The 144,179-nt window shown below is 38.8% G+C and overlaps 1 long non-coding RNA gene across 2 annotated transcripts; it reads right to left on the bottom strand.

The window, feature by feature from the left end:
* Positions 1–53,087: 53,087 nt before the first annotated feature.
* Positions 53,088–130,984, bottom strand: LOC120406796. 2 transcript variants are annotated; one of them, XR_005599590.1, is made up of 5 exons: positions 130,413–130,984; positions 64,822–64,907; positions 56,306–56,385; positions 54,431–54,509; positions 53,088–53,222 (listed from the first exon to the last, which is right to left on the bottom strand). It is a non-coding gene; the product is annotated as an uncharacterized LOC120406796 (long non-coding RNA). The 2 variants fall into 2 exon arrangements; XR_005599591.1 differs by lacking the exon at positions 54,431–54,509.
* Positions 130,985–144,179: the final 13,195 nt, after the last annotated feature.

Here is a 144,179-nt window from a genome sequence, read left to right as displayed (position 1 = left end):
ATAATAATGGGAGATTTCAACTATTCCCATGTTGACTGAGTACATGCCAGGTCAGGATGCAGAGATGAAATTTCTAGACACTGTTAATGATTGCTTCTTGGAGCAGCTTGTCCTGGAATCCACAAGGGGAGAGGCGATTCTTGATTTAGTCCTAAGTGGAGCACAGAATCTGGTCCAAGAGGTTAATATAGCTGCACCGCTTGGTAATAGCAACCAGAATATAGCTAAAATTAACATCTGTTTTGGGGAATAATACCAAAGAAACCCCACACCGTAGCATTTAACTTTGAAAAGAGGAACTACAGAAAAATGAGGAAGCTAGCAGAACAGAAATTAAAAGGAACAATCACAAGAATGAAATGCCTTCAAGATGCATGGAAATGATCTAAAAACACCATAACAGAGGCTCAAACTAAGTGTATACCCCAAATAAATACTTTATTATTATTATCACTAGTTGTATTAATTAATAAAACACTAAGAGAACTGAAAAAATACCACCATAGGTAAACAACAGAGTAAAAGAGGTGGCTAGAGGAAAAAGGCATCCTTTAAAAATTGGAAGTGAAATTCTACTTAGGAAAATAGAAAGGAGAATAAACTTGGGCAAGTCAAGTGTAAATATAAAATTAGTCAGGCCAAAAAGGAATTCGATGTGCAACTAATAAAAGATACAAGAACTGATAGCAATTTTTTAAAGTACATTACAAGCAGAAAACCCGCTAAACAATCAATGGGGCCTGGGGGAAATCAGGGTTCTAAAAGAGCACCCAAAGACGACAAGAAGCTAAATGAATCTGTCTTCACTGCAGAGTATGTGAGAGAGATTCCCACATCTGAGCCATTCTTTTTAGATGACTAATCTGAGGATCAATCGCAGATTGAGGTGTCAATAGAGGAAGTTTTGGAATAAATTGATAAATTAAACAGTAATGTCACCAGCACCAGATGATGTTCACCCAAGAGTTCTGAAGGAACTGAAATACGAAACTGCAGAATTAACCGGCATGTAACCTATCTCTATCATCAGCCTCTATACCAGATAACTGGAGGCTAAAGACCCCAAAGGCAATTCTGGCAATTATAGGCCAGTAGGATTAACTTCAGCACCAGGCAGATAGTTTGAAACTATAGTAAAGGACAAAATTATCAGACACGTAGCTGAACACTTTATGTTGGGCAAGAGTCAACATGTCATTTGCAAAGGGAAATTATGCATCACCCAGTCTATTAGAATTCTTTAAGGGTGTCAACCGCATGTGGAAAAGCGTGATCCAGTTTTATATTGTGTACTTGGACTTTGACAAGCTCCCATACTAATGGCTCTTAAGAAAACTAAACAGTCATGGGGTAAGAGGGAAGGTCCTCTCATGGATCAAAAGCTGGTTAAAAGATAGGAAGCAAAGAACATCCAGAGACACCCAACCACAAGAGTGCCTGAGCTGAGTTCGTTAATATACTACCCTATAGAAGGACACCCAACATTAGCAGGGTGAGGAAATATAAATAAGAAAGAGGGGAAATACTGTATGTGTTCTGTGAGAATAACATTTGAAGTCTCTTTGCTTGGCATTTGTATCATTGCATATATATTAACGATTATGGTGCCTGGGTGTGTGATAAACATACACAGAGTGAATCAACTTTCATTGGCTGTTAGGTAAACAAAAGTGTCTGCCTTCATGATCACTGGCTAGCCAATTATACTTTATTCTGATAATTTAATACTTGTATTGTGGGGAGCTTGGAAGGTTGAATATCTGTGAAAACTAGCAAATGAAACTCACATGTTACTGCTTTTCTGTTGGTGCAGTTGAACTAAGGTCTGTAAATAAAGCAGTTTTTTCCCCTGTAATTTGCCTCTGGATTCTTATTAATAATTATTCCCAAAAGAACAAAGCCCGATATTAATTAAAATGATAAATATGCCTCTAGTTCTCCAATTTGCACAACGTTCAAAATGTCTTCATATACTGATGTGATTGAACAAAATATTTACATGAGAGAAGCTTGCTGTGTTTCACAAGAAACTGCTAACATAGTGATATGTTAGCATGGGTCAACTAAGGATCCAAACTCTCACTGACATCAGTAGAAGCAGGATAGGCCCTTATGTCATGAGATCATGGCACTATGCTATACTGTATTCCTGGAAATGGTTACATTGTTGCCGCATTCCTAGAGGTCATTGCATTTCAAGGTGGGTGACAGAGAGTGTGTTTATGTGGTGAGGGAATGAATTCTCTGAAGTAGGAGATGATGTGGAGTTACCACACACACTCCTTCCTCCACAAACATGAGATTCTAGAGGCACTGTACTTCAGGCAAGCACTATGCTACATATGAATTTAAGTGGAGAGTAGCCACTGGGAAACCCTTTTGAAAAAAAGAAGCAACATATGCTCACCAAGACAGGGCCGGATCCATGGGCCAGTGAAGAACACAGATCTTCTGGACCCTCTCCACTATTTTTGGAGAAGCTAAAGTAGTACCTGACAGTGATTGCCTTGCTAAGTCCTTGCAGCATCTTTTTCCTCCTGTTCACCAATGAAAGGATGGGCACAATCTTGTCCATAGTTTATAAATCAGTTTATAACGTTTGCAGAGCACTTTGAGCTCTATGAATGGTAGGAGATAGATCAGAAATCATCTTCATCATCATCAAAAGGAAACAATGACAAATGATAATGAAACCTCTTTTGATTAAAACTTCATACACTAAGCATTTAAGATGTAAGAAAGCCTATTATATTGGCCTCTTTTTGCTGTAATTCATTCCATTTCTTGCTTTCCCTGTATCTTTTTCTCCTGGGGCCTGCTCCATCAGTCCTAATGCAGGCAAAACTCTGACTTGAGTGAAAGGGGTTTTTGCCTGCTTAAGGAATAAAGAAGAGTGTCCCTGGAAAGTAAGAATCTCATCTCATCAGCATTGATCTACATGAAGTTTCAATGGCCTGATAAATGAACTTGTGTAGTTATGATTTCTACTAGGTCAAAAAGGTTTGCCTTAACTAGTTCAGGCCTTTCTCCCCTCGGTTTCTGAATTGAAGATTATGACTTCCTGCTCTGTGTTATTTTGTCTTGGAAAAGATTTAATCAATCAGTTTTAGCAATAAGCTTCATAATTTATAAAAGTCAGGTCACTGCAAAATATCCTTTTTTCCTTATGAGAATAAGCTCATCCTCATCAGCGTTTTGTTCAGAATTTATAACTGAGATTAGTGCTTCTACTCTTCTGAACCCTAAAGAGCAATCACAACTCCTCTTTTTGAAAGTATAACCAGTACCAGATACTAGATCTTTCCTGTGCCTTTACAGGAGATCCATCACTATGTATTTTAGGAATTTATAGAACATATATCTAGGCACTGAAAATAATACTTAGCCATAGGAGGCAGTGTTGCCTAGTGGACAGAGTGCTTGAGTGAAAGCTGGAAGAGCTGGGTTTTATTCACTGGCCTGCTGGGTGACTTTGGGAAATCTTGTCACCACCCTGTACCTCAGTTTCCCCATTCACAAAATGTTAAGTGCTTTGAAATTTACTAATGAAAAGTGCTCTATAAGAGCTAGGTATTAGTAGTAGTAGTAGTTCAAAGTTGCAGACATTCAATCACACTCACATTCATAACTCCCCCATGAGGAAGGCCATTATTATTATGGTGGAAAGAATGAGATACCGCAATTTACACTGGGTTCTCCAAAAATCACATAGCAAATTAGGCATAAGCCTCGATTGCAAATCTGGATTTCCTCACTCTGAACTCTCTGTTTATTCTTCCAGACCTTTCATTTTCTAACAAAACCATCACCTTTGACTTATATTTCCATAGAATACAATTATAACTTTGACTTTCTGCCTCTATCTGTACATTATTTTGAACTCTGAAGGCTTTAAAACTTGACACCAGTAACAAATAAATCTTTCTTACTACAGTACTTTTCACTTGAGCATGTATTTACTTTTTTTTTTCTCCAGGAGTGAAGATTTAACATTTATCTTCATTGACCTGTATTCATCACCCATGAGTTCAGATAAGGGAACCAAATATCTTGTATCAGACTTCATTGTTCCTCATTAGTTGCTCTTCTTCACAATAAGGTATCATCCAAGTAATCAATGAAAAATATTCATAAATTGTTAGGAAGTATTAAACAAAATATTGGGTTCCAATACAATTTTTTGTACACTTACTAGTACCCTCATTCAAGATCAGAAAGAATCCATTTACTATTACCTGTTTCTTGTCCATTAGCCACTTTCCAGAACTTCAACTCAACCTGCAAACTTTCCTCTCCTTACAAGTTCTTTGAAATCCAGACATTGCTCTCTTAAGCGACATATCAGATACTCCTTCAAAACCAAAGCTTAACTATAAGCGACATATCAGATACTCCTTCAAAACCAAAGCTTAACTATAGCCATTGCAGCCTTCTCTTCTGCCATGGCATAACTACACACAATTTATATTTATAATATTTATTCATTTTCATTATGAAGCAACCATTCCCTGCAAAGAATAGTCTGTTTCAACTGTAAATCAAAGTAAAAACAAAACAATTAAAAAATACTAGATAAACCTTCTACATGTTTAAAGAAAAACAGGCAAGTGAATTCAAATAAAAGGTCAAAGAAAGGAACTAAATAAATTCAGAGACTATAGTAGTCAACATAAAAAAAAATCTGTTTTGGAATGAAACGTTTTAATAATATTTTTTAAAATTTGTGAGAGCTGAAATGTAGTCTCAAACGGCCCAAGTTCTCCATTCTGGAACTTGCCAGAGGATAGGCACGATCACTCACTGATTTAAGGCCAGATTCTGCTATCCGTATTCTTCTACAGGGTGAAATCCAAATCTATTGAAGTCAATGGCCAAAGTCCCAACCAGGTATGCTGGGAAACTGTTGAAAGGCAATAGTAACTTTTGTTAGAAAAAAAGAATGTACCTAATACAGAAGTGTAAAGCCTGAGGTTTCGTCTTTACTTGTGTAACTTTTTAATGTATTTTCTGTGTAACTTGTATGTTTTTGCTTTCCCTTACTATTTCATCTTTGAATCTGTGGGTTTTTTCTGTTAAATAAACCTTCTGTTTCTTTTTACCTCAAGCAGGTCTCTGTTGTGCAAACTATGTGAAGTTTGGGTGGTAAAGTAAACTTATAACTGGCAGGCTGGTTTCATGCTTTCAGGGGTGACAAATCAGAAGGGAATGGTTGAGTGTCTGATACTTAAGAAATCAGGGACTACAAATCTGGGGGAGTCTCACAGTTGGAAGAGCTACTGGTGTCAGGGACCTGAGCCAAAGCAGCACAGCATAAAGGCACCCATGGTTAAAGAGCAGGTGGTGACAGGACCCCTTACTGGTCTGGGTGATCCCCAAAATGTCACAATATTGCTGGTTTATAGCCTTGAGATTGACAAGCCTCTATATTATAATCTTCAGAAAATCAGGAAAGGAAAACCTCTTAGGGACAGAACAATCATGCACAGGAGAGAGAGAGACATTTGGGAAAGGAGAATAGGAGTCACCGGGGGAGGCAGGTGGAAAATCAAGCAGATTAGGAGGGAAGAATGGGAAGCAAATTTGAGATCAGTTAATGTAAGATATGGTGAAGAATTTAGTTTGATTAGAAAGAGATGAGTGAGAGTACAGAGAAAGATAGCAAAAAGAAAAATCCTCAAAGAGCTTTGATTAGTATTGTCTGGTCTCTTAGGGATTGTCTGGGCAGAACTGAGGGCATGATTCTCCTTTCACTTACACCAGTTTTATCTAGTGTAACTCTTTTGACTTTATTGTAGTTACTCATGATTTACACTAATGTGAGTGATAGGAGATTAACGCTATGAAATTCTAAACCCACTTAGATGCCTATAGGGAGCAGACATTTTAAAAAAATGCATTTACAGGGCCAATTCTACCATCCTTAATCATGCAATACTAGGTACCCGTAGTTCCCATTGATTCTTGTGGATTTAGGTTCCTGTCTGAATAAAGGTGAAAGAATATGACCCTCAATATTTTGGAAAGTCTTAATAAATGTTAGTTTTCTTAACTTCACTCCTCCGTCTTTTTATACAGATACTGTGGTTTCCGCTGTTGCATTACCATACTTTTAAGTTTTGCAATCTGTTCTCTCAAATCAATTTGATACAGCTTGAGAATATGGGCAAGTTTGTATTTGTGCTATAAAGATGTTTCAATGGGAAAAAAAAGAATGAGAACAGTATTGTAGCTGCAAACAAATCAATCGGACTGTATTAAAACTAAACACATGATGTCAAAGATGAATGTAGAGACAGAAACAGGGACAGAGATTACCAAGGGGTCTAGACACATACAATGATTAATCATCACACACATACTGAACGGAAAAGCACAAAGCAAAACAGGTTTTTCCTTCTTGGGTTGGACAGTCTAGAGAAAAAGAAAATCATATTATGCTCTCCATGGATGAAGAAAAAGGGGAAATAGAAATTAACTGTCCCTTTTTAAAGTAGTACTAAAAATCTGTCATTCAGCTACCCTGTGTTCTCATTCTTTTTTAAAGTATTACCATAGCATATGTCTTAAGTTTGGACATAAGAAGAGTTTGTTTATTTTTATTACAAAAGAGGGGCTGTATGGAATTTAATCTTATATTAAATAATGAAGTTCTGTTCATTTTAGCCATAAAAAAATCTGTTTCACTAGTTTTAGCAAATAAGATGACAGCCTAGTGCTGCAACATTATATAATGTATGAAAAAGAAACAATTACAGTATATCAATATTGAGACCTAAAGATTCAGTAGTAGGGTTCTAATTAGTTTGTGCATCACTCTCTGGCTCCCCAGGATATGTTAAAATGGCAAAAGTCTATTTATATGCATTACTCTAACATATAGAACTGAGAAAGAACTATGTTACTCAAACTGATAAATTTCTAGATTCAGAGATAAATTCCACCATCAGACTGAGGCTGCTAAAACAAATTTGCTTGTAATACAATATGATAAAAGAGTCTATTAGTATAAAAAATTCATTCTGCAGAAATAGCTATGAGGACTAGGTCACAGGAGCATTAGCATGTCAGCTGGGGGCAATATATTAGTTTTATTTAAGATTATTTGTTAGTTAGTAGGTTCATGGGATAAGAAAAATAGATATCTATTTATTTTTTTATTTTTTCTATAGTTTTTTTGGCACCCAGTAACTCATTGTATGAACTCTCCCAACCCCATTTTAAGCCGGCATTGTAAGGGACAACATATTTTGTTTAAGACATCAGATGCTCCTCTTTCCTTTCTGAGCAGCACTTGGAATCTTTTGCAGTCATAATAAAATGCAGAACAATTTATTCATCATCTTGCCAATGGGGTACACCAATAGCAGTAATAGGGATCTATTATTATTGAACTCAGCGTGAGCTCAGCACCTCAGAGGATTGTTCCTTTAATTCACTGCCTAGCAAATCTTCCAGCAACCAGCTCTAGCTTCTGATTAAGTTCAGGACACAAGAAAAATTAGCTGTTGCATAGGATGCAAATACTGATGCAGGTTCTATTCTCCCCCCTGGTATTTATATATACCAACTAGAAGACAAGAAATCTTTTATTTAAGATTGTGTTTTAATTTTTTAAACTTTTTTTCTTGCCTTTCCCCCCACCTTCTTGGGTAGCTTATGTCCTATTAAAGAAGAATATAATTTAAGGCTCCTCTTAAAATGTCTCCAGAATGACATAGATATTGAGAAAAAAATGGCCATATAGGCCAGGTGGAAAAAATAGATGGTAGAATGAAATACCTCAGAGGACAGTTTTGTTGTACAACATTTGGCCTTAAATAAATGTATGGGCCTGCTCCTGAAAATATATTACACATGTCAGAAGAACAGTAATTAAACTGATCCCTCTAAGCCTTTTTGATAGGCCATTTTCAGAATGAATGGTTGAAGCTGAGAAAGGGCACTTGGCATGTAAGAACCCTGCCTTTAGGGTATTATTCTCCTTGCTTTCTCCTATTCGTATATTTTTTACTTTTTTCCACCAATTTACAGCACTATTAACATCTGCTATTTTAGGTAAAGCTAACCTAACACACAGATGTAAAATAAGAAAAAATATTTGTAACATAAATGTAATTCTTTTTGTCACTGAATAAAAATGAGTAATAAGAAGGCTCCCATATAAATCCTGGGGAAGGATGACAGATTTAGTGGGTTGATCATGATGGAAATGGCAAATGTTGCAGTTTTTCATTGATTAATGAAAACGGATATAAAACAAAGTCACTTGTACTAAATTGTTAAAAATAATTATTACCTTCTTAAAATGGTTTTTATGGTGAACAAATATAAAATTGAATGTCAGTCTCTGACCAGGACCTATAATCTGTTCCTTAGAATGAAATCAACAACATGTAATGCTATTGATTCAAGCTCTTAATCTTCTAGGCAACTGGCAGCTCCCTGAGTCTTGGTGCTAAAAATTGATTTAACACCATTTGTAGAAAAATGAATTATTTTCACAACTGACTAAACATCTTTTTTTATGTGTGTGACTTGTGTTTACTTTGAACACAGGCAAGTTCTTATCTGTTACTAATTTGTGAAGTATTATAAAAATATTTAGTTGTAGAAATAAAATAATATGTTTAAGATGGAATCTATAGTATTGTTTCTACATTTACTTTTTATCCTAAAATTCCAAGAAAATTATATCCAAATGAATCATCAGCTAAAACCTTCTGTTATCTCTCGGATGACTTCAAAATGTGGCAACATCAGTTGACAGAAAAGTCTTACCTCTTTATATTGTGTTATAGGACATATTTAATATGAATTCAGACAGTCTCATTTCTATTGATATGGTTTTACACTTTTATACCATTTCTTTTTTTGATCTATGTATAAAAGAGTGGCAATTCATTTCCATAGACTATAAAATCATATATTTTCAGCCTTGTTAACAACTGATATTTATACGTGTTATCTATTCACTGCTAGCAAAGTTTTAGGTTCTTTAACTTTTCTCAGTTTTCAAAATATATACTGAGATCAGCAGTGATATAAGAAATTTTTCATATTGCAAAGTTTTTTTTTCTAAAATACTCCATTTCATTTTATTAATCTCAATTTTCTTAACATGTCTTTCTCAAGGTATCCAGCTTTCTCCATTCCCGTTAGAGCTTACATGCCTTAACTGGTAATGGAATGTCACAATTCTTGCATACGTAGGGCTCTGTTTATAGTCATGTTAGAAACGTTTTAGTTCTGTGTTTGTGTTGACAGCTGTATGTTTTTGTGTAAACTAGATTTGTTTTGCATTTGGATTATCTCTCATCAAACTGTGTAGGCCCCAAAATAATAAAAGGCATAAAATAGGAACCGTAAACATTCCAAATCTACAATGTTCAGGAATATGCCATAGTAACGAATCAAAGCAATTTCCATTTCCAAATTAAAACTAAGAATATATGAAGCAAACATATGAGCACTTAGAGACACAATAGAAATAACCAAAATGGAAAGTAATGCATGAAAGGAACAGCTGAAATGTCACTCAAGGAATCAAGAAAAAAGATATGGGGGATATTCAAAATTCTTTTAAAATTGAGCACAATATAAGATATTTAACATTTAATGGAAATCAGTGGAATTACAATACTATTGATGCTATTGATCAACTGAAATTTATGCCTTTTGATAGAATATAAACTTTCTTATAGTTGAAACACAAGCCTAATGAGCTTAGATTTTTCTCCCTTTCCTCCCACCCCCCTACCCGCACCACCTACCTTTGTTTTAAAGCAATCTTAAGTACATTACTGCTTTGCTTTAAAGCAGTCAGTTTACATCTCCCACATATACCAGATCAGCTCTGCTAGTAGGTGTATTAGAAGGATGTTGAAGCCATGGCTCTTGTGACTTCCAGCCCCCTACCAACATGATTACTTGTGGGAGGAGTTTATGGAACAAAGGGGCTATTTTTGTACCCGATCCAATGATAAAATCCAGCTCCTAAACAATTGTGCCGGGGGAGGATGAAGAGGAGCGGCCTTCCTCCCCCTTCTTTCCTTTTTCAGCTGCATAAACCAAGGGCACAATCTAGCCCAAAGTTAGAAATGTGAGTTCTCTACAACCCAATAAAGTACAACATGTCTTTTTTGGTTATTTTACTGATCATTAAATAAAAAAAGCATTCTGGATTTTGTTGTATTAATCTTCTGACTGGATATATGCACTTATAACACTGTTGCTGTTTGGCAAAAAGTCTCTTAATTTGAGGTATTATTAATTACATTAATTTTGTAATGCTTATTGCTCTGTAAAACATATGCCTGCTGATATTCTCTGGTCTTATTCCCAATATTAAAAAAAAAAAACCAAAAAACGGTAGATGTCTGCTTAAGTCGCCCAGTGACTTCAATTTAATGATAAGCATACAAATTCAGGCTTCATTAGACCTACAGGAGATGTGAATTCTAGAAGCAAAGGTGAAACATGAGCTAGAGTTTCCCAGCCAATCTCAACTAATGGATGGGCTCTAACACTGCCAACATCCAAACTATATAGGACTTTGTTGAATAAAATATCAAGACCTTGAAATGTGTCAAAACCAAACTGGTAATGCAGTCGATGGATTGCAGTGTCACATGTGGATCACTGACAAACCAGGCTGATGAATTCTCAGGGTCTGTTTGAGGAAAGGAATAACCCTATTTGTGAGGAGCGGACTGGAGGATACATTTCGTCTGCCCTTAAAGAATTCTCAGGCTCCTTTCATAATAAAAAATATTCAATGTTCAGGCCCAGGATAGATTTTTCATCATCTCTCATTCACTAGTATTCTTAATCCTGAATATATTAAAATCTCCTTTGATATCTAAATTATACAGTATGACATTTTCCCAGAGAATTCATATCATATGCTGCTTTTAATACTCATTTCACCATAGAAGGTTTTCCTTTCTTTCAAAATTATCCTGTTTTGTTAAACTGACTTTAGAGATTGAATCAACTGGGTCTTGGTATTACTTAATTTTTAAAATAAAATTTGATTAAATGGAGTTCTTTATGAAAGTGCATGCCAGGAGGATATTGATTTCTGTTTGCTAATTATGTCCCATGAGACTACATGGCCTTGGCCTCTCATTCTTCGAACAAAAAATAAAACAGGAAAAAAAATTAACCAAGCCACACTACAACCTGTTATAAATATTTTTGAATAATACTGGTAATTTTTCTAATCCAAATCAGACCTTGTTAATTCAGTGCATAGGACAAATTTTATTTATTTTTTAATAAACTAGAGAAAGTAATTTTAATGCGCAATTCTTAATTTTCTGGAGTAATATCAATTTTTATGGTGTTAGCTTAATATTCAAGAGGTTATTTCAGGAGTATGTTTCATTACAACACACTGATTTGTAAATTGTAAAAAATAAAAAAAATGGGAATTAAGGACTTAGTGTAAATTCACAAAAGCCAAGAAATTCATTGTTGAAGCTTTTCATAGTCTCCTTCAGGGACAATACCATGGCTATAATTTACAGCATGTTATGTGAAGCATGTAGTAATGCTTATACTAAATTGCCCAAACATTTTTCACTCAAAATAGTAATTGTCAGAAATTTTAAAACGTTGACAAATTCTTACTTTTGCAATGAAAATTTGGAACTTTTTTCAGTCCAAAAATATTTTTTATGAGGAAGTTTTGGGCAGCAACAGTTCTGTTGTTTTTGAGAAATAAGAAATTTTGCTGCTATATAAAAATGCTTCAGAAGAGGCTGAAAAAAAATGAAATTTGATAGGGGCATAGAACTGTCTTTTGGTGGACCAGTGAAAACTGGCAGTGAGTTAGCTAAATTATAAAGGCCAAAAGGTGACTTTCAAAAGAAAAAAGAAACTGCTACTGTTGCCTTTTTTGTTGTTGTTGCTTTTTTGTGATGCTGAAGAAAGCCTTGTATATATGTTTCCTTTTACTGTTTTTTTTGTATCACAAATTCACATCATCTGTGTGCTGGAAGACTCAGATGGCTGGAGAACTAGTAAACTGGTGACATCACAATCACAAGAGTATAGTAAGTGAGCCCTTAAGAAAGGATTTTTTTTTGATCAGACAGTTTAAAACTGGATTTTTTTGTTTTTCAGACCTACTGATCTTCCAGTATGAATTAAAATTTTGGATGAAGGTAGACTTTGTTAAAGGCTCTACTTCCTCACCTTGAATACTAAACGTGGGGTCAGGAAGTATCTGGATATATCTGATGTGATCATTTCCCTGCTATTGTGGGGGCCCCCAAGCACATGTGTACCTTGGCTCCTTCTATTCTCTGCCTGTGGCACATTACGCTTAGTTTCCTGTGGGCTGTAACACTTTGGACTCATTTCAGTTGTTGGGTTTAGTGTGTGGGAGCTGGGTGGTCTTGTTGGCCTATGATATACAGGAGGTCAGACTTAAAGATCCAGTGGTCCTTTCTTAACTTAAACTCAATGACTATGAGCCTTCAAAGAAAGTATTAAAAATTCACAACAAATAGCCCTCATACGTCCTACTTGCTCTTCAATGAAACCAGAAATTAAAAAAAATAGATTTTATATTCCTGATATTTCTAAGGTAAAAATAACCAGTAAAATGACTTTCCCCCAAAATAAATCTTTCGGGCCTTCTTTATATATTCAAGAGGCCAAACAAAATAAACAACAACATCAACATCATTTTTCTAAACCTCATTTGCAGGTCATCTTTAAAGTTGTGCATTCACATTGGATTTTGCTTTACAACAAAACTAACACTGCTAATGTGCCATTGGTCCCAAATATACATGCATACTCTATACAGTAGAAATTTCCATATCTCATGGTTCCAATGGGGCTGGGCACATGTGCATTAAAAAAATAAGTAGAATTTCAATTTTAATATTTAAACTCTCATGGAAAAGGGTCTGCAAGAGTGCATGTCTAGAGAAGCAGGGCTTGTATTTGATGTCTGAAGGTGCACAGGAAACAAGACATGACTCTGACATAGCCTTGGCTCATTACATTGTAGGACTTGTCTCATTGTGCGTGTATATGTGTTTGATTGCTGTCTAGTAACTGTTGCGCTAAAGTGTTTCTTCATTATGTCATTATTCTTTTATGATACCAAGAAGATTCCATACAAAATCTATATTAGAAGAATGTAAGATTGCAAAGTAAAATTCTCAAAAGATCTGAACTCGCTAAAGCTTTGGTTGCCTGTGCAAACATAACTCTGGATTACACTACTCTCTTTAATTCCATAACCAGACTCTACTTTTCCCCAGGACTCTTCCGGGGCAGTGAAAGAGATTGTATTGTATAGTCAATGAGGCTAGGGTCCAAAGAGGTGCTGCCTCATTCACTGTAGCGTTTGGATATTGTGTAGCAAATGAATCAGGGGTGCCAAGATGTAGAATATAATTACCAGTCTTTGACCTCTGTAACTGAAGCTTTCAGAATTCTGTCTTTCTGTAGTTTGGTGTCTACATAGAGAAACAAATGAATAACTATTTTTTATTTTTTTTCTCCTCTCTCTGGCTCAAATTCTGTTCTCAAATGAACTCGAATATCTGGTTATTTACACAGATGTAAATAACTGCAGAAGGTACAAGGCAGCAGAGAACCAGAACTAAATGCAGCTTTGCTTTGGCTTTAGACTGTTGATTTAGGGTGTACAGCTGCTGTTTGCACAATTTTGAAAAGGGAGTATTTGCTCTCAAGGGAGGAAGAGGAACCCATTGTATTAACTGACCTTCAAGCACTAAAACACAATAAATAAAACAACAACAACAACAACAAAACCCTAATGGTGCTACAGCAAGTAGACTGAGTGGCTGATAAAAAATGAATGCCTTGTCCTTGGCATAATAATCCCCATAACAGTTGAATATTATAACCAGGTGCGATATTTTGGGTAATTTGTTTATTTACAACTTCTGAATTCTGTTTCATATTGGGGACCATTTATATGTATCTGTGTCACACTGCAAACTTCATTTTGAAAATGGGGCTTGACTGTCTTCTCTGTCCTTTTAATTTCATGTTGGACTGAAATTAGAATTGATTGTGATGCAAAGCTAACAATGAGGGGTGTGTGTGGGGGGGTCATTAAACTTTGTTGGTCCTCTATTTAAATTGAATCCCCCTTGGGCAAAGAGTTGTTTATTAACCAGGGCAAACCAGTTTTTCAAGTCTGAACTAAGCAAAGGCATGTTACCTGGTAGGAGATTTTGATTACCTAACAAGCTTGATCAGGGGATCACATGAAAAAAAGGACTGGAGGTTATAAAAGAAAGGGCCTCTCACTAGACATAGAGAGAGACCAGAAGCAGAAAACTAGCTGCAGGAGTGAGAGATTTTTTGTTCTGGAGGAGAAGCTATGTGGTAGAAGAGAAGGGGTAGAGAAACCATCTGGTCTCTTTAAAATACTGAGCTGAGCTCAAAGAATGCTCAAGAGTGGTGAGGAAACCAAGTCTGGGAAGGGAATGTAGGTCATTTATTGTGTTGTCTGAATCTTTATGTCTTGTGCTATCTAGAGTAAAGAGTAGTGGTGGTAGAAACCTTTGCAAAGTCTGTGTGTTATGGAAGGTAAATGGTAACTGAGAACACCTACAGGGGCAGAGCTCAGGGAAAGGGTGTGCTTAGGAAACTAGGGTGTCCTGGGGGGATGTCAGCACTGGTCCTGGAGGCCGAGGCATCTGGACTGCCAGGTCCCCCTTCCAGGAAGAGATCACAGACAAAATCTGACCCCAGGAAGTGTCCTAGAGAGGCCAATGAAAGAGACAGTGATGGAGCCTATCCAAACCAATGGAAGCTTAAAAGTACCTGAATCCAGTGTACATAGGAGACTGGTGAGAGTCCAGCAGAAAAAGCATTATGAAGGTTGTATGACACTAGGCATAAAGTTATAATTACAAAGCAAACTATTCTAGTTAAGAAAATACTCTAACGTTTTATATTACTGGCTGAAAAAAAATCACATAAAACAACCTTTACCTTGGAGGAATGCTAACAAACTTTTGAAGCCAAAATCTTCAGCAACTAAAATATAGTGAAAACAATTTTCCGCTTGAAATTTAAAAACACAGCCACACCTTCAGGCTGAGAACTTTGATGGCAATTTCATTCTGGAGTGATATTTTTGATGCTTGAGTTATACACTTTTTTAAAAAGAGGATTCTAAAATAGAAAGGCTTAGAAAACCAGCCTTAGTGCTGCAGTGGTGTAAATAGTGCTGCTGTAAAACTTATGCAATGATATAGCCCCAGATCTCTACCATCTGGTTTACAGCATGAAGGGGCTGCCAAACTGCACAGTATTGAAGCTACTGGGATAGAATGTGACTGTTATATTATCATCAATTTACAGTTTAAATGCATAAACAACCCTTAGTATCTAACTTGTTAATTTAGTCATAATTTTTGTATTACATTACTAATATTGCACTAGTGATTGTAAATAGAAAGTAGATAAAAAGTCAATCTCCTCTAAACCCAATTAGCTGAGCTTGGGGAGGAGCTCAAAGGACTGGAGTGAGGAGGATATAAGGTATCCAAACACCAGCAAAACTGCTCCATGAGAAATACTGAGGACTCAGGGTCAAGCCTGTTGCCATAATTTCTCTTCTTACAAGGAGAGAGAAGTATGGCTAATGGCTCAAGATATTTCTAACCCTGAACCTCATATATCCACCAACCACATCCCTGCTCCAACCTGCCCTACTAATATGGCACAGGCAGAGGAGACATAGACACCTTTAGCATGGTCTCCAGGAATCCAGCCCTTTCAACGGTGGGAACATTGGTTCCATTCTGGACAAAGAGCCACAAAGCAGCACAAATGGATGTAATGTCCCTTGTATATTTTGAAAATTATGGAATGTTTTGCTGCATTACGGAAATAAGACTCAACTCTGTAAGTTATATTCACAAAACGGCAAAATTATGGTCCTACAGAAGTTTACAGATATTTTGCCATTAATTTCAGTGGAGACTGGATAATATTTCCATGGGAGAAAGCACAAAGCTGCTTATTTGAAAATTTAACAATGGACAATGGACCAATTGGAGGTGAGAATTCACATTTCAAAAGTGAATGAGAGATGATAGGTAGGGTGGGGATTGATTGTGAAGGACCTCGAAAGTAAAGACAAGCAGTATATGTGATAGAGAAGGTAGAGCCAGTGGAGGAATTCAAAGATAGGGGTGACATGTTAAAGTGACCATGTCCAAGTTACAGGCCTGAATGACAGGCAGAACAATGGTATTGTCCACAGTGATTGAGAAAGAAGATAGTGGGGAGGGCTAGGCATTAAGAGAACTATTTGACTTGAGGTGGCTCGACATCCATGAGGAGATGAGTGTGACACTGGCTGAGATTTTAGTTTGGACAGGAGACAGATCTGGAGGGGAGGGAGAGAGAGAGAGATCAGAGCAATGTGATGGTAGATGAATTTGTATTTGCAGATTACCCAGAGATAAGGTTCTTTCTACAGAACTTTTAAATCAAACTATAGATCTTTACAATTTTATAGATTTTCCCTCTTTTAACATTGTATAGAACAACTTTTTAAAAGCAGATTCCAGTTTTTGTTTTCAAAAATGAAGAAAACCCTAGTTGGAACATGATAAAGGATTGAAGAGATAGGTAGCAATTTTGGCTCTACTTCTGCTTTGGTTGTATTTCCACAATTTCCCTTGAAGCGCAAGGAATGTAGGATTTGATCAGTTGCCATTATGTAAATCATTGGGATACACCTTCCCTAAAATACTTCGGCTACCATATGAGGTCAGGTCACATTTCAGACTGGAACAGCCCCAAACAGATTTCATTAGCTATTACTGCAGGAATGAAAATGACTAGCTTCATGGAAATGAATCACCATAGACTACCATGAACCAGTACCATGGTGTGTAGAGCAGAGGGCCAGGAAGGTGAATGAAGCAGCAGATAGACAAACTAAGCATTAAGACAAATGACACAAATAAGTGGAGAAGAAACTACAACTCAGCTGTCAGAATGAGGCACAACAAACAAAATAGTAGCCATCTTGTGCCTTCTTAAGGGCTAGATAGGCAAATCTATCAAGCATATTGCATGAAGGGTTTCAATACAGAGGCTTCTGTAGATTTGTCCCAACTTTTATAATGCAACTGATGGATGAACTTCTTAAATAAATCCAGCCATTAGAAGGGTACAAAATAAATCTGCAAGATTAATAGTAGAAAGTATCTAGGGAGACCATCAATAAGTTGGTGCTGCTTATAAAATATATCTCCATTTTTTAAAAAATAACTATTTTACTGTAATTCTATGACACCAGTTCTCCCTGCTGCTCTCATGGTATCCAATGCAAGATAAACACAGAACCCTAATGTGTTTGTACCAAGTGTGCAAGCGTCTGTGGGGAAGTTGTATTAGCATGGTGGCCACTAATTCTTTTTTTACTTTTTTTCCCAAAACTAGTTAACAGTAGATGGGGCTGATCTCCTCTTTATGTATCACCATAGGGAAGCAGGAGCCAGTTTACAGGAATAAGATATATCAAAAGTGGAACTACAATACTAACACAGAGCTAACATCACAGACCCATAGTGATAAGAGATGCATCCAAAAATGTGCAACACAGAAAGGGTTTCATTTCCGGATCTACTCCTGTGTGTAATGGGACAACTAGTCCATTTAACAAGTATGTAAGGGATGAGGAATGAAAGACATTAAGCTTGTATGTTTGATTATGTACACTGTATGCTAAATTTTACCCTGTGGAGTTGTGCACAGCTCAATGTGAAGGTCAATAGGAGAACTTGGCTCTACATTTGGAATCTGGTGCAGGTAGCAGCTTTATTAAGCACTTTGATAGATACCCAATCTGGAGCAGTTTCAAAGCACTGCTCAGGATTTGTGCCCTACAATTCCCATTAAAATCAATGGGAATCTGATGGATAAGCCCTCACATAAATGTTTGAAAATGTACCCTTGGTTAATAAATCAAGAAAGAGCGTATTGATACAAATAAATCTTAATTAACAAAAATTCACATTGATAACTTAAAATAAAGTCACTGCTAACACTTTTGACTTTTAAGATTCAGTTGAAAGTATATGTATATGAGGCTGAGAAAATTAAAGAAAGCACAGAGTATAGTGTGAATCAGAAAGATGATGGATGAACAGTAAATAATGAAGGGGAATGTAGCTAGATAAAAAAGACTGAGAACATTTAAAAGAGTAATAAATGACAAAGGCAGTTCAATGCAGATAAATGCAGAACAGTGGTGACTTTGATGAGTCTTTATTACACAACTGTGCATGCATTATAAAATAGGAGGAACAAAAATGTTCAAGAGTCTGTGTGTCACTGATGAAAAACAGAAAGCCCACAGACAAGTCTTAACACATGGAAGAATTATGACTTTGAGTGAATCTTGATGACTAAAGTCTGTTGTTTTTTTCATAAAGTAGGGGAATGAAAGAATAAGAGCTAGAAAAGAAAAAGAAAAGAAAAGCAATAAATTCTACCATAAAGTATAAAAAACCAATATTTTGTCAAGAAGAGAAAGTGAGCCAGATGAATCATTCACTATATTTCTGGCACTGATATGACCATGCCTGCTACACAAAAGTAACATTTACAGAAAGGATTGCCTTCTGTTTGGCCACCATGAGGTGATCCTTTTTCAAGTGTTGATTTTTCATGAGAAGGAAAAATGCAGCTGAAGAGATAACTTTGAAAAAAAGAAAGAGGAAAATATATATTATTTAAAAAAAATGGAGGGGAAGAAAATGAGAAAGCGGGGCACACAGAAAAGAAAGTAAGAGGGACAAAGAGAAGAGGTGAAGCATGGATATAGCAGAGACACGATGAAGGCAGAGAGATCCTCCTTATTTGTACTAAGAAAGAAAAAAGACTGGAAGAAGAAAAGGGTCCACACAGATAATCTAGTCTGTGGTGGATTGCACCATTTTGTTATGAACAGGTCCATATGAAAGTAAACCAGGATGCCTTATGTGTATTGCAATGTAGGCTTACGCCCCGGCACTGTGAACACACCTCTGATTGGCATGATTCATGCAAGGGCCATTCACATAGGTGCCATCTGCTGGATTGGTGGGGGCCCATTAACGGTTCTTGTGGAGAAGGCTCTGGTCTCCCTGTCCTTGAACCACTGCTCCCCCTCTTTATGGGTCCTGGGCTCTGTACTGGAGGAGTGAGGACTAAAGCAGTTCCTACCTCAGAGAACTATTATTTCAGGCTCTCTGCTGACTCAGGGAGACTTCACTGTCAGTTCACATCCAAGTTCACAGTCAAACTTTTTCTTGCAACCATAAGACCAGAAAATAATTGTAATGGAAGACGCGCTTCTGGCATCATTATGAGAGACAGATGTGAGGGTCCCGGGCACCAATTTGTAATGCCTGTGCCTGAATCTAGCTCTGCTTGAGAAACAAAGGAAATTACTTTAATAAACTTCCCAGAAAGCAGCCTAAAATATTGGTCAATTTAACTCTGTTCTCTGTGTGTGTGCAGACTGGCTCAGTAGTGTTAAAAAATTTGGTGCCCTCTGTGTGTATTTTTCTAGGTTCTAAAAAATTTACTAGGAGCTCTCTGTGTTTAACTTGCTCTGGGGTATTGGTGGTATATGTTAGAGCCAATTTTTTAATGGTACCACTATTTGTGCCAGTAATTTTTATACCAGCTGCACTGGACTAATTATCTGGTGCTCTCACATGTCTATTTTTTGAATAATTATGGCCTTTGAGCATATAATAGACAGTATGCTTAGGGTAGACAGGAGTATGGAACCTTCTGTTTGAGTAGCTGGGATAAAAAAGTTGGCATCTCTTTGTTATATCCTCATTTTGGATGCATAAGCCACCATAACACCTCAAGGTATAGTAGAGAACCATTGTCACATACTTATTTCCCTGTTCTCTTAGTTATGTTTCTGGATAGCCTCCTGATTTATTTGTCACTAATTCCATTGTAAAAGCTTCTTAGAGACAAAGAAACCCAATTCTAATTTTTTAAATTCTGGTTAGAAATGTAAAATGATGTATCTGTTTCATATGATTTCTATTCATTGGCTTCCCCTCTTTCTCCTTCTTTACGTATAATTAATGAAAGGCTGTAACTTCTGGCCATGTCTAACTATAATTGAAGTAATGTCCTATGCTCAAGAGGAGGGCTTGCTACTGTTCTAGTGAAAGTGAAATGAAATAGAGAAAAATTATATTATGGTATTTAGCAAGATTTGTTCTGAGACATTTATAGGGGTAAATTTTCAAAGCTTTAAGCTGGTCTGAGCAATACGACTCTTTGAAGTTAATGGGAAAGTCACAGCTAGAATGATATGTGATAATTTGAAAATTTACCCCTGATTGCCTATTTAGATTTTTCTGTATAACATGTTATGGTAATAAATGGTTCTCAGCATGAGGCTGATTACATGGGGTACTGCTTGAAACAAAAACGTATTGTTTCTCCCCATGATCTCTCTCTGTAAAATAATCTCTGAATAATTTCATTACTATACTTAGGGTTAATCCTCAGCATCTACAAGCCCTGTGACCAGAGAGCCCTGAATTACCAAGAAACTATCACAAGAAGCTGAGCTTAGATGTATGTTCATAGTTCCTCTTTTTGATTAGTGGCTGTGGAAAAGAACTGGGGAAATATTTGCTCATTCTTTTGGAATACTAATTTTATTGTGATAGTGCCACAAGGCTACCTCATCCGTGGGATTCCTATTATGAAAAGTACGGTAATAACCCATGGGTAGATACAGTCTCTCGCCTTGTAGGTTTTGCAGTCTAATTTCAAACAAGATACAACAAGCGAATATAAAAAACAATAGGTGGGAAGGGAAGAAGGAGGGAAATGGTTGGGAATGTTTATTACATGTGGTAGTAGCGGTCACATGGTTACTGTTACTTCCAACATTATTTACTAGGACCATGGTTGTTCAGGTCTGATATCCATGTTTGTCAGATAAAGGTGTAATCCAAAGATTAATTTACATAACTTGTTGTATCAAAGGGTTATACAGTTTAAACAAGAGTACAGAAATTGCTGTTTTTTTAAAGAGGTATAATGTTGATACTTTTTTTTCTTCCCCTACAGGAGTTGCTCTTAACTGATAAGGACCATGCTAAATTAATGAGGGAATGTTTTGATCACTTCTTTCATTTCTAGTTTATGAAGCGTCCACTATTCTACTCTACAGGAGGGAAGAGAAGAAATAACAGCAGGAAAATTGTGAGATGAATTCAGGTTAAATAGCTGTGCTTCTAGGTCAAGGGATTTTAAAATATTATTCTAAAAAATTTGGTAAACAAAATACCACAGATCACTAGATATATACACAACTCTCTGATTATTTGAAGTCTTCAGTTTAGTGCACAGTTTGTTACATGTAAACAGCACAACTGTACTCTGCAGTATATTCAATATACAGAATAACCTGAGAGTTAGGAAAAATAGAGTTGCAAACTGACCAGTCAACCACACACATTTGAAACTGGACGTACACAACTACACAATCAGTCAGCAACAGAGACACACACACACACAAAAGACGCAAATGCAGTACTACTAAAAAAAGGGAAAGATTAAAAAAAAAGATCTGACAAGGTAAGGAAACTTTCTTTGCTTGCTTTGTTTAAATTAAGAGGGTTAAAAGCAGCATTTTTCTTCTGCATAGTAAAGTTTCAAAGCTGTATTAAGTCAATGTTTAGTTGTAAACTTTTGAAAGAACAACCATAACATTTTGTTCAGAATTATGAACATTTCAGAGTTACAAACAACCTCCATTCCTGAGGTGTCCGTAACTCTGAGGTTCTACTCTATCCATTTTCTTTCATTTTACTTAAATCCATCTGGAGTCTCCAGCTGATGCAGAATTTTGTTGTCCATTTGTTAACTGGTATTTCTTTTCATGATCACATTAAACTGGTACTCTTATCTTTTCTGGCTGCCTATTGATTTATGAGTGGATTTTAAGATGTTGTTGTGACTTACAAAGTCATAAATGACCTGTGACACCTATTCAAAAGACCACCTCTCTCTCTGTAAGATACTGCAACAGCTATGGTGAGATGAGCCCCCAGTGCTGGAACCCCATTGATATAAAAAAGCAGGCTGGTGACAAGGGGCTTTCCATTAAGATCCTGTGCCTTTGGAACTCATTTCCCAATCTGGTCCATGATGGACCATCCATCACAACCTGAGTTTGTTAGCTCTTAGGGAAGCGCATCTTTTCTCCCTGTCCACAAGGAGGTATGTAAGATTAGATTGTGGTATGGGGAGAACTCACATGTGGATTTAGTCAGGGGAATTAATTAAATTTAATTACATTTATGATGTTTTAAGGTTTTTGATCTGAAGTATATGTCCAAGACTCTTTACTGTGATAGTGTATTTTTATGAGATTGTCAAATAAGCTTACAACCTGGGCACCGGAGCTCTGAGTTTTAGAGTTGGACTCACCTAAATAAATATTAATGCATTATAACAAATAAATTTAGAGATAGATTCTAGTCTCTGATCTTAAATTTATACTATGAAGTATTGAAACAATAAAACTGGCAGCAGGCTGTCTCTGTTTCCAAGGGGATTGAATTTCTTGTAGCTATTGTTAGGGTTTCTCAGCATTTCCAGTATGAATGTATTTTCAAGGATGTATTTCAGAAAAAGTCTGCCTGATACCCAAAAATGTGAATCCAGAGGAATTATCAGACATGGAATGCCTGGAGCTAGACCAAATATTGACTCATCAGCAATCAACGCTAGTAGTGTGATTAAGAGGAGAAATTCCACAAAAATGTGAGAGATTAACCACAGAGCAGTGAGAGCAAAACCAAGCCTTTACAGATTCATAGATTCTAAGGCCAGAAGGGACCACTGTGATTATCTTGTTTGAATTAGAGCATATCTTTAGAAAAGCACCCAACCTAGTAGATCTGGTCAAAACTTAGAATTTCTGTTCAATGGAAAATTTTAACATTTTGAAATTTGTTTTCATTCCAAGTTGAAATGAAAAGCAAACAACCAACAATCAAAATTTCCTGTGAAATGAAATTCTGCAAAGAAAATATCATTGTGGGTTGATTGAAACATTCATTTCAGGTTTACCAAACATTACATTCCAATCTCAACTTTTATTCTACATGACATTATAATTGAGAATATAAAATAAATTTTAAAAACAAAAAAAGTTGTTTTTGAACAACAAAAATATCAAAGCATTTAGTTCCAATAAGGTTGAAATGTGTTTTTTAAAGCAAAATTTTGTCCAAATTTACATGTTCCCAAGAAAAAAAATCAATCAAATGGCATTTTCTAACAGAAAACATTCCATCAGAAAATGTTCAAGTAGTTTCTAATTTTCAGTAAGAATTGTGAATTCTCCATCTTGTGTTCTCTTTCTGTCTTAAATTTAAGCAAATGACATAGATCGAGTTCAGAGTTTCTTTCCTTCAGAGACACTTCCAACGGCTAGGGCAGTGGTTCTCCAACTTTTGTACTGGTGATCCCTTTCACATAGCAAGCCTCTGAGTGCACCCCCTCCCCCTTATACATTAAAAACACTGTTTTATGTATTTAACACTTATATAAATGCTGGAGCCAAAGCAGGGTTTGGGGTGGAGGCTGACAGCTTGCAACCCCCTGAGGGGTCCTGACCCCCAGTTTGAGAACCCCTTTCTCTATCCCTCTGGTCCTTTCCCACTAACAGTCAGGCTTTCCTTTTTGTCTGGCTGTGAAGAAGCAGTTGGCTCCTATCCTCATAATCACATTATGAGGATAGGTTCAAAGCCTTATTTACAAACTTCACTGTCAGTTTGAGTAGTATGATCTTGTGCTAATCATTACTCAACAGACTATATTGCTTACTTTACATATGTAAAGGAGATACATAAATAATAATTGTGCATTACTTTAGGACCTTTTATCCAAGGCTTTAAAAGCTGTTTACAAACATTTACTAATTAATCACAACATTCCTAGGAGGTTAGTAATGATACTAAAAGGGATATCCAGTCAACAGTTGCAGCCATATCTGAGATAAAAAGTAGCAGTTGTTTAAGAACCCCAAATGTGCTGATATATACTTGGAAGGGTAATTTAATTAGGTTGTATCAACACACTTGATCAAGAGCTTGGTCTTGACAACTAAGATTACTATACTCTTAAGAAAACTGGCATGCTTTTGAAAAAGGGTAAAATAATTAAAGCAAATAAAAATTGCTTTATAAGTTATGACACAAATAGTTTGCAGTAGTGAAATCCCACAAAATCAATATCATCACATGATGCAAGGATTTTTTTTAAATGATTGTCATGATTGCTCACTTTCCTATTACTAAATTTGTTAGCACCCCCAGAGATCTACATGTGGCAGCTGCTGCTTAGATGAATAGGTCAATATGATTTGTTGTATGGAAAAACAATAACAGCCAGATTTACTACATTTTTTCTGACAGCAACTGCAGACACATATCCAAAAAACTGTGCCTATTAGAGTTTATTTAGGAAGGAGGAGAGCACGTTTGTGATTTACAGCACAAAACAAGGAACAAAATACCTTCCTAATGTCAAGGTTGTACTTAATGTTAATATCTTCAACCCCCCGCCCCAGCAGTACATCTTCAGCTGCAAAAGTTGCTATGGGGTAAATCTTGGAATGACCTTATTAATTTGTTTGTATAAAATCTGCTGGAAATCATAGTAACTACTGTCAAGTTTTATAACGATTGCAAAACAAAATGAGAATAACTGGTTCCTAATGCTGCTTTATGACTCTGTAGCTAAATTTGTTTTAGAGCATATTAAGTTCTGATGATATATTATTTTTCACTTTATTTAGAGGAGGATACAGTTCAGCAGTCTTGTACATAGATAGTCCGGATCTGGCAACTGGTTTCATGTAGGTGAACCCTTAACAGAGTTGTAGAACCAGGAATAAAAAGCACTGTCAAAAAGTTTGTAAAGCACTAACAGATCTTTCAGGAAAAAATAATAATTAATTTAAATTTTATTATAATGATCAAGTGATTTTAAATGCAATCATCATTTCATAAGGATTGTTAGCTCATGGATTTTAGTGAGCCTCCATGACTATTGAATTAGCAATTCAAATCAAGAGTTTAATCAGAGCCATGATAGTATAAAATAATGGGCTTTAAAAAAATCACTTTTTAAAATGGTTCCTAATTAACATTTTCAAGCTTTTGGATACTAAATATGCTAATCAAAAATCTCTTTTTAAAATTAATTTAGGTACAGAAAGGGTATTGGGAGTATTAGTCTACCAAATATATGATAAACAGTTTCAAAATTATTGCAATTAGCAAAATATGTACCTATTTATCTGGGCCGCTTAGAGAGACACTTGCCTCCCTGGAAACAATACACATTTTCTAGCCTTCTAATTTTTAATTATAATTTTTAAAGAAAGTTCACAGACAAAGAGTTCTAGTACAATTTCATTAAGTTTTTTTAATTTAAATTCAAGATGACAATTTTTATCTCAAAAGTGTTGCCTCTCTTTTGGTTTGTTTTAATGATGCATTATTAGCATTAACTTTAATTAACTTTGGGCTTTTTGCACTGTCCCAATGTTTTGTTTAGAGATAACACCACCTTTCTCTCCTAAAAGTGTACAGCACCCACTACTCAGTGCAACTGAGAAAGAGATAAAATATTGTCCAAAATGTTCAGAAAAATAGGACATAACAATGACTTTGCTCCTGCCTACTCTGACTGGCATAGGAAGAATAGAGAAACTGCCATTTTAAAATGCTGTCTTGTTTTGGGAGGGAAATCAAATCACATTTATTGTTCCCATCTTCAAGTCAACTTTAACTTCAAATAGAACAGTTATGCAAATGTATGATTAGTTCACCAAGTACCGTAGAACTGCAGAGTTATGAACACCTCAGGAATGGAGGTTGTTGGTAAATCTGAAATGTTCATAACTCTGAACAAAATGTTATGGTTATTCTTTCAAAAGTTTAGAACTGAACTTTGACTTCATGCAGCTTTGAAATTTTACTATGCAGACAAAATAGTCCAACTGAGTGACCAGGAAGGTTGAAGTGTTCTCCGATGTCTGATGTTCTGATTTATGTCCATTTATTCTTTTGTGTAGAGAAAAATGAGTAAGAATAAATGGACACAAATCACACATCAAGAATTATAACATTCAACAACCAGTTGGAGAACACTTCAACCTCCCTGGTCTCTCAATTATAGACCTCAAAGTCGCCATACTCAAACAACAACAAAACTTCAAAAACAGACTCCAAATCGAAACTGCAGAATTAGAATTAATTTGCAAACTGGACACCATTAAATTAGGCTTGAATAAAGACTAGGAGTGGATGGGTCATTACACAAAGTAAAAACTATTTCCCCATGCTAATTTCCCCCTGCCTACTGTTACTCACACCTTCTTGTCAACTGTTGAAAATGGGCCATCCTGATTATCACTACAAAATTATTTTGTCTCCTGCTGATAATAGCTCACCTTAATTGATTACTTTTGTTACAGTTAGTATAACAACAACCATTTTTTCATGTCCTCTGTGTATATATGTCTTCCTACTGTATTTTCCACTGCATGCATCCGATCAAGAGGGTTTTAGCCCATGAAAGCTTATGCTCAAATAAATTTGTTAGTCTCTAAAGTGCCACAAATACTCCTGTTCTTTTTGCTGATACAGACTAACACGGCTACCACTCTGAAACGTTAATTATTCATTATTCAGAACATTCTTTTGCCTTTTTATTTTGTGGTCAATTCTATGGACTTATTACAAATAGTTCCCAAAGAGTATTCAATACTCACTTCTTGAGCTGAATAGATTAGATACACTTGGTCAGGTAAGTGCTATGGCATTTCTTCTCTCCCCGGAGGATGAGCATGCAAACTGGGCTGATGCAAATATTCACACAATGCGCATTTTACAAGTATTCTCACATATAAATTTGAAATTCATGTTCTTCAAACCTTCATGTCAGCAAAACTCAAATCCTTGCAAAAAACAAATACAAACGAAAAGAAGTGCAGCCCAAACAAATACATTTGAAAACATTTTGCAGGATTATTTCCCCCTCTCAGCTATTTACAACTCAAGAAGCTTAGAACTTATATTGTTTTAGCCAGAGGAAGTTTATCTTTTTTTTGTCTCATCTGGCACAGTTGTTACCTTCAAACTATGAGGGTTCTGGCTGAAAGTCTCAGCAGTGGTAAAGCTCACACAGAACACTCAAATCAATGTCAGAATCTCTGAGCAGCTGGCTGCAGCAAGAACAGATGCAGGCTGGAGCAGGGGCTAGCTACCATGGAAACAGGCAGGGGATAGAGCAGAAGCAAGATTTGGCTGGAGAAGCAGCAGGAGCAAGGGCAGTCCTATTGAGACTACTGCAATGGGAGTGTTCCCAGCAAGGTAGTAATGCTGAGAAGACTAGAGAGATTGCTTCACTTAGGAGCTTATATACCTGCCTTGTGATCACCTAGGTGGGTCCTCATCTGTAGATTGGCTGAACCCATGTTGGCTATGTGGGGTCTGTTACAAGATCTGCACTTCTGAATCATCTCACACTTTGCCTCAGGGATGATTCATCAGACTTAGCAGGCTCAGAGGTAACTCATTACAGTCAAGCCGCCCAATAGAGTTCAACTTGTTGAGTAACTGTGCTCTAGGATTCAGCCATGACTACCACCCGGAGATAAAACTGCTACAAATTAAGCCATACTGCTTGACAATGGTGATGAGAAAATGAGTCACTTTTGTCTAATACTGAACAAGGAACTTTATTAGAATAAGTAAAATATTGTTATCCTTAAACCTACTCTTTCTCTGAGGGTTACTGTAAACTTTCTAGGTATTTTTAAGTGCCTAAGTCAGTTAGGCACCTAAGCCTCATTGACTTTCAATGAGACATAGGATATGGTACACTGCATTTAAACACCCAATGGCTGACCCATGTCAGCTGACTTGGGCTCTTGAGACCTAGGCTATGGGCTGTTTAATTGCTGTGAATAAGTCTGGGCTTGGGCTAGAGCCCAGGCTCTGGGACCCTCCTCCCTTGTGAGATTTTTAAAAGGTACTTTAGTACCTTAAGATACAGATAGGTGCCTAATCAGATTTGAAAATTCCAATTGATCATAGAATCATAGAATATTAGGGATGAAAGAGACCTCAGGAGGTCATCTAGTCCAATCCCCTTCTCAAAGCAGGACCAACACCAACTAAATCATTCCAGCCAGGGCTTTGTCAAGCCAGGCCTTAAAAACCTCTCAGAATGGAGATTCCACCACCTCCCTAGGCAACCCATTCCAGTGCTCTACCACCCTCCTAGTACAATAGTGTTTCCTAATATCCAACCCAGACCTCCCCCACTGCAACTTGAGACCATTGCTTCTTGTTCTGTCATCTGCCAACACTGAGAACAGCCAAGCTCCATCCTCTTTGGAACCCCCCTTCAGGTAGTTGAAGGCTGCTATCAAATCCCCCCTCACTCTTCTCTTCTGCAGAGTAAATAACCCAAGTTTCCTTAGCCTCTCCTCGTAAGTCATGTGCCCCAGCCCCCTAGTCATTTTCATTGCCCTCTGGTGGACTACCTCCAATTTGTCTACATCCCTTCTGTAGTGGGGGGACCAAAACCGGACACAATACTGCAGGTGTGGCCTCACCAGTGCCAAATAGAGGAGAATAATCACTTCTCTTGATCTGCTGGCAATGCTCCTACTAATACAGCCCAATATCCTGTTGGCCTTCTTGGAAACAAGGGCACATTGCTGACTCATATCCAGCTTCTCATCCACTGTAATCCCCAGGTCCTTTTCTGCAGAACTACTGCTTAGCCAGTTGGTCCCCAGCCTGTAGCGGTGCATGGGAATCTTCCTTCCTAAGTGTAGGACTCTGCACTTGTCCTTGTTGAACCTCATCAGATTTCTTTTGGCCCAATCCTCCAGTTTGTCTAGGTCACTCTGGACCCTAATCCCTACCCTCCAGCGTATCTAACACTCTCCCCAGCTTAATGTCATCTGCAAACTTGCTGAGGGTGCAATTAATCCCATCATCCAGATCATTAATAAAATTGTTGAACAAAACCGGCCCCAGGACTGACCCCTGGGGCACTCCGCTTGATACTGGCTGCCAACTAGACATTGAGCCGTTGATCACTACACATTGAGCCTGACAATCTAGCCAGTTTTCTATCCACCTTATAGTACATTCATCCAATCTATACTTCTTTAACTTGCTAGCAAGAATACTGTGGGAGACCGTATCAAAAGCTTTGCTAAATCAAGATATATCACATCCATTGATTTCCCCATATCCACAGAGCCAGTTAACTCATCATAGAAGGTAATCAGGTTGGTCGGGCATGACTTGCCCTTGGTGAATACATGTTGACTGTTCCTGATCACCTTCCTCTCCTCCAAGTGCTTCAAAATGGATTCCTTGAGGACTTGCTCCATGATTTTGCTGGGGACTGAAGTGAGGTTGAGAAGTCTGTAGTTCCCCAGGTTCTCTTTCTTCCCTTTTATAAATATGATGTGTACAGGTATGTCTACATTTCAAGCTGGGGGGTGTTTCCCAGCTCAAGGAGACATACTTGCATTAGCTCTGATTGTGCTAGTGGACTAAAAAGAGTGCACAAGAGGCAAGAGTAGCTAGCTGCCCCAAGTACATACCCATCTGAGACCACAGGCATATAGTCAGGGTAGATAGCCTCTCCCACCACTTGTGCTGCTATGGCTGCACTCTATATTTAGTAAGCTATTTCAACAAGAACTAATGTGAGTAAGTCTTCCTGAGCTGGGACTCACACCTCCAGCTCAAAGTGCAGATGTATCCTACTTTCACTGAACTTTTGAAAATCTCACTAAATACCTATCAGCATCTTTAGGGACCTGAATAACTTTAAAAATCTTTCCCTAAGTCACTTTTCCACCTGTCTAGTATCTTGCTCAGCCCACTTACTTTGCCTAGCCACCTGCTTCAGATTTCAAGAAACAGTATACATATCCTCACACTATACAGGAAAAAAATATATACTCACAAATATCTTTACACTATAATATATCACATTATATGTATACATCACATAAGTGAAAGACTAATGTGTGAATGAGAATAAAAGCAGATTAAGTATAGGTATGCATAACTGTGGGTGATACACATGGGAACAGGTCAGTGGAAAAAGGAGTGGGAGGTGTTACGTATTTTATGTGGTATAAGCCATTAGATTCTCAGGTCAGGGAGGAGAAACACAGAAGAGGACACAAAAGAATCAACAAAATATCTCAAAATGTTTGTTCAGAACAAAATTCATCGTATCCCAAGTCTGGGACAAAAGGAGAATCTGTATAGGGAAAAAAAAGACAGTGTCTGAGTTCCCACAAGACTATGCCAGAATGCAATCCAGTTGTTTAACATTTAGAATGCATCAGCAACCAGAGAGCCTATTGTTTTTTTTTTCTCTCTTTTAACTGCAACATGAAAATAATAGTCATCATAAGCCCAAGTTAAAGCCTTTGATATTTCATTATATTTAATTCACTTCCAGGAAAAGTTGATATTTATGCCTCCACCAAATTAACTTAACCCACTTTGTGTCTTTCTACCACTCTTGTCACTTCCTCCAGGATCCCTAAGGCTGAAACTCCCTCCCCAACCTGCCATGTCTGCACCCTTTTCTTCTTCAAGTCTCTTTTTAATAAGTACATCTTCCAAAACACTTTTTGGAAGTGTTAGAACACCTAATTCTAACCTCAGAGGAGTGCTAACAAACTGGACACTTTAAAATCTTTACCTAAAACCAAGTGCAATAGAAAACATAGAATTAACAAGATCCATGTTTAAGTTCATTATTCACTCACTCCTTGTGTTGTTCCTCACTAGCAATCCGGCAATTAATATATCCATTATAGTCCCTCTATAAAGCTATTCATATTATTAGGGTATAGTCTGAAACACCCACTCCATATGCAAAGAGTATTGATCATACCATGCAGGTTTAAGTCTTCAGTCAGATTTAGGAAATATGGAAAAATAATTTCAAGCTAAATTTCACCACAATATTACCAACAGTAAATGAGTCAACTTCTACCCTAGATTTTTTTTAAGATGATGCTTTTAATTGCATTTCTCCAGTGCTGCAGTTTCTGTTCCGTTTTCTTAATTGTCTGGTAAATGAAACTCGCCACCGCAAAACAATATAAAAGCAACTACATTATTAATGATTTTTTAAATTGATGCTTGGGAATAAATCACTGGTTACACATAACAATACGTGCTGATTTAGAAAGATCTTTCTGTCTGTTTTCCTTAAAGATTTAGAAAATCTTTTAAATGTATTTATTACTTAATGATTGGCATAAAGCCACTTATTTGCGCAGCTGGGATAATGTCTGCTTACATAGTCCCAGAGTGAAATATGTTGCAATTGCAACTAATCTATTTCGTCTAAATGTTTGTTCTCAGAGGCCAGTGTCTGTCTGGAAAGTTCCTGTGTGTTAGAATGAACGTTATTTCTTTCAGTGATTTCTATTTATCACGGAGCTGTGGGACACTACTGGCAATTTAGAGAAGAATAATGCCCCGCAGGTTAGAGACCAACAGCAGGAGCTGCTCCCAGAAAGACAAATGTACTAAAGATTTATCTGTTTACCTATGTAATTTTTTCCTCTTTAAGATACCTAGGGATTTTTGTGCATCATTTGCTACTGATTTGTAAGAGGCTGTTGTCTAAAGTGAAGAAACATAGCACTGTAGACTTCTCTCACTAAAAAATTCTTCATTTTCTAGACAGCTAGAAGATAACAGAAATTATTTTGTAGTGAAATATATTTGTGGGGCTCTTAATGAAGCTGCTAAAACACTTAATTACCTTGGTGAGCCAAAGTACAGTAATGGCTTCATTCTGAGTGGAATCTGGGGGGTGGGGGAAGAGCCAGAAAAAGCTGTTATGATTCTGGTAACTATTCCCAATTATGAAACATAGGTTACACATTTAGATCTTCCTTTAACAGAAAGGAACTATAAAATTGAGAAAACTGATTTCATGTTGAATTAATGTCACTTACTGGTTTAATTTGCTTTTGTACACCATATGAATGTTCAAGAAAATCAGTGGCAGATAATACTCACTATATTTAACATTAAAAATAAAAAATCTACTTTTTCTTTAAGGAAAAATATTAAAAGTAACTTTTAAGAATCAAAATTCCAGAATAGACTCAAAGACATTGTCTAGACCAAAAAAAAAAAAAAGATTTAAAGAAATAGTATAATCTTTTAATTATAAACTTGTATTTCAAGGTATATATAATAATAGTAATTAAGGGCTATTGTTGGTATGTGTTAAACTGGGGTATTTTTAGCCAAAAAATCTTCCCAGCTAATGTCTGTAACCCAAAAATTGCAGCCATGCATATGTTTCTTTACAAGCAATGCTGCATGCAGTTTCCTTGGAACAATAACTTGAATACACACTCAGTGAGACCTTGGGTTAGACTCTTGATCCTGCTTCTGGCTACTCAAGCAGTTCAAAGCAACTGAAGACTGCTTCAAAGGGGTAGCAGGAAATTCTCCCTACACAGATGAATTTAGGGTTGTATGGAGCCACGGTTGGGTGGTAGCTGGGGATAATATTGTTGCTTATTGCTGTTTTTCCAGTGTCTGAGCGAGTAACATGGGACATGCCCTTTCTTCCAAAAGCCTGCTTGTGATAGGAGATGAAGAGCCTTAGATTGTCCCTTCCAAAGTCAGGTGAAAAGCTGGTGAACCACCCGTAAAGAAAGGTTTGTTCTGAGAGAACCTGAATGAGGTGGTTGGCTAGGTTTGAGCAAAGGGAGAGCTTGTCAGGTTACAGTTGTCAGAAGGGTAGGGATGGAAGAAACTGGCAATATATTATAATTTCTTTAGTGGTAACTGGTTAATGTCATGTACTTTCCAACGGCTACTCCATGCAAGGAGTAAAAGAGAGCTACAAAAATGACTCCAAAAATAAAACCTCAAATCTTCTCTTCTGCAGATAGCTGCAAGGAGAGTGGGCCCTTACATATTACATGGCTAAATTTTGCTTTTCCTTACATCTGTGTGAACCAATGAAAATTATTAGAGTTGCATGGCTAGAACTGAGGGCTTAACTTGGTCCTAAGCTCACACAACCATCACAAAAAGTGATTGCTTAGTTATTTACTTCAAATAGCTTAAACCAGAAGTATTTTATTTATCCAAAATCAAAGGCCTTCACCCAGTTAAATCTGTTACATTATGTATTTGAATAACTGCATCAAGCCATCAAACAGATTTATAAAATTATTACTTTGCATAGCTTGTTACATAATCCATATCCGGATGTTAATGTGCTTTATTTTTGCAATGCAATAACTGAATTGACTTTATATCACTGTATTGTACTGAATGATTTATGTTTAATTTCTTGTTGTCTAAATAATAGTATATCTTGTAAACTCTGGGCTAAGTCTTAAGCAGTATTTCCTCTTCTCAAAGTGTGTGAGTTATTTATCATAGTAGCTTTAAGCAGATTTGTTCTCTCCAATTTGATTCCCAAGCTGCAAGACCCAATATTTCACATGTAACTTTCTTACAACTCCCCCCTGCTCCAAATTTCTATGCCATGTGAAAACGGAGGTGGGGAGGAAGAATGTGTGTCCAAAAATAGAGTGTGGGTTTACAGACAGAGTTAAGGGAAATAGAAAGTTCTCTATTCATAAGGAAAAGGATGGAGTCTTTGATGTGCCCCAACCAGCACTGTGATAGAAGGGGAAGACATCTTAATTTTCCAGAGGACTTTCCATCTTAAGTAGGACAGGGAAAGGAGGATCCTCTCTGTTCAGTCACTCCCCTTTCATAGCTGAGATTTCCAAAAGAAGAGCTGCCCTTTGCTGTCCTTCCCAAGGTTTATCAAGGTGAAGGTTGTTTAGAATGAAATTGGTGGGAGACTTTTTGCAGGGGATCAGGGGCGGCTCCAGGCACCAGCACGACAAGCGCATGCTTGGGGCAGCAAGCAGCGAGGGGGGCTCTGCTGGTTGCACGAGGGCGGCAGGCAGGTTGTCTTCGGCGGCATGCCTGCAGAGGGTCCGCTGGTCCAGCGGCTTCAGCAGACCTCCCACAGGAGTGCCGCCGAACCCGCGGGACCAGGGACCTCCCGCAGGAGGGAGGAGGGAGTTTTTGATTGAAGTTAGGTTGGAGCAAAGTTTAGACATTAAGAATTAGATTGATTCTGTGTTGGGAGTGTTTCAAAACTCAATATTTTTGGAGGTTGGAGGAAGAGTCATAAAATGTTCTTTTAGGAAACCAGGTGGTTTAAAAATGAAATTGGAGGTGGTGTTTTTGGAATGAAATTTGTTTTGGGGGGAAGAAGGTATAAATTCTTTATTAGAGAGGGAAGGGAAGAGAACAAAATACTAATATTCATGGCAAGAATCAAAATGTTGGGATCCCTTTATCCCTTCCATCCACCTTGTGTCACTGCATCTTATGGCAGATCTATTTAAATACATATAAATGTATGCAGATGTGCACAAATCTGCAATCTACCAGTTTTCACTCTGGGGACATTGGCTGCTATGTATATTTACAGTCAGTGGATGAAGTGAAAGGCATGGCATAGTCTGGGATCATTTTTTTTTATTTCTGACACTTGTCACTGCCTCTAAGGCATTTCACAGATGAAAAGCCACCTTACAATATAGCTGTGTCTTTACTGAAAAGGATGGCACAGATCATAAAATATCTGGAAATTCTGAAATACATATTGTTGAAGAACAGAGCAATGCTAAGCTATGTATTTGTGACTATAACTTTTACAAATAGTACAAATAGAAGAAATCAAACAAATATAATAAGTATGTATATAAATGATCAACACTTAAAAGTATCTCTAAGGATTCCATTTTTTTTTAAATTCAAGTACACCAGCATCCCTCTCCTGGGTAGCTGATTTTTGCTAGTTTCTTAAGTGGCTGCTTAGAGATAAGCTTTACTTTAGGTTGAGTATCTCTTCCTCAAAAAACATGCATCATAGAAACATTTTCAGGAAAATATGGGTTGTTTCTCACATATTTCGGGTCAGTTACAATGTCTATGAGGTCTTGGGTTTAAAAATATGTGTCGCAAGACAGAGCAAATTTTAGGAAAATATAAAAGTAGAGATTCATACAGGTACATAGGTTTTTCTTCAAGGTTGGAATTGAAGAATATTGGCAGGATAGAATGAGGAAGCTTGCACTGTCACTGCCTGTCTGTGATTAGCTTCTTTCTAAGGCTGCCAAATATGACATCTTTTGCAGGCTCTACATTTGTCTGTAAAACACTAATTCTCTCTTACTAAATAAATGCCCAGGACACATTTTTAAGGATGTATGCGGTGCATTTATGTATATTCACATCATGAAATAAGTATTTAAACTACACAGCAATCTAGACTCATTTTGGCTAGCAATCTTGTACATTTAAAAATGTTTACTACAATACACATTGTTTGTAAAATGTATGGAGATATTACACCTGTTGATGGTTAGATTATTTTAACACTCAGCTATGGGAGAGATGGATGCCGCTTTCCTCAAATAAGCAATCATTAGGTCCTCGCTCAAGAAGTCATTTCTTGATGATGAGAATCTCACCAGTTATAGCTCTGCCTCTAAACATTCCTTTTGGGAAGATTATCAAATGTGATGAAATCTGGCATTTATATTTCCATGATAGCTTTTAATATGGCTTTGGATATAACATGGGTACTTCTCTAGATGACCTTGTCCTTGCAGTAGACAATATGTATCATTTGTTGACTCATATATGTAACCTGCCTTCGATACCATTGAACAGAATGTCACGTTAACTTACCCACTGATCCTCTGGGAGAGATTGTAAGAGAAGAATAAGACTATTTGTCTATATGGAGAGTTCTTAAAACCTCTATTTTGCTGCCTTGCTTATCAACATATACATGAGACCAGAGAGAGACTGCAAGATGACTTGTTAAATTTTGTCCGTTTGTCAATTATTACTTTCTCTTCCTCCTTCCAGTTCATCTCATCTTATTCATGTGCCTTCATTCTAGTCTTTCATCTTCTTCTTTGACACCTTAAGTGCCCTATTTTATGACTAGAATCCGAACTAGAAAGTTGAGTCTCTTACCTGGTATCTGGAAATGGCCACATTACACACACTAATCGAACTACAGTTATGTTCTCTAGTCAGCAGGAGTAGGTGAAGTAAAAGGGAACCACTCTCCCGCAGACAAATAAATCTTGACCTGTGTGAGTTGCCAGATAAGACACTTTTACCCTGAGACTGGCATTTTAAGGTCTTCTGTGAAATAGCAGAGAAGGAAACAGACCAGAAGACAATGGTGCCCAGAAGGCTGCTGGCCATTGGTCTGCCATTTAAAGCACTCTTTAAGGTAAGGGGAAGGTCACCTCTAGGGCAGAGCACAGCAGGGTCAGAAGGTGAATCAAAATTTGCTGATTTCATTCTATTTACATAGTGATTTATGTAGGTTTACTCTCAAGTTCTGTGTTCCACACAAAAGTGACTATTGAAGCATACATGAATATCTGAAAGCACATCTCACTTGTTTTAGTTCATGAAACCCACATGAACTGAAACTAGCAGATTTTTCTCAGTGCTAGTAATTATCTAGGGCCTTAGCAATCCCACGTTTAGGTGAAACTTTAGTGTCTTGGTATCTTGATGAAAAGGAGGAGGAGGAGGGAAATAATCCTGACTAAGGTTCTGCCAAGCAGCATGTTACCAAGAGCTCTTTAGAGAAAGGTAAAATTGCAGTGCTTTCACTGTTTTCAAGAAGAAAGGAAAACTACTATCCATTCATCATATTCTACTGGAGAATTTCAGCATTATTGTTTGGGAAAAAAAGTTCATTAATGCTTCCTAATTCCGTGAAATTATTTTCCTTAAATATGTTATTTAATTCCAGCACCAGAATTTTTAAAATTACAGAAGAAAGCAGATTAAAAAGTTGATCCAGTTTACTTCCCAAGCAGCTTCAAGGTTGACAGAATGTATATTGCTCTGAATGTTTTAAAGAATTCACTTTGACCATCTCTGCACTTTTTTCTGTGAACATTTGAATAATCTTTGTAGAAACTGTATTTCAAAGCCAGGTGCATAAAAATTCACAGGAAATGAATTTTATGTTCAGATGTGCAGATATTTGAGTGAGAAATAAATGCTTGTTCACTCATCCTGATAGGAAAAAGAAAGAATACCTCTTTGATACTAGAGTACTGTAGTGATGAAAACTATCTAAGTACCAAGTAGATACTGTGCACCAACTATGTAAGTACCAAGATAGATTTGACAGAATTTTATATCAACTCAAATAACCAATACAAGAGAGGCAATCTCAATCCAATTGAGCAGAAAGCAAAATTAATCAATCGACTGTATTATTTGGAATCAGCTTTATCTATGCAGCTCCATCATGAAGTCCTTTAAAATGGCTATAACCAAAATTTAAGAGGGGTATATGAAAATCAGAACCACCTAAATCAAAATAATATTCTAACTCAGGGGTAGGCAATCTATGGCACGTGCGCCGAAGGCGGCACGCGAGCTGATTTTCAGTGGCACTCACACTGCCTGGGTCCTGCCCACTGGTTTGGGGGGCTCTGCATTTTAATTTAATTTTAAATGAAGCTTCTTAAACATTTTAAAAACCTTATTTACTTTACATACAACCATAGTTTAGTTATATATTATAGACTTATAGAAAGAGACTTTCTAAAAACATTAAAATGTATTACTGGCACACGAAACCTTAAATTAGAGTGAATAAATGAAGACTCGGCACACCACTTCTGAAAGGTTGCCGACCCCTGTTCTAACTCCTTAAACATGCCTCCAATGTATTAACTTTCAAAATGTTCAATGGTGTAAAATTTTGGCCTGTAGAATTTCAGGTACAATTTTGTGCCTATATTATTTTGTACCCACAATTTTTCATCCAAAATCTTTGCACGCATCTAAACTTGTATTTCTGTACACAAGCTACATGTGACACTCAAAATGCATAGCCAACCAATCAATTTGTGCATTCAGTTGCAATATGCACACACAGACCTGACATTTTGCATGCAAAGCAGCTAGATCATGAAGAATTCCATGTGCAATAACACTGGCAGAAAGCTGTACTCAACAGTTCAGCCTTTTTTTTTTCCATGCGTTATCTTGAATTTGAACCTGGGTCCTGCTCTCTCTTTTTTCAGGCCATGTCCTCTACACTATCTCAAACTCTGCCCTCAATTTTAGAGGACAATTTAAAAAATGTGGACCTTGAGGCCTTTAGGATCACATCAGGAAATAAGTGGATCCTTCAGTTCAAAGCAGCAGTACATTAGTAAGCTAACATAGCTAGGGAAGAGACAAATGTCAAGACACAGGAGGATTAGTAAAGGAACAATCAAAGGTGGTGCGAAGGAAGAAGAAAAGCAAAGGCAACAATGAGAACCACAAACAAATCTTTTTGCCTGCCTGCATGATGATTAGGAGCTTGAATTGTGTGTGACATAAATTTTCCACTTGCTGTAGAAATGTAAACCATATTCCATTCTATACACATTGACAGTTCATGGAGTTGATTGGCCTCCAATTTGCTGTCACCCATCACAATTAACTACAGTCACTGTCACAGATGATTTAGTAGCTGCACGTGTGTGCTCACTTGATCCCACCTGCAAAGTGCATAGTCCTATATGACTCATTTGATTAACCATCTCAACAACAGGTATCTGGACATTGGATATAGAAACATTGTTGTTTGAAAAAACACAGTGCCCCACCCCAAATACAATAGTATTCCAATAATAGATAACTAAGTATCAAGTGTATTAATTGAATTTACAAGTTTCAGGTTTGCTATAACAACAACAGACTTTAGTCAGCGTCCTACCATTCTACTCTGTACACACATATGAATGGAAAAGACGGTCCTTGCCAAAAACATATAGCAGTCAGATTCTCAGAGGACACATTGATATAAACAATATCATTACAAACTATTAGCAAAGTGAGACTGGTGTGATTAGGCTTCGAACATGATTGTGCTGGGAAAATACTGCTATATTGATGCACTGAACTGTGTAAATATTTACCATGTCAGATGTACATGTCAGAACCTGGTTACATTTAGCATGGTTCTATGTGTTCAATGACTGTAGCCATAGAGTTATTTTCTTTCAGCAGGAAAGAAATTGTAGGTGTAGTATCTGGCAGCACCATTAAATTTCAACTATTCTATTAGCTAAATAGCTAGGTAATCAGATGCTATCTAGTATTCGGTGTCTGGCATAAAGAAGTAGATTACAAACTGCCACCAGTGTGTTGGTAGTAGATTAAGAAAAGTTTTCAATTATAAACACTACCCCTCAAGCCCTGCAAAAGCTGATATGTTGTATTATGAAGCTTTGTGTGTTTGAAGGCTTATGGAGCACATTATTGCCTGACCTTGGAATTTTGTAACCACATTAACTGTCTTTCTCTCTTCTTCCCACTCTCTCCCCACTAACTCTCTGGGTGATGACCTCTCATAATCAGGTTTACTTACAAATTGTTCCTGCCATGAACAATTCACTCAGAAGCTGCTCTTTTGAGTTATAAATGCACGTAATGTTGTTCCAGCTATGTTGGTTAGAGAGACAAGGTGGGTGAGGTAATGTCTTTTATTGGACCAACTTCTGTTGGCGAGAAACACAAACTTTCAAGTTAACATGGATCTCTTCTTCAGGTCTGGAAAACTAATTTAGAGTGTCATTGCTAAATACAAGGTTGAACAGATTGTTTAGCATAAGTAGTGAACACATATTTCAAGGGACTGTGCAAGATGAAGTGCCCCGTTAACATGCCTCCAGTCATAGGGAGGAAAAGAGGTGGGCAGGAGGCAGAGTAACTAGGGGAAGGGCTGTTGGTGGGTTATAATAAGCCATAAATCAGTAAATGATTTTTAGTGTCTAGAAAAGTTATGAATTTAAGCTCCCAGGCTCGTCTTTTGAAAGTGTGGTGCAAGTTTTCTTTGAGGGTGAAGACTGATAAGTCAGATAGTGATCACTTTGTGAAATGTGTTTGCCTACAGATGATGTAGGATTTTTGTCTTTTATGATTTTCTTGTGAGAGTTCATTGAAGAGTGCAGTGATTGTCTAGTTTCACCCACAGAGTTGCTATTGAGACATTTAATGCCCTGGGTGAGGTACATCACAGGGGGTCATAAGCATGTGTAGGATCCATGAATCTTGAAAGGTATGTTGTTGGGTGGGGCGGTGGGGTGGGGTGGATGACAATCATTGTAGCAGTGGATATATGTCTTCAGATTTTGCATCTGTGCTGCTTTGAGTTGATGAGTCCTGATATGTAGGAGCTTGCTTCTGATGATGAGCTTGGAGAAGTTAGAAGTCATTTGAAGGCCAGAAGAGAGGGTTTAGGAAAGATTTATTTCAGGATGGGGTCCCCATCGATTATGGGTTTTAATTGTTTGATGATATCCTGTATGATTGTAGTGTGGGATGGTAGGTGACAACTAAGGTCATGCGATCAAAGGTGGTTTTATTTCTGTATTGAATCAATTTCTCGGGGGGTATTTGAGTGGCCCATTCCATGATGTGATCTACTTCTCTGATGGAGTGTCCTTGTTTGGTAAAGGTATTTTTGTATGTGTTAAGACTTTCTCCTCTGAGCATATCCTGTGCTGAGTGCCTGACTGCAGATAAAAGATTTATGGTGTATATGGGGTAGTTACTGGGTCTATGAAGATAAGTATGGTGATTTTGGGGTTTCCTGTGTATAGTTGTCTGTGTTTTTGATGCTGATCATGACTGTCCAGGAAGTTGATGCTTGTGTACGCTCGAAAGCTTATCTCTTTCACCAACAGAAGCTGGTCCAACAAATGGAATTTATGTAAAATAATCTAAGCCTGATTGTTCACGGCCTTGCATCTTGTGTAGTCATGCACCCCTGTGCAAACTAGGTGTAAAACACTACCAAATCAGAATTGGGAATATTTTACACTCACTTGCACAGGTATGCATGACTACACAAGATGTAAGGCAACAATTGAGACTTACGAGTATCCCTTTCTTGTTATTCACATAGGACAGTGTCTGCTTAGATCAAAAAGCAAAATGCAATATTCAAACAGATTATATTTACATTTAATAAAAACTGTGGAACCTCATGTTCAAGTTGCGCACAGACCACAGCCCTTTGACGACGTTGCTCACCACGAAAGGACTGGAAAGAGCAGGATATTGTATTGCTAGATGGTCTGCAAGACTACTCTCTTTCAATTATGAACTGGAATATAAGTCTGGAAACAAAAATATGGTAGCTGATTGCCTCTCTCACCTGGCTTTGCCTTCTCACCAGCAGGTCCACCGGAGGATGAGGATGTAGTAGTTGCGCTTATTACAAGCACTCTTACTGCAGTTACAAGAGAACAATTTCAAACTGCTTGTTCAACGTGTCCAGTTCAACAAAAACTCTGGGAATTTCTGACAAAGAGATGGCCCAGTAACCCTAAAAACCTTGACCCAGTTTTGCTGCCTTATTTTAGAGTTTGGGATGAACTTTCTTTGCTCAATGGCTGTGTGCTATGAGGTACACACCAGCTACTTGTGCCAGAAGCATTACAGTCAAAACTCATACACCTGGCACATGATACTCATCAAGGAATTGTCAGAACCAAACAACGAGTATGAGATCTGTATTGGTGGCCAGGGATGGACTCTCAAACTGAAGCACTCATAAAATCCTGTGTCACTTACCCAATGCATGATAAGACAGCAGTGACATGTACCCCTCCATTACAGCCTGTTCCTCTTCCTGAATCTGCATGGGAAATAGTGGTGATTGGCATCCCTTTCTCTCTGGGTCTCCCCTCCTTGGGGAACTCCTACCCTCTAGCCCGACCTTGCCTCAGTATTGGCTACTGCCAGTCATTGTCTAGCCCCACACTCTGGGGCAGACTGCAGTATCAGCCTACTCATCACAGGCAAAGGGGTTTGGACCTGCTGCCTTAGCCTACTCCTGGGCTGCCCTCTGCAACCCCCAGTACCTGTTAGCCCTTCGCTAGGCCGTGGCCTGGGGCTTTCTAGGCTGGAGCTCCCCAGCTCCTCAGCCTTTCCCCAGCCTTGCATCACCCTAGGTACCTTGCCTATAGCTCCCTGCAGCTAGGCCCTTCTTCCTCTTCAGGCAGAGGAAGACTGCCTGGGCTTCAGTCCTCCAGCCTTTTATAGGGGCCAGCTGTGGCCTGATTGGGGTGTGGCCCACCTGCAGCCACTTCCCCCAATCAGCCTAGGTTACTGCCAGGGGCAGCACCCCATGTGAAAGGCCACTGGGTCCAAGGCAGGACATGGGGGCCTGAAGACAGGCGGATCACCGGCCTGCAGAGGGCGCTCTGGACTGGAACTGAGCTAATTCCCAGAGTCACCAGCAGGAGGCGCCGCAGGGGTGAGTCCGACCCTGTTACAACAGACATGGTCAGGAGGTTGGGATCAAGATTACATGGCAACTGACAGCAGAGAAACACAGTGAATCACAGGGAGCCTTCAGAATTCTGTGTGAGATGAAGGTCTTGGTTGGCACTGATGCTGATTAATAGATTATTTATATTCTAATTAAAAAAGCAGGTAAAAGTCACATGCTCTAAAACACTCTGAATTTGCTTTTCTTGTGCTTTATCTATCTTTATCCTAATTAGCATCTCACACACTGCCCGTGACATTCAATATACCAATGATTTCTTCTCTTTGGTCATCCAAGCATGGAAGAGAAACCATACTACATGATCAGTCACAGATCTCAAAAGCAAATTCCAAATACTGAATACTTGAATGAGTACTTGCTATGAACATGTATTGATTAATAGGCCCAAAGAGGTTTGTAAAATATACTAGATGAATGATAATTTCATAAAAAAACATGTTAATCTGTTTGTAGAAAATTTGCAACAGAAAAAGGGGCCACAGTTCTTATATTGTGATAACATCTAGTTGGATCCTATGTTATTACAAGACCTTTCATACAGAAAGTAACTGGTAGGTAGATCACATGACATAACTCAATTATACAAATCAGAAGGCTCCTTAAGCATCAGATACAGTACCAATCATAAAAAAAAGCTAATGAGAATTCTGATATTCTGTCCCTTTAAATATTTGATCACTACCCCCTTCACAGTTCAAAGCTTCACTTTTGTGTTTTTATTTTTTCCCTGTAAGAACAATTAAGCAAGAACAGCAGATGGCTGTTTTTCTGTCAGCTTCCTCTGTGTCTGTCTCTATCTCCTTCTCTAATGGGTCCATATATAACATTTGGCAACAGAGGATTTCTATCTCACATAAGTCCAGTGCTCCCATTGCCTGAGCAAGAAGAAGAAAACGTAAGCAAATACTATAAAAAGAAGGAACAGTTCATCTGGCTGCTACCCAGAGCTTCTGCAAACAAAGCAGTGAGGGGAAAGAAAACAGCCATATTGACTGATCATGTGCAAGCAGGAAGAGAAACAGTTTAGCCTCTACTGGGTGTCTATAGCTAGTACAGGGAGTCCACATGCAGGTAAAGGAAGAATTCTGCATTTTGTGGTGTATACATGCCACCACAAGAGGCAGGTCGAGCACAAATAGTAACAATAAAGAGTTACCTTGCATTAGAGCAGATATCCAGGAGGTGTGAAGTCTAACCAGAGAGCAGAGAAATGGCAATTTTTGTCAGCAGTGTTGTTGAGTTCAATGAAAACTGTGAATCACAGATGATGTGCCTCAAATGTTTACAGCAATTTATAACAAGCAACACCATTACAGATGGACAGTGAGTTCCAAATCTTGCTCCAAAGGCATAGGGACCGCTGTGTGAGCTATTGTCTCCTACTGTGCTTGGAAATGTCATATAGCTGCTATTTCTATAGAAATGCAGGAACAATTTTCTCCTATCCCAGAATTATATAGTGGAGAGTCAGTAGCACAGTTCATTGCTGCTCTAAGTTAGTTGTCACAGAATTGTCAGTTTGGACAGACATTAAGTGATTCCCTACATGACAAATTAGTGTCTGGTTTATGCAATGACCAGATCAGGTAGGAGCTACTTACTATACAAACACTTACATTCAAGAAGGCTGTTGAAGTAATAATGGCCATAGATACCACAAACAAGGATTCTCTGGATTGAGTTGAGTTGAGAAGTTCATCTCGTGCATTGGAGAGACAGAAGACCATGACAACATAAGGAATATCCATGTGTACATTGCAAACAAACTACATAGACTGAGAAGGATTGATGGGCATGCCAGGTCACTTGCAGGAAGTACCAAAAGAAAGGACACATTGTCATGACTGGTTCACCGTTTAACAACCAGCAACAGAGAGTAACTGTACATCCACCTATGAAGACTAAACCTAAGAAAGGACAGAAGTTGGAAATTCATAATGTGGAAAAAGACAAGCGTTCTGGTGATTCTGATCAAGATTTAGCACTACACATGTTATCAGAATCTGGAGTCAGAGATGGCATCTGGGTCACACCCTTGATTGAAGGAGATCCTACAAGAGTTTGATATTGGAGGTATTGTTTCACTGATTCTGCTCCTATCTATCACCAGACTGTGTCACAAATTTGTCTGGAAGAAATCTTCACAATTTTGAAGAAGAATGCCAAGAAAATGTATTCCCAAAAGTGACACTCTAAATGAAAGTTCAATTTGATGGACAATCTGTTGTTTTGCTCTGTATGTGACTGAAGGAAAGTATCCATCATTATTTGGCAGATCTTGGCTTGAGACGTTCAAGGTGAATTAGATCAAAATCAAGGCAATCATGGAAATACCTCAACATTATCAGGAAATACTGGGCAGACACTCCAGAGCTTTTGAAAAACAGCTTGAACAGATGAGAAACGTGTCAGTGAAGCTCACTGTTAAGTCTGACAGCAAGCAAAAATATTGCAAGCCCAGAGTTGTGCCTTATGCTCTGAAGCCTCTGGTGGAAGATTATTTAGAAAAAGCTAGTGAACATTGGAGTTCTTGTCACAGGTTTCACATAGTGAGTGGACTACACTCATCATATCAGTGATCAAGCTGAAATCTGTGGAGATTTTGAAATGACATTAATCCAGTTTTATTTGCAAACCAGTATTCACTGCCTTGTATTGAATATTTGTTCGATACTCTTAGTGGAGAACAGTGTTTCAGTAAATTGGATTTGCTAAGCACATACCTACAAATGGAGATTGATCTGGCAGCTCACAAATAATTCATAGTCAATGCACAAAAAATGCTAATTTTGTTTCAACAGGTTTCCTTTTGGTATCACATGAGCATGTGCCATGTTCCAGAAAGCCATGGATGAGATTCTGAAGGGATTGAAAAGAATGTAGTATTATTTGGATGACATCATTGTTACAGGAAAGGATCAGGAGGATCATCTTCAAAATTTAGGGTGCTGTTTTCCAGTGTTTGGGAAACCATGAACTGAAAATATGTTGACACAAATGCGAGATTTTCAAACTTTCATAGCTGAATACATTGGACATGTAATAAATGCTGGGAACTTAAGGAAATTGCCAGAGAAAGAAGACAGTTTTTCAAGCACCCCCACCAAAGAACATGTCACAGTTATGTTGATTCAAGGGCTGCTTAACTATTACGGCAAATTTCTGCCTGATCTGGTGACATTATTGGCAGCTTTACATGAACTGTTACAAGCAAAGAAAAAATGGAAATGGAGTAAAGAGCGTGAATAGGCATTTAAAGAAGCAAAGAAACTGCTGACATGAGCAACAGCTCTCGTACACTTTGATGCTTCACTAAAATGGTCTTGTGATGCTTCACCATATAGAGTGGGTGCACTTCTTTCCCAAATTTTCCTGATGGCATGGAGAAACCAATTGCCATTGCTTCAAGAACACTCACCATGCCTGAGAAGAACTATGTGCAAATAGAACGAGAAAGTCTCATTATCTTCAGAATGTGTGAGATACATACCAATCTGTATGGTAGAAATGTTACCTTCCTGATGGTTAATTTGACTTGTTAATTTCAATGTTTTGACTGAAACATGGAATTCCATCATTAGTTGCTGCTCAAATGCAGTGATGGGTGTTGCTACTTTCAGCTCATTTTACACTATTCAACTCTGTAAAGGGATTCAACATAGCAATGCTGATGGGCCGCTGTGCTCGCCATGCCCAAACTCTTCTCAACCCCCCCATGCCCTACCCCCAGTTCAAAGCCTCACTTTTCTGTTGTTTTCAGTTTTGCTACAAGAACAAAGAACGCTACCAACACAGCTGTGTTTCTGTCAGCTCCCTCTGTGTCTAGTTTCCTTCTCTGTTGGGTCCAAATACAACTACATTTGGTCACACTTTATATTAAAGTGAAATTTATAAACTGTTTTCAAAGGGTTAATAAATTAATAGATGTTTTAATAAACAGTTAATAAATTGTTAGAGGCTGTTAGAGTCCAACAGGTTGCTTATAAGTGTGACCTATAATCACCCGGAATGCCTTCTAATGGTTTGCTTATAATTATCTGTCACACAAGCTATCTATATGTGCAGCATGCTTATAATATCTATCAATCATAAATTAGCCCTTTATTCCACTGAATCTTAATATAAAGTGTGATAGACAAAAGTCTTCAAGGTAAAGCAATAGTTTCCTATATGTTACACAGAGTGGCCCTTGTTGTTATAGTGTTATGTAACTTACCTATTGACTGTCAGATTCAAAAGTCTCACAGGCAGAGCTGGTACCTATGGGGTGATTGTTCAGGGGGACCTCTGCCCCCACTGTTTGTTGTGGAAAGTCCTTGATAGTCCCACATAAAGTGGTGTGGTAGGTACATTAGGGCAAACCAGGGACAGGCAGCATATAGGAAGGCAGACACAAGATAGGGTCATTAGATACGCATAATCACCTAACACTCCATATAAAACAGGTGGGGGTTCTGCTGCTCTATTCCAACAACAGAAAGAAGCAGCAGCTGGGAGGGGACCATTCCACAGCCTCACTTCCTAGCTAGACTTTAGTAAGATTTCAAACAACTCTAGAATTACACTCCCATAAATACCATTTCTTTGGCTTCAGGCAGGTGAAATGGATTTACTCCAACATGAGCAGCAATAAGTGAGTCCTTTCCCAAAAAGTATTTAGCAAATAACTTGGAAAGCAAATAGCTTACTATTGTTTCCTTTTTAAGTTATGACTGTTACTCCAATATTAGAGCTGGTGAACATAGAAAAATAAAACTACAACTTGAATTTTCCAACCAGCTTTATCCAGCATGATCTAAGGAATATGAAGTGTAGAGACAGGATACAGTATGGTTACTGTATACATGCCTGCACAAGTCACACTTAAATCCATTGCAATGATATGTGAGCTACAGTATTTTTTTTGTTTTCTACTTAAAATGTATATTACTTTAAGGATATATAATTCTGTAAATATATGTACATATTTTCCATTGGAGAAATACTATGCAACAGTACTATTGATTTATTATATTTAGAACCCATATTCTTTTTGTAAATTGGCACCATTTAAAAGGCTCAAAATAAATGCCTGAGAAAATGAATACACACACACGCATATATATATATATGCGTGTGTGTATATATATATATATATATATATATATATATACACACACACACACACACATACACACATATATATAATTAGCAGCCAGTAAAATATTTTACCTCCTAAAGAACTTGTAGTCACTAAACTCATGACACATAGAGAATGAATAACACAAGTAAGTTCTATTGCTCGCTGCATTCCTGGCAGTAACAAAAGCTCTTAGTGATAATGCACTTCTTTGGGTGCAATTTGGCATTAGCTAAGGACTTCAATAATTACAGTTGAGAGCAGTTTATCAACATGAGAAAACAATGCAAGTGCCCACCTGCTCAACAAAGGACAGGAAACATGATCTTTCATTATTTTAAAATATAAGTACATACTAAAGTGACCAAGTGTCGTAATAATAGAAGACAATAATAATGATGGATGGTGCATTTGTGGAGATTATTGGAACTTGTGTTTGCATTCTGAGGCTTGAGGCCAAAGGGATTGGGACTTCAATCACCTGAAAAGTGCAATATATAGTGGATGGAGTGTCCTGTCGAAATGGAAAATATATTAAAAATAAGAATAAAAGGCCATACCCGTGCATTATTAGATATTATTGGCAAAGGCTGGGCATTGGTCACTGGTAATCAAAAAGCTCCACTGATGTCCACCAGAGTTTGAAAGCCGTTTTATGCTTTAAACTCATCTTTTTTTCATAGCATGCTGGCATTAAGGTACCATGAAAAGTAAATATCAAAAGGCAAGGCTGTACTGTCCCAAGGGTGTAACCCTATTATTTAGGTTGGAAGTTATTTTAAAACTGCAAAACTCTGTTTATCAATTAAAAGTTTAGAAAGTCTGGAAGAAAAATTCTTCAGGATAGCATTTATTTATAATGTAAGCCTGGTCAGGCGAGGCAGCGGATTTGCATAGCTAGCTGTCAAAATTAAAATAATAAAACCTATTTTCCTGACACTTACTGGAAAAATAATTGAATTTAAAAAAAAACAAAAGCATGTTGTGTTATTGCAGACAACACAGTAGATTGAGTATGAATTATACACCTTAGCATTCCTAGGGTGGTATTTAGGGTATAACATGTATATATTGTACATGGGTAACACCTAAAGGAACTAGAATCAGTTGTGAGTTCTTGGGGGAAACCTGCTTTTTCCATATTCTGTGAGATTTGCATGAGAGGAAATAACAAGAGTCATACCCTAACCTTTTAAAGGATCCAAATGTATGTTTTATACAGACTAGAATTCTCACTGCTTTTAGTCATGTCACTTCCTAGGTTTTTGTCAACTTTTACTCCTGTGTTCATTCGAGTGTAAATGCTGAGCTGCCTAAGACCTCTGAAATGCTTAAAAATAGAAGTGCTTTTAGGGACAAGACTGTCATCTCTATAATTCCTTTAAACATTTGTATATTCCCTCTAAAATGGTTGGAGACCTCACCTTTGGGGAGATGTTCATTTAGGCAAGAAGCCAATTCAAACTGAAGATTTGTGTAACAGATGTGCTGAGAGAGATAGAGGAGAAGACAAGAACATGGTTGATAGGAAATTAGCAGCACAATGTATAGATTTGGGGGGAAGAAGATTATGAATTATTTCCCTTGCTAGAAATTGTGGATATCTTTAAGTGGAGAGCTTTACTTGTATCACTTAGTTTAGGAAAGAAAAATCATAGATTTCATATTGTGGCTATTTATAGGATGGTCAGGTAACTCAATAATTAGAGAGAAAACTGAATGGGCTATAGATAGGCCTCCAATGTGCCTTTTCTGGAAAAATAGAAAATATACTGTTTTTATTTTTGCGCATGGTTATTTGACTAGGCCAGAGTATCTTCTCCTGAATCTTTAGTTTGGGTTCTCTCCAAGATGAAGGAAGGGAAGTAAGGGCTCTGAAACTTCTGCTTCCTGAAAAGAAACAAACCAATACTGAGTATGAAAACAAGAACAACTGGAGCTGATATGGGCCTTATAAACATCAATTTTGTTGTTCAGTGGTCAGAAAATTAGGTCCACATTTTCAAAGGTCATTCATCTCCTAAGCACATACATTTTATGTACACCCACTTGCAAATATGAGGCATGTTACTGGGCACATAATCTAATACGTTGATGGAAAATGCATATTTGTGCACAGTAGTGTAGTTTTAACACATAAAATGAGGTTCACACACATTGTATGCTCATAGAGCAGAAGCAATTTGAAAATTAGGTCCTTGCTGATCTACTGTATGTCTATGCTTTATTTTACTGAAATACTTTTTCGAAAGTGCACTACATGCACACTTTGAATATTATGGACATTTAAAGAGTGTGTGTCTCTCTGTCTTTCCTGCATAGAGGTCCACACCTAAGATCTTGTATACACTAAAACTTATTTGAGTATAACTTACATTGTTACATTGCTCAGGCGTATGAATAATTCACACCCCTGAGTGATGTAAGTTATACCAACCTAAGCACAGGTGCAGACAGTGCTATGTCGGTGGCAGAGCTTCTCCCACTGACATAGCTACCATCTTTCATGGGATGTGGAGTAATTAAGGTGATGGGTGAGCTCTCTCCTGTCTGCTTAGAGCATCTTTACCAGAAGTGGTGTGTAGATGTAACCTAGCAGTTTTGGCAGTGTCCCCTCTAGGGTTACAACCATACATCACATCCTGATGACAGGGTTATTTTATTAGCAAGTCTCAGTCTTGTAAGCAAGTTTTTAAGATAAGCAGGGAATTTGTATTTTCCTCTTTCAAAGATATCCCAAGAGGTCTAATTTTGTTACAATAGCCCACTGAGTCCAGTTGTGTTTCTTAAATCATATATCAAATGCTACGAACTGCATCAGCTATGATGAATACAAACATTTTCATAATATAAAAAAGCTATTGTTATAGTAACCCTTGGGCACAGGTAAATAAAACACATCCAAAGATAAATGACAACAGTTTAATAGAGCTATAATATAGACTAAACTGTTGGAAATTAATGTGCAAATTGTACAATTATTGAACAATTAACTTTTTGGACTGCATTGTGATCTACCCTCAGGGTAAAATAGACCAAAACACCTGTTAAATAGAGTAAAATCTAATTTTAGCAAATGGTCTTTATTTCCCTAATTTACTTATGGGAAGAGCTGTGATCAGGAAAAATATTTTACTCCCACAGTGGAATGAACTGCCAATTTGTTTTGTTTCTCCTCAGAGTACATATTGTATTTCTTATCAAAATAGTGAAATGCATGTACAAGTGAACTCCCCAATCACAGGAACTTTTTACGGACACATTTATGTGGCAAAAGGACCCTTCTAAAAAAGGGAATTGGAAATCACCCTTTATTTTTACTAGGCTAGATTTTAATTTCAGTTAGACAAATGAAATTCAAGATTAATTACAGTGAAGTGATTGAAGTTATTCTATGTATACACTGAGGTAACTCAAATCACTGCTAGACCCACTTTGTTTAAAATGCACAGCATGCCATAAAATGTGGAGTGTACGGGAGATCACATAAGGATTGATTCCATTTGACTTGTAGATTTAATTCAGCCAACAATATGAGCAAGTTGAATACAGATTCATTCTCAAAACTCTCACATTTTCCAGGACATTTGGGCCCATCTGCAATCCGGCAAAACTCTTACATGGTCACTGTGAATAATCCCTAAGTAAGCCTTGCAGGATTTGGATATATGATGTATTTAAACGTGTAATACTGCATTGTCAATCTGTGCATGCTTCCTGCACAAGAAGATTCTGATCTTGTATAATCTTTGGAACATCTACTTTTCCTGCAGTTGTCCAGCAAACCCATGGTTGTGTCCTTAAAAATAATATTGTATTAAGGAGAGAGAGAGTGTGAGTGAACACATTTTGGTTTTGAAAATGGTAAAGTATTTCATAGTGTGTTACTCTTTGTTGCAGAAAAATTTAGGCAGACCCTGGAAAATACAAACCACCCCAAAAAGCATGGGGAGTGAAGCCTACTGTGTTTGAAAAAACAAAAATGAACTGATTTGATGCAAAGGATCTTTTGTAAACTCCAAAAAGTTCTGTGGATGAGAAATTATATGCAAGTGACAGGCTCTTGAAAGGAATACTGCCCCAGGGTAAAGTTTCTAAATGACAAAAAAAAGAGTAGGTGAATATTATTACATGGCTTTGGGAGCCCACTAGTTACAGGGACATTTGGCAACCATCTATTTAATGGGATAAGGAAGGGATGGGCAGCATGCAAATGAAGTCATAACACCTGGACTCAACACATAACACAGGGGGTACTACATAACTAATAAAACAACAGAAATGTAAATTAGTCCCAAATTATTCATCTGTAATAACAATTAAGTTCAATTCGAGTTTTATGTTTCCCCACCCACCCACAAAAACTGACAAAAATTTTATGTTTTTCCCCCACAAAAAATCAAATGGTATATTAGCAGAATTACATTGTCATACAGAAACAAACACTTATGCTCCCTAGTGATGACAATACTAGGAGACAACAGTATTTTGTGTAAAATCCATATCTTTTTTCATAATAATCAGTAATTAGTTCTGGCAATGTCCCTGCTGCTCCCCTGCCAGCTGGAAGGAGTAACAATTATCTAGCTGGCACTTCTTCCCGGACAGCACCTTCAGAGGCTATATACATGAAACAATCTTCATGACGGTTCATTCTTCAGTTCTAAAGAGCTAGGACTGTTTTCCTGAGTTTGCCTCAGGAAATCGTTATCAGCTTTCATCATTTGATTGGGACACTCTAAGAAGAAAAGCTTGAGTGACACTCATTCAATATTAAAAAGATAAAGTTATGTTTTTACCAGAAAATAAGATAAAAGTTTGGAAGAGAGGTTTTTTGTTTTGTTTTGTTTTTTTCTTCCCAAGATTACTTAAGGAATTCACAAAAATCTGGTAAGTGATATACAAGGGAAGTGAGGTAGAGTGGAATCCTCAGAAGTTTTATATTCTAGAACTTGAATTTGGGCTATGAATCTGAATGGTGTGGAAGGAACTGGAGCTTTTGTCAACAAATAAACAGAAAAATAAAATGGCAGAGTTGTACAAGTCAGGAATCTCACATTCAGAGTGGCTCGGCAAGGCTTTATTTCTCTTCCTGAAACACCTACACAATCCTCCTTTCCCTGTGTTTGTTATGCATAAACTCTGCCCTCAGTATCTCTTTATAGCATTGACATTTGACTGATTTTACAAACAAATGTCTGATATGCATATGGAATTCTGCATTTATGTTTTCAGCACTCCTTCTAACCCAACTGAACACATAAAGGAGTGAGGATAAGAGCTACTTATTAATATCTCTTGGACAGAGTATCTGCACAGGTGTATAAGTCTCTAGTTCCCCTCTCTATTATATTACTTCGTTGATTGCACCTCCCTAGGGAGAGGCAGGAAACTAACACACACAAGGTTTTTTTCAATAAGATTATGCTTTATTATTTCTTTGCCAAGAGCATTCACAATGTGCTAGGCAACATACTTTAAGTCAGGTGAATGAAAAATGGTTCTTGCAGGAGAAGGGTACACTGGCTTTATGGAACGGTTCAGGCAGGGCATCACAGGTAATGACCTGGAATGAAAGAAGGCATGAAGTTGATTGATCGAGATGCAGAAAATGAGGGATCAAAGCTGGCATCTCTGGCAAAACAAAGAGGTGGAATGTAACACCCTAAGAAACAGAGGATATTAAGTAATAGGCCAGAACAGAAATGGGCCTTGAATATGAAGTCAAGTATGGTTATGTAGTAGAGAATAAGAAGCCAGTGCAGGAATTCAAATGGGGCCTGCTCCATCCCAGTCCTCCATAGCCCTCCATAGTTTAGTGAGAAAACCATCCGCAGGCTCCCTTGCAATTCTGCCTGGCCTTTTTGCAACCTGCTCTAGAGGTGATAGGCTCCTGGAAACTTCTCCCCACACTATGCCTCTGTATATAGACCATGCACAATATTGGCCAGAGTGCTTTGTTTTCAGAGTACTGTGCAAGTATTAATTCATAGTTTTTCAATCAATACAACATGTTTTTTTCCCCCACAGTCCCAGACAAGTCAAAATTAGTAGTGGGATTCTCAAAGAGTTGAAGACTTGGTTCATTTTCGTATCACTTAAAAGTCTGAAAGCTTATCCACACATACTTAACAAAATCTCATGGGTCTATAAAATTGAGCCAAAAATTATATGAGGAAAGACTTTCCTGTACTTTCACTTACAGTCCTGTCTGTAATCTGGTTGCGGAGACTCCGCTAAACAAATGTTCTCTCCATTTTTTTTCTTCTGGTAGTTGAACAAATGATTGTCAGATCTCAAATTTAAAACTTAAGTTCAATGAAGTACCTCCACCTGTTATCTTAGTTTCGCTCTCATTCTGTTTTCACCATCCTTCACTCATTCCCCCTCTCTCTCTCTACTTATTCTCTTTCTTCATTCATTCATTATTTCTTCTTCTTCACCCCTCATCCTTCTTTTCATTTTCTTGCCTGCTCTCCCACTCCTCCTCTCCCCAGGTCAGATGCTATCACACTCATTTTCACTGTGTATGTATGTGAAAGAGAAAAACTGATTTTTTTTAATCCAGTTTGATTATCAAATCAGTAAAGAAACACAACAGGAAAAGTTACAAATTAAAAAAAAATTCTCCATCTGCATTATAAAAGTGCATTAACAGCCCATTTCACAATATATTTATCAATATAATGAATTACTGTAAAATATCTAAATTTCAAACACATTTCTAAACCACTAAAAATGGAAGAAATTAAGATACTACAAAACTATACCTACCGTTTTTTAGACTAGTTAGTTTTGTCTGACACAGTGAAAGATAGTAATGCATACTGCACGCCTTCTTCCAAACTGTTATCTAATAGCAAAGAGGAGTAGAATCCTTTTACTCCACAAATATTCTTATACTGCCTTCATCATCATCATTGTATCTCTACGCATTCCAGTAGTTCATTAAACAATGCACGGTGAGAGAAAAATCAATAGAAAGTACATTAACATTTTTCTTAACCACTTTGAGAAGAGGCTGCAATTTAGGACAGCAGTAAAACATGAAAATAAGAGTTTATTTTACTGGATAGAAAAAGAGTAGGAGGACATTGATATCTCAGCAGTTAGACTGGTGGCAACATTAGTAGGTTAAACCACAGTGAAGATCACTCGGTTACTTTTGGATTAGAGGTTTATATACAGTTCTCTATGCTAGCCTCTCAGAATCTTCCACCTCACAGTATCAAGAAAATCCTTGAGCTCATGAAAATAACTAACTTCTATAGTAATCAAGTATAATGTCTTCTGACTTGGCATATCAAAAATAAATATATAAAGATCAGCGAAAATAAGTAAATTATAAGGTTTGTCCTGTAATCTGATCAACGGCAGGAGCTATTGAAAATAAAAAAAACCAAACAGAGTTTTTCAGGGCACACTTTTGTCCAAGAAACAATATTCCAATTATTTTATGCCACAGGAGAAGACAGATTTTACCTTTCACCAAATATCGGATGTACGATGAACAGAATTAAGCTGAAGCCTGGCAGTGAGGGTATCTGCTGAGATCAATGTAAAACTTTTAAAGCCTATAATGTGGTACCAATTAATTATATCTGACCCAATAAAACAGAAAATCAGTCTATTGGCATAAAAATGGTTAGTAAGAAGAACAGCATTATGAAAAAAGAGTTCTGCAAGAAGCCCTGGTAAAATCAAAAGACTACCTTATTTCCTAATCTTCAAAAGTTTCTAATATCAGAGAGGTAGCCATGTTAGTCTGGTTCTGTAAAAGCAGCAAAGAATCCTGTGGCACCTTATAGACTAACAGACGTTTTGCAGCATGAGCTTTCGTGGGTGAATGCCCACTTCGTCGGTAAAAAGTTTCTAAGTAATTAAAACACTTACAAAATGCAGGTAAGGCAAGTCCATCAGTTCAGTCAAGTTTTAACAAAATCAGCACATGACCAAAGCATAAACCCTCTCACCTAGTAAGGTAAAAGTCAATTGCGTCCAAGATGAAAGGTTGTCAAAAATAAAAATGAATTCCTGTGACTTTAGCCAATAACCACAACATCAAGTTTCAAGTTTTCTTAGCTTTTGACCCCCTTTCACCAGAGGCATCTATCAGAGCACTGAGATTCTCTCCAAATAGAATATAGGGAGTTGCAGAAGGGTGAGTGTATGCCACAGAGTGCAAAAAAAAAAGATTAATATTAATCTTCCAAAAGACAGTTGTGGCAAATACCACCTTCACCTTCATAATTTCCCCTCAAGTTTATCTTAAACTGTTACCCTTTTCTAACGAAGAACATCGCTCCTCAGAAATATTTTAAAAGTATTTCGGCTTCAATGCATTATCCCCAGCAAATCTGGGATCAGCAAAAGTTATCCCGGCCCCTGATGGAAATGTGGCATTTCCTCCACACATTAATCCAAACAAAGATAACCCCTCAAAAATGATCCAGAAGTCTAAGGCCTATATATATTGAGGTCATGAACATTGCACATTGGGAAGTCATCAGCCTATAATGATACCATCAAACATTCACAATCTGGATGAAGGAAGGAGAGGCCAAGAGACAAGTTCTCAGTTTATATAGCTGAACCTAAGTGTTACTTGTGTATATTTCTGGCATTTAATGTGAAACATTTCATACTCACCTCCTACCACCATCACCCAAAAAGAAAATAGTATCCTGGATTTAGCCCATTCTCCTCCAAACAGACCGAAAACATGCATCCTGTAACAGAAGAGTGTTAAAGCATCATTACAAGCTATAGTCATGGGAAACTAAAGCAAAACTAGTGTCAAATCAGAGACCCCATCTGGAAATGTATTGCCTGCATATCATTTTATTAAGTGATTTCTAAAAACATAAAACCAGTCTGGCCTCAAAAAGAAAAAAAAAACTTCTGCTAGAGTGACCAGATGTCCCGATTTTATAGGGACAGTCCCGATTTTGGGGTCTTTTTCTTATATAGGCTCCTATTACCCCCCACCCCTGTGCTGATTTTTCACATTTCCTATCTGGTCACCCTAATTTCTGCTGGTGCTCAACCAGGTGTATTATCTCATGAGAGGTAAAATTCTGCCATGAATCAATTGAGTCACTGACAGCTGTTTAACAGATAATGTTGAAATCGTCTGGAATCTCACACTAGTATCTTCATCAACTGTACAGTTAAAATTATCCTCTAAAACATTATGTGCTGGATAATTTTCTAAAAGATCATCTAGATTTTTAAAGATACATATTTAAAGAGTCTATCATCAGACTCTCTTAAGGGAGAGTCTGATGATAGAGACTCTCCAGGTTATAGTCAGGAGCAGAGGAATGAGAAGTATAATGTAAGGGCCGGATCAGATGATAAACAGTCACATAAAAAAGAATCTGGCACATCAGAAAAAGGCAGGCTAATAAACAGGGACAAGTTTTTAAAGTGCTTGTACACAAATGCCAGAAGTCTAAATAATAAGATGGGTGAACTAGAGTGCCTTGTGATAAAGGAGGTAATAGATATAATAGGCATCACAGAAACCTGGTGGACTGAAAGCAATCAATGGGACACAATCATTCCGGGGTACAAAATATATCGGAAGGACAGAACTGGCCGTGCAGGGGGAGGAGTGGCACTATATGTTAAAGAAAGTGTAGATTCAAATGAAGTAAAAATCTTAAGCGAATCCACAGGTTCCATAGAGTCTCTATGGATAGAAATTTCATGCTGTAGTAAAATTATAACAGTAGGGATCTATTATCGACCACCTAACCAGGACAGTAATAGTGATGATGAAATGCTAAGGGAAATTAAAGAGGAAATTAAGAACCCAATAATAGTGGGGGATTTCAATTATCCCCTTATTGACTGGGAACATTTCACTTCAGGACGAAATGCAGAGATAAAATTTCTCGATACTTTAAATGACTGCTTCATGGAGCAGCTGGTACGGGAACCCACAAGGGGAGAGGCGACTCTAGATTTAATCCTGAGTGGAGCGCAGGAGCTGGTCCAAGAGGTAACTATAGCAGGACCGCTTGGAAATAGTGACCATAATACAATAGCATTCAACATCCCTGTGGTGGAAAGAACATCTCAACTGCCCAACACTGTGGCCTTTAATTTCAAAAGGGGGAACTATACAAAAATGAGGGGGTTAGTTAGACAAAAGTTAAAAGGTACAGTGACTAAAGTGAAATCCCTGCAAGTTGCGTGGGCCCTTTTTAAAGACACCATAATAGAGGCCCAACTTCAATGTATACCCCAAATTAAGAAAAACAGTAAAAGAACTAAAAAAGAGCCACCGTGGCTTAACAACCATGTAAAAGAAGCAGTGAGAGATAAAAAGACTTCCTTTAAAAAGTGGAAGTCAAATCCTAGTGAGGCAAATAGAAAGGAGCACAAACACTGCCAACTTAAGTGCAAGAGTGTAATAAGAAAAGCCAAAGAGGAGTTTGAAGAACGGCTAGCCAAAAACTCCAAAGGTAATAACAAAATGTTTTTTAAGTACATCAGAAGCAGGAAGCCTGCTAAACAACCAGTGGGGCCCCTTGACGATGAAAATACAAAAGGAGCGCTTAATATATGATAAAGTCATTGCGGAGAAACTAAATGGATTCTTTGCTTCAGTCTTCACGGCTGAGGATGTTAGGGAGATTCCCAAACCTGAGCTGGCTTTTGTAGGTGACAAATCTGAGGAACTGTCACAGATTGAAGTATCACTAGAGGAGGTTTTGCAATTAATTGATAAACTCAACATTAACAAGTCACCGGGACCAGATGGCATTCACCCAAGAGTTCTGAAAGAACTCAAATGTGAAGTTGCGGAACTATTAACTAAGGTTTGTAACCTGTCCTTTAAATCGGCTTCGGTACCCAATGACTGGAAGTTAGCTAATGTAACGCCAATATTTAAAAAGGGCTCTAGGGGTGATCCCGGCAATTACAGACCGGTAAGTCTAACATCGGTACCGGGCAAATTAGTTGAAACAATAGTAAAGAATAGAATTGTCAGACACATAGAAAAACATAAACTCTTGAGCAATAGTCAACATGGTTTCTGTAAAGGGAAATCGTGTCTTACTAATCTATTAGAGTTCTTTGAAGGGTTCAACAAACATGTGGACAAGGGGGATCCGGTGGACATGGTGTACTTAGATTTCCAGAAAGCCTTTGACAAGGTCCCTCACCAAAGGCTCTTATGTAAATTAAGCTGTCATGGGATAAAAGGAAAGGTCCTTTCATGGATTGAGAACTGGTTAAAGGACAGGGAACAAAGGGTAGGAATTAATGGTAAATTCTCAGAAAGGAGAGAGGTAACTAGTGGTGTTCCCCAAGGGTCAGTCCTAGGACCGATCCTATTCAATTTATTCATAAATGATCTGGAGAAAGGGGTAAACAGTGAGGTGGCAAAGTTTGCAGATGATACTAAACTACTCAAGATAGTTAAGACCAAAGCAGATTGTGAAGAACTTCAAAAAGATCTCACAAAACTAAGTGATTGGGCAACAAAATGGCAAATGAAATTTAATGAGGATAAATGTAAAGTAATGCACATTGGAAAAAATAACCCCAACTATACATACAACATGATGGGGGCTAATTTAGCTACAACGAGTCAGGAAAAAGATCTTGGAGTTATCGTGGATAGTTCTCTGAAGATGTCCACGCCGTGTGCAGAGGCAGTCAAAAAAGCAAACAGGACATTAGGAATCATTAAAAAAGGGATAGAGAATAAGACGGATAATATATTATTGCCCTTATATAAATCCATGGTACGCCCACATCTCGAATACTGCGTACAGATGTTGTCTCATCTCAAAAAAGATATACTAGCATTAGAAAAGGTTCAGAGAAGAGCAACTAAAATGATTAGGGGTTTGGAGAAGACTAAGGGGGGATATGATAGAGGTATATAAAATCATGAGTGGTGTGGAGAAAGTGAATAAAGAAAAGTTATTTACTTGTTCCCATAATATAAGAACTAGGGGCCACCAAATGAAATTAATGGGCAGCAGGTTTTAAAACAAATAAAAGGAAGTTTTTCTTCATACAGCTCACACTCCTTGCCTGAAGAGGTTGTGAAGGCTACGACTATAACAGCGTTTAAAAGAGAACTAGATAAATTCATGGAGGTTAAGTCCACTAATGGCTATTATCCAGGATGGGTAAGGAATGGTGTCCCTAGCCTCTGTTTGTCAGAGGGTGAAGATGGATGGCAGGAGAGAGATAATATAATCATTGGGGCACCTGGCATTGGCCACTATCAGCAGACAGGATACTGGGCTGGATGGACCTTTGCTCTGAGCCAGTACGGCCATTCTTATGTTCTGATGTAATGTGTTCAGAATTTCGTTCTGAGGAAGTAAGAATCAGAGTTTTAAAATAATAACTACATTTCTTCAGCTGATAAGTAAACATGGGCTGTCCAAATGTCAGACAACGAGCCAAGAATGAGAGTCCCAACAGAATTTTATGTGGACTACAGCCCTGTCCTACCAGCCTCCTTGTTTCATCTGGCATCCATAGCTCCTCTCTCTCTGATCTACAATTTAAAAATTCGATTGACCCAGCTACATTGCTTAGAGCTGCCAAAAATTTCACAACCTGAGCTCAACAGTTAGCTTGACTTAATCCCTGATGTGGATTTGGCTAGGCTGACATAAAAATTCTCCCATTGATCTAGCTAATGCTTCTTAGAGAGGTGGATTGATGACATCAGCAGAAAAAATGATTATGTCCATATAGAACAGGTCTGCAATATGGCACTACAGTGGCACAGCTCTACAACTGTAGCAATGCCATGGTAGCAGTTGTAGTGTAGATATGGCCTGTGTCTCTTTCTTCTAACGCGAACCTTTGGTATACTTCCATAATTCTAGTGTCTTTGTTCAAAACAGCCCTATTAAAAAGTTACAGTTTGGATAAAGAAATATATAGGATTTTGACTTCAGGAATTCGATCAGTACTGTTATCTTAATTCAGTGTCTGAGTTTCTTAAGCTTTCTATCACAATGTTCCTTTGTCATCTGCAGAAATGGTATATTACTTTTTCATCAATTATTTTTAATTTTATTTTTGCTTCTGTCTTGCTTCCTGCAACGTTTAATTTTATTACAAATATGTTTGTCACTATAGGTGTCAGTGGAGGTAAAAAAATGGCTTCCTTACATTATTTGCAGCCTTAATTACACATCAAACATGGCAAACCCATTTAGAAATTCTAATAAAGATACTGAAGGCTGTCTACATTTTATTGATGAAAAATGGGAAGTTGATCTTTACATTAAGCAGTTCTGCATTTAGCTGAACAGAAATACGTTTTTGGATTTCAAAATGTGCAAAGGTTTTCATAAAAACTAAATATTACTAAGTTTAAAATTCCAGAGAGTAAAATAACAAACAAAAAAACATATAGTAGTGGATTTATCTCAAGTGGTGAACAGGATGGAACTGGTGAACCTTGCTTGTTTTTACTCAAGCTACAGTTTAAAAAAAAATCTGATGTTACTTTAACAATAATTATATTGGTATTTTACTCTTGCAGGAATGCTATGGCAAACCAATCAAAGGCATGACAAGTGTAAAGACAAACAACTTTATATATGAGGGTGCAGTTTAGATACCTATATGTTGCAATATTTGCAAAAATATTGTCTGCTATTTTTAGAGCCAAACAAGTGAAAAATCTCTTTCCTCAGCTAAAGTTCAAAGCAATATTTAAAAAAAACAAAACCAGTTGCTTGATTCATTCATGTCCCATTCTGATGAGACTCTCACTGATATGACAGTTTTAGCCATTGATATCAGTGGAAACAAGACTGGGTCCAGAGTGCAGCTTATTTGTCATCTACCTCTCTGCAGCTAAGATTCAATCTTGTTCAGAGGGCAGTACAAACCCTATTTTGAGAACTTAAAAGTCTCATATTGGCCTTGTGATGGCCCTGTGCACTGAGGGGGAATTTCACTTTAAGAAAGGGATCACCCAAGTGCCTGTTGTTACTCAGCTTCAGCTTTCTCACTGACATTTGTGCCTAAATCATTGACCAGACCTTGACAGTCCACAGCACCTTCCTCTCTCAAGCAGGGGCGGCTTCAGGCACCAGCATGCCAAGCACGTGCCTGGGGCGGCAAGCCACGGGAGGCGCTCTGCCGGTCGCCGCGAGGGCGGCAGGCAGGTTGCCTTCGGTGGCATGCCTGCGGAGGGTCCGCTGGTCCCACGGCTTCGGCGGACCTCCCGCAGGCGTGCCGCTGAATCCGCAAGACCGGGGACCTCCCGCAGGCAAGCTGCCAAAGGCAGCCTGCCTGCCGTGCTTGGGGCAGCAAAATACCTAGAGCCGCCCCTGCTCTCAATCAGCCAATTAATTGTTTACAGCTGGCCCAACCCTGCATTTTGTGGATCCCTACACTGTGGCCACACGTCTGGTTTTCTCCTTGTGATCAGGTTAACCCCTTCTATCCCAATTTCTGTCAGGGTCTGTAGCCTACTCCACAAGCATAGCTGGATGAGATTTGAGATTTCTGTTTTGCAAAGAAATTTCAATATTTTAAAAAAGTCTCCTGTGACCCAGAAATTCGGGGGGAATTCAGAAACATCTCTTTGTGTTTCCTTAACAAACTCTGCTTCCCAGGATACAGTCATGGGCTGAGTGAAATCGACAGGCTGAGAGAGACAAGGTGGGTGAGGTAATATCTTTTATTGGACCAGCCCACCCATTTGTTCTCTCTAATATCCTGAGACAAACAAGGCTACAATACTGCAGCTGACAGTCTTCTCAGTTTCACAAGTGCTATTCAGATAGCAGAAATAAAACTGAAGAATGTCAATTTAAGATAGTAGCTGCGGTGCTTCCAAGACTACCAGCTTCCCAGATCCATGGTAAAAAGCCTGGAAGCCTTCAGAACCCAGGCTGGAGGGGTTCCAGGATTCTTGCTGCAGGTTCATTGAGCCAAGCCCCAACTGGTGATCCCAGAACTTTCAGATTCATAAATGTCAGGGACTGGGCCTCTTGATCTCTGGCTCATAGGACTCTATGGGGCTAATAAGCTCCAATCTGCCACCAAGCGATTTGCTAACTGTTGTCAGAATAGGAGCTGAACTCCAACACACTACTCCAATCCTGGAATCTGATTGGCAGAATGCTGAGGATCCTGATTGGTTCACAGTTTCTATATAAAACCAGCACAAGAAGAGGAAATTGTCCACCCAGTTGGGTTCTTCCTGCTGCAGACTGCTTCCCATGAGATACCTGCTCCTACTGCCTGCTGCTGATCTCCTGGTAACCTGACCTCTCCTGCCTCCTGACACCTGACCTTGGTTATCTGTCTGAGTCTGACCTCCTGGTATCAAACCTGGCCTGACTTCTGCTCTGACCACTAAGTCAAGCTGCCCACATCCTGGTTATAACAGTGAAAGGAATCATGCAGATGTAAATTTTACCCAAGTCAATTTTCCCTAGTTCACATACACCATGTAAAGGATCTGGAGCAAATGGCATTGTTGAACATGTAACTCTTTTTGTTGGCGTTGGAATTTTTATTTCTCCGCTTGGCAGATGAAGATTTAGGAGATGTCAAAGCACTAGCTTCAGGTGATGTGAGGGCAGCAGAAACTACATCATCAGGACCAGCATCATGAGTAATTGGTGCTAAAATAATTCAGTCACACCATAGCTCTCATCCTGTCCCCATATAAATCATGACCAAAACTCTCATTCATATCCATGGAAACAAGATTGAGTTCTATATGGCAAGACCAACATGTTTGTGTACACTGTTGACACAGAGATTGCTTTTTTGCTCTCAAGGAGTGTACAAACTTAAGAAATGACTTTAAGACTTGTATATTTCCCAACCATATTGTATAAAGGAAAAAGTATCTTCTGAAATCACATATAGTGAAATTTAGTTATCTATTTATCATTCCATTATTTGGGAATAGAAGACATTTGCAAAAACTCAAATTTAATTTTGTATTTATACTCATGTTTTCTTTCTCATAACCGTAAGTGCTGGAACTAGGGGTACCAGGGGCGTTGTTGCACCACCTGGCTTGAAGTGGTTACCATTATATACAGGTTTTACAATTTGGTTCAATGACTTTCCACACTCCCACTACAAAAATTGTTCAGCACCCCTGCCCACAATGTACACCGGTTTTTACATTATCATCATCTGTGAAAAGGATTCTTATCAAGTGAAGCTAGGTTGATTTTAATTCTACAGGAAAAGCATTTGACAGAGACTAAAATAGTTTTACTTAACAGGTGGGAGACTTATAAAGACTGCTTTCTGAGTCATGCTGGTTCATTGTTGGGCATAAAAGTTCAGGACGTTTTTTGTGGCAAAATTATGATAATAAGCAAGCCTATCACTCACTCACAGCTGTGCAATTGTGAAAACCCAATGGATGAAGCTGTGTGGGTTATTTGTTTGGTTCACTTACATTTCAGCACATGTGAGTATTTGTGTCTGATGAACAGACAAAAACATGGTAAGATAATATAAAACAAAAGAGCAGATGACAAAATACACTTTCCATTTCTTCCTTGGACCAACATTAATGTCCAAGCAGAGATTTCATATATCATGATAAACAAAATTTAAAAAAAGAGGTTTTAGCTAACCTAGTCTGCAGTCATTTCTTTTTGCAACTGACTGGTTTGTTGGTGTCAATGTCATTTCAAATTTATCTTCACTCAGGATTATGCATGCTATCTACCATACAAAATTCACATTACAAATGGATAAATAGATTAAATTAAATGATAAAGTGCCTATCAAAATGGAATCTGGATGCAAGAGTACAAAGATCAATGCTGTTACAAACAGAATAAACCACATCTCAATAAATCTCTAAAAATCCATGTTTGTTTTCTATGTAAGTGGAAAATTTGTATCTTAAATTATAATTTTGCTAATGCTACAAAATGATGTGAGATTACTTTATTAAAGACTGCAAATATCTATGTGATGGATATATTTTTCTGAAACATCACAGTAGAACAAGAAAATGATATAAATCTACACAATGATTTGAAGAAAATATGAGAATTAAGAAAATTAATAAAAATGATCTCCAGAACATTTGAATGTGATTATTTATAAACAATGATTGTCTTTACCAGAGTGAAACCAAATATCAACAAAGAGACACTATGGATTACCCCACTACTTACAGAAGAAGATCCAAGAAGTCATCGATCATGGACTGCATATACACTTCTCAGCTCTCTGATAGGGTGAATTCAATGGATACACCATACTAAAGTGCAAAGGGGAAACCAAGTATCACTCCCTCCATCCCAGCACCACAACCCTAATCCCAGCCTGGTGCAGAGGGGAGGCCTGGGGAGGGTTGAGTGCGGGGTGGAGAGCAAGGCCACCCCACAGCCACAATGACTTTCCCATGGGACTGGACCCAGCTCCCTGGAACATGAGTGACGCTGAGACTCATTCAGAATTCATGATGGAGAGGCGGCTGGACCAAGCTCGAGTGGTACTAAGATCCCCATGTACCAGGTCACAGTGCTCAGAGTGGGGAGTTCAGCCCCGCCCCATGGGACAGAAACCACTGATGCTGTTGGATAACCATCCCCCCCCGCCCGGTGCTTCCCTCTGCCGTGCAGAGCTGGCTACAGGTTTTTTGCCACCCCAAGCGGCGAAGAAAAAAAAAAAGAAAAAAAAGAAAAACCTGATTGAGCTGCTGCCAAAGTGCCACCGAAGAGGAAGAGATGGAGCACTTGAGCTGCCGCCGAATACCTGGACATGCCACCCCAATAACGGACGGAGTGCCGCCCCTTTCTATTGGCCGCCCCAGACACCTGCTTCCTTTGCTGGTGCCTGGAGCCAGCCCTGGTGGAGTGGGATAATTGTATGTTGCTTGATTTTTTAATCTTTAGTTAAATTATTTCTAGGGTGCAGTTAACCTTGCGACTCCCACTAAAGCTGCCTGATCTTCAAATTGAAGGGCAGGGAAAGGGAAATTTTACACCCAAGAATAAGCTCAAGTAAATGTATCGTGTCATAGAAATGGATCAGCTAATTTGCAAAGCACAATTTATTCATTGCGTATTGCCCTCTTTTCAGTTTGCAAGGTATCCATAAATATGCTTCGATTTTTATGAATTTGTTATTTATAATTATTCAATGAATGGATTGTGCTAATATATGTCAGCCTATATCAGCCTGTTTGCTGCAACAAAAGCGTTCTGGGGACCAAAATTTCACTCTCAGAAATGTCAGAAGAAAGTGAATAAAAGAACGCCTCATAGCAAATAATTTTTATTTAAGCAAATGGCATGTTCTTTGAGCTCTGCTAACACAATACATTTGTAACTTCGAGTTCTACAAATATTAAAGTACTGTATCCTATTCCCTTCTCTACATACAGATGAGCTGCTGGCATACCATGCTGTGAATGTGGTGCTTCTAGGAATATTTCTGGTTACTCTTGCCATATGCATGTCCAAGGCCAGTAATGAGTCTAAAAGAACCTCAAAATTACACACTTCCTTAATAATAAGGTGACAGACCCCTTCTATTCAAAGTAAAGTCACAGCTGCTGCTAGGTCCTCAGATGATTTTCCACACCCTACCTACATCACCTCTGTTTTTCCTGTGTATGAGGCAACTGTCTTTCATACAGATCTGTAGTTCTTTGAGACATCATGGCAACAACACTATTTACACTTAGGATGAAATTCACACCTATAAAGACAAAACAGGACTCACAAGGCAGGCATCTGATGGCATAGCAATGGTCCCTCCGTGCAGGAGCACATTTCTATATTAATGAGGAGACAGGAAGCTAATGGTCATATGTATATGGATGGAATGTAGCCTAGTGTGCTGCAATTCTCCCCATAGACATATGTGTATCTTATACTAGAAGTAATAAGGCCTGTGCAGCTCCAAAAGGGAGGGTCCTAAAGAATGCCTCAAAGGATGACTCTATGACTCCTACAATGTGTAGCCTGTAGGACTAACCTGCTTGCTTGTATATATCTTTTTTCTTATAGTTTAAGCATTTGGTTTATTGTAATAGGTTTATAGATTTATATTAAAGTAAGTTTGGCTGTAATGCAAGAGACCTACAAGTCATATCCTGTATGTTAATATAAATATGCTAACTTTGCTTTAGCTTAAGACCTTTTACTCAGAAAGCAAAGTTGACCTTTATCTTGTTACCTAAATAGATAAGTACTCATGCCTATGTCTAAGACCTTTATCTAGACCAATACACAATGGAGAATGGCATAGGGTTTTTTCCAATGTTGTACCCACAGACTTAACAATTACACCGTTACATACATGTCATCCTTACACACATACATACTAGCCTATGGGGTAAGCATACCCTAACATTTTGTGGGTGAGGAATGAAATTTGGGCATAGGAGGAAGGATTTCTGGCACTTTGCCCTATAAAAGAGGTGACCCACCTCGACAGAGTACTCCATTTCTATTCTTATTTATGCTATTTCTACTCTATCTCTAGCTATTCTATCTATCTACAATGACTGCTACTATTAGTAGGCTGTACTTGTTCTTAAACTTTAAGTTTCAAGGGAACTAGGCTAAGCTTGGTTTCCCTACATTTTATTCTTAGTTTTGTTTATTAGGTTTTGCTTTTAAGTTTAAGTTAGTCAAGTAAACCCTAATTTAGTTTTAATAGCTCTTAGCATTAGATTTTTTCTAAGCACTGCATACCTCACTCAAGAATTGAGAAACCTGCACTGCAGGGCTTGTCCTGTGTCTCTTACCACCAGGTGATCAAGGAAGGGTTTGAGTATATTAACCAAAGCTTTGTTGCATATAATACTATATAATCATATGTATCTTTTGAATAGCAGTAATTCAATTGTAACACTGAGTATTTTACCATTTACTTACCATTATTGATTTTAATAAAAAGTCTTTAAGGCTCTATCTGTCTCAGTGTGAGCTTCCTGTCATACCCCCCGAGGGTCCTTCATAAAATCTGTGGAGCCTGATTCGGGACAAGAACTTTTATCTTCTGATCAAACAGATTGGTGAGCCTATAAACCATACTGATTAATATTAATAAGTAATTATTAATAAAATAAATTAAAATAGAAATTAAAATGATAAATTAAATTCCCCTTATTATCCAAATTAATATTATCAGTACACCATAAATCAGGCTACAAATGTTCCTTAGTTAGCTTAGTACCACCTTATGACCAACAGAGCTCACAATAATGGCATGTAACTCATATCTGTACAAAACATTTTGGTGAGTATAGGTCTGAGACCAAAATGGAGGAGTCCTAAGAGGCTTTAAGTGAAAACTGCTGTTGCAGTTTGTATTTCACCATCTTTTCTATTAACATATCCAAAAGGATAGAGTCGATACTGGTTGGCATCTGGAAAGATCTTTAGTACTAAATGGTACTTGCAGCTTCACAAGATTTAAGATTGCTGGTAGTTAATTATTTACTGAAGAAAACAATCCCCGTCCATTCTGGGCCAAGGCACTTCCTACTGTTCTTTGCTGACCAAGGCGGCTAAGGGTCCAATATATGGTAGCATTGACTTCCCATGTTTAGAATTGGGCATCAAGTTTATTTAAGGTAAATATGAACTGCTTTACCTTTTGTTTTTTTATAGAAAAGAGGAACCTTAGCTGATCACAGCCCAGCAAAAAAAAAATTGACATTATCTCCTCATGGATGTCATTGAAATATTTATTGATTCTTGCCTTAAATTTGGAAGGAGTTTGCTTAATACTATTGTCAATGATAGTTGCACAGAAAAGCCAGCATATGGTGCTTTGGAAACACTAGGGGAGCAGTTACTGGCCCTTTTACTATTCTGATCTTGCAAAATTATATTCATCCAAGCACATTCTATTTTTATTGAAAATAATTATGTATAAGATCTGGTATACTTGATGTCTGACTAATTGATTTGTGTGACTATTATGGAAGACCTAACTATTTATTTCTAAGTCTTGTTCTTGAAGAATTATTCATCCTCACCCAATTCCCAATGTGACATCACTGAATACACCAGTCTTTCATTACTTCTTTTTTTCTGTTTATTGTTTTGGTTACTTGTAAGTTCTTTTATCTTTTCATAGAATAAGAATAATGTTCATGGCAATGGAATATATTTTCAATACATTGTTTTTGCATCTCTCACATACTTCAGCTTCATTTTAGCATTTAATCACCCATAAAAGACATTCGCTTTTTATGTGCTCCACAGGCATGAACATTATTCTTTAATTATAATCCTGTACTTCAAATTATTATTGTCCTTGGATCAAACTGTTCATGTAGTATTCATGCCTTATTTAAATAGTAACTCGGCTGTTGATACAAGTGCTTCAGAGGATAAAATATCAAGGCTAACAATCAAATTAGCAATAGAAGTAAAATAATAGAAGGAAAGAAGCAGTAACTTAATATGTTGCTCAAAAGCTGGTCTCTTTCACCAAGCGAAGTTGGTCCAATAAAAGATATTGCCTCACTCACCTTGGCTCTCTAGTAACTTAGCACATAAGTTGTCTTTTCAGTGCTACTCACTCAAATGGCATATTGTTTTTCAAGTGATCCAGAAACAGCAGGCATATGAGACTAGTTAAAAGACTATAAATCAATGCGCTAAATAAATTACACCATAGCAGTTTACACATCCAAAACAGTAATTTATTTTTAAAAGTAACATCATAAAAAAATCAATATACCCCAAAACTAAAGTAATATCATTCACTTTAATCATAGTTATTTGTTGTGTTCAGACTGTTTTAAACAAATTAATAAATTTTTGAACTTCTGTTTGCCAGTTTCATGAATTTTAATTGAATTCAACTAGTGTAATCTCCACCCACAGTTGATCTGCTTCTATTTCTTATTTCCTAAATCCAGATGACCCATGTAGCAAATTGCACATTCAAATTTCAGGGTGATGAGGGGCATATATGTGGATGGATAGATAGATTACACATGTACAGTAGATAGCCAGAATCAGACCCTTTCACTTTACTAGACTTTTAGTCCTGGTGCTAAATAAGAAAAAACAGAGTTCCTCTGTTAAGCATTTAGCATGTAATTCTCTTCAATCACAAACTCAAGCAATATAGTTTTTCTATAAAGAACACAGTAATGGATTCTATAATGCCAGTGAAGCACAAAACATACAGATGCCGTTAGAAGACATCCAATCTAGGCAGAACTAATAAAGTAGCAATTAGATAGCTTACATCTGCATAAGCTAAAATAGGCAAGAACAGTTAATTACAAAATGTCTTGCTTGCATGTTAAGCAAATAACCTTACTGAATTCTTCCCCTGGAATCCTCTTGTAGGGCATGAGGATGTGTGCGGGGGAGAGGTGAGGAGAAGAGAGGAGAATTACATTAAGTTTGGGTTACAATAACATTTTAAAACTGTTAGAAACCTACTCAGTGATCAAGGTTGCTTAAACAAATAGTGTCCAAGCCAAAAAAAGCTCTAATGCCCCAATATTCTTTAGTTAACGATACTCAAAAGTCTTAACACACTTGATGTGGATTTAAGCCATACCTGCCACCCACCTTTAATGTGTGACTATGAAGAAAAACATAAAAGTGCTGCATGATGTCACATTCCAATTTCCACTCTCTCTATCCCTGACGCCTAAGCTCATATCATAAAATGCCTGCCTCTTCCTTCCTTCTCTTCCTCCCTACTCAACAAGAGGATGACTTTGAGAGTGCACTCTGCTGTTAATTCCATTTGGTAATTACTAATTTCCTGACAGTTTAGTAGATCAGTGGTACAGCTTTTGAGACAGTTTTTATTAAAAGTGGAATAGTCAAGTGACAATGAGCTCATGGGATGAAGTCCGCAAGGTTAGAGGAATTCTTGGCTCTAATTTGAATCTCTATCAAATATATGTTATACAGTTCCTCTCACTTCTCCTCCCTCTCTCTCTTTCCCTCTATTAGATAACAGATTAATATGAATATTGACCTTCAGGACCCCAATAATATAAATATTTACTACTACTAATAGTAACCACTTAAAAACACGCCCCCATGGAATTCAGATGATAGCATGTTCTGTTATTAACTGTGATCACACTATACAGATTATTGTTCTGATCTCATTCTTATGCACCTTCATCCTTACAAGCTATATTAAACATTGGGATATATTTTGTGTGAGGTAATGAAGAACTAGGTGATGGTATAAAATTTTAAGGGGTTAAATATATTGACTGATTTCAAAAGCATTGTGCCAAATATATCTTTTAAGCGAGTCTAAACAAATAGTAGACCCATGATCATCAATATGTTTTAAATGAAATACATATATCAGGAGCTACATGAGAAGTCATTAAGTCCATTGGTGATCATTTTTCAAAATTGTATCCTCTATATATGGGCTAAAAGCTGGTAGAGATTGACAGTTGAGACAGGTCATCCACAAATAATAAGAAACCATAACGATGACCCCCCAAGATATTTCCAGTTCTGTTTTCCAAATGTTATTTATAGAGTTGATTCATGCCTTTTAAATATGAACTTGCCATAAGAACAAGAAAAGTGCAAAACTCTGGATTATTTTTGTTTTGGAAAGCCTTTCCAATCATATTTTGGTTTTCCCAAACCAGACCTGGGATAGTTCAGATCCAGAACTCATTTTATATGAACGCCTGAGGTTCACAAGGATGGAGGTAATATGATGATCATCTCCTATTGTAGGACATGTTCTTGGTGCTTGCAGTGACTATCATTAGTATCCCCAGGCGTCACTATCACTGCTGTTTTAGTTTTTTCCTCTATGCATTTTGCTTTGTTCTATTCCATATCTTTTTGCAGCCCCTATTTACTCAATTTTTTTCTTATGTACCACTTCTCTCCATTTTTCTTTGCTTAATTTTCCCAATTTGACTCTTCAAGTCTCTCTCACACTCCAATATCTTATTTACCTGTTTCCTCCACTCTTCTCTCACTCTAATATCTAATTGTTGTGTGTTTTCCCCCACTCTTTTTTCTGTGTACTCTCAGTTTGTTTTCTCCACTCTCCAGCTCCTTTTGCTCCTCTTTCTGTCTTTGTGGCCAGACTTCAATTAGAATGCAGCATTTGAAAATCACTCTTCTTTTAGGGTGAAATTCTGCCCTCAAATGAGCATGCACAAATCCCAGTGTAGGTTGCAAGATGGAATCAGACTCAGTACACTAACTATGAAGTCTACAGATTGATCTTTTTTAACACTAATGGAGGAGCTTTTATACCACCATGTCCCCAGCCATATCAAATAGTCTGCAGTGTTACATAACAGCTATGAAAATCCACATGGGCACTCCTACTGATGTTAAAACATTTCATTTTCCTTTTGTCTGACCTAACATAACTCTTTGCGGTACATGGGTCTTTCAGACAGCCCATGCTAGCTTGTTTTAAAAGAATCTGACTTTATTTAAAAAATAAAAACAAAAATTGCCACCCAACTACCTAATAGCAGTGAAGCAGATGACTATAGATTTATCTATAATTCATAATATATTCTCTGAATTGTGTTTCACTGCAATGAATTATGGGACAAATGGTCCTTCAGGGTGCTCCAAGACCTCCCATGATCCATGGAAGTATCTAAGGCAACTTGGGACATCTGCAAAATAGCAGGCACATTTACATGTTAACCAGAGCCTCTCTATTGTGCATTACTACCTTGATTCCACTTGGTAGCCTGATTCCCTGGAAAGTCATGATTGCCTTGCCTTCCTGCTGACAGCTGACCTAACCACGGCCTCCAGAGAAAAGGTGTGGGAGCTTCATTGCATAAAGAGTGAGAGAATCCTCTCATTGTCGCCACTGTCTCTTATGGGGTCATCACTGAGGTTTTGTGGCAACTTGATGCTGGAAAGAGGAGCCTTCCTTATTCCTCCATATTCCTTTCGCCACTTATCATCATGGCAAAATCCCAAAGGGACATGGCAGACTGAGCACCACCCGGATCGATTTCTGACTAGGTTCTTACAGTGGTTTGTCTGGATATTCAGTTTATGTCCATCGCTGGAATTTTAATCACATCACCAAAGCTCTGTGCATTAATGTGATTGCCAACCATATAGTGGCATTCGTGCTTTGTAATTCATTGGTCTTTCATTCTAATAATATGCCCACACCAAGAAAGCAGCCAAAATTGAACAACTATGGAGATAGTTGCTGGGTGTGGCTTAGAATATCCTCATTTCTGATCTTATCCTGCCACTTAATATGGAGCAGCTGATGGAGATGAGTAGAATAGAAAACATAATCCGGAGATTGTCAGCCTTCCTCAGAGCCCAGGTTTCACTTCTGTATCACAGAATTGATAGAACCATGATTCTACAGATCCACAGCTTTGTTGCAAGCTTGATGTCATGGCATCCTAACAGAGGTCACTGAAGGGACTGAAACATGGCAGCTGATGCTGCTATTTGAGGGTCCACATCCCCTCCACTTGCCTTAGTGGAGCACAGTACAAGGACCTATTTTCCAATTATTCAAAGACCTTAAATATATATTATTGAGCCACATCCGCCTCCGAGAAAGGCAGATACTTTTATTGAAACTAACCGTGGCAGTATTATCTCTTACGGGCTGCTCTGCATTTTAATGTGGTTTTGCAGAAGCTCCATAGCCTGAATTGCTTAACCATTCTAACATTAATTGGCAATTTCCTGTGGTCAGAATAATATACTTAAATGCTGCGTTATGTTTGTACTGAGACAAAATACAGGACATTTTATAGTGGCAATGAGGCAAAATCAGCAGGTGTGATTATCATGATAAGTATACCCCTGAGTGCTTGGAGGCACATAGCTGCATCTGGTACATAGTTATCTCTCCAGGGGTGAGATTATTTCATGATAACCATACCGCCCTAATGGCCTATTGCTTAAGTAGTATTCATGACCCTAACAGAAATCTCCTCGTACTGAACAGACTGGGTATATTTCCCCCAGCTGTCTATTCTTATGCTTTTAAAAATGTTTTTGTTCATTTCTATTCATTAAAGAGGTGCATTTATAATGTAAAAGTAGAGAGTGTTATGCATAGTGGCAGAGCTGTGGATAAACAAAATGAAAGCTTTGGAGTAAGCCAGAATTGTCATTAAGATCCAGATTTTCAAAAATATTGCTACCCCTTTGAGCCACACAACTATGGCAAATTATGCTGGCCAGATTCCATCTGAAGTCTCACGCCAGGTTTAAGGAATGTTCAATCTTCAGGGGCATGGAAGTAGCATATGGTCTAACACTCCCCGCCATACTATCTGGAGGGGTGTAGCTGGAGAAAAAGGGGAAATCCCAGGACCTACCTATACCCTGCTGATCCCTTCCTGCAGTTTTGGCCCCTTGACATCTTTGGCAGCTGTTGTAACTTAGAGAAACCATCAGGCAATTCTAACTCATTATCTGGGATACTAGACCAGCTCTCAGGGGCCCCAGGACTGAGAAGGGCAAAGGTGAGCTTCACACCATCCTTGCACTGCCTCTCGAGTGTGATGTCTGCTCCTCACCTATAGCAGGGATCTGCTACTATATTTTTATGTCATGTTCTTAAATCAAAATGATTGTGTATGAGTCAACACCACACTAAAAAATCCTAGTATAGAATTTAAAACGTATTAGAGTTGAGGGAAAGAAATTTTATATTTCATTTAATAAATTTTGAAACCTTCTTTTAACAGTTAATGTATTTTTCTAGCCATTTAAGCTAAGCATAGAAACTCAGAAAAAGACAAAATGACAGGCAACTACAATAAGCAAGTTTCTCATCTTCTTAATGGGGCTGAAGATAACTTAATCTCTACAGGTTCAGCTGATAAGGGAAAGTGAGCTATGATAAGAAGTTGAACAAGAAATATTTCTTTATTAAGCATATTCAACTTTAAAAATACTCTTGAACAGTGAAAGTTATGATGTTTTCACAAGGTACTAACTATTCAGGTAGTTAAGCCAACATTTTATTTTTAAAGTGAGTCACGGGATATTTCTTAATTTCACAATTCCTAAGAGAAATTAAAGGGAATATTCCATGTACTGTAATTTCAATCAAAAATAAATTTTACCATATCATCTTCTCTCTCCCCCTTGTCACATGGTTCAGGGTATGTGGGGAAAGTCAAATATATAAAACAAAAATTGAAGTCTTTGATTGTCTGAGTACCAAGCCTTGATTTGGCCTTAAAAAAGTGGTTTTTTTTTTCTGTTTGGGAACAGAGCTTCAGATTTTTATTTTCAGAACATTCAATAAATGACTGACTTGAAATTAAACATAGGATACTAACTAAAAACTGTGTTTTAAGTAAGTTTTCTTTTGATTAAGACTTTTAACACAAAAAATATGAAGGAGAATTCTGGAATAACATCAGGCAACAGTGAAAGATCTATGCTCAAGAAGCTTGGCATTATAAAATAAATACACAGTGACAGTAAGCGAGATACAAGATCATTCTTAATTTGTTTGACATTAATGATTAATAAAGAGTTTAAAAAAACAAGCATAGGCCTTTTAAACACAATTTATTTTTTCATGCATCCTTCAGATCAGCAGGCAAGTTATTCCAGTCAAGAGGTAAGCAATAAAGAGCAATTTTCCATTTTCTTTAACTTCAAGAACCCCAGCACACCAATCCCCAGAGAGCTCAGTGAATAATTTAATTCTCTCTGTAAAAGGGAAAAATGTCAAAATCCACAGGCTTTTCCTCTTAGAACATCTAAACAAAATTGTCTTCCTATGCAAGTCAAAGCTCTGCTTCTCAGGCAGCCACTCTGCCTGTCTAGCATAGCTGTGTGTCACACACTATAGATGTAGAATAAACTTGAAATTACACTCAACCACACTCCAAATATTGCAAGCTACATCTCATTAAAAAAAATGGTCCATTTTGCTTTTATAGCAGTTGTGTGAAAGAAGGGGTGGGGAGATTCAGTGTTTACCCTTTATCATTTTCTGAATTTTACTAGTGAAAACTTGTTTTCCCCTAGTAGAACTTGAAACAATGAGTGAAAGGGAAAGAAGTAGAGAATTAAAATTAAGTCAACTATATAAGTCATTCTTGTTATCTCAGCAATCAACAGCATTCAGCAGTAGGGGGGCTGCTTTTGAAGGAAAATGACTGTTTACACATAACTGCAAATGTAAATTTGTAAAACAAAATTATACTTTGTGCTTCTAAACACCTTAAAGGTTAGGATTTTTTTCCACCATAATATTCTTCATACATTGATTATGTAGGTTGCTGGAGCAAACATAGGCCCTGATTCAATAAAGTAGTCTTATTCAGGAAAGTGCTTAAGTATGACCTGTTCCATTGATGTGACCATGATTTCAATGGGACTACTTGTGTACATAAAGCTAAGCACCTTTTAAAAGTGTCTACCTGGACCGGGGGCAAAGACCCCAGTGTTGTGCAGGTTTGAGGCTCCAGTAGTTCATAGACAATTTAGCTTATTGAATAAAACTTCTTGTAATTGAATAAGGGAATGTTGACCACACCCCTAGGATTCTTTCATGTCCTCAGACCCTCTCATCTCTCCCAAAAAGTACAATCCAATCTTTAATTACTACCTGGAAGTCACCAGGAATTGGCAACAAGAAATTTGGTTTTCAATTTCATTTTACAAAGAGGTATTTTTAAAGGTCAAATTCTGCCTTCAGATTCAAACACGGGATCCTATTGACCCTAAAAATCTTTTTCTTTGCGTGTGTGTTTCAGTGACAAAAAAATAAGGAAAGAAACTGATAATTGAGAAAACCCATCCATTGTAGAGACTGCACTCATTCAAAGAACAGGTATATTAAACATGCTCAGCTTATTGTGTTTCTAGGTCTCGTAGACCAAATTCAAGAGCATAGTTCACATATAAAGGAAAAACATTTTTCTGAATGACATACTACATGGAATAACCCTTAACTCCTAATAATCTATGAAAAGTTGAAAGATGAACATTTGTTCATATGGTACAATCAAAATTCCAAAGTTATGTTATAATGTAGTGAGGACAATAGTTAACCTTTTCCACTAAATTTGGAGCTGTTTCCCATATCAGTGTGTAGAACAAAATTAGACAAAGGAACCCAGAGAGGCTTGAAAATAGATAGGTAGAGAACACAGAGTTAATTCATCTTGGCAAATCAATCTAAACCATCCATACTGCATGGCAAAACTTGGAAAGTAGGACTGCCACTAAAAAGACCAAGAGGTGACAATAGACATAAAACTAGATACAAGTTGCAATGGGATATGATGGCAAGACACGACAGCAGCAACAAAACAAATGAAGTTTCGGGCTATATAAGAAGCATCATGTCATGGAGCAGACAGATGGTGGCTTGTCACCTTCATATGGTTTTCAGGAATCACTTATAGTAAGGCTTCTATAGATTTTTACTCACATTGACAGGAGTTGGATATAAATTAATAAAGGGGAAAAAATCCCTGACTGGCACTTCTAATGGATCCATTCTTGGATATCCAATCCATAGTCAGTTTCTCTTTTACATCTATTTGATATAGTCAAATTTGTGTGTGTGTGTCTGATATACACACCCACCCCACCTTCATAAATGCAGATTACTGAATAATTACATCAGATTTCTTTGCTGGCCCCCCCATGCTCACAGCAATTTGAAGATATTGGCAGTGCTATGGTACAATTTTTGTCTTGTTTTTCCATTAGCCTAATTAGAAATGTCAGGCTCATAATGGAAAGTAAAATCAGTGAGAAATGCACCTTGAACCTATCATCATGAAGTTCCTTTTTCTAGTCAAAATGCACATTGCATCTTGTGACACAGCAGAATGTGTGTATGCGACACCTGGATCACTCCTGCCTTGAATCTTATGCACTCACTTTTACTTTTGGAAAATGAGTGTTAAGTGGGTGTAAAACACTAACATTTCTGAATCTAAATGCCCACACTCACTTTGCACAGGGACAAATTACTAGATAAGGTGCAAGGCAATGGAAGATCAGGGCCCAAAATCCAAATATAGGACCGTGTGCTACCCTCAATCTTTGAAGAAAGCTTTTATGTACATCAATGGATGTTCTGTAGGCTATGCCCCCCTAAAGGGTCTATTCCTCTATTTTTTCTTAAGTGTTTTAAAATATTTAAACTATTTACACATCATTAAACATGATCTTTGCAATAAAGTAACAAATGTTCTGGCTTAAACCCATTAAAATATAAACAGAGTAAGAATTTAAGATTTGAAATTATACTTAGGTTGTAATATCTTTATGACTATTATATATCCTCTCATTAGCCTCTCAACAGCTCTCTATATACACATGAGCACAATAGGACTCTGGCCTCTAGGCACTACCAGAGTACAAATAAATAATATAATATTAATAACTCATTTTGATGTAATTAGGGTTTGCAGAGTCTCAGAACAATGAATGATTTTACGTAACATATGTGCTGCTGTATTAAGGATGAATTAAGGCATAAGTGTCAGTCTAGAGCCACAACATTAGTTCAATTTTAATTTCCTCATGATGGAGTATATTGGTCTCAGACTGAAAATGTGGGTTCAAAATCATGAATTTTCCAGTCAGCTAAGTACAGACAGAGGAAAAGCTTCATTCTAAGTGTCTGAAGAGCAACACTGTTGCAAAACATACACTCCTCACAAAGAATTTTGTAACTGATTGTACACATTCAAGTCTGTACAATCATGCACCACTTCTAATTGTATTACTAATGATCCTGTAAATATAGATTGGTATTTATGCATTTTCTTTTTACTTTAATTGGGTTAATTGACATATTGTTTCCTTACAATACAATTCCTTATTGATATGAATGTCACATTTCAAATTAGGCCTAGCAATGAAGTTATTTTGGCAGTTCTCCAGAATTCTTCAAATGAATTCTTATTTCATATGGAAAGTAACAGGGAAACTTTCAAAATAATATTAAGAGTAAAAACAACATTTTTAGAAGGGCAAACGTATATTAAGTTCTATATGTGTGGAAAATCTAGCACAGACACTATCTGAGTCTAGTAAAATACAGGTCAAGACAAGGACATTCCAGAAGACAAGCATTTCTAGGCTGGTGTTGCAAAATTAACATAATCCTGCCAAAAGGATTAGTTTGCTAAATCTATATTTCTGATTTTGGGGGTTAGTTGGCCAATAGTGTCAGGGCTTATCTGAACAAGCTTGGAAAACTTCAATTGCAGAAGGTAAAGCAAGTTACTGGTAAGCAGACACACTTCTTGCCTATATGCTATGGGTTTCAGATGGACATGCGTACTGTGCTGTGTTCCAAAAAAACAACAACAAAAAACAAAAACAAACCCACAACTATTTGATTTCAATGGGAGCAGGATCAGAACTGCCCTCCTTTTCCAGATTAATGGTTGATGATGCCCAACTCTGATAGTGCCTTAGCATGTGAGGTGTTGGGAGTCCTTCACTCCATTGAGTTCAGAGGCAGATAAAATAATTCGACATATTATAGGAAGTCTTAAGGCCCAAGGTGAAATGACTTGACCCAGAGAAAATAACTGGCTTCCTTTCCATCTCTCTGGGTACGTCTACACTACGGGATTATTCCGATTTTACATAAACCGGTTTAGCAAAACAGATTGTATAAAATCGAGTGTGCGCGGCCACACTAAACACATTAAATCGGTGGTGTGCGTCCACGGTCCGAGGCTAGCGTCGATTTCTGGAGCGTTGCACTGTGGGTAGCTATCCCGTAGCTATCCCATAGTTCCCGCAGCCTCCCCCGCCCCTTGGAATTTCCGGGTTGAGATCCCAGTGCCTGATGGGGCAAAAATCATTTTCGCGGGTGGTTCTGGGTACAGCCTCACCCCTCCCTCCCTGAAAGCAGCAGACAACCGTTTCGCACCTTTTTTGCTTGGTGAACTGTGCAGACGCCATAACACAGCAAGCATGGACCCTGTTCAGCTCAATACCGCAATTGTGGATGTTATAAACAACTCGCGCACTCTCGTGCAGTATATGGTGAACCAGGACCTTCAAACCGAGGCGAGGAGGCGGCGGATACGGCAGCGCGGCGATGACAGTGATGAGGACGTAGACACAGAATTCTCTCAAACCACGGGCCCCTGCGCTTTGGAGATCCTGATGGTAATGGGGCAGATTCTATCCATTGAACGCCGATTTTGGGCCCGGGAAATAAGCACTAACTGGTGGGACCGCATTGTGTTGCAGGTGTGGGACGATTCGCAGTGGCTGCGAAACTTTCGCATGCGTAAGGGCACTTTCATGGAACTTTGTGACTTGCTTGCCCCTGCCCTGAAACGCCATAATACCAAGATGAGAGCAGCCCTCACAGTAGAGAAGCAAGTGGCGATAGCCCTGTGGAAGCTTGCAACGCCAGACAGCGACCGGTCAGTCGAGAATCAATTTGGAGTTGGAAAATCTACTGTGGGGGCTGCTGTGATGCAAGTAGCCAAAGCAATCACTAAGCTGCTGCTACCAAAGGTTGTGACTCTGGGAAATGTGCAGGCCATAGTGGATGGCTTTGCTGCACTGGGATTCCCTAACTGTGGGGGGGCGATAGATGGAACCCATATCCCTAGCTTGGCACCAGAGTGCCAGAGCACCCAGTACGTAAACCGGAAGAGGTACTTTTCAATGGTGCTGCAAGCACTGGTGGATCACAAGGGACGTTTCACCAACATCCACGTGGGATGGCCAGGGAGGGTTCATGACGCTCGCGTCTTCAGAAGCACTACTCTGTTTAAACAGCTGCAGCAAGGGAATTACTTCCCAGACCAGAAAATAACAGTTGGGGATGTTGAAATGCCTGTCGTTATCCTGGGGGACCCAGCCTACCCCTTGATGCCATGGCTCATGAAGCCATACACAGGCAGCCTGGACAGTGGTCAGGATCTGTTCAATTACAGGCTGAGCAAGTGCAGAATGGTGGTGGAATGTGCATTTGGCCGTTTAAAGGCGCGCTGGCGCACATTACTGACTCGCTCAGACTTCAGCCAAACCAATGTCCCCTATGTTATTGCTGCTTGCTGTATTCTCCACAATCTCTGTGAGAGTAAGGGGGAGACCTTTATGGCGGGGTGGGAGGCTGAGGCAAATCACCTGGACCTTGATTACGCGCAGCCAGACACCAGGGAGATTAGAAGAGCACACCAGGAAGCAGTGCGCATCAGAGAAGCTTTGAAAATGAGCTTCATCACTGGCCAGGGTACGGTGTGACTGCTGTGTTTGTTGATGAACACCCACCCCCCTTGATTGACTCATTCCCTGTAAGCAACTCACCCTCCCCCTTCGAGTACAGCTTACTTATGCAAATAAAGGCACTATATTTTAAAAATCATGATTTATTTATTAATTCATTATAAAAAGGGGGAGAGAAGTAAGGGTGTGGTTTGGGAGGAGGATAGGAGGGATGGAGAAGGGCAGTAAAAAAATTTCACATTAATGACAGCCTTCTGGTTGGGCTGTCCACGGGGGTGGAGTGGGCGGGTGCACGGAGCCTCCCCCCACGCGTTCTTACACGTCTGGGTGAGGAGGATGTGGAACATGGTGAGGGTTGAGGGTGGTTATACAGGGGCTGCAGTGGCACTCTGTGATCCTGCTGCCGTTCCTGAAGCTCCACCAGACGCCGGAGCATGTCAGTTTGATCACGCAGCAGCCCCAGAGTTGCATCCCGCCACCACTGATTTTCCTGCCGCCACCTCTGATTTTCCTGCCGGTCTTCCTGCCGCCACCTCTCATCTCGGGTGTCTCTCCTGTCCTCACGTTCACTGGCATCTTTCCTGTTATTTGATACCACGTCCTTCCACTCATTCAGATGAGCTCTTTCCTTGCGTGTAACTTCCATAATATCCGAGAACATTTCATCTCGCATCTTCTTTTTCCTCCGCCTTATCTGGGCTAGCCTTTGGGATGGAGTAGGGAGGCTTGAAAAATTTGCAGCTGCATGAGGGAGAGAAGTATTTTAAAAGATACATTTTACAGAACAATGGTTATACTCTTTCACAGTGAACAGCACTATTCACCTTACATAGCACATGTGATTTCCCTACAAGGCTGCATTTTTCATCTTAATACTGAGTGCCTGCAGCTCTGGGGTCACAGATCTCACAGACACAGGTCCGGGCATCAGAATTCAGCTTGCATGCGGCCATGGTAAGCCACTGTCTTTCGGCTTCTGCAGTGATTTACCCCTCCCCCCAACGCATGGCTAATACCATGCTAGCTCCCTGCTAAACAACACCCTTCCCCCCCCACCCCCACTGCCTGTCTGGTAGCTTGGGGAAGATCCCCGCTGACCAAACACGAAAAAGATCATCGGCATTTCACTCCTCCCCTCCCCCCACTTGGCTACGTGCAGGAAAGGAAAGCTTTTTTTAAGCTGCTGCAGTCCATGAACCCAGTAGGAAAATGGCCATCCCCCTTACTTAAATTCCTGATTTTCAACCGGTTACCCTGAACGATATCACTTTGCTGAGTATAACACAGCGAGATAAAGAACGGATGCTTCTTGAATGCCAGCAATCACCGGGACCATACGCAGCTATGCTTTGCCATGCAATGATACCTGATTACTTGCTACATGCATGGCGTGGTAAAGTGTCCTACCATGGTGGACGGAACAAGGCTGCCTTGCCCAGAAACCTTCTGCAAAGGCTTCTGGAGTACCTCCAGGAGCGCTTCATCGAGATGTCCCTGGAGGATTTCCGCTCAATCCCCAGACATGTTAACAAACTTTTCTAATTAACTATACTGTCAGCGAATGCATCCCAAGTCCTCAGGGCAAATCAATCATTAAAAAACGCTTGCTTAAAAAACAATGTTTGATATTTGCAAAGATACACTCACCAGAGGTCTCTTCCATGGCTTCATTGTCTGGGGTAGTGGCTTGGGAGGTTAATTCCGTCAGGGTGAGAAAAAGCTCCTGGCTGTTGGGGCTCACGGAGTGCTGTGTGCTTTCTGCAAGGTCGTCCTCCTCACCTTCTTCATCGTCATCTTCCCCGTCCGCATAATCCTCAGCCATGGCAGAGATTACAACCCCCACCTCGGAATCCACGGACAGGGGTGGGGTACTTGTAGTGCAGCCCCCTAAAATTGCATGCAGCTCAGCGTAGAAGCGGCATGTTTTTGGCCCTGCCCCGGACCTTCCGTTTGCTTCTTTGGTTTTCTGGTAGGCTTGTCTGAGCTCCTTGACTTTCACTCTGCACTGCAGTGAGTCCCTGGTGTGGCCTTTATCCGTCATAGACCTTGCAATTCTTTCAAATACTTTTTCATTTCATCTTTTTGAACGCAGTTCTGTTAGCACTGAATCCTCTCCCCAGATAGCGATCAGATCCAGTACCTCCCGTGCAGTCCATGCTGGGGCTCTTTTTCGATTCTCAGGAGACTGCATTGTTACCTGTGCAGATGAGCTGTGCGTGGTCACCTGTGCTGATGAGCTCTCCACGCTGGGGAAGCAGGAAATGAATCTCAAAAGTTCGCGGGGCTTTTCCTGTTTATCTGGCCAGTGCATCAGAGTTCAGAATGCTGTCCAGAGCGGTCACAGTGGTGCACTGTGGGATACCGCCCGGAGGCCAATACCGTCGATTTGCGGCCACACTAACCCTATTCCGATATGTTAATCCCGATATTAGCGCTACTCCTCTCGTCGGGGAGGAGTACAGAAACCGATTTAAAGAGCCATTAAAATCGATATAAGGGGCCTCTTAGTGTGGACGGGTGTGGCGTTAAATCGGTTTAACGCTCCTAAAACCGGTTTAAACGCGTAGTGTAGACCAGGCCTCTGTTACTGTACTTTGTTGATATAAAGGTTAAACAGAAAGGTAAAGAGCCATCACTCCTATCTAGTATTACCATTACATCCTTTCCCCCCATCGTTGGGACAAGGACTGTAACCCTCTGTGTGTTTGGAAAGCATCTAATATTTTAGTCACTATGACACACCACATAATAAACAAAATAAGAAGATGCGTTGGGTTTCATTTGCAATATGCTTTCTAGCAACATTGGGTCAATATATTTATAGCTGGTAATTAGGGAGGTCAAAAACATTACCTAAATATAACTTTTTTTTCATCTTTAATTAAAATATACTTGCATGCACTGCAGGAACAACTATCAACATCAAGTTAAATAGCTCTTTATTTTAACATTTATTAGTAGAAGGTCAGGACAACATGAGCATTTTTGGTCCTACCTATCTTGTAAATGTTTGTTCTCCCTCTCTCTCATTTTTAGTCTAAGTTGTTTATTTGCCCAAGAACACAGTAGAGGCTGTTGAAAGGAAAATTAACCAACTGCCCTCTTGCTGCTTTTTATGAGACTGTGCACGCCTTTATCATCATAGGCAGATACAGGGACACACTGTTGGTCAATAATGAGGGATATTAATTATGATTCTCTATCATATTCCTCCTTAGCTAAGCAAATTAAAGAAACCTTACTCAGATTTTCTCAGTTTCTGTCTTTGGGGTAAATTAGTGTTGTAGAAGGTTAAGACACACACACACACACACACACAATATACAAGGGCCAAATCTTGGTCTCATTAAAAGTCAACCAGAAATCTTCTAATGGCATCAGTAGGAAAAATATTTGGCCCAACCATAAACATACACTGCATGCAACTGAGGAGTAATTCTTTTCCCTACGTCAGTTTAGAAAGGACATGTGTAGTCTTACACTCTGACAAGTTATGGTAACAGTATTTAGAAAACAAACTCTTATGGTTGTAAAAGTTGTGGTGTTCTGTTTAAAAGAGAGACACTGAAAAACAGGACAGTAACAGCTTTCTTTTTCCTGATTTAATGTCATCTGGGAGTTATTCTTAAGGCTTTGTTAAACTAATTCATCAGAAGTAAGAACTGACCCAAATTTAAACTCAAAACCAAATACAAACCAAGACAAAAATTCAAATATTTTCTACCATTCTGATCAGTGTGGATAATGGAGTTGACCAGAAATTCGAAACAGTTCCCTGTGAAAAAAATCACATTTTGCAAAACATCTTTGTTCTAAACCAAACCAGGGTGAAAATGTCAAAAATGTAAATTTATTTGCAAAAAGGAGATTTTTTTTTCATTCCATTTCAGCAGAATTGAAACAGAATTTTTCAGCTTCCTATCTGCCCACCTGGAAGGCTCATGACAATTTCACTTGTGAACTTGACAAAAGCCTTATAGCCCACCTGTCAGAGAAGCAGAGAGTTGAGGTGCTCATCACAGTTGCCAACTTTCACATGATAAATAAGCCAAAAATCAGCTAATCCTATTTCAAAACAAGCCCATCCCAAAGAATCCCAACACTCTATGTGACTAGATCCCCCCTGGAGTGCAGTCTGGGACTGGGGGGGGGGCAGCTGTGCACCCCTAACTCTCTCCCCCCTTGGCCCTACTTGTCCCCCCTTGCCCTGCTTGCTGGGAGCTGATCAAAAAGAAGCAACAAGCTACAAGCCACAAGCCAAACACTAGTCAACAAGCAACTCACAAGCCAATTAAGTCAAAAACAAGCCCAATTTCTGCCTTTTTTCGTGGGTTTGGCATGTCTGGTGCGGTGCTCATCCTCCCACACTTCCCTGCCCCTGATCTGGCAGTTGGAGAACTGAGTACTCCAGCTCTCTGTCTCTCAGAACTAGTGGGAGGTGGGGAGGATGAGAGTTAGGACATTTAGCCTCAGTCGCTCTCCTGGAAAACTTGTCAATTTCATTTTCCACAAGTAAAACTGACAAGAGTCTTCCAGGTGAGCAGCTAGGCAGCCATCATTTTGATTTTCCTCATGGAAAAAAAAATTCCTACAGAACAAGTTTACTCATGGGAAATTTTAGTTTTGTGAAAAGGGCTTTTTTCATTAGAAAATCATCCCAATGAACAAGTGTCAACCAGCTCTAGTACATAAGTGAAATCACTTCACTTTCACTATAAGCAACTATTGCATTATCTTCAAACTTACAGCACGTGGCCATTATGAAGCTGTTCTGTCAGTCTTAGGTACTTCTGTGCCCTGCAATTCTGTAGTATCTCAACACCCCTCTGATTTTTACAGATAGGGAACTGAAGGACAGAGAGCCCAGGGCACACAAGAAGTCTGTGGTAGCGCAAGGGCTAGAACCTAGGTATTTCAAGTACTGTCGTAGGCTAGAATGCTAACAAATGGATCATCCTTTCACTCTGCTAGGCCCTAACTATCACTAATCAGATATAGAAAAATATATTTAAATATAACATGTAATTATTACTTATTAGCCAATATCTCAAGGGCAATGCACCAGTGCGTCTTGATAACAGAAGATTCCTTAGTTGTAATGAAGAGGATTACAGTACCAGTGTGTTCACCTCTTTTCTTTATTAAGAGCACACAGAAAGCTTCTTCCCCACTTGCCCACAGAAGGACCAAATGTCAGTCTCATTAAAGTCAACTCTAACCAATCTTCCAAATTGCCAGGCACACTGGATAAAATTCACTACATTGGAATCACCATTAAAATTCCATATGATTCCATACTACAGACAGGCTATTCTACACTTGTGAAATCGCAGTGGACATATTAAATAATTCCGCAGCTGCTGAAAAGTGTCCTCTCTTGACCTCTGTGTCTCTTGATGTAAAGAAGATCAGTATATAAAGTATCCATTTATCAGCACTATCATGCAAGGCAAGGCTGATGGTAAGAGTTTATAAAGTCATTGAGATGAAGATGTGATCCATATACTGTTTGAGTCGTTGCTCAGTGAATTTTGTGAATTTATATATAAAGTTTATTAGATTAATTCTGGCAATATTATCCAATAATTTATTTGATAAATATTTTTCTTTCCAGTGGTTGGCTGGCTCTTTTGCAAGCCTATTTTAGAAGTTTTTGCACTGCACTAGTTCTCTGTGCGGGCTATAGAAAGCTGTCACTCATCTCCACTTCAGCTGTTTTGTTCTTCATTTTAATTGGGATACTTTTATTCTCTCTCCTAACCCCTTTCCTTCTTCTCGCTATTGTTCTGGCTTACATACATTGCTTGATTTTTTTAATTGGCAGATATCTTCATCATCATCATCTAATTACAGTAGATTAAATGTGGATGTGTGGAGAGTAGACACTAAATACCAGGTATTATGCTTGAACTGTAAAAATGCCTTGCATGGCACACACAAGCTGTCTCTTTGGGGATGTATGACTGCAAATATTGCAAGAAATTAGATCAGAGCTCTGAACACTTTCAGGTATCAAGGAAGATTTAAATTAATGTCAACGTTTCTTTGAGTTCATAGCCTATAAGGAAAAGCACATGCATTCTTTTATATATAAATACCTAACTAATATATTTTCTGTGGCAAATGTTATATTTTCTGGCAGTTTTGTACAGTCTTCTACTGTGATTCCTTAGAGAATATGCAGTTTTTGTCCTGTAAGAATATTTGTGCAATACCATTGTTTTCTATTAGTGGTGAGTCAACCAGCCTCTTCAGGGAGCTTGAGATTGATTTTGGACTTAGTCATTCTAATCAATACAATGAACCTTATGAAGAAAACTTCCAGTTGTTCCTTAAAGTAAATAAAAATTCTAAAGGTGTTCAACAGCCTGTTAGAAACAGAACATGAGACTGAAGCCAAAGTCACAAACCTCACAGAATTTTTATTAAAAATCATTCTTTGTGGGATGGTCTGATTAATCTCATTGTAGCTTGGGTATTTTTATTATTATTTATTAACTTGGCTCAGCAAAATACTTATTAGGGTATGTGGAAGATGTCTTTAAACTTTTTGAAAATCGTCATCTAGGGAGTATGCTGTAGGTAAATCATCTCAACAATAGCCTAATGTATTGTGCTCTGTAGAGATGAATTTGATGTAGGTGTAGAGAGAATGTGTTACAGTTTCTGCAGTGAAAAAGTATTTGAAGAAAATGTAATTACTGAATACATAAAGATCTAGAACAATACACAACTAAAAGAAAAATGTACTTATCCCACACCATGACAAGCTTACTGAGGCTTTAAATGAATATATATATTTATAAAAGTGCCTTTGACAATTCACAAGATCTGATTATGTGGCAAGATGCTCTGACAAAGGATTTGATTACATGGTGCATTGAGCTGTATCTAGTAAATAATAACCTTCCCCATTCATGCTTCTACTGTTATTATTAGAAAAGTGGCACAATATTAAGAATTAGTAAGTGACATAAACAAATTAATTTTGAATGCAGGACAGAATGTAGAATTATTAAACAGAATAGTAAAAGAACCCAACATCTCACTTCTGGTGCACCAATGAATTTTATGAAAGGTTGCTAAAAATTCCTAGAAAGGAAAATGTTGATGCTTGAGTTGAGTGAATGAGGGGAGGTGGAGGAATTGTTCAATATTATTTTTAAAATATTGCAAATTTTGTTGAATAAAGCATTCAATGAATATTATTTAATCGGTTCTAGTCACAAGTGAGAAGGAGCTTGATGGTCTAGAGCAGGGATCGGCACGCGGACCACCCTGGCAGGCAGGGGCCAGCTTTTTTACCTGCCGCATCCACAGGTTCAGCCGATTGTGACTCCCACTGGCCGCGGTTTGCCATCCCAGGCCAATGGAGGCTGCGGGAAGCAGCCCAGGCCGAGGGATGTGCTGGCTGCCACTTCCTGCAGCTCCCATTGGCCTGGAGCAGCAAACTGCAGCCAGTGGGAGCTGCGATTGGCCGAATCTGACCGGCCCGCCAGGGTGCTTACCCTAGCAAGCTGCGTTCCAAAGGTTGCCAATCCCTAGTCTAGAGTAAACATTTTTAAAAGGACTTAGTGATTTTGGGGCCTAAATACCATATTCAAAAGTCACTTAGGCATTTAAGAACTTAAGTCTCATTAAAAGTCAACAAGATTAAGACTATGTCTACAGTGCCAAAAAAGAAGGAAAGGGGGCAGCGAGCCTCCACCCCAGGTCAACGAACTTGGGTTTGCTCTACGGGGCTAATAATACCAGTGTAGACATTTCTGCTCTGGGCTCTGAGAACATTCTTCCTCGCTGAGTCTCAATGTGCAGGTTCTAGCTTGAGCGGGAATGTCTACACTGTTATTTGTAGCCCCATAGTGTGAGTCCCATGAGACCAAATAAATCACCCTTAGACTCCTAAGTCACGTTTGAAAATGAGAAATGGGAACCTAATTGTCTGGCTATGCCAAAAGAAGAACAAGAGACATTTGACATGGGTTTAATCAGGCCACAACTTTATTATTAGATGTCTGGAACTACCCGGCAGATAACAGGGTACAGTACAGGTAACCCCATGTTTATTCCATAATTACCCAGGGGCTTTTACCAGCTCCCCATCTTTTTCCATCCATGTCCCTTTGGTAAATCCATTGCTGGGACCTTATCATACCTGGGGTGAGGGGCTTCCACCAGCTCCCCCTCCTTTCCCCTCCCGGTTCCTCCAGCAAATCCATTGCCAGGACCTTACCATCCACCCCCACGTTGTAGGAGGGTTAAGGTGGGCTATAAGAATGGGGGCAGGGGTGGCCAATCATAGGAGTCCTAAACCGCCCCCCCATGCATTCCTTTAATTAACACCTCTTTTTAAGTCCTTTTCCAAGCCATTTATCTGATCACTGTATACTTTTCCTATGGAGTACCTGCACTGGATATCCACCAGAAGGAGGCTCTAGAAATTAGCTTGGCTGCCCCCACCCACACCCAGTCAGGTTCCCAGACATCTTCTAATGTCATCTTTTACATCAGTTAAAAACATGACAGTACCTAAGTCATACAGGTGAACCCCATGCTCCCGAAACAACTCTTTTGTCCCATATACTATGCCAGGATGTGAAATTACTGTCCCTCCTATAGTCTCAAGGAATTTAGCCACCTCCTTGTTCACATAGCTCCTTGAGTAACAGTGGGGGGGATTAGCATGGGGAAACACAGTTTTTACTTTGTTACATCCACTCCCAGTCTTTATTCAAGCCTAATTTAATGGTGTCTAGTTTGCAAATTAATTCTAATTCTGCAGTTTCTCATTGGAGTCTGTTTTTGAGGGGTTTTTTTGTTGGAGTATTGTGACTTTGAGGTCTGTAATTGAGTGACCAGGGAGATTGAAGTGTTCTCCAACTGGTTTTTGAATATTATAATTCTTGACGTCTGATGTGTATCCATTTATTCTTTTTTCCCCCTACTGTTACTCACACCTTCTTGTCAACTGTTGGAAATGGACCATCCTGATTATCACTACAAAAGTTTTTTTCTCCTTTTGATAATAGCTCACCTAACAGCTAACCTTAATTACGCTTGTTACAGTTGGTATGGCAACACCCATTTTTCATGTTCTGTGTATATATATCTTCCTACTGTATTTTCCCCTACATGCATCCAGTGAAGTGGGTCTTAGCCCACAAAAGCTTATGCTCAAATGAATTTGTTAGTCTCAGGTGCCACAAGGACTCCTCGTTCTTTTTGCTGATATAGACTAACACGGCTACCACTCTGAAACCTGCCTTAACAATGTGGTCAAACCTCACCCCTGACTTTAATTATTATTATTGTACATAAAGAGGATAAGAACCCCCATTAAACCACCCATTGACTTTGCTGGGGTAGTCCCACAGGAGGCCTTAGCCCATTCCAATGCTTGAAGCTGGCCCCTTGCACCGACCTGCCTTCTGTCACCCATGCCTTGTTCAAACCTTCAGGTAGCATTTGTTCTACCTTGTGTCCTATACCTCCCTTCACCATTGTGGCAGGAATGTGCTGTATGAGATCCAAAACATGTTTGCATGCATGCCTGAATGTACAGATGCTGCAAAAACCCCTGCTATAAAGAAATGTATGCCTGTGAATGTATTGCATACCCACCCAATGCTACAACAGCAACTGCTGTGATTAGAGGTATGCCATTGAATGTATTGCATGCCCACGCAATTATATTTATATATCTAACAAGGGCAGGCTTCTCTCTGGGTAAGCTTCGGCTGTAACATAAGCATAGCTAATGAATTCAGCCTTAGCACGACACTTGTCCCATGGCTGTCCCCATGTTGCAGGAACTTATAGTTAGCCTGTATCAGCCTTGCAATACACTGCATCTGCTTACGGGGATTAAGGACCCCACCTCCCCGACAAACTGAGACAGTTTCTGGCTGGCCCATCTGATACCTCATCGTGGTTGTTTTTTTTTTTTTTTGGGGGGGGGGGGCGCTAAAGTCTCAGAGGAACGACTAGTGCCCGAAATCCCCACCTTTGCTACATCATTTTGGTATGGGACCCTGAACTACCTCTAGTATCTCTCCCCAAAGCAGAACCAAACTCCTCTGCAATTGGGAACCTTTACTCATTGTTTATTTAACTCACCCCTGCCCTCAGTGTCTGCCTCGTCTCCTGCAATCACCTGAGTGGAATGTCCTAGATCTAGGCGAACCATTACACCTTGTACAGCCTGCAAAGCTGTGGAAAAAACCTCAGATGCAATTACCCTGATTACTTGTATCAAATCCCGGCTGACTGTCCCACCATCAAATGCAGCTAGCTCACTTGCCTGGCTGAGTGCTTCACCTTGAGCCTCCCTTTCCCAAGCCTGATAGGCTGCCCTTGGTAATGAAAGGCACTATCCCAGGCTCCCTCAGCCTCTCGACCTTGTTGCAAGGATACTGCCCATCCTATGCAGGGTTTGATTCCTCCCCAGTTCCCCGTCCCATGGACACTAACTGGGAGGGAGAAGCAAAATTCCACCCCCCTACTGTCTTCTGCCCACAGCGGGTAAGACCAGAAACCCTGTTCCCTAAACCTCTGCTCTGTGCATTGCACAGCTGCTGTGAGAGGAGGCCACACTCCCCCTCCCTGTCCTCATCTGTATACCTAGGGATAGAATCTGGCTCCAAGCCACCTCGCTACTCATCTGCACCTCCCTTTGTGAATTCACTCTACTATGCCTGCTTCGCCCCACCTGAACCAGGGGAAAGGAAGAAGTACGGTAATCCTCCCCTGTCTGCCTGGAGCAGCATTGGTCTGTGTAAAAAGGAAGGATCCAGGCACCTTTCTGCTCCTTTTTCAAACCCTGCATTCCCAGGGGGTGAGTTAGCTACCACTCTGCCCTGTTTGCAGCAGTTTTTATCCTCCCTACCCCTCCTTTGCCCCCCGCCAAAAATCACTGTTCCCTTCACTCAGCCTGACAAGCCAAAAGACCACCCCTGCTTAAAGGTGCAGGGCGGTCAATTGCTTATTCACCACTGGAAATTTTGCCCTCACCTCAACCCTACATGGCCATTTGGCCACATAAAATAAATAAATAAAAAATATATATCCCCACCATCCAATTTGGCCTGATTGATTTTCATCTTTAAAAAATATATAGCCAATAAGTGGAATAGCAGCAGTGTTTCATGTGAGGAGGATTGACAGAGGCATTTGGGAAAACTGGCACAGTTTCTGATCAGACCAATGTTATTGGAATCTTACCTTCCTAAAATATCTTAATCCACAAGTGGATTTAGTTGAATTGAACAATAAAACCACACATTTTGAATGACTGCAAAAATCTGTTTGGTATAAATATACTACAGTACACCTAAGTATTATAGAATGGAAGCCAATGTAAAATGAAATCCCAAGATTCAGGAAGCTGTCAGATTCAGGTGGAAACCAAATAAATTCTCAGAACAATGATCTGACAGCAGGTGCTCAGGTACCACACTGATAATATAGGCTTTCACTATAAGCTAGTGAAAAGAAACCTATTGACTTCAATGGGGTTTGAATCAGGACCTATAAGAAAATAGATTTGATATATTCCATATAAAAACATCTCACTACCATGCTACCCAAGCACTGACAGTTGTGTTCAAAATCATCAATTCATGCAGATAACACTAACTAGAAACTATTATTTATTATTTGTACTGTGGCAGCATACAGAGGGAGCAATCAGGGACCAAACAGTGACAAAAGTTTACAATCTCTTCAAAGGAGTTTACTACCTAAAATGCAACATTAGCTGATAATGTCTTTTACCGGATTGACAAAAATAAAAATGGCAAGCTACCAATAGTGACACGTTTTACATCAAGTCTTAGGAATGTAAAGCAACATTGTATTAAAACACAGTAAAGGGACATTGGTTCAGGCTTTGTAAATAAATTCAGAACTATGTAGCAAGTTAGAGGCATAGGTTTTTATGTTCTCTCTCACTAATAATTCTGTCTGGATTACAAAATAATAAATATTATTTACAAAAATAAAAAGACTAGCAGGGTAAAAGCAAAAGATCAATCAATACACAGTACAACTGAGAGGAAATCCACTGAAGTTATATAGCCAACAGGACACTGACAGCTTCTTAAGTTTACTTGGTTGAATATCCTTAGTCTTCTGGACAAATTTTATTACCTCTTCCAATTCCCATAGACAAGCATCTCAGAGAACTGTGATTTTCAGCGGCTTGTTGCTGTAGTGAGCAATTTTGTGAGGGTTACTTATGAAAACATACCTTTCAAATGCAAGATTGCATACAATGAAGTGACAATTCATAAATTGTTTGTATGTAGTGGAGAGGCCACATGTATCACTCTATAGAGGAAAGAAGAACACAAATGATTCAAGCTCTAGGGATACAAGTAATACTTAAGGACACAGCAAAGATTTTAGTAAAACATATTAGCCAATGAGAACTACAGCTGCCTAAAGCTGCTCAAGAGAATGAAGATTGCCAAACAAGCCACTCTGGACTTGCTTAGAAGAGCTTGTGAGTTCATTACTATTCTCCAGGTAGAATTGGATGAAAGTGAAAGCTGAATGCTGCCAATTCAGTATTTATATAATTGATACATTTGTTTCCTCCGAGAGTTCGACCAGTCAAGAAATCATTTAGGAGCCCATAACAGCAATAGAAATTTGAAGTGTTTTTTTGGGTTTTGTTTTTTTTTGGTCTTGGAAATTTCTCAGTTAACTTTAACTGAGCTCTCCCTCTCTCATATGCTTCAGAATATTCAGCATGTATTTTACAAGAGAACTAGAACATAGGATTTTTCCCATGGCTTCATGGTTCTTCTGGGAACTAATTTACTTTTTAAAAATACAGAGAAAAAAGGATACATAGAGTATGAACTGAATTAATAGGTGGATTCTGCTAACTCCAAAATGAGTCCCGCAAGTAAAGTAAGTATTTTGATATTCTGGTTTGTCTCCATTTTCAGAGATCTCCAACATTATGAATGATACAGGAGATTAGATAATTTGAAGACAGTGCAAAGGAGAGAGAATATAACAAAGACAAAGAAGTAGAAGAGGGAAATGGGTGAAAAATAAAGAAGAGTGGAGGAGAAGAAAGCATTGATACCAGGAGCAGGAATAGGAAAAGTAAATAAAATGAGAAGGATAAAAACGGCAGACGAAATGTAGTTAAGGGGGAAAAAGGAAAATCTGAAGGAGTAGAGGAAAGACAAAGAAGTTTGGCTCAATTATGAGTATGGGCATATGATGAAAAAAAATGAGAAATAGTAAAATTATAAGAAACATGCACACAGTGAGAGGGCAAAATCTGGAAAGCAGTATCACCAAACGAGATACAGGGAACAATGGCAGACATCACATTATTCCATGAGTTTGCAACCCAACATGGTCCTAAAAGAGGCCTATGTAATTTTCTGTTTCATATATAGAACTTCCAACTTTTAAATTGTGCCACATTCTGGCTTGAGCCATCTTTTAAGAAAATATAGGGAACCTGCCTCTGGAAGCTCTGAATAAAACTCTAGGAAAAAATAAGTTATAAAGTGGCCATATTCCACCAGAGGAATGGATTAGACTAGTTAATCGGGTTTCAGCCTCTTCTCTCCTTATTTTATGGAAATAGGGGAAGAGTGTTAAGAAAAAGAAATTAATGAAAAACAGGAATTAAAGAAAAGTAAAAATGTCCTGAGCTAAAGAAAAGAAATAGTCAGAAAGATGAGCACAATAATAAAATTTAAAAAATGAAAAAACTATTCAGAGCATCCAGAATGAGTACTATTCTAACTCTGGCCCCATTCATATCAACAGCAAGACTGCCATGGACTTCAATTAGGCAAGTGCTGAGTGATTTTGAAAATCCTACCCTTATCTTTTCTCACACACCAATCCTTTCTATCCCTGTTCATTTTTGTTGCTGGTCCCTGGACTACTTCTAATTAGCTAATAAACTACTAGTCTGATCTAAAGGGTGCTGAGGACTGGGTCAATAGATTACCAATCCCAAAATTGGGGTGCTGCAAAAAGACTCCTCTCCAATTCCTTCTTTTCACCTCTACTCATTCATTCGCCCATTCTGCTATTCCAGAAAGAGAGAGTAGAAAGATTTCCCTGATCCATGATGTCATGACACCTTTGTGTATGCAGTCCCAGATCAACACTTTAGTAAGTTAATGTATACAAGGTTGTTTCTACACATTATGGTCCTAAGAATTCTATTGAGAACTGAGTCCACTGGATTTAGACATAGTCATGCCACACTAATCTCATGTTTAAAAGAGAGAAAATACTTATAGTTTGGGCTCCAGAACCACATTCAAAATTATAGAGAAAGGTACCTGCCACAGTTCTGACAAAGACACCGGGTGGAGGTGTTAATGGCAACTTTTGTACTTAGGTTACCCTTTTCCATCATTTGTAGAAGAGGAATACAGTTTGGGATTTGAAGCTATTAAGACTAGCATCAGACCATAAGACTACAGATGCTGGTCTCGCCCTATTTCATGCAAGAACTACTTAGTGGGGAATACTTCTCACAATATTTCTGTGTCCATGGCTTCAATAGCCTCTGACTGCATTGTGACTTTTTCTTTTGACCTTTTCTGTATGATTTTGAAAACCTAGAATGGATTTCTCCCTCAGAAAAAAGAAAATTTTTTAAAACTATTTTTGTCATATGGAAGTAAAAAAAAAAGAGTGAATGACACACAAAGACAAAAATTAATATTCAGCAGGGCAATTATTTGAACCTGGTGTTTCCCTCCTTGTGAGTGCCCTAACCATTAAGCTACTTGCCCTAACCATTTTCTCTCTTGCCGAATGACTACTCAAGTATTTTATACAAAGTGGAACAGCTTCAAAAAGGAAAACGTGAGATAGCTCCACCCCAGAATAGTCTATAGACTGGTAGTTATGCAACTCACATGGAAGGGGAAGATTCAAGATCAGAGACTTAAACCTGGATCTCCCACATCCCAGATGGAGCATCCTAACCCCAGAGTTACTGGGTATAAGGGTGTCAAGGGCCTCCTCCTTCTCCATTTCGTGAATGGCACCTAAAATTTCCCTATGGGCCTAGTCTAAAAAATTGAAACTGTTCACTTCTGATTTTTTTTAGTGGGGGGGGGTGACCGAAACAATTTGCCAAACTCACCCTGAATTCACAAAGCGTTTCAAGTTGAACTGAATCTACATTCTCTGGCAAACAGAAGTTTTGGATGAAAAATTTTACCGGGCTCTCTCCTAAGAGATGAACTTCCTTCTTTCCTAAGATTTATCCAGTATTTGTGATAATTGTGATAAATAATTATCTTGACAAAAAATATGGCAGCAAACAGCCTTTTATCCTCCAGTTTTTCCCCTCAAAATGACAAAGTTTCCTTTGACATGTTTATCAGTAGTAAAATCTTTCCTTGGCTTATTCCATTGCACAAACATAAAAACTGCTGTGCTGAAATTAGGCTCCCCACACACACACATTTTCAAAAAGAGAAAAACTCTAAAATATTATATTTTTATTTGAGTGTTTTTACTTAGCTTTATCCAATATTCCTCTAAACAGAACACTTATCTGGAAAAGTATAGAATCATACAATCAATGGACAAGGGCTCAGTCTTGCTCCCACCAATCATTAACTTCCGTGGGAACAGGATCAGGCCTTAAGATACACAAACATATATAGCTAAAAAGATTCCATTGTAAGGAAAATTTTCCTGATATTCATTGAAAATTTCTACTTTATGTTATTCAATCACTCCTAGTTACAGGTCCTTATATTACAGTATATCACCCACATGTGAGGATGCTGTAACTTAGAACACTGAGCAGCAAAAATTAGAACTGGTCAGAAATTTTTCAACTAAACAGACGTTTTAGAGCATGAGCTTTCGTGGGTGAATACCCATTTCATCGGATGCGAGTGGGTATTCACCCACGAAAGCTCATGCTCCAAAACGTCTGTTAGTCTATAAGGTGCCACAGGATTCTTTGCTGCTTTTACAGATCCAGACTAACACGGCTACCCCTCTGATACTCAACTAAACAGTTTGTCATTGAAAAATGCTGATTCATCAAAACCAAAACTTTTCACAGGAATGTATCCATTTTAATTAAACCTCCATTAGGAAGATTTCCTGGTCAAAATAAGAGAAATAGCAAGAGATCCCAGAACAAACAGCCTCCCACATTTAGGGCACTCATCTTAGATGTAGGAAATGCAGGTACTTGAACCTGAATCAAAACCCTGAACATAAGCACCCCAACCAAGGGCCTTTAAAATCAGTCATTTTGTCTCTAGTCCACTGACAGTTTAATTTATACAAAGTGGAACAGCTCCCACGGGAGACATTGAAAGAAAATGACTGGTGTTAGGGCACTCATAGAAGATGAGAGAGAACAAGATTCAAGCTCCTATTCTGACTCATTTGGAGCAGGGATTTGAATCTTGCTCTCCCATATCCCAGGAGAGCACCCTAAACAGCTGGGCTACTTCCTGTTCTGGGGATTGGCTGGCTCTCTTTATCCCTCTTCTTCCACAAAACATGTTGAAACGTTTCATCCTGACAGGTAACAGGATGAAATTTTGTCCTGGTGAGCTCTAGTAACGATACTGTCTTACAAATAGGGGAAGTGCTTCCAGAGAGCTTTTCCCTTGCAGACTCTGAGTACCAATTTATACACATTTTTAAATAAGTGATGGTATTAATCAGAAAATTTAAGTGTACTTATCTTTTGCATGCTTACATATTCTGTGGCAGCTGTTGGGGAAGCACTTGAAAGAAAAAAAATCTCCTTTTAACTCAATGGCTTTCAGTACAGAGCAAGCCACACATGGACTTTTAATGATAATGCTTTCCTACAGTAAAACAGTGTAGTTGGTAAGTCCTAGTCTTGTTTGGGATGCATATTTATGATGTACATTTTACAAAATGTACAAACCTCCTGCCAAGCATGACCATGAATCAGAAAGCAAATTAGGGGATGAGGTTTCTGATTTTGCTGCAAATCAGCAGTGTTACCAAGTTCAGCTTCTTGCCTATTTTTACAGAGGAGATTTTTTCTTTTTACTTTGGAAATTAGGACTTGAGCTATAAAGCCAAGGCATGCAGAGATTTTCAGTAAAGTGTTTTAGCCATCATTTTCTTTATATTCAACTTTGTTGAGATGCATGGCATCTCAAGTATTCTCCCTGTACCTGAAACAAAGAAAGGGGGCACATGACATGTGGGGCTGCTCCATAGCACCTCTGTGATGCCAAGCACAGTGCTGCAAGCACTAACTGCTTTAGTCAACAAGTTATGGCTGCCTGCTTAGAGCAGGGTGGCCCCAACCTCTAATCTTGGCGTCAGTCTCTAATCATTTAACTAAAGATAGCAAAATTCAGATTTTGTCTGCCCATGCCTTTATCAAACAAACAAACCTCAAAGACAAGAACTTAGTTGCAGCACTTGAAAGCAAGGTCCTGACCTGCCTCTGTCTTTCTGGACTAGCAGGGAGTCATTCCTTTTCTGTCCCAGTCTCAACCCACGCTGCCCTGAGAAGAAGCAGACAAGCCTTCTTAAGTGGCCTGCTGGCTCCCACTTGGGCAGTCTCTCCTCCTGGGCATTCTAGGCCTCTGGAGGACTACGTTTTGCTGTTAGCCTGGTCTGAGTGGGTTTTCCTTGGGCAGGATATGTCAGGGCATTGATGCCTTCAGTGTGGGGTGGGGGCAGAGAAGGCCTGAAAGACCCTATCAGAGGGCAAATCTGCCCTCTTCTCCACAGTACAAAGTGCCTCATACAATTATGAGCAAGTGTAATACCATTCTTGTAGAGAAATAGGATTTGGAGGCCATGCAGGCAACATATATCCCCTTATACAGTGTTCAGGGATCTTTGGGAGCACTTTGGGAGGGATGTCTGTTGGATCTACATCTCTGCTCATCCAGCAGCCACAGCTCTCTGCAAGAGGAGTGCAGGCAACATGAGGCTATTACATTCTTGGGAGAACCACGTGTGACATTACACTCCACATGTTTTATGGAAATATGCTAATGAGTGTGAATATAATGTAACTGGAATATGCTTTATGCAAAAAGTCTCTTGTAAGGTATTATTACAAAGCTTATAATGTACTGAGTGTGTTCATCTGATTTGTATGGATGTATCATTCTTGTATCTGAAGCTGGAAATATGAAGTATTACTCTGAAGTCCTATGATAAGTATGCAAAGTGTGGGCAATTAATGGTGACTTGGAATCTTGATGGCTCCCATTAACTAGGACACTTGGTTGTAAATGGCTCTGTTTACATGTAAGCCTTCCTGTATACAGTGGGTGCCAGCCAATGAGTAATGAAGTCTCACACGACATGTGAGCATGTCACATGATACTGGAATCTATCTTAAACCTGCTTTTCCATTTAGAAGGAAGGGTGGGAACCCAGAGAGAAACAAAGGATTCCCACCTTCTGTCAAAGATATAAAAAGGGGGTGGAACAGAACAAAGGGGGATGCAATCATGAGAAAACCCCTAGTTACCACCTAAGCTGGAACTAGCAAGAACTGTACCAGGGGAAAGGATTGGGCCCAGACTAGAAAGGAGTCTTGTCTGTGAAAGAAGCTTATTGGAACACCTGAGGGTGAGATTTTACCTGTATTCAGTTTCCTGATGTATTAGGCTTAGGCTTGCGTGTTTTGTTTTATTTTGCTTGGTAACTTACTTTGTTCTGTCTGTTGTTACTCGAAATCACTTAAATACTATTTTATACTTAATAAAACCACTTTTGTTTATTAATTAATTAATCCAGAGTAAGTATTAATATCTGGGGGAGCAAGCAGCTCTGCATCTCTCTCTCTATCAGTGTTATAGAGGGCGGACAATTTATGAATTAACCCTGTATAAGCTTTATACAGAGTAAAACGGATTCATTTGGGGTTTGGATCCCATTGAGAGCTGGGTGTCTGGGTGCTAGAGATAGGTAACCTGCTGTGTGGTTTTCAGTTAAAGCCTACAGCTTTGAGGGCAAGGTTCAGACCTGGGTCCATGTTGCAGCAGACTTGCGTGTCTGGCTCAATAAGACAGGGTTCTGGAGTCCTAAGCCATGAGAGAAAAATGGGCTCAGAGGTAATTTCAGCATCAGGTGACAGTCCCAAGGGGTTTTTGTGACTGAACCCATCATACCATGGAATAGCTCTGCAGAAACTCTAAGGAGAAAATTGCTTCCCTCACACACAGGCCCATGAATAGGAGATCATTAGCTTGAATAGGAGATCATTAATGCATATGTCACCACTAAGGCTGTGTACTGAATCCCAGGATTTGGGCCTTAGCTTATTAGGCATTGACATCTATGGAGAAACTACTGCTCACATTTTTCATTTCAGATGATTTACTACTGGGCTGAAAATTAAATGTCACAATGATAATTCTGGAAGGGGTTCTAATGTCAGTCATCAAATGGCAAATGATACAACTTCGAAGCAGTCTGTTACTCCATTTAGAGTCCCAAAACAACAGCATTTTACTATCTGAAACAAATGTTGGGGTAGGAGGCATATTGTGGGTCTTCAGCCCCTGTCAAAATTACTCCCTTCTCTTTATAAAAATAAATTGAAAATATACCAGAAAGAAAACGGTAACTAAAATTCCTACTCTGCCTTAGCTGTTTTGCATTTTAAAGCAATTAAAATTATATCCCCATTGTGTTAGGCACTGTGTAAACACATGAGAAGTATCCATTACAAAGATTTTTCCATCCAATTTAGAGCTTACAGTTTGGTTATGTCCAAGATTCCCATACAATCATAGAACTGAAAGACTAGAAGAAACCACAGGTCATCATAATATGCAGCCCAATGCACTGAGGCAGGGACACAGATACCTAGACCATCCTTGACATGTATTTGCCCATCCTGTTTTTAAAAACTTCCAATGGCAGGAATTCCCTTGGAAGCCTTTTCCAGTGCTTAATAGTCATTGTAGTTAGAACTTTTTTCTTAATATCTAACCTAAATCTCCCTTGATGCAGATTAAGCCCATTAGTGTTTGTCCTATCTTCAGTGATCATAGAAAACAGTTGATCACCATCCTCTTTCTAATAGTTCTGAACATATTTGAAGACTATGATCAGATCCTCCTTCAGTCTTTTTTTCCTGAAGACTAAAGGTGCCTAGTATTTTTAACCTTTCCTGAGAGATCAGGTTTACTAAACCTTTTTTTTAAAAAATGTTGCTCTCCTCTGGACACTCCCTTATTTACCCACGTTTCCTAGAGCATGGTGCCTAGAATTGGACACAGTACTCCATCAGAGGCCTCAGTGCAAGTAGAGTGGGACAACTACCTTCTGTGTCTTAGGTACAACACAGCCCAGAATCACATTGACTCATTCAATTTGTGATCTTCTATAACCTTGAGATCTTTTTCAGCAGTACTACCACCTAGCCAATTATTCCCCATTTTGAAGTTATGCATTTTATTTTCCTTCCTAGATGAAATACTTTGCATTAGTCTTTATTGAATTTAATCTTGTTGATTTCAGACCGACTCTCCAATTTATCTAGGTCATTTTGAATTCTAATCCTGTCCTCCAAAGTGCTTGCATTTTCCCCCTGCTTGCTATCATCTTCAAATTTTATAAGCACACTCTCCACTCCATTATCCAAGTCATTAATGAAAATATTGACTAGTACCAAATCCATGTCTGATCGCTGCCAGATCCCACTTGGCTATGTCCTCCCAGTGTGACAGCAAAACATAACTACTCTTTAAGTACAGTCTTTCAACTAGTTGTGCGCCCACCTTGTGTTAAGTTCATCTAGACCACATTTCTCTTGTTTGCTTATGAGAATGTAATGTGGGACTGTGTCAATAGCCTTATTAAAATCAAGATATATCATGTCTACTGCTTCCCTCAGATCCACTAGGCTAGCAAACCTATTAAAGAGGGAAATTAGGTTAGTTTGGCATGAATTGTTCTTGACAAATTCATGTTGGCTATTCCTTATAACCCTATTGTACTTAGCTCCTTGCAAACTGAGGATTTAATAATTTGTTCCAGTAGCTTTCCAGGTATCAAAGTTAGGCTGACTGATCTATAGTTCTCCAGGTCCTTAGAATCCCCTTTCCTCAAAAAGGGGCAGAATTCACATTCAGTCACCAATCAATAAGCACTACAATTCAGTCTTCTTCTCAGAAGATTCTCTATACACAGTGCTAGCCACATCAAAGTAATTCTCTATTCATTGGAGACAGACGTGATTGCCTTGATTATGACAAATGATACCATGATGACTTCATGCCTAAAGAGTACTCTTCATAAGAAAAGCTATCAATTTTATCATACTCAGAGAACTAGCAGTCCAGTCTGGCATTATCTTCAGGCATGTACAGAAGGATAGAGTCCCATTCAACATTTTTCTCATAGCCCTGAGCATCTCTTTAGAATGAAAATAACTATACTCTCTAACAAGCTCTGGTATCAAGGAAATGACTACTAGCTGGTGCCATGGCTGAGGCATTGAATTAGAGTGAGAGACTAGCCCTCTAGGGAATGAATTTATGAGTAGGTGTATCCTTCCTTAATTAAGACTTCACTTCACTCTGTTTCCTCATACTGCAACGTTTTGCTGTAATGATTTGTCCATAGTCATTGCAGGACCTTCAAAAACAAACTTGTGACAGACTGTGTCCAAACCAGAACACAGAGAGAGCAGATTTTATTACATCCAGTAGTAGCTGTGCTATGCGAAAACCAGGTCTACCTCCATGTTTCTGCTTTTTTCTGAAATGAAGAACAACTCACTTAACTATTCAGAAGATATCTGTTTTTAATAAGTTTCTCAGTTCAGGGTTAGCTTTGCATTCTTCTGGCGGAATGAGTCTGTCTTGGGATATGTACTGGTAATTGAGAGCTTTGAAAATGATCACCATAGACAACTATGGAGGAAGCTTAAATAATCCTGTGGGTTTTATGCCTACATTTTTATTTGAACAAGAAAGGCTTGTTCTGCAGAACAGGCTGTTGAGCAGGTGATTCAGTTTGCTACAGAGCAATACTCTCAGATGCTATAAAACACAAGGAGTGGAGCGTTAGCATTCTATTTATTACTGACAGTTTTTTAGACCTTGACCATGTTTTTATTTAATTAGTTATTTTTGTAAAGTCTTTCACTCCTACATGTCTTGTCAGTGTGCAGATTGCCAGACCTTCACTCCCATGATTCACTGCAGTACCTCCAAGAGGCACATTAGAAAAGTTCTCTTTGCCCCTTTACCATTAAATTTCTCGTCCTTTCCTCTATGTCAAACCCTGTAAGCCAAGCTTGCCAGTAAGTGGGTGCAAGGTAGCTGCTCTCTGAGATAAGGACCTAATTAGTGAGAACGCAACTGACTATAACTCGTTAAGATGGGAAAATTTCTAGTCTCACTCCATATTGGGACAGAGAAGCATTGGCAGATGAGTAGCCTTGTAGTTGCTCCACTTTTCAACAGGGCTACGTGTAAATTCCAATGATATAGTTTTTGCTAAACATTCTTCCAAGTATTTTACTCCCCAAACATGAAAGCATTCGGCTGGTGTGCAAGAACTAGAATGTGAAATTAGTTATTTTATCTTGTCTAAACTCAATGTCATGTAAACAAATACAGATAGTGGGAAAAAGTGAATTAGATTTTAAGTTATTTCAGCGTTATGACTATTAAAAAAATATGGTGATTTCTGTGTTTAAAATGTAGTGTACTTAACCTGAATGTACCTCTTAAGTTACCATGAAAAGTGATGATTTTTCTATTATTGGATCATGGTAAAACATACTTAAGGATTCTAATACTTAAAAAGGTGTGCAGTATTGATGCCATCTTGCCAATAAGGAAAGTCAGAGAAGAATACGTGGTCATAGATAATTCTCTCACTCAGAATTTGTTCTAAATCTAGAGAATTACACCTAGGTTGTTGGTGCATTTGGTTTATGCATCCTTCTTTTACAATGTGCATTAGTTTAAGAAGCAGAACATTGGAGTGTACAGTGCTAAGTTTACAAAAAAATGTTTAAAAAAATCACGATCCCATATAGCACCTCAAGCAAACCATCCTGTGCCCTATATTACCTTTGGAACAGGTGCCATTCACAGTAAATTTCAGCATGGGTCTCAAACACAAGCTACATTCCTGCACTGTTAAACACTGAAGTAATGACTTGCCATTTTGTTGAACATCTGCCATGCTCTTAGCCATGGCTCTAAACCTCCACAATATCCCACACTGTACTTGGGAAGACATGCAGACTTGCTAAGGAAAAATACTGTGTGATTCAGAGTCTGAGAAAAGTGTGCAGTATAGGTGGAGCTGGCAGTGATGTATATAGTTAAATTTGCTACCAAAAATATTATAAATACCTGTCCATTGTGAAATTTAAACACAAAACAATATAACCAATATTCCAGAAATAATAAGATCCAGAAAAATAAACCTGAAAAATAAAAGGGAAGAAATGAAATTGTATTTTTAAATTTTCCTTGTTATAGCTACATTCTCTTCCTCTCCATATCATAGTGATGTATTCTCTCACATATTGTTACTACTGTTTCTGTCAAATATGAAATAATGCTGATATTTTCATGTAGAGGAGTCTTACAGTTGTATAGTGGATTCTTAGAAGTGCTCAACATTGGACTAATTCAATGCCCATTAAAGTCATTTGGAGTTTTACCATTGACTTCAGTTTGGGCAGTGTTACATTTATTTGAAAATCCTATCCATAGCTTTCACATTTTTATTTCTGGGCATGGTTTCACTTTTTAATTTTTCCCTTTTGAGAGGCTGTTACAGGACTCGATTAATAAAGAATTAAAAGGGGAGTAATGTAATTACTGCCAATCAACATGGGTTTATGGAAAATAAATCCTGTCAAACTAACCTGATTTTTAAAAAATGAGATTACAAGTTTGGTTCTTGTAATATGTTGTCTATAAATCTGAGAGTAAGTTATGGCTCCTGAAAAGGACAACAACAGCAGTGTAGACAGCTGAGCATAGATGATGAAATGTATCCCTGTGCAACAGGCCACCATAAGATCTATGCTCCACTCAAGTCTCACTGAAGCCCTGTTTGGGATTTAAGTGGTTCACAGGCCTTGTGTGGCCCTTTACAAAGGGGTGAATTTTATCTAGTGGGCACTATTTGGTGTGATTAAGAGTATCAGAATCTGGAATTGTAAACTAGTGCTCTGTCAGGTTTTCTACATTGCTCTTCAGATGTACCTTAGTCCTGGCCTATAGCAATGCACTTTCAATAGGTTCTCTTAAGTAAGGAAGGCCAGCCATAACACATTTTGTCAAATTGTGTGGTGATTGTGACATGGCTTTGGACTAGATTATCAAATTCATCTTTGCTTGTGTGCTAAACAAGGATTTCCAAGTTTCTGGACTACCATCATCACCTTCACCCATCATCACAGTTTGCTTTTCTAATAATTTCCTGGATTGTACATAGGCTTGGAAGACTTAGATGTGTCGGGGGGTGTAATTTCGACAGATAATATTGCTGTTTATTTTTAAGCTTTTTTTAAATTTTCATCTACTTATATTTTCACATTGTTTAATGACAGTAGATATTGAGATTCAAAAAGGCAAAGCTTCATAAACCATGAAAACACAGATTGCCAACATCATGTCCCAATACACAAAGTAAATATTTTTAAATCAAATTCTACCTGTTTTTACTATTCATTCACTAGTTCAGTTGTAAGAAGCCTTATTCAAAAGTCTAGCTCACTAGATTTTTGACACTAATAAGTTTTCATGCATAATTTTTCTTACTTTGCCTATCTATACATTTTTATCATCATCGATGGAAATATTTTTATTGGTTTGTATGTGTGCAGTGAAAACGACATTTACCAGTACAAATGTAATCCTTCCAAGTCTAATTACACATCCACCATCCACCTCCCTACCCCCACAATCGTAGTAGGAATGTGTGATTCCTGCGTTATGCTAAAAAAGCACAAGTCCAATAAAGAGAATGAGAAATATTAAAAGTATACCGAAACTGAAAAAAAGAGCTACAAATAAATCTCAAAGAACAGTTATAAAAATACTTTAACTTCTTCATAGATTTATAACCCATCTAATAGAAATGGCCTTAAGGGACATTTGCAAATACTTCTACTCTTCATTACCTATACTTGTTGAGAAATTTAAAATGCATCTGTTCCCTAAAGAGTGACTTTGGAAAAATGTCTCAGTGCTGTTTCCATTTGTCTCATAAATTGCATGATAAATTGGGTCAGTTTACTAATACAGAACTGTTTCTTCTTCCGCAAACACAGCCTAAGATCTGAAAATCAAGAGATCCAACTCTCCATTGCCTTGCCCAATGTGTGGTCATCCACCTCTGTAAAGTGAGTGTAGAAAGAGAGAAAGGTATAGAGGGAAATTGTCCAAACTTACTCAGTGCCTTCTAAATGGATTGGTTCTATTTCCCCCAGATAGCTTTTCCTAACTGAATATGTTAGCCCAGCCTTGCTTTGAAACCGCTGCATAATTTACATGGTAACTGGATAGAACACTATGGAACCAGTGCACGCATCCTTAGGTTCCTAACAGTAGAGTTAAAATATTTTTATATATATTCCTTAACCTCAGCTTCTTTTTCCTATACACAATGCCACACTTTCTCTTTAAGTGAGAGGTGTGTGTGTGTGTGTGTGTGTGTGTGTGTGTGTGTGTGAGAGAGAGAGAGAGAGAGATACACACACAGACATACATACACACACATATCTGTCTTAGAGAGAAAGGGTAGCATTGTGTACAGGAAAAAAATGCTGAGGTTAAGATACTTGTCTGGGATGTGGGACTCCTGGAATCTGTTGCTGGATTTTTCCACAAAAACTCTCTCTGGGACAAAGGGCAAGTTACTATGCCTCAGTTCCCCATCCACCAAATGGAGATTCTTCCTTCCCTTACAGGGTTGTTATGAATTTTATACATTCATTAATGTATCTGAGGTGCTCTGATACTATAGTCATGGCTGCCATTGGAGGAGAAAAGCAGCTATTCATATACAATACAGTTTCTGAAAAGCTAGAATAGTCTTATGCTTGTGGGTGCTCAAATTTCCACTTGAGCTTGGTTTTCAAATATCACAGTACGTATCCATGAACTGCTGATAATGTAGTTACCATCCACATTTGGTAAAGGGATCATTTGTCTTTGATTTGCATTCAAAGATCCTTTGAATATTGTGAAGCAAATTCTTATTAAAGTGATAAAATGAGCAGATGGCAAAACAAATGGGCTGATTTTCAAGTGCTGAGCACCCCAAAAATCATTTGAAATCAATGGGAACTCTGGGGGCTCAGCACCTTAAAAATCAGGCCCATTGACTGGTAGCATTGTATTTCACATTTGGAAAATAACTGAGTATTTCAGTATGCAAAACTTCTAAATAATCAAGCCTAAATTATTATCTTTAGGGGCTAAGGAACATCTAAACTTCAACATTTACAGAGTCTACAATTGTTTGGAAATTTAGTATTTGAGACATTGCACTATATGTACTGGGCATTGGCAACGCATTGTTGTAATTTACATAGTTTTGTTGTTAGCAGCAAGAGAATTGAGATGTCTTGACAGGCCTGATGTACTTGAGAACAGAACAGGGACACTGGTCTAAAACAGCAGGGAATTGTCTGTCTTTTATACTTTCATGTGAATGCTTCTTAAATTCATGTCTCTTCTTGCAAGCTGCCAGTAAGAATTTTGCACTTATAATAGTTGAAAAAGTCACAGTATATTCTCTTTAAATATCAGCAATCTTTTCTGATTGAGCGTTTTAAATACTGCTTTTTCTCAGGTCACAATGGCACTTCTGGTTAACATTTTACATTTTGATATGGCTTTATTCTGGCATTTAGCACAGCTCAAGAATGCTGCACTTGTCAAAACAAAAGTCTACAGCTACATGATTTTTTTTTAAATGGCTAAGTATTGTTACCATTAACAGGAAAGCGAGTTACACAGAATCGTAAAATATAAGTACAATGTTTGCTGTTTACAGGTAGCTGGCAGAAGTCATCTTAATTTAATACAGTAGTAGAACATAAAATGACAACATTTTTCTTAAAATTAGGAAACATATTTCCAAATAGGGGATGAGCCAGAGTGGTAATATTTTAATATTTAACTAGTGTGATCCCAGATAAATATATCAGGCTTTTACTATTTAAGTTACTGATTATGCTTTTTCGGTAGAATACTGTAGTGAAAGCGGATGATCTCAGTTTATGCCCATTGTTCTTCACAGTTATTAAAGTAAACGTTACTATGAGAAAGTAAGTGAGCTATCTTTTGTCTAGAATTGATATTTAATGGGTAATAATGAGGAAGCATAATGATTGGCTGACAAGGATTCCAATCTATCTAACCCTTCCTAAAAAAAATCATACAAGTTGTAGCCAAATTATTCTCCATTATAGCTATGTGCACACAGAAAAGAAATAAAACTAAGAAATAGTGGGGAGAAAAATATTTCAAGTGCATTTGTGGTTAGAAACACACCACAGAGGGGATTAAAAAACAAACAAACAAAAACAAACAAAAAACAGAAGCAGAGGTGCTAGAGCAATCTGTAGAGTAGGGGTGATGAGAGCCATTTAACCAAACTGTAAACCCTGTATATAATGGAAACCACTTTAAGCCAGGGGATGCTGCAGCACCCACCGCATCCCTAGTTCCAGCACCTATGGAGAGAGGCTAAGGTCTGCACATAAAACATCCACACATCCCTATATACAAATATTTAGATGCACAAATCCACATTTGCACATATTCTTCTCCCACTCACACCATTGACCTGCACTGAGTACTTGTGTATGCAAAAACCTATTAGGGTTTACAAAATTAATCAATTTGTATACACATTCTGACTTATGCAAGAGCCCAACCGTTCTAAATAGAAGCATCTTTGAATCACAGCTGCCCAAACAACTAACAAAAATAAGTTTTTACTACTGTTAGTGCTGCAGATATCTTGAAGCTATAAATTAAAGTGATAAAGCTAGATTAGTTGTGCGCTGCCTTACTGATCATCAGCAATATTATCTATTCTAGTTTCAGAATCATTGTTACTGGTGATGTCAAAGGTGGAAAAATCAGTTTATCCCACAGTGCATGCTTGGAACTAGACATTAGAAAATTATTTTTTGATCTGTAAATTAAGGTAATCTGATGTGGAAAATACCGACTGAGGAAAAACATGGTACTTCAATTTTAGATTTTACAGCTTTAGGGTATAATTGAAATTTGATTTTTCCCCAAATTGGCAATAGGACTACTCATGAGTATAGAAGTTAAGTGTGTGTGGAAGGATTTGTAGGATCAGGGCCTTTGTTTTAACTTAACTTTAGTTTACCAGAGACTGTGCGTAAACCACAAGATTTAGGATGCTGCGTGACCCACAACAGTTTATGACATATCATCTGCTTGAACTGGAACCACCCTGACATTAACAGCATCTTATCTGAAATGCTCATGATAGGAAAAGCCAGGATTGCCAGTGTGAAATCCTGGCCACATTAAGATCAATAGGACTTTTGCTACTGATTCAATGAGGTAGGATTTCATGCCAATATTTAATATAGCTGATTTTTTTTCTGTTGAAGAAGGAAAGAGAACAGTTCTAAGTTTTAAAACTCAGCTCTGCTGGAGAAAATAGAAAGTCTTAAACACACACATTTTTGTTCAGGAAACTACATCTTCTCCACGGGTAATTTCAAATTCAAAGAGTCAGTGGACTGTTTGAGAGTGAAGTCTGAGCAACTCAGGTTAAAGCACCAGTATATGCTGGAAGGTGCTGTGGACCTCAGATCCTGTTGGATTATATGATCCTGTATACATGTTCTACCTGAGTTAGAGAGAATTTTAAAATACAGAATAAATAAAAAGCCTTCAAATTATTTATATAGGGATTTTGAAGCATGGTCTAGGCACTAGAGTGTAAAATTGGGCATGAAATGATCTGGGTTCTGTTTTCGGCTCTGCTAGAGATTATCCCTGTACCTTTGGGCAAATTACCTAATCTCTCTCTGTACCTGTGAAAATAGGGGAAAATTATACTTCCTTGTTTCACACATGGTCTTGTGAGGTCTAATTCAAAGCTGTTTAGAAAGGAATGTTCTATAGAAATAAATGGTGTTATATTATTTTACTGATATATTTAATGTGTTCAATTCAAACTATTTTAATGCTTTCACTTAAATATAAATACTAAATATAGCAACATTTATTGCTTTTTGTTCCAGACCAATCACTGGTGTATATAATAGCTAAAATTAAGAAAGGGCTTTAAATTATATTAATTAGATGGCACTACATATTAAGATTGCCTGACACTTCCCATTATAAGATCTTAATTTCAGTTTCTTACAACTTTGCTAAAGTTTAAAAAATTGCAATTAAATTTTTCATGTTAGATGTTTGCCTCAGGTTGAATGCTTTTGGAAAATGTCAGCCAAAATGGCTCAGCTGTTTCTGAGAACAAGGCTAGGGGAAAATGTGTTTTCACATTATATTAAAAAAACAAAAAACAAACAAACAAAAAAACAGACATCTTCTGAAGGCTTTTTCCTTTGACACCTAGTACCCCTATGCTTTGGAGCATTTGGATTGAAATTTGACAGAAAGATGGCATTTGTGTCAGGGGCATGCCTTTTGCCATCCCTAGGAAAACCTGCCAACATTTTGCCAGGTTATAAGCTTTTAATAAAAGTACAGTTTGCAAATGTAGTAGAGGCTTGCAAGAGCTGAACGGCCCAAATCATTGAAAAGTCCATCCTCACTGAGCATGCTTGAGCCTCTTAAGGCTCCTAGTGATGGCCAAATGGCATGTGTTCCATCCCCACAGAGCAACTGACCATGTTCCAGCCCAAGACTATGGTGGCTGGGCAAGAAAATTGGAAGTGACAGCGGGCAAGGAACAGGGAGTCAGGAGGGGTGAGACTAGGACTTGCTGGAGAAGGAGATTGGGATCAGAAGCCTGAGAAGTGGAGCCCAGGACTGGTTAGATGAGGAGACAAGTGTGGGGTAGACAGAAGATTGGGACAGTGAGAGGTAGGATGGAGATGGGACAGAAGGGCTCCAAGCTTGGAGGCAATGGACAGAAGAGTCCATACCCACTATACCACACTCCCCTCCAGAGCCTGGAATGGAACCCAGTTTCTCTGAGGTTCACCAATCCACTGCTGTCAGCAAATATCTGTGAAACCCACTGAAAGAGTCTCATCCCCCCTCTAGGGTTGTCCACATAGCAGTAATAAGCAGTTAACTGCTATAAGTTTTTGTTAGCTCAAGTGACAGAGGTCTGTGTGGTGGACCTAAAAGTTTCAACCCTACTGATGACCCATGTGGTGTCAATGTGATGCCACATGATGACATTTCTGGTCCCCCCCCACACACACATTGTTTGCCGTTTTTTAAAGAACTAGGAAATTACTCCTCACCTCCCTCCCCCCAAAAGAAAAGGGTACAAAGGATTAAGGGTACAAAGTCAAGCAATTAAATGTCAGAAAATACCAATATTAAGTTTGCCTGTGCCACCTTAATTCAGTCCCTGGGTGTGTATGCATTATAGTACAGTTTTTAATTGATCGCATACTGGGTTTTTCAGAAGACCCCTGCCTTATTCAGAGCACTGTGCAGAATGGATGGTGCTCAATTAATGAGCAACTACCGGTAGTCAATATTTTGTTTTCACTTCATAGTTCAATGAATGGCCCGAAGCCTTATTTGCTGTAGAGTATTCAAACCCTGCTCTTATGACAGAGCTATTGATTTCTTCATAGCTTTTTTGTGTATAATTAAATATAAGTGCAATAAAACACTCATTGGGCTGCAGATACTCAGAGACATTAGCAGCTGGAGGTACTTGTCTCTCACTCTCTCAAGACAGGTGTACATTTGCCTAATTCTTCAGGTCCTGTTTTGCATAATTACTTAACTGGTCATGTACATTTACATTTAAAGCTTTATCTTAAACCATTATAAAGATTTAAGATTTAAGAATGTAGGGCCAAATCCTCAGCTGGTTTAAACTGGCATAGCTCCAATGACTGAGGATCTGGTCCTTTATTTTTGGAATTATAATTTATGTAGGAATATTGTAGGTACTAATGACATATGGTACTAAAAATACCTTGCTGTACAGATAAAATAGACAGACAGATTAGTAGGATGCTAATGTATGATGATGGGATATCATTCTCCAGCTCCTTAAGATAATTCTACTAAAAATGAGATCTCAGAATCAGTCAAACACCATTTACTTTGCTGTATATTTCTGGAATCATCAGTGTTAGGGGACAAATATGTCTATTAACAGAACTACAGTTTGGCCTTCACTGGATGTAGAATGTTTTACCTTGTCATTCCCATTACCCCTATGGCTTGTGATACATCCAGGTAGGAAAGTTTCAGGTGGGAGAAGGTGATATAGCCCTAAAGTCTTGTTTGACATAACATAAGAACATAAGAACGGCCGTACCGGGTCAGACCAAAGGTCCATCTAGCCCAGTATCTGTCTACCGACAGTGGCCAATGCCAGGTGCCCCAGAAGGAGTGAACCTAACAGGCAATGATCAAGTGATCTCTCTCCTGTCATCCATCTCCATCCTCTGACTAACAGAGGCTAGGGACACCATTCTTACCCATCCTAGCTAATAGCCATTTATGGACTTAGCCACCATGAATTTATCCACTCCCCTTTTAAACATTGTTATAGTCCTAGCCTTCACAACCTCCTCAGGTAAGGAGTTCCACAAGTTGACTGTGCGCTGCGTGAAGAAGAACTTCCTTTTATTTGTTTTAAACCTGCTGCCTATTAATTTCATTTGGTGACCCCTAGTTCTTGTATTATGGGAATAAGTAAATAACTTTTCCTTATCCACTTTCTCAACATCACTCATGATTTTATATACCTCTATCATATCCCCCCTTAATCTTCTCTTTTCCAAGCTGAAGAGACCTAGCCTCTTTAATCTTTCCTCGTATCTCTAAACCCCTAATCATTTTAGTTGCCCTTTTCTGAACCTTTTCTAGTGCTAGAATATCTTTTTGGAGGTGAGGAGATCACATCTGTACACAGTATTCGAGATGTGGGCGTACCATGGATTTATATAAGGGCAATAATATATTCTCAGTCTTATTCTCTATCCCCTTTTTAATGATTCCTAACATCCTGTTTGCTTTTTTGACCGCCTCTGCACACTGCGTGGACATCTTCAGAGAACTATCCACGATGACTCCAAGATCTTTTTCCTGACTCGTTGTAGCTAAATTAGCCCCCATCATGTTGTATGTATAGTTGGGGTTATTTTTTCCAAATGTGCATTACTTTACATTTATCCACATTAAATTTCATTTGCCATTTTGTTGCCCACTCAGTTTTGTGAGATCTTTTTTAAGTTCTTCACAATCTGCTTTGGTCTTAACTACCTTGAGTAGTTTAGTATCATCTGCAAACTTTGCCACCTCACTGTTCACCCCTTTCTCCAGATCATTTATGAATAAATTGAATAGGATTGGTCCTAGGACTGACCCTTGGGGAACACCACTAGTTACCCCTCTCCATTCTGAGAATTTACCATTAATTCCTACCCTTTGTTCCCTGTCCTTTAACCAGTTCTCAGTCCATGAAAGGACCTTCCCTTTTATCCCATGACAGCTTAATTTATGTAAGAGCCTTTGGTGAGGGACCTTGTCAAAGGCTTTCTGAAAATCTAAGTACACTATGTCCACCGGATCCCCCTTGTCCACATGTTTGTTGACCCCTTCAAAGAACTCTAATAGATTAGTAAGACACGATTTCCCTTTACAGAAACCATGTTGACTATTGCTCAACAGTTTATGTTTTTCTATGTGTCTGACAATTTTATTCTTAACTATTGTTTCAACTAATTTGCCCGGTACCGACGTTAGACTTACCGGTCTGTAATTGACATAGTTGTTTAAATGGCTAAGTCCATTTCTAGCTGCTTTTGATTGGTAAAATCGTCAGCTTTTCTTTTTCTAACTTGACTAAGTGGATTTTTTGAAAATGTTAAAGTAAATTGTTATCTAGTCAACCCATTTGAGTTCAGTTCCAAACTAAATCTCTGTGGTAGGGTAGTGATAGAAATCTGCCCTTGGATGTATAAGTGTGCAGTTCTCCTTGACTTTGGTGAGAGCTGCACGTGTCACCCAAGAGCAGAATGACACAGGCTTACTAGTTCTCATTTAACAAGGATTTGTATAGTAAGTACTATTTATATGTGAGTGTTGAAAAATGTCTCTCTTATCTGTGTTTTGAAGATACAGTCTGGTTATTTAAAATCAATTTTCAGTTCAGTTATTATTGGATATTTACAAGATTTTCTCTAAATCATGAAGAGATCACTGGGTATTCAATTATTTTTGCATAGTATAATATCATACAGATATGTCACCTGTTATCCACAATGAGGTTAAACTACTATTTTATTCAGTTTAAACTGAATAAAAATGGCAGGGAAGCTACCTTTTTGACTCAGTTTGTTAAAGGCAAAGAAAACAGATTTCAGAATATAACTTATAAAAGGAAAGGTTTTGATTAAATTTCAGTATGTTAAAAAAATAGAATCACATAGGCAAACACTTCTACATCATAGGCAGAATAAGAAAACCAACCAACTCCTCCCCAAAAAAATCTCTTTGGGTTTTAAGGAGAAATGAGTGAGATAAAATATTAATGTAGCAGAGTTTCCTCTTTCTATGGTGGTCTTTTGCAGCAATTCCAGTGGACATCAATAAGCAATGCTCATAAGACAGGTTAACCATAGAACTACAGCATATTCTTTATTCTCTCTTGCTTTAAAGGCTCTCTTACTTGCTTGAGTTCTTTTCTATTTTCAGCAGTATTATAAAAGTGAACCCTATCAATTATGTATCTCTAAGTAGCTTTTGCACATCTTTAACTGTTTTCTCCTGGGGTAAAGCAGAGGTATATCAAGTACCTATCAGGAAGGGTCAGCATCTCCATCACTTATAACTTTTTTGTGAAGAAAGGTGTTCACTATAATCAAACTTACTGTGCAATTGTTCAGACAAGATGGTAATTTTTAATTTAAAAAATACCATCATATGTTAACATGTACTTTGAGCCATCTAGTATCTAATACTGGGACGTGCTTTGAAGAATATGGCCACAAGATCCATTATTCTTATCTCTCAGTGGCATCGATATGAGTCTCCAATCTCTAATATCTATTTTTATTTCTTTTTTTAAAATAAATATTTGGATTAAGTCAAAATGGATTTTTTTTTGTTGCAGATACAATATATGTGCCTTTTTTTAGCTCATTCTTATGTATAAGAAAAAGAAATATACACAATAGATCTCAAGACCCTGGATCATATTGGCTGTTGTAGACTTCCAGGTTCCTTATGTGGCCTCACAATGGATGGAAAACAAAACAGGAATAGCCCTATCTTGTTGCCAAGCCTGCCCCTGGGTCCATCTCCTCCTACCTCTTGTGCACTGATGTGTAGGAGGCCAACACCAAGGAAGGCTTTGTGGTGCGCAGCAAGTGAACATGCCCTTCCTGGCCATAAGCAGTTATTTTATCCCCCACCTCCATATACCCAGCAGAAGTTGATGTGTTCCAGTGCTAGGGGAACCTCTGAAGCCATAAAGGTCAAGGGAGATTTTGTCCCTTAGTGCACAGAAATTTGTAAGTGTCAATTCTACTAAATGTATGCATAAGCTCTAGTGCACAAACAATTGTACGTGTAAGTGACTTGCACCATAAAGTTTCTCTACAAATGGAGGCCAAGTTGAAATCCTTCTGAAAACTTGGTACAAAAAGACCAAACTAGTGATTGTAACTTATTTAGTAATTCTGATTTAAATTAAGTCATTGCTATCTCGTTAGAAGAGACCAAATGATCTTTCTCTGTAACAGATGCATTTTATTTCTCTCATTTATTTTTTAAACAGCCATGCTGCCCACCTGAGATTAGAATCTCACAGCTCAGAGATTTGTGCAACACCCATCTCTGGAGGAAAGATTCCTCTCTCCCATGTGAGGAAATTCCCTGTGGCCATGTCACATTCTAGGACTCAAATGCCTCTTTGACCATCAGTAACATTCAAAGAGGATTTTTTTAAAAAATAGTTTTTTAAACTTGCAGATGCAGCTTTTACTATACCTTGAAAAAAAGGGAGGAAATTCCTGACAGAAGCACCTCTTTTGGATAACTATAGAACTGCATTTGACTGATTGTTTTGATGGGTATTCAATATTTTAGTCTGAGGATACATTAATTCTCTCTCTGAAGTGATAGCTAAAACTCCCATTTTGTTGATGCATCATACATCCTCTTTTCAAGGGACAAATAGTGCTCCCAGTTCAGTGCAAGTTATCAATGAATGAGCTAGTTTTAGACATGTAGGAGCTGATTTTTAGAGGCATCAAAAAACTGCCCCGATGTATGAACTTTAGTTGGAATTGTGGAATTGGAATTGTGGAATTGGAAAAAAATCAGATCTTTAGATTAATTCTACATTAAAACTGCCAAAAGTTAGTAAATATGAAAGTGTGTGTGGGGGGGAGGCAACAATTTTCATTCCACACAGCAGCAACTCAGTTCTAAGGTTCTCAATCAGAGGAGACTCCTATTGAACCACTGAAGATTGAAAGTGTTATGTTTTTCCCGATAGATCATATTTACTGGCTTTCATCACCTCTCATATAGAACAGTTAAAATGAAACAAATTAGTTCCAAACCCAAATAAATAAGTGTATTTTATAGCTTGCTTATGGATGTGCACTAAACTGGGAGAACTATTCATCCCTTGGCTCCAAAACAGACAGAGACCAGATACATCTTCCATGTGAAATTTAGAATCTATGTATTTCTAATAGAACTGTACGTAATGAATCTATGTATTGCACCATGGTATCTGGGAACTAGTAGGAATATAGAAAGCCATGAACAGAAGTGAGGCAGCAATGATGGCTTAGGAAGGCTCTCTAACATTATTTCATGTGGGATTTAGGAGTGGGTCAATGCCTGAGATAAAACTTATTTTCTTCATGACTACATCTTAGGATACTGGCAGTTTATTCAAGGAACATTTATTACACTTCCATGGTCAACAATTAAACTGCTTCAGAATGTGCTCTCTCTTTCCTTTTTATAGAGAAGTCTGCAACTCAACTCCATATAAACTTCATTGTGCATTGGAGGCAACATAGAAATGAGCAGTTTGTGCACATCTATACACAATTTGTACTGAAGTAGAAGGTTCGGTTTGCCTATAGCCTAAATACATCAGAGCCACTATGAACATTCCCAATGTCTACTGTTACTAAATAAAAGCAAAGCACAAATACATGCACAATGATACCCTTTCATAGTTTGTCTGTAGATCGACGCTTATAAGTAATTAGTGCTGCCTTTAACCCCCATTTCATCTTTTTTCCAAAGACATACATGGTTGATATATATTTGCACTTAGAGTTAACTGACCCTCTTCAGCCATGCCACAAAAAGTAGCCCTGCTTTAACTCAAGTCATGCAGTGACTTCCATTAGTATTCCCATAACCATGTTCCCAATGATGCAGGCACAATGGCTCAGACTCTGGGGGAGTGGGGGAGAGAAATATACACATTAGGAATCTATCACTACACTCTTGAACAGTGTGTAGCATGTTCCTCCAACAATGCTGGCTCAGTCAAAAGAATAGTGTGGTGTCATGGAATGGGATGGTGGTCCTGCTCCTCCCACATCTATGGTGTTTCTAGCATTGTTGTCAATGCTATAGTTTTCTAATCTTACAAACACAGGCTAATAGCATGCTTAGCTTGTGCACAGGAATGAGGGGGGCTAGAGGGGGAGAGAGAAGGCAGGCTCCTTGTGCCCTCTTCTTTTCCCCTTTACCCACTTGTTAAGTGCTAGGTACAATCTAGCATAGGCAGAGTGTTAAAGCCAGGGTTTTATTTGTTCTATAAGTTTCAAGTTACTCTTAATGGTACTTTAAAGAAAGTTTCATAAGCTTTGGGATGTCTTGGTGGGATGTGTTACTCCTCAGTTATTCCACCTCACAAACCATTGCTGTTGTGTTCAGTAAGAGGGGAACAGTGTGCTAAATGACATTGTTATTACCTAAGAACAGTATCTCTCACATGCAGTATTTCACCTCTGTGTCATCTGATCCAGATAAAACCAAGAAATCCTTCTCCTCTTTTAGGATTTACATGACTGTAGGTCAAATCATATATTTTTAAATCCAGATGGAGTTGCTCTCCCCTCTTCATTGGAAAAAAAATGCTTCACTTGGTTGTATAATTTATTTCAGACAAATTATTGAAGGCATTACTTGGGTAGTGGCAGTGAACCTTTTACTTCAGTTTAGCATAAAAATAGAAGTGATTTGGCTTTTAAGGTTTTACTTGTATTTCCAGTCAAATTATCGGGCTCTGAAAATATGTCAGTCTTGATATAGTACTTCTGACAGATGAATGGTCTTTTCAGAGAACCACTATGCAATCACTCCAATTTCCTTTACTCCCCTGGTTCCCCCAGGGTGGCACACACAAACAGAGAAATAATATTCATAAAACATGCAATAGGACTGAAGCTGCAAAAAACTGAGGTTTCTAGATCTGACATATTAATGCTTTATCCTTTTTATGCTTCCTATTACTGATTTGACTTATTTTATTAACCTAACTTAAATGAAATTTTGAATGGACATATTTGCAGTAGTTCTCCAGAGCAAGCAACACAAAATCTGCCAAGTCATTTTGTAACTAGGCCACAGTTACATCTTGCACTTATTCCATATTCATATGGCTTTAAGAGACTTTACAGATGGCAAACTACATGCAGACTGGTGAGAAAAACTCTGGAATTATCACTTGAAAATATTCCTGTAGCTGGGCATCCTCACAGATACCTATGCATATTCATAAGCCTTTGGGAATTTGTACTCAGCACTTACTGTATCTTTCACATACACACACACACACCAACCTGCACAGAGAATGGACTGTCATCCATCTCAGTTATGATATGAACAGTTGTGGTGATTAAAAAATATTTTTGTCTTCAGCATGTTCAAATTAAGTACTTAAAAATACTTACATTTCAATATGACACTGCTATAAGCATTATCTCCCCTTCTAAAAATACATTCACCATTTTGATATCTTGCAGGTTTGTACAAATAGAAATAGCCATGCATTTAAATGCAAGAAATGGCTGCATGAGAGAGAAAAATCTGATACTATTTCCACCCCCTCTCCCAGTAAAATGTTATTGACAAAAATGACTCAAAAGAAATAACATGGTAGAAAGTAGGAAAATATAAATACTCTGGGTTCTATTGTGCTGGAAATATACAGTGTGCACCTTGTATTTTGTGATGTCCTATGTGCACTACTGTATAGAAGGTTCCTATTTAAAACAGGTATTCCATTTCATTGAATTTATTCAGCCTACTCAAATTTGTCATGGGTTGCAAGCAATCATGCTTGTCAAAGAGTCTAGGAAACAATTTTCTGTCTCCCTTTTTTTTAATTTTTTTGGAAAATTTAAGTGTATATATGCTGGTAAAAGTTTGGCGACTTGACACTTCTCACTAATCTTCCTCTCAGATTTTGTTTTTAAACATGAGAGCAAATTTAGTGCACAGGAAAAAGGACTAATGCCTCTTCCTAGGATTTAGGCAAATTGCAAAGGTTTTTGCAAATTTCATGCACATAGTTCTGCCAAAGTAAAATTAATCTTGACTTTCAGTGTCATGTTCTTCCACACTTGAGCCTTTTACCTTAGTTACACCAAGTTAGGTGGGGGTTTCTTATGGTGAAGATCACAGAGTTTGCTTCCCTTGTGATTTAGGATATGTCTATACCACAATTATGGGACATGATTGTAGTTTATGTAGATAAAATAGCTTTAATCTAGCTAGGTTAGTTACTAGATCTGTGAAGGAACAGGAGCACAGCATTCAGAGAACTCTAGCTGCCCAATTAATTGCCAGGTGGGTTTCTACAGGTGAAGCCAGTGCTGCTGAGGTTTCCCAGTTCCGGTATCTGAGCTAGTGAGATTAAACCAATTCAAATTATTGCAGTGTAGACATACGCTGAGGCTCAGCTTGTGCAAGCATTTACACACAAGTAATTTCATCCATGTGAACTTCCACAGTAGTATTGTTTACTTGTGTAAATTTACATACATGTGCAAGGGGCTGCAGGAATAGGGCCTTATGAAGAATGTATACACCCATCCTTTTTAAAAATTCCATACACTACAAAAGACTTTATGGCCTGAAGTCTATGCTTGTTGACTTCTTGATTAAATGTTTATTAAGCAGAGCATCATCCTAGTGGAGCATGAATCTACAACAGTGACTAGCACATTGCCTTGTTCAGCAGCTTTAGTCTGCTAATTGATATACACTTACGCTTCTGAAATGTAAGGTTTAAAACTGCCAGTTGGGCTCATTTATTATAGAGTACCAACAGCCTGACTGCCTAAGGACTTTTCGACAATATGTTTTCCGATATCCTATTGATTTTTCAATAATTATAGAGTTAACTGAACCAACACAGGAATATTACAAGATGTGTGTCTAACAAATCACAGTCTATTTGCCAATATGTAACATCACCAGTAAATATGGTCTGCTTTTAGTGACCTGCAGAAATATACAATCTCCTGTGCATAAAGGTTTAGTCTGTTTAGCAGTGAACAATACTGTAATAATAATAATAATTAACCTGAACTTCTACAGTTTCATCAGAGAGCTGATAGATAAGGTCCCATGGGAATCAAGACTGAGGGGAAAAACAACTGAGGAAAGTTGGCAGTTTTTCAAAGGGACACTATTAAGGGCCCAAAAGCAAGCTATTCCACTGGGTAGGAAAGATGGAAAATGTGGGAAGAGACCAGCTTGGCTTAACTACAAGATCTTGCATGATCTAAAAAATAAAAACGAGTCATAAAAAATGGAAACCAGGACAGATTACAAAGGATGAATATAGGCAAACAACACAGGAATGCAGGGGCAAGATTAGAAAGGCAAAGGCACAAAATGAGCTCAAACTACCTAAGGGAATAAAGGGAAACAAGAAAACTTTTTATCAATTCATTAGAAGCAAGAGGAAGACCAAGGACAGGGTAGGCCCACTGCTCAGTGAGGAGGGAGAAACAGTAACAGGAAACTTGGAAATGGCAGAGATGCTTAATAACTTCTTTGTTTCGGTCTTCACCGAGAAGTCTGAAGGAATGCCTAACATAGTGAATGCTAATGGGAAGGGGATAGGTTTAGAAGATAAAATAAAAAAAGAACAAGTTAAAAATGACTTAGAAAAGTTAGGTGCCTGCAAGTTACCAGGGCCTGAAGAAATGCATCCTAGAATACTCAAAGAGCTAATAGAGGAGGTATCTGAGCCTCTAGCTATTATCTTTGGAAAATCATGGGAGACGGGAGAGATTCCAGAAGACTAGAAAAGGACAAATATAGTGCCCATCTATAAAAAGGGAAATAGAAACAACCCAGGAAACTACAGAGTAGTTAGTTTAACTTCTGTGCCAGGGAAGATAATGGAGCAACTAATTAAGGAAATCATCTGCAAAAACTTGGAAGGTGGTAAGGTGATAGGGAATAGCCAGCATGGATTTGTAAAGAACAAATCGTGTCAAACTAATCTGATAGCTTTATTTGATAGGCTGACGAGTCTTGTGGATAAGGGAGAAGTGGTGGATGTGGTATACCTAGACTTTAGTAAGGCATTTGATATGGTCTCACATGATATTCTTATCAGTAAAGTAGGCAAATACAACTTAGATGGGGCTACTATAAGGTGGGTGCATAACTGGCTGGATATCTGTACTCAAGGGTTCCCAATCCTGCTGGAAAGGTATAACAAGTGAGGTTCCGCAGGGGTCTGTTTTGGGACCGGCTCTGTTCAATATCGTCATCAACGACTTAGATATTGACATAGAAAGTACGCTTATTAAGTTTGCAGATGATACCAAACGGGGAGGGATTGCAACTGCTTTGGAGGACAGGGTCATAAATCAAAATGATCTGGACAAATTGGAGAAATGGTCTGAGGTAAACAGGATGAAGTTTAACAAAGACAAATGCAAAGTGCTCCACTTAGGAAGAAGTACAGCAGAAAGGGATCTAGGGGTTATAGTGAACCACAAGCTAAATATGAGTCAACAGTGTGATGCTGTTGCAAAGAAAGCAAATGTGATTCTGGGCTGCATTAACAGGTGTGTTGTGAGCAAGACAAGACGTCATTCTTCCGCTCTACTCTGCGCTGGTTAGGCCTCAACTGGAGTATTGTGTCCAGTTCTGGGCACCGCATTTCAAGAAAGATGTGGAGAAATTGGAGAGGGTCCAGAGAAGAGCAACAAGAATGATTAAAGGTCTTGAGAAGATGACCTATGAAGGAAGGCTGAAATAATTGGGTTTGTTTAGTTTGGAAAAGAGAAGACAGAGAGGGGACATGATAGCAGTTTTCAGGTATCTAAAAGGGTGTCATAAGGAGGAGGGAGAAAACTTGTTCATCTTGGCCTCTAAGGATAGAACAAGAAGCAGTGGGCTTAAACTGCAGCAAGGGAGATTTAGGTTGGACATTAGGAAAAAAGTTCCTGTCAGGGTGGTTAAACACTGGAATAAACTGCCTAGGGAGGTTGTGGAATTGCCATCTCTGGGGATATTTAAGAGTAGGTTAGATAAATGTCTATCAGGGATGGTCTAGACAGTATTTGGTTCTGCCATGAGGGCAGGGGACTGGACTCGATTACCTCTCGAGGTCCCTTCCAGTCCTAGAATCTATGAATCTATGAATCCAGAGACCACAGAATGCTTTCCAAATATTAAGGGCTAAATGGTGGGAAGGGTAGGATTAGTCAAAGTCCAGGAGTGAGGGCACTGACTCAATGGGAGCTCCCAAAGTGCTGTGGGTGACATAGGTACAATGCATTCAGGAACACCATGGCATCATAGCCAGAGACACTCTGCTACACTCTTTATAATGATGTGTCATGGTTCCCCTGGCTGCTTAGCCAGTTACATGGAGAGGGAGGGAAAGCAGGACTACAGCAGTACTAGAGCTGCTTAATTATCTCTTGGAGAGATTCCCAGCGTAGTTTGATTGACCCTTTCATTCCAAAGGCTCTTTCAAACTCCCTTCCTGTCCCTGCTATTATTTAAACTTGACAGTGCTTAGGCAGCTGGCATACTGTAATCACTGCTTTTCACAGTGACCAGTATTGTCTCATTGTTTCTTTGTGCTCCTTCTGTTTGTTATATCATCCTAATATGTCTTGTCTTAAATTTAGCTCCTCAGGCCAGGAACTGTCATTTTGTTTTGTTTTTTGTACAGTGCCTAGCAAATGGGGTCCTGGGCTGGGACTAGAGTCCATAGGTAGTATCACAACACAAATACATAATGTGTGGGTCTGTTAAATGGATCAAGTTAATAAGGAGGCATAAGATGCAGCAGTATTCTCAATATGCTGTTGACACCCAACTCTAGCTATCTATTACACACAAAAAATACATTAAATTTGTTAAGCTTGCAATGTCAAGGACTCCAAAGTTAGTAAATTCCATAGTTAAGGTTTCCTGTACAACCTTAACTTTACCCCCATTCATATGAATTATAGTACAGTTTTAATTACATGATTACATACTTTTTTTTATAACCTCAACCTCATTCAGTGCACAGAACATTCTCAATGGGAGCTATTTAGAAAATATGGTCCCATTTGTGGCTTCTGAATACTTTTGAAAATCTGGCCTGACAATTTCTATTAATACAGGAGTGTGTGTATGTGTATATTTCAGAACACAGTGAGAAGACCAAACCACACTCCAAAGTGAATTGTGGAGATCAGAGCTATGGAAGCGATAGACAATGAGAGGAGATTCAATACTAATAAACCTTAAGTTCTACAGCCCGGAAATGGACACAAATAGTATAGCTACTACACAAAATCAGGAGGTAGGGGAGAAGTCACCAAGCAACCACCATCACATAACACAGGACCAGAAGGGACCTCTTGGGTCATTGATTCCAGTGCCGTGCTAACACAGGCAACCCTGACATATATCCCCATTCATAAATGGATCAAGTTCCTTAAAACTTGTTAGGTTGTTTGTTCCCAGTATTACTATTGGAATTCTCTTCCAGAACCTCACTCTTCTGATGGTTAGAAACCTCCTTCAAATTTCTAGCCTGAATGTATTTATGGCTAATGTATATCCATTTGAAATGTGTTGCCTGGTCTCTTTAATACTGTCCTAATAAAAGGTTTGCTTGTAAGTATATCTATAGAACAGACTGAATTAGGGCTAGGGAAACTGAGAGGAGACATGTTTCACAAGTTTTAACATACATTTTGAGAACTTCCAGTTTCTGGAACTGTTTCTCCCCCTTAACAGAATGCACTTACTTTCCCCTAACAATAATAATCTTTATAACCTCAAATTCAGAAAGCCATTCAAATGAAAGGGAACAATATTCCAACAAACAAGACATCTATCAGTTGACAATTGCAAGTATCCTTGGCTAATTTTAATAATATTTATGCTCCTTCCAATTTAGAAACATCAAAGGTCTCAAATGCTTTTAGATAGAAGCAATATATGAACCATACATTTTTAATGAGCTAAATTATAGGTACAAAGCAGCTTGCTATCTCTCCTAAAGTCCATTATGTGCACTCCATTCACAATATGCTGTTATCACAGACAATCAGAGCAGACAAAAACAGATTTAGCAAAACACTTTACATTGAACCTATTTTTCTCTGCATATAATGGAAAGAATTTGCTTATTATGGACAACCTATGGGCTTTTAGAAGCATTACCACTGCACAGAATATGCATTTGTGTGTGTGGGAGATGGGGAAAGAGGATTGTGGAGAGAGATGGAAAGTGCTTTGATAATAGAGATGGTACATAGATTATATTTCATGAAAAATAGTTTTCCCTGACTGGTACAACTTATTATTTGCTAATCAATATTCCAAAATGCAAGGGGTTTGTATTTTTGGAAACCCTCTTCACAAGAAGTGCCTGATCAGAATTTTCAGCCAATAGCAATTAGAATTACGTTACTTTATGTCCTTCACTCATAAACCTTCCATGTTCTCTGCCATGTTCTCTAGAAGGACTGTAACTAAGCACATTAGGCCACATTTAAAAAAATGGCCTCAGCTTTCAACTCATACTTTTGTGACTGTGATCAGTAACTGGCACAAACTATACCATTTAAACAGCAACCTGATTGCACCGAAAAAAATCAGGCACTTACATTATTTTCAAAATGCCATAATCTGGGTCCTCAGTTAATTGTAATTACGGTTTTACAGAGTGGATTGCAGATTTAGAAATAGAGGTCAAAGTGAGACCCCTCTTGAAAAAATGCAGTCCATAGTATAAAACTAAAGACTTGCCAAGCAGTATTTTGACTAGTGAACTCTAAATTTTACAGCAGATTATCACACGATCTGAACCCTTGGTACATATGCTCTGCCCTCTGTATAAGAGGGTACTGGAAATAAGAGTGACGAGTATAGATATATTTGTGATATGTAACTAGGTAGGCACCATCAAGCTAGCTTTGAAGAAATAAGGCAGTAGATTCTTCCGTTTGGTCAGGAGGGAATGATGCAAATAGTTTGTTCATGGTGGGGGTGGGCTGGGGGAGGAAACCACATACGCAGTGGAACCCACTTATTGAATTTGGTTCAAAATAATTCTGCTTACAATTCGGGATGGACAATCATTTTCAATTGAGGAAAGAAAATAATTTCAGCCAATCATTGATTTTCTTCAATTGACCCTGAAACTGTTGATTTGGTAAACTTCTAGTCATGTCCCTGAGAAAGCCTATGGAATCATTTAGACACTATCTAGTATTGTGTCCACTGATAACAAATGCACTTTGTGCTCCACTGGTACTGGTCACTTCTCACACTGTTCTTAATTATTGACTAGCTCTTGGTGCCTTTATTATTTATTTATTTGTAGAATAGATAAATGGAATGATTCTTCATTTCTCTGAAAAACAAGGTAAGGCCCAGTGATTTTGATTGAGTTTTGCTATGAGCCAAAGCACATATCTGGGAGTGTGAGGCCATGTGAATTGAAATCAAAGGAAAATTTTCACATGAACCTCTGTTAAGCAGCCCACTGTGTTTTCCACAACTTGAGTTATTATTAAGTAGAGGATTAGAGTCAGGAATGTGAGTTTTTACTAGGACGGGGGTGGTGCGGTTTCACCACATATTGGTCTTTTAAAGCTCCTCTGCACTGTTTCATAATGGGCCCAATTAATCTTCTATTTAAGTTAATGGGAGTTTATATATTTACTTGAATGGGAACAGAAACAGATCCAGAGACTTGCATTATTACAAACTGTCTTCTAAAATTGGTGTTATTGGGCATGATGATGGAAGGTTTTTAACTACCCCCCCTTTACTTCAGTAGAATGTGTCTCGGGAGGCACAAAAATAGTCTAGTCATGGTTCAGGGGTACCCAGGGTTTGCTATACACTTCCATTGTCCCTGTATCACTTTGGATTGTTAGAGCAGACTGATCAATTAAACCATTCACTATGAAGTAACAAACTAGCATCTTTTCATGTCAGCTAGGAATATATTATAGAACTTCAGATCAAATTAAATTATTTCGTCAAGTGACACCTTAAAATATGTAATTACACATTATTTTTATTATCAGAGATTCTTCAGTCTAAGACTTTTCTATGATTAAATGAGAAGTTTACAGGCTACAGCATATTTAGTGCTTTGCTCTTTCCGTAATATCCTTTCTAAATAAGAACATCTGTTACTCAGTCGCTTTCTACTTACAGGGTGAGCTGCTGTAATAAAAATTTCCAAATGTCAAGCTCCCTCAAGAATGCTGATACACTTATGAGTATCAACTAATGTTCCCAACCCCCAGATCTCTAGGCTACAGGAATACCAGCCTTCCCCTGGATCTACCTCTAGGAGATTTTTTTCAATCACCTCCTGTAGAGCTGCATAGTCAGATATAGTACAACCATTAATAGCCATCTCCTCAAATCAACTGAATGTCTACAAACACTATTAAAAATCTAAGATTTACTCCTACATGCCTAAAAGTCAAACAATAGCTATGAAATTAAGTGGTTAGCTTTACTGTCTACCATAGTGAGGCTGTGTTTTCCCCCCACTGAAAAATGTGCCATTTTCATAATTGCAAATTTCACACTGCAACATTAAACCACACATTTTACTGGCTACTATTAACCAAATAATGCCTTGTAAGTAGCTAGAAAAGTTCTCTCTCACACCTGAAGAAATAAATACATTTGCATTACCTTGTGGGCACTGTATTTGAAAAATGCCAAGGAATACATGATTAATTTGTGTAGAAACCATTCAGTAATGTGAGGTTTCAATGATATTTCCAGAATTTCTACTGTAGGAGAGTCATTTTAGGTTTGCTTCCAGAAAACAATTTAGAGCGACCCAGAATGCTGAGGGAATAAAGGGGGCAAGTATCTTCAATATGGTGATAACATCTAGCCCTGTCTCTCTCTGTTTTGTTTGGCCCAGTAGGTGCTGCTGAGAGCTTTGGCTTCTTGTTGAGATAGAGAAATTGGAGTGTGGATAAGAGCGAGGTATCCAGGGCTCAATTCAGAAAGACAGAAGTAACATTGGTTAGTTGGGAAAAACAACCACAAAATGTGGCAGGGATTATATATGCCCCTTTGATTAATGGTGCGTTTCTGATGTAGATGACATGCTCACATCTTGAGTGGGGGAGGTGGCTTGTTAGATCTGTAGAGATCGTTAACCTGGAACCCACCACATATAATTGACAGGGAGCTGCAGCGGGGCATTTTCAGTGAGGTGCCAATGCCTTTGGAATTCAAACGCTCTCTTCGGTCAGAAATACCCCAAATCTATTGACATTCAAGGGACATCACCATTTTCTTAGGCTGTAAGGATGTATGGAAAGAGGGCTGGGAGTTTTAGGCTGACAGAAAATTTCTGAGCTTCTGCATTCCACCTATTAACTCAGCAGGTCTTTATAGTGATAGGCTGCTGGATTTGCTTTAATTTTGTTACTTTTTTATAGTGTTTAGTTGTCCAGGGTAGAGAAGAACTGGACCATACAGTATCTCTGACCCAACACTATAATAATTCCTGCATTATGTGACTTATGTAGCAACAAATTGTCAATGCTGTAAGTATGAGTCATCTTTCTCAGACAACAGCTAAGTTAGTGTAGTCAAAACAGACATCAAGGATAAAATGGTTATAACAGTGATTTTCTCAGTTCTGTGTGGCATAATATATGTCAACGTATCAGAGAGAACTAGCAAATAATCACTTGTTTACTTATTATCCCACAGCAGTCACAGCTTTTCATTATTAGATGTTTTAGTAATCAAAGACATTTAAGGTGATATAATAATACATGTGGATGTTCAAAGGCCAAATGGTTAAGATGCTGTGCTGGACACGTCTGCCATCATCAACGTCCCTATCACTCATTAGGGATTTTTAATTTATATATTATCTCTCTCACCTGTAGGTCTTAATGTTCTGTATAGACTTTGGCCCCAGGCTCTGTCATGTCCTGTTCAGTTGCACACAGAATACTTGCCATAAGCTTAGAAACCCCTGAAACTATGAGTTAATGAAAGTATTGACAGAATCTTAACTACAGCATCCTAAACAAGGTGCTGTAACGATGACACTGTCTCCTAGCAGAAGGACAAGTCAAGAATTGGACACCACTCACCAGGAGATAGCTGGGGAAGTGCTGTAATTAATGATGAGAAACTGTCTTGCTGCCAGAAATTGTGGCCTGAATTCAGAAGAATAACTCACAAGAGGTTTCAGTGCTCTTGGATTGGAAGTTGATGGTAGGGGGTAACAAGTAGTCAAATAAAATGATGTGAAATAGATAAAGCCTGGCTGTTTCTGTGGTGTTATGATATTATTGGGCCTTTCTACATGCTAATCTGAATGTTTACTTTGTTCTTTCTTCTCAATTCACCTACTCATATTTTGCGGTTGCAAGTGATTTTTTTTGTTTGCCTTTTTTCTTATGTTCAATTTTTAAAGGAAAGTTAGTACTTCTGAAAGTTGTTGCATAGCCGATCCTAGAGAATGAAGTCTAACATTGCCACAGGCTGTCCCCCCCTACCCCCACAAATGTATCTCAATACTGGCCTGGAGGAATTAGTTAGGTATCAAAAGGGAGGGTAAGTTTACATACTCATTTGCTCTTTGGCCTCTGATACCTTTTCAGTTGTCACTTCATACTCACTATTTTTTGTATTTCATATTAAACAGAAAAAACAAAGAAATCACATTTGATTACCTGACTCACTTTCTATTTTTAATTTTCAATGAAACAGAAACCTGGCCAGCTAATTGTTTTATTTTCATGCTTTATTATAAATGTTACTGACTTTTCATCTTCTCTCATTTTTAACCATATAGATCTTAGCATTTTTCTGCTAGACAAAACTCTTGTCGCTCTGAGTACTGAACATTTCCAAATATTGCATAAAACCAGGTCTACGTGTATTTTCTCAGTTAATAGTACTAACACTTTTTCATTGCATCAGCTCTTATATTTCTAGAGCACCTGTCATCCTGATTCATCCCATAGCTATTGAATGCATCACTAGAAAGTAAGTGGTTGTTTTGGGGTTGTTTGGTTTATATAGAGAGTCTGGAAAGGGTGAGAACCACTGCTCTATAACATTTGGTACTAACCAACAACAGAGACAGGACATTGGACTAGTTTTGAGATCACAGGTCTCATGCTGTCTGGCAATTTGTATGTTCCCTGTTCTTATGCTATGAAGAAAAATAAACAGGAATCCCTATCTACCTTTATATGACCATTCTGTATACTTGAACACGTCCCCTCTTCACACTTAACAGCCCCAATCTTCCCATGCAATTCTTTCTGTGCCTCTAATTATTTTCTTTGCCAATCTTGGGATACTCATCTATTTCCACTATATCCTTTTTTGAAATAGTGACCAGTGATCAGAATTTAACATAGTAGTCCACGAGAGAGCCTAACACTGAGTTAATAGCATTACTTTAGGTAGTTTCTATACAATTGTGTATTTCTAACATCCTTTTTTTTTAAAATCGTTTTGAATGGTACAGAGCAGAGGATTCCTGTGAGCTGTCACGATGATGCCAACATGTTGTTTATTGGGAATTTGTCTTCATTTCATTTTAGTTAATACCCTAATGATTTATAGTCACCAATATGCTGTTTAATTCATGTGAGAGTTGAGAATTTCACAGAATTCAAATACCAAGTTAAAGTTACATTTAGAATCAGTCACAAAGTGTTTTTCCTTATGTGTTTGACAGTAGCAAGTATTCTCCAAGATGCTGATTACCAATTATTAAAACATATTTAGGCAGAATTATTTGATAATTAAGGCAATAAAACTCCCTTGTCTGGATCTCTTAATTTCTCTCTCTCTCTCTCTCTTTCTGCTATTATCTGTTTTTAGCTCTGTGACAGGGTTGGGACTCACCACTGCAATGCCTCCCGCTGGTTACCTCTGGGAATTAGCTCAGTTCATGGGGAGAACCCTCTGCCAGTCGTGTCCCATCCATCATCTCTTCCTTGCTGGTGTTTGGACCTGCGCTGCTCCCCGCTCAGCAGTGTCCTCTTCAGGATGCTGCCCTTCAGCAGTGCCCCTTAGTCCATCCCCACCCCCTTCTGAGGGGGGGATGTTAGCAACAGTCCTTGCACTGGCCTCAGTGGCCAACCACAACCTCCAAAGTCTAGCCCCTTGTCTCAAGGGCCAGTTGCAGATTGTTTCAGCTATACTGCATGGCCAAGTGTAGTACAAGGTGGGGGGGACCCAGGCCCACCCACTACTCCGGTCCCAACCCAAGGGCCCTTTAGTTGCAGCCTCCCCACCCTCCTTCTCTCCCCTTGTGCCCCTCTCTTCCTGGGCTGCTTCCCCTTTAGCCCCTTTGCACCAGTTAGGCCCTTCCCTCAGGGCCTGCAGCCTGGTGGGTAGCTCCCCCTAGCCTGCGCTGCGCTGCTCAGGAAACAGACCTTCCACTCTGAAAGTCTGGGAGAAGCTGCCTGCTGCTGTCCTGGGCAGCCCTTATATAGGGTCAAGCTTAGCCCTGATTGGCTGTCTCCAATCTCAGCCCTCATTGGTTCTCAGTAAGCCCTTTCCTGATTGGCTGCCAGCCTGTGCAGCCACTCTGGCCTACTCTAGCCCCCTCTTACAGGCGGGTGGGGCAGTTGCCCCACCACAAGCTCAGTAAGTACATTATTTAAATCTGTAAGATAACTTGGATACAGCACATGTGAAAAACATTGCACAAAGTAAGGGGCCAATATTGGTCATTTTACTCACGCTGGTAGTCCCTGTGATATTCATGGGACTTCTTCGTTGAACAGAGTGATCAGAATGTGGTTTTAAAGTGTGGTGATTTTTATTCTGTGCAAACTGAAACCCCATGGGAAGTTTGGCAGGATTTGGCCCATATTGTCTTGTTTTTAGAGGCATACCTTTGGTACAAAAGCCTCCAAACCATACATACCTCTGCCAAATTCATAGAAACAAAATCAGCTGAGTGTAACATTCTGCATTCTCAAGATAGGCAAAAGTGTCTCGATGCCTAATGTCTTAGTTCCTTAAAAATATTGATAGCTGGTCACGTGAAAGGTCCTCTTGATCATATGCTAATGCTGGCAGCCTTCACAAAAGTGTACAAAACTCATACAGTTTGATATAATTTTATTGTGAGTTTCCCTTCACCATATTAATTTAGGAATTAAAAAAAATTTGGAACATAAGGATAAACTCATGAAAACTGTAATCAACAATAAGTTAGTTAAAACTTATGTTAACCAAAACTGGCCAGGTTTGCACAGCTTTAATTAGACTTTAGCAGTACCACATCTGTAAGCAATGGAATGACTGAGCAGGAAAAATAGCCTTGTTTGGAAACAGCAAGATCTTCTCCTCAATGGTTAGTGTTTATAACAAGCAAACAAAATATTTTAAACATGGTAAGAGAGGGATCAGGAAACTCCGAAGTTGAGTTCCTGACAACTCCCTAAACATGGAGTCCAATCACCCCAAAGTATGCTCCCCCATCCGCCATATCCAAATTAGAGACTGCTAGCCTCTCTCATGGGCACTTATGCAAGGAGGAGGAGGAGGAAACTGAACTGAAGTTAATCTCTTGTTTACGAAGGATCAGTCTGTGCCATAAAAATTAACAAAAGCACCAAATCTGGATAGAGATGTTATTAAATCTGGCCAACAATTTGCTGTTACATTTAAACCAATACAATAGGCACACTTAATTTTATTACTTCAATGTATTTGCTAATACAGACTTCAGAAATAGCATGTATAACTTTTGCTGTTCTCCCATTCTAACTGACACAACCCATCTTTCTGCACAGTTTGTATTCTCAAAGACTCTATAGAAATCTTATCAGCTATCTGATTTTTAAAAATATTTAAAATATTTTTAAAAAATTTCTTCCTGTGGAGCAAGTAACTCAGACACAATAACCCCATGGCATCCTAGAGTGATGACATTTCCTAAGACAGCAGGTACTAGTTTTTTTTTTTTATAAGTGCAATATGATTTATTTTTTTACTATGTACTAAGCAGGCCATGAGAACTGAAACTGTTGCCATGGCCCCTGGGCAGGCTGCCCCCTCTGAAAGCCTTTTCCAATCCCCCAAGTGCACCCCTTTCAAGTGGCAGGCTACACTTCTCTTTGGAATAGGGTCCCATCCACTGATCCAACCACTCCCTGACTAGGTCTCTGCCTATTTACCTGGTTGCCAACCCTGTTATCAAGCAGGCCCAGTGGGCTTGGCACCTGCAAGAGTTTTCCTTTGGGAGCTCGTGGACTGTAACAGTATGCAGTGACACAGGAGCAACTTCTTCAAAACAAAGTATGATTTATTTTTCCAGAAGGTATAGAGCACTCAGAGAAGTACAGAATAACAGAGACCTATGTGCATACTGTCTTATATCTGTCTGGCATTATCCTCAAGCCACTAGGAAGACATGACTTTTCCTTGTGTGCCCTATTCTCTTGGGGCCCAAGTTAAAGTCTTCTTGCTGCAGACCCTGACTTACAGTCAGTCTCTCGGTGCCAGCCTGCAGCTGCAGAGAAGCAGCTGAGAGCACCCTTCCCTCTTTGCATGGCATATCATTTAACAGATCTATCTTTTGATCTCCCTTTCTTCTCAGCCTTTGCAAAATGGCCCTCCTGTTGGGCTGGGGGCTGAGGTGTTCTTCATTATTATAAACCAGGCTATTGTGTTTGAGGGGGTGCTCCTTATCTAGGCCATTGTTTTACCTTTCCTGTCTGTGGCACCTTATAGACTAACAAACGTTTTGCAGCATGAGCTTTCATGGGTGAATACCCACTTCTTCGGATGCAAGAAGGCTTGCATCCGAAGAAGTGGGTATTCACCCACGAAAGCTCATGCTGCAAAACGTTTGTTAGTCTATAAGGTGCCACAGGATTCTTTGTTGCCTTTCCTGTCTGGTTTCTTTAACAATCCCCTTTACTCTCACTATGCATTCAGGCATGGCAATATCAGACAGATATATTGAGGACCATTTGTTTTTGTTGTTTTTTTTAAATATCGTATGTTTTCCAATTCCCCACTACTGTATCTAACCATACTACATTACACACACTCTCCCCACCCACCCTGTTACTGCCCAAAGACAATTAGTGCAGTCTGATTTTAAAGTCTGTGAATATATATTCCTTTAGTCTGCTTTGCAGTGCCATTACCCCACTATAGCAACATGTGCTTTGGGTGTTAACTGGGAAAAAATTACTATACTTTTGCACTCTTCTTTTTAGGCAGGTGGTGACAATCCTGGCCTCCACACCCTGAAAAAGATTTAGTGTTGCCATCAGTGGTAATGTCAACATTCACAGCAGTGATATGGGGGTGCTTCACAGTACTCTCCACCCGTGCATTAGGCCATTAGCATGATGCTAGTCCTCCCCATTGTACAGAAGTAGTTCACTGTGAATCCTCTCCATGAGGCTGAACAATTTAATGAGACCAGAAGTAAAGCTAGTGTGTATGCTGGTTTTTTGACTAAAGGAATTATTCCTGACAACACCCTGAATGGTATGAATGGTATTCATATTCATATGTTAAATATTGTGGCTCAAGAGGTAAGTTTGCACTTCCTAGTAAAGTCAGGAATACACTTGATGAGTTCATTAACTGCAGATTTATGCAGCGTACTGCCAGTGACAAGAAAAACATTAAAGCCTGTATTAGGGCTGTGTCATAACTATAAAGGGAAGGGTAACAACCCTCCTGTATACAATTCTATAAAATCCCTCCTGGCCAGAGGCACCAAAATCCCCTTACCTGTAAAGGGTTAAGAAGCTCAGGTAACATGGCTGACACCTGACCCAAAGGACCAATAAGGGGACAAGATACTTTCAAATCTTGTGGGGGGGGGGGTGGAGGAGGAAAGGCTTTTGTTTGTGCTCTTTGTTTTGGTGTGTGTTCACTCTTGGGACTAAGAGGGACATCAATCCATGTTCTCCAAATCTTTCTGCACAGGTCTCTCATATTTCAAACCTGTGAGTAACAGCCAGGCAAGGCATGTTAGTTTTATCTTTGTTTTCTCAACTTGTAAATGTTCCTTTGCTAGAGGGAGGCTTATCCCTGTTTTGCTGTAACTTTGAACCTAAGGCTAGAGAGGGTTCCTCTGGGCTCTTTGAATCTGATTACCCTATAAAGTTATTTCCATCCTGATTTTACAGAGATGAACTTTACCTTTTCTTTTAATAAAATTCTTCTTTTAAGAACCTGATTGCTTTTTCATTGTTTTAAGATCCAAGGGTTTTGGATCTGTGTTCACCAGGACTAACTGGTGAGGGTATACTCTCAAGCCTACCCAGGAAAAGGGGTGTAAGGACTTGGGGTGGAGGAATTAATCTCAAATCTGCCCGGTAAAGGGGGGGATTAGGGACTTGGGAAATATTTGGGAGAAGGCAGAGTTCCAAGTGGCTCTCCTCTAAGATTTGGAGCACGCTTGGTGGTGGCACCTTACTGTTAACCTAAGCTGGTAAATAAGCTTAGGGGGTCTTTCATGCGGTCCCCACATCTGTACCTTAAAGTTCAGAGTGGGGAAGGAACCCTGACAGGCTGTCATTCAGTCCTCTTATAGGCAACAAACTGTATACTGTGACCATTTCATTTGATTATTGCTATGTGTATTCACATGAAATTTTTAGATCAATATCTCATATGTGGTAAGTTCATCCGGTTACTTGGCTCTGTTTGTTCATCCTGCCCAGCCTGGCCTTCTGTTCTTTGGGTATTACTGGAACAACAGTGGATTGTTAGAGGAGAGGATACAGTTTAAAGATGCCCGTTTAGGACCAGCAAACCCCCTAAGACTGAATCTAAGTGACTGGGGAGGGAGACATTTTTTAAACGGGGACCAAGAAGTTATGTTCAAAATGTTACTGAAATAGAATCTTTGACACTTTGGAGAAACATCCAGCTTTTTAAACATAAATGTCTTCAGTTAACAGCTTGAAAGGGAGCAAGAGAAGACTGAAAAAGCTGAACATAATGCCGAGCTATGTTCACGTCATACACACAGAGAAGTTAGATAGAAACCATAAAAGTACACTTGCTGGTACAGAAGCTGGTGTCATCAATACAGAATGATAACACACAAGAACCAAAAAGAGATACATAAAGCAGGCTGCTTCCTAAAACAGAGAGGCACAACCAGGGGTGGCTCCAGGCACCTGTGCAGCAAGCATGTGCCTGGGGCGGCAAGCCGCAGGGGGTGGCCTGCCGGTCACTGTGAGGGCGGTAGGCAGGCAGCTTTCGGCGGCTTGCCTGCGGGAGGTCCATCGGTCCCACAACTTTGGCGGCAAGTTGGCGGCAGGGATGCCGATGGTGCGGCACTGGCAGACCTCCCGCAGGCATGCCGCCAAATCCACGTTACCAGCTGACTGCCCGCAGGCGCGCAGCTGAATCCACCTGCCTGCCGTGCTTGGGGCGGCAAAAAACATAGAGCCGCCCCTGGGCACAACTCACCTATTTTACTGTAGGCTGGCTCTCTGAAGACTGCTACTAGACCCAAATCACATACTTCCCTACAGAGCCAACTAGCCTGCAAGCAGGACTAGGAAAACCCACAAACATTTTAGAGTAATAGCTTACAATCTTAACAGTTTCCAATACACAACACTCAGGAAGGATAGCATTTGTGTTTGTACATTTAGGATATGTCTACACTTCAATTAGACTCCTGCAGCTAGCCAATGCAGCTGATGTGGGCTCATGGGGTTTGGGCTAAAGAGCTGTTTAACAGCAGTATAGACCTTTGGACTTGGGCTGCAGCCCAGGTTCTAGGACCCTGTGAGGTGGAAGAGTCCCAGAGCTCAAGCTGCAGCCAAAGCCTGAATGTAAACACTGCAGTTAAACAGCCCCTTAGCCCAACTGCCACAAGCCTAAGTCAGCTTGCACTGGCCAGCTGTGGGTTTTTAATTGCAGTGAGACATACCCTAACTGTACAAACACAAATACCATCCCTCCTGAGTTCTGACATATCCGAAGTGGCAGCTCTCCATTCAAAACCAAAATGAGACAAAGAACACATGGCTCAGGTAGAGGAGGAACCATTGGAGTGCCTGGTATGGAGAGCTGAACACAACAATGAGAGGGTGAAAAATTAAATTCAGGATGCTTTCTCCAGGGAATTAAAGACTCAATCATTTAAACAAACACAACCCCTTTCTGGCTCAGCCCTGGTCTACCACGCATGTAGATACGTTGTTCCCTTCTCTACCAAAGTGATATGCACACATAATCTTTCTATCTGGTCTATGGCCAAATTTGATTTAGGCACCAGGGTTGAAGGAGTACAGTCCCCACTGAGACAGTGGCATTCATATTTGTGGTTGAAGAGAGATTAGATAAAACGACAATAGTTCTGCCACATGGTGCACAAAAGTGGAATGGCAGAGGAAAGAGTAAGGGAGGCGTGTTTTTACTGCTTCTGTTCATTACAGCAATATGTATGGTATAAAGGGTAATCATGAGATAGAAACCGTCATGGAAATGGAACAACTTTTAAATTACATCCACTATACATAATATTTTACATGGTACTATATTAGATGCATGCCTCCCCCTAACAGGTGTTTGCTTACATAGGGCTTTATTCTGCTCCTGTCAAAGACAACGAAAGGTTTGCCACTGACTTCAGTGTGGGCAGAATAAAGTCTCAGGTTTGTGAAAATAAAGGAGGACGTGTTGAATCTAGAATTAATGATGTGCCTTATGATCAAATTCAGCTAAGAGGTAAATGGACAGAATGTGTGCTTTACCAGTGGCTTGTTATTAAACCACAACAATTTAACAAGACAATGAGCCTGATAAGGATCCTTTAAAATCAGTGATATTTTTGCTATTTATTTTAATGGCATCAACAATAGGCCCAGAACAATTAAAATGCACACAAACAAGACTGATAGAAAAACTATGATAACATGAGATAATCCAATTAAATTTCATAAAAATGTATTGTAACAAGTATATTGTACACAACACAATATTTTGCGAACACAAAGCAATAACATTGTTAAATAAAACCATTGGATTTCTTAAAGAAGCTAAGTTACAAATCTGTGGAATGCAACAGTTCAGTGCACTTCATTAGTCAACACATAGATAAGAAAAGCAAACCAATTAATTATGCAACTTATTCAGAATAGCTCACAAAACAATACTTTCTGTCCAGTACATCTTTGAATTTTGCTATTTGGTGTCTACAAAGCTGTAAATTAATTTTAAATGAAGAAAATCCCTTCCTCCCACGAAAGAAAACCCCAAAAAACAAAAAAAGAGCTCATCTACTCTATGAACTGAAACATGTCTGTTTGTGCATATATCATTATTTAAAATGTTCTGGTTTTACTCTGATTACATCCAATTTAAAACAATTATTTCACATAAAAAGAAATTTAAAAGAACAGATTGTTCAATGGGATATAAAAATGATTTCCCTCAAGTTTGAGAACACATCAGATTGAAAGTCAACAATCTCCCTTACTGAAAATTATTCTAAACAGCGCATGTCAAGTATTTTAGACATTATTGGAAATAGCTGTCACAGAAAACGTAAAAGGACTTTGCATACATTGTATGTGGCCTTATTGCCTGAATGTGAGAATCTCCACACTGACACAAAATTGCTACCCTGTCAGCACGTAAAAGGACAGATCATTTCATCTCTTTAGTGATGAAGTTTCAAATTCACAAAGCAGAAGCTATCAGTCCTTTGAGATGATTATGATGCCTCGAACCTGACAGCTTGCGTTGACAGCTTTCACAAATTCTGACAATCAGATTGTTCCTGCACCTAACAGAAGAAGGCAAGTATGCACAAAACAGAAATGGATAAAGATAAACAGGAGGATAGTGTGATCTTTATGTTCATTGGAATTGTTAAAAGTAATACCATGGAAAATTATGGATTTTGATTTTAACTCTCTTCATGATATACACAGATGAGGGCACCAATAACCCATATGGGTGCAAAGCTTGCCAAGAAAGGACTATCAAGATAAACAGATGGTTGTACCATTGCCATATGGTTCCTCAGAAATTGGATCATGTTATGACATTTTGCCATAAGATAGATCTAATGTTATTTCTCTGCCAATATTTTAAGCAGTGTAAATAAAGAATGCACAACTATCTCCAATTAGCCATGTAATAAAAAAATAAAAGAATAATAAATGTTTTATGAGAAATTTTGTAGACTGACAGTACTGCAATTTAGATATCAATTCATTGAAATAGTATGTGCCGCGCCTCCATGTTTTTTTCTTACTCTTTACACAGTTAACTGTATTAAGTAAAATGTTGGCATGTGGGGGAGTTTAATTTCAGAGCTTTTCCTCATGCACAGAGAGAAGAGCACCTCTAAGCTATTCACAGTAGCTTTGGTATTTGTGGTTCTAAACAGGGAGGGGAAAACAGGGAAACAAATGAAAGGCTACTTGAAATAAGGATGGGAGGGGATTCCAACACTTGATTCATCTGGGTGTCTACATATACCATCACGGTATTCCAGAGTGACTGTTTAATTTTGGCTCTTACCCAAGTAGTCTAGGTTCAATGTCTGAAACTTTAATGGGGTAGCAGACCATAGTCTTGTATATGGATACAAAGCTGCTTGGTTGAGCAAGTTATCATAGCCATATACCCTCATGAAAATGCAGTGTGATTGCCGCAGTGTCACATTAGCTCATGGATTCAATAAACTCCAATCTGGATACAAAAAAGGGACTGGAACTTCTTTCAGGGGCAAAAGGGAGCAAGGTCCGGGTCAGATAAAATATGCTGAGGAAATTGGGATCAACTAAGCTTTGGTAGAGAGTTTAGACAGATGTTGTAGTTATTATTTAAACTATCTGTATATCCAAATCCCATAAAATAAATTTGGATTTTATATGGTGTTTATAAACTCTGTGTTGACCATGGTGAAACACCATCTCCTTACAAGTACACAGATTACTCCACAAAAGCATTGCCTAAAACAGTATATAATGTTCAGAATCACAGTTATTATCTTCTGGAGAGTCTGCCACAGTCTCCTCTAGAAGCAGGATTGCACCCTGTCATAAACAGTTAGTTAAGGGTTAAGGTTTTTTTCTACCTGTAAAGGATTAACAAGCAGTACCTGTGGACACCTGACCAGAGGACCAATCAGGGACAAGATATTTTCAAATCCCTGTAGAGGGAAGTTTTTTTTCTGTTCTTTGTTTTTAGAGAGTCTCTCTTGGGAGTTGAGGGAGTCCAGACATCTTAATCAAGTCCTCCCAGGTTTCTGCAATAAATTCTTCTATTCAAGCTAGTGAGTATTAGCAAGGAACTAGTATTCTTATACTTTTATTTCTGTATTTGCAATTCTGTGTTTTGCTATAGAATTTCTTTAATTCTGTACTGTTATTGCTTTTACTGAGAAAGAAAGGAGGGGGAATTCTCTCCAGAGATTGATAAGTTTAGACCCTGTGTATTGTTCCATCTTGGTTACAGAGACAGTTACTTTCTTTTTATTCTTTAATAAATCTTTTCTGTAAAGGACTTGGTTGATCTTTCCTTGAGTGGATTCTCAGGGAAAGGGGAGGAGGGAGGCATCCCTCTGTAGTTGGATTCCGGTGTCTCTCCTAGGAAAAGGGAGAGGGGAGGAAGCAGGGGGGAATGGTTTATTTCTCCTAGGTGTAAGAACTCCATGGATTTGGGGCTCTTGGGATCCCCAAGGATTTTGGGGAAGGACTGTGTCCCAATACACGTACATTATTGGGTGGTGGCAGCTTTTACCAGATCTAAACTAGGATTTTAGTTTAGGGGAACCAATGCAGGTCCCCATTTTGGAACCCAACAGCTCTAAGTGGGGGTGAGACCTATGACATGGTTGGCAGTGGTGACGAACCTGAGAGCCATACAGAGGCAAGGCTTTTCTACCAAAGGGGGTTTAAAGCAGTTTTTCAGGATTAGAAGGAATTTTCAGCTAAGTTGGCTGGAGGGAATGAGGGTTTTCTGGCAAGGCTTTGTTACAGGAGACCACATACTGAGAGCTACTTAGCAAGGGCGAGAGACACTGGTTAAACCAGTTTGTCTTGCTCTTGGGTGGAGGGGGGAATTTTTTTTTTCTTTCTCGGTCAAAAGCACAGTCACTGGCTGTAAACAGTCACTCCGGCAGAACACAATTTGCAAAACAATACATTTGATTTCTCTTTGTTTAGTCGAGCATAGACAGGGTTAGGGACTGAAGCAAGCCACACAGAAAATTCACTGACTGCAGAGGGGTGTGGCCAGCACCAGAAAGCAACACCAGCAAGCCACACAGAAAATTCACTGACTGCAGAGGGGTGTGGCCAGCACCAGAAGGCACAAACATGAGTGGCAGTGAAACAGTTGACAAACTGGAACTTGCTAGGTTGCAAATAGAACTAATGAGGGTAGAAATGGTCAAGGAGGAAGCTGCCCACAAGAGGGAGATGGAGAAACTACAAGCCAGAGAGGCTGACCATAAGAGGGAGCTGGAGAAACAAGAAGCTGACCACAAAGCCAAGGAGGCTGAGCACATGAGACAAATGCAGTTAAAAGACAGAGAAATGGAGATCCAGAGGGAGGCCCACTTGCAGGCTCTGGAATTAGAAAAGGCTAAGCAGCATGATCCAACCAATCCAACCCCTCTTCCAACTACTGATCAACCTTCTCAGAAAAAATTTCTCGCCTACAGGACAGGTGATGACATTGAGGCCTTCTTAGAAAACTTTGAAAGGGCCTGCATTGGGTACAGCATCCCTGAAGCCCAATACATGGTAGAGCTGAGGTCACAGCTCTGCGGAGAATTATTACTGGTGGCAGCTGAAATGCCTAAGGACAAAATGAACGACTATAGACTGTTCCTAACCAAGGCCAGATACAGAATGGGCATAACCCCTGATCACGCCCGTCAGTGTTTCAGAGCCCAGAAATGGAAACCAGAGGTGTCATTTCCAAAACACGCCTCCTACCTTGAAAAGCATTATTTTTCCTGGTTATCAGGAGCCAATGTTAAATCCATAGACGACCTAAACCTCCTGATACTGATGGAGCAGTTCTTGGATGGTGTTCCTGAGGACATTACACGCTACATACAAGATGGAAAACCAAAAAATCTCACTGAGGCAGGGGAGATTGGAGCCAAATGGATGGCAGCAGCAGAGAACAAGAAAGCTACTGTCAAGGGGAGTGAATCCCACAGGGTACACACCGACACTAAACCCTACCATCGAGGACCAATCAAGCCCACACCTACAACCCAAGGACAGCCGCAACCTACCTCTTCTTCTACCTCACCAGTCTCCAGTAATCCTCATCAGCCCAGTGACCCGTCAACTGGGCGATGTTTTAAATGTAATCATAGAATCATAGAATCATAGAATTCAAGATCAGAAGGGACCATTATGATCATCTAGTCTGACCTCCTGCAAGATGCAGGCCACATAAGCCGATCCACCCACTCCTTAGCAAGTGACCCCTGCCCCATGCTTCGGAGGAAGGCGAAAAACCTCCAGGGCCATTGCCAATCTTCCCTGGAGGAAAATTCCTTCCCGACCCCAAATATGGCGGTCAGCTGAACCCCGAGCATGCGGGCAAGACTCTCCAGCCAAACCCTCTGGAAAAGGTTATATCATACCAGGCACATAATTGACCTATTGGCTAAGCCCGTTATCCTATCATACCATCCCCTACATAAAATTATCTAGCTTAATCTTAAAGTCATGGAGGTCCTTCGCCCCCACTGTTTCCCTCGGTAGACTGTTCCAGTATTGCACTCCCCTGATGGTTAGAAACCTTCGTCTAATTTCAAGCCTGAATTTCCTGACTGACAGTTTATATCCGTTCGTCCTCGTGTCCACATTAGCACTGAGCTGAAATAATTCTTCTCCTTCCCTGGTATTTATCCCTCTGATATATTTAAAGAGTGTAATCATATCTCCTCTTATCCTTCTTTTGGTTAAGGAAAACAAACCGAGCTCCTCAAGTCTCCTTTCATACGAAAGGCCTTCCATTCCTCGGATCATTCTAGTGGCCCTTCTTTGTACCTGTTCTAGTTTGAATTCATCCTTCTTAAACATGGGAGACCAAAACTGCACACAATACTCCAAATGAGGTCTCACCAATGCCTTATATAACGGGACTAGCACCTCCTTATCCCTACTAGAAATACCTCGCCTAATGCAACCCAAGACCGCATTAGCTTTTTTAACAGCCACATCACATTGCCTACTCATAGTCATCTTGCGATCAACCAGGACTCCTAGGTCCTTCTCCTCCTCCGTTACTTCCAACTGGTGCGTCCCCAGCTTATAACTAAAGTTCTTGTTAGACATCCCTAAATGCATAACCTTACACTTCTCACTATTGAATTTCATCCTGTTACTAATACTCCAGTTTACAAGGTCATCTAAATCTCCCTGGAGAATATCCCGATCCTCTTCCGAATTGACAATACCCCCCAACTTGGTGTCATCCGCAAACTTTATCAGCCCACTCCTACTCTTGGTTCCCAGGTCAGCAATAAATAGATTGAATAAAATCGGACCCAAAACCGAGCCTTGAGGAACTCCACTGGTAACCCCCCTCCAACCGGACAGTTCCCCCTTCAATACTACCCTCTGCAGTCTCCCGTTTAACCAGCTCCTTATCCACCTCTGGATTTTCCTTTCGATCCCCATCTTTTCCAATTTAACCAGTAATTATTCATGCGGTACCGCATCAAACGCCGTACTGAAATCCAGATCTATGAGATCCCCCGCATTTCCCTGGTCTAAACAATCCGTTACTCTCTCACAGAAGGAGATCACGTTGGTTTGGCACGATCGACCTTTCGTAAATCCATGCTGTCATCTATCCCAGTTGCCATCGGCCTCATGCTCGGAACCACTCTCTCTTTTAAGATTTTTCCATGACTTTGCATACTACAGATGTTAGACTAACAGGCCTATAATTCCCCGGGTCACTTTTTTTCCCCTTCTTGAATATAGGAACTACATTAGCTAATCTCCAGTCAGTCGGTACAATCCCCGAATTTAGGGATTTATTAAAGATTATCGCTAACGGGCTAGCAATATCCCTCGCCAATTCCCTTAATATTCTAGGATGAAGATTATCCGGGCCCCCCGATTTACTTCCGTTAAGCTGTTCAAGTTTGGCTTCTACCTCAGATACCGTAATGTCTACCCCCTATCTTCATTCCCATCGGTCCCTCTATCACTATTCCTTAGCCCTTCATTAGCCTCATTAAAGACCGAGGCAAAGTATTCGTTCAGATATTGTGCCATTCCAAGATTATCCCTAATCTCCACTCCATTTAACGTTTTAAGCGGTCCCACTTCTTCTTTCTTGGTTTTCTTCCTATTTATATGGCTAAAAAACCGTTTGCTTTTGGTTTTAATCCCCTTCGCTAGGTCCATCTCCACTCGTCGCTTTGCCTTTCTCACAGCTTCCCTGCACCCTCTGACCTCAATAAGGTAGGTTTCCTTGCTGATCCCTCCCATTTTCCACTCCTGGTACGCTTTCTGCTTTTTCTTAATGACCCCTCTAAGACGCTTGCTCATCCAGCTCGGTCTAAAACTGCTACCTACGAGCCGTTTCCCCCTTCTCGGGATACATGCCTCTGACAACTCCTGCAACTTCAACTTGAAGTAACCCCAGGCGTCATCTGCCCTTAGATCCCTA

This window comes from Mauremys reevesii, linkage group 5 (genome assembly GCF_016161935.1).
Source record: "Mauremys reevesii isolate NIE-2019 linkage group 5, ASM1616193v1, whole genome shotgun sequence".
NCBI classification, from domain to species: Eukaryota; Metazoa; Chordata; order Testudines; family Geoemydidae; genus Mauremys; species Mauremys reevesii.
Note: the sequence above shows the minus strand (reverse complement) of the source record. Positions and strands in the feature narration are given on the sequence as shown.